Source organism: Periplaneta americana, chromosome 15, assembly GCF_040183065.1.
Source record: "Periplaneta americana isolate PAMFEO1 chromosome 15, P.americana_PAMFEO1_priV1, whole genome shotgun sequence".
In the NCBI taxonomy this organism is placed as follows: Eukaryota; Metazoa; Arthropoda; class Insecta; order Blattodea; family Blattidae; genus Periplaneta; species Periplaneta americana.
The window spans coordinates 66,447,741-66,591,919 of record NC_091131.1 but is presented as its reverse complement, the minus strand read 5'-3'; the positions used below and the strand labels follow the sequence as shown (position 1 = coordinate 66,591,919).

The window sequence follows — 144,179 nt, the reverse complement described above, 5'->3', positions numbered from 1 at the left end:
TGCAACAATTCCTGGCACATTGTCACACGTTGTTTCTGCAGGTCAGTGAGCCTGTGGGGCACCCACTGAGCAATTTCAAATCGTCATGCACTATCGTGTGTAGAGTTCCTCTGGCATTACCTGTTTCATTTGTAGCTCATCAAAGGTAATGCGTCGATTTGTCAGTATCAAGTTGGACAACTGCTGTACTGTGGCTGATGTACGCCTCACTACTGGTCTACCACTGCTCATTGTTTTCACTACACTTTCATTTCCCATGTTGAAGGTGCTTTGCGCAGACACTTGCTCACCCTTATAGCCACTAGTTGCCTGTGAATTTGTGCTGCTGATTGTCTCTCTTTCCAGAGAAACTATGCAGTCCACTTTCGACCATGTGCATCACCCTCCATTGTACCATGTATATACTTATCCACAGTCGTCTGCACCGCACGTCACATTCTCACTCACTACTCCTCTCGTACTGGGACTTGGTGCTCCATCTTATTAAGTTAAACATAAGGATCCGTCTATGCTTATCTAATTAGGAACAATTAACAAAAAGTTATTTGTACACATTTTTAATTAATTTTGAACGTTTTCGACTCAGCTGAGTCATCTTCAGAAACTATGCCAACCCCCATTTTATGTTAGAATTTTGAGATCACATCACCATCTGAAACAAATATTGCCAGATGTTCCACTGTTTCTTACACTGGAAAAGCAGCACGAGTTCAAATCATTATTGAACGTACTAAATAGGCTATATTTCAATTAAATTTTCAACGTTTTCTTATAATCGACATAATTATTAGCCTTTTATCCTACACTCTGGGAAATTATATTCCCTGGACCCCTTTTGTAGAAAAATAGAAAAATGGCGGCTTGGCCAATGCTTACTACATAATTACCCATCTGAGTTGTCTTGCTTTGTAATTTTGGCAACTAGCAATGTTAGATACCTGATATAGGCTATATTATAAATTTAATTATTATTTAGTTTACTCCAATTCACAAACGATTCGATGTTGGGTCATTCCAATTATTTTTCTCAAAAATGTTTAATACCGTACTGGTATCTATATAATTATTTTATATAATTTGGTATAAAATTTATATAGTTTTACAAATTATACTCATCTTTCACAACACAACTGTATCCACAAAAAGTAGTACTTTTCCTGCATTAGCCTATGGCGAATAAAAACATACATCAGGACAATCATATCATGTACAAGACTTTGTCATCTAGCAATTTTACCCTCGGAAGGAGGAAATATTGGAGTTTGTTGAAAGTGATGAATAGATTCACTGCTGGAAAATCTCGAAGGCTCCAGTTCACTCTATGAGCCTTTATATAGGTACCGATATGTATGCTTTGCATGATTGTTTATCATAATTTTGCATGTTATTAAATTTAAGATTTCCGAGGATGTTTTTTAAGAGTGTTGACGACAAAATCATAGTCAGTGGATGAGTAGGACACTTTCTAAATGCCGAATAGGTTATTGATGTCTGGGCCCATCCAGAGCAATTAATCTGGCTAAGCCACTGCTTCTGAAGCAAATAGCTTTTGATACTCTCAGACATCCTTGGTCCTCATCTTACTTGGAACTTTGAAGATCAAATGTAATGACACCCATGAATCACCAAAATACTGAATAGTTAGAATGATGGAAGATAGTTTTACCTTCTGGGTTCTCATTCAGCAGCTCAGTTGCTAAGGTCGACATGCTACTGTCCCTCGAGAGGTAGAGAGACATGTTGCTGGAATCAGATTAATTAAATAAAAAAATCACTCAAGTGAAGTAAAAATTGCATTTAAAAGTAAATTTATTTCCGTATTTTCTCCCATGTTGCATATGAATAAAAGTGTCGGCAAGGAGCATGTAACTTACGGTATCTACTATCATCATGATTATTATCATCAATCATAATTTAAATTTTGGTTTAAGCCTTTGCTCTCTTCCAACTGCAGTGAACACTGATCTTGTCTCCTCTTTCTGGGTTCTTCTAAGGATCTTCTTTCATGAGGTTTTTAACAAATTTGTTAATCTTATATCATTTATTCCTAGTGCTTGCTGAGATCATCTTAGTTAAATCAGTACAACGAATATCAAATTGGAGATTTTGAGTAGTTCAGATTTTCCCTAAGGAGATTGCTGGTCTCCTGCAGGCGAGATGATTGATAGAGCTGCAATCTTAGAGTCTTCGATCATTGCTAATCTATGTACTAACACAAGCAGAGAGGAGTGGTGCTGTCACGTTACAATCTTTATAGATCCAATATATCTTGAAGTTTGTTAGAAACTTCAACCTATTATTCCAGAGAGGAGCCCACCATGTTTATATTCCGAAAGGGAAAAAATTATGTAACTTGCACACTTCATCAAAATGTTTTACTGCTAGCAAAAGACATTTTAGGAGTCATAGGTTAGATAAAAATGACAAATTCGATTTGTTTGATTTCAAAAAAGCATAGGCCTACATCTAATTTGAAAACTCACCCTTTTATAAGAACTTCTCAGTAGCTTATATATTTTTGAAAACGTATATAGATGTTCTTCCTAGCTAGGCCTATATGAAAGGTGAAAATTAAATAATATGACCTTAACAACACAATGTCTGAAATTCTGAAACAAATGCATGTATACTTGTTTCATCCACTGAATACAAAGCGAGACATGGAACGAATTTTAAATTCTCAATGTTTTCATTTTTCATTTTTGTGTAATATTTATATAAGTAATATGTTTCCTGCTCTTCAGTTTGAATTATCTACAGTGATTAAAAGGGGAGTTGCAATATCAATTTTTAAGACTGAAACACGAAAAATATGTACAAGCAGATATAGCCCTAACTGTGACTGTAAGTTAAGAACTACGCAACAATGAAATTCATCCAGAAGCATTCAGAAGTGTCATGTTAAAATTCTGTCAAAATGTCGGCGTCAGGAGAGAGAGTATTTGGCTCTTCTGGCTTTGTAGCCTCGATGAAAGACGAATGGTTGTCACAACAGGAAGAACATGAGAACGATCCAAATGAAAAGGACAAGAATAAATTCGAAAAGAAGAGTGAAACAAAAAATGAGGAGATACTAGAAGAAATAGTAAAGGTTATGAAAGATTTTGGGATGAAGGAAGATGAGACTGAAGAACAAAAGGAAGTGGGGTCAGAACTAAATGGAAGAAAAAAGTTGATGGAACTGGAGAACTTTGAGATTGGTAAGACTGCTATAGCCTCTCCTGATTGTCTGAATAACAGATTATTAACGGTGCCAATATTTACCAGTATAATGTTATTAGTGAGGCCAAGACGTAGATGGGAGGATAATATTAAAATGGATTTGAGGGAGGTGGGATATGATGATAGAGACTGGATTAATCTTGCTCAGGATAGGACCAATGGCGGGCTTATGTAAGGGCGGCAATGAACCTCCTGGATCCTTAAAAGCCAGTAAGTAAATAAGTAAGTAATGTTATTAGTACCAGTATGACACACTTTCAAGTTTTCCTAGCCTATTTTGTTTCCGAGAAAAGGTGATTGGTGTTTGTCTGTGTATTACATACTAACAAATTTCATAGAATACTGTTAGTATGGACTACACAGAAATGTGGAGGTCATTTTTACAATATTCCATTGTACAGTAGGAATATGTTGAAATTAACTACCGTATTTTATCAGTAGGGTATAGTTTATGCATTATTTCTGTGAACTGAAGAATTTCTAATTTGGGAAGAAAATGCATCAGCCAGATTGTAAATAGTAGTTTTAATGTCGGGTATTATCCACATTTACAATGAGCAACCTTACTTTTTTACGAGATAGGAGCATCAGAAAAATGGAAATGATTAATTCTATTTTGTGTTTGATCATCCAACATAGTCTCCTAGCTTTGCCTTATAATTACCGGTATAACATTTGTTTCGGCAGTAGTTACTCATCTTTTCATGGAATGTGTTAAATTCAATCTTATTTCTTCAGTTATCTAAGTTCCATATTTTTAGTTGTATGTGAATTGCTTTATTAAGTAGGTATGGTAATATTAAAATGGATTTGAGAGAGGTGGGATATGATGGTAGACACTGAATTAATCTTGCACAGGATAGGGACCAATGGCGGGCTTATGTGAGGGTGGCAATGAACCTCCAGGTTCCTTAAAAGCCATAAGTAAGCCAAGAAATTTGGTTGTTATTGTTTCTATTAGGGGCTCGTTGTTAATTATTGCGTTTGAAATTTGTGAACTATTATAATCTTACATAATTTTATACTCAATAATACTCTTTTCTTTGGGTAGGATACTCATGAATGTCTCGTTGAGTTCTTAAATACCGGTACTTGGTGATAAGTATACCTGTGTTCATTCAAAATTGGAAATTTTTAACAAAATAACTGCAACACATTACTCGATGTTGTTATATCTTCTTCATTTTGAAGGAAAGGAGGGTACAGTATAAATTCTGACTGTTTAACAGGGCCAGAGGTGCTGAACAATCTACTTTTTCGGGAGGAGCTAGAGATCATGCACTATGCAAATCCTGGACAAGCGATTGGTAGCTTCTCTGTAGGAATCGTATTAACAGATACGGAAGACCCCCTGAGCATGATCGTGCATGTATCGGGCAGAGCCCTATTGTACTCCTGCTTTGAATGTAGCACCTCTATCACCAGTTGCGTCACCAGCAACTTGTTTACTATAGACGAGAAGAGATACGAGTAAGTGCGGTATGATCACTTGAATTTAAAATCATTAGGCTATAAATCTTTTCATAATTTTGTATGGAAATCGATTGTAATTAACAGTTTACAATAAATTACAATACTTGTAACTCAAATTGTTCAAGTGTTTGTTTTACACACCAAATAACCATATTTAAATTTCAGCAAGTCCAAGTGGCATTTGTGGTGAGAAAAGATGGTACTGTACAAGATTTGCCACAACAACAAAGTTTATAATTTAACTCAATATTTATGCTTAATGTATATAAAATGTTAAAAAAAAAAATTATATGAAAAATTTAAGATCACTTCGGGTAAGTAAAGCACATTCATGAAATGTATTAGAATAAGCATTCTAAACTTAGTGCTCATGACCACTGTGGTGCTCTTTCAATGACATTTGGTACTTTCGTCATGCGAGTAAAAAAATGCTCGCGAACACAAACACTCCCGAGGTCTTTTTTAATTTAAACTTTGTTGTATGAGCCAGGGCAAATATTGTTGCTATTCATCCATTATAATATCTTAGAGACCTAACAGACCTTCTCGTATTTCATAGCATATAAACCTTTTCAATTGAGTGTGGACTTAATCAGAAAAATCAAGATTATTCAAGGGAATAATATGGCTGCTCATGTGGAACTTCAATTGATCTCCAATCCTCCTTAGCGCTGAAATATTTGAAGAACAGGCCATTCTTCACCATATGGTAATGCAGAATTCCTGCACGGAAATATCATATGTACTTCGGTACATCATAGTAATAATATGATAAGCATAAGTAATCACTTAGTGATTCAAAATGGCGTCATGTTCCGTCGGACCCAGCCACTTGGTCACTCATAATGAGTGCACCTCTGTACATAGTGTCGGATATTGTGTCACTGTCACAGATTCTGTGACACATTACCTGAAGGTAGGCCATCAAAGAGGAACAGAGAGGTAGAACTTAAAATGAGAAAGATTCAATCCAGTATCGGAATTTGAATCCGTGTGGCTTAGTGGATAAAGCGCCAGCACGTAGAGCTGAAAACCCGGGTTCGAATCCCAGTGCCGGAGAGAATTTTTCTCCATTCTACCCATTCTTCACCATAATGCAGAATTCCTGCACGAAAATATCATATGTACTTCGGTACATCATAGTAAGCTGAGATATTTGTTTTAAAAACAGAAATTCATAGCCCTTGGGCAGCAGAAGATACAAGAAGACTCCAAATACTGCGGAATGTTTCTGTCTATGTCTGGCTATGTTCGGGACAACCTTTGCAGGGGGGGGAGGGAGAAGAGAACTTTCTCACTTATGAAATACCTCTAGAACAAAGCAAGATCATGATTATTCACATCTACAGGACTGTTTACATGTAGCTACAAGCGATTTCTCCTTGGATATCACTGAAATTCTGAGTAACATTCAAGTTCAAGGATCTCATTACCCTGATGAATATTTTAAAAATGTATTTATGTTTATTTATTTTATTATATATTGATATAGGCCTATTAAACATATTAGATTCCACGTTGCTTGCTCATTTAGTACTACATGTGGGTGTTGCTCATGATCATGAGAACCCCTGTATTAAAAAGTATATTTCAAATTCTGTGACGGAAAGGAGTTAGCCTAACTGAAAAATCTATAATTTAAAGACAAAACGATTGTTCAGTAAGTCATCTAATTTGTATCATCATCATTCACCATGTAGCTTCCAAGGAGTTGGGCCACAGATTGGCCTGTTCCAGTCTCATATTAGAAGTCTCTTCATTCAGTGTATTAAATATTACGTACTGTATCGTGAACATTGTATTTAAATGAAAAACAACAAGTAAGAAAGCAAAGGAAGAAGAAAAATGACAAGAAAATTGAACATCTACAGATGAAAGCAGACGGAACATTTTATGCATTTCTTTATGTGTATGTGCAGGTACACTTACCTGGACGATTTCAGCAAGAAACAGCAGATGTACCTGGCCTGCGAAGGTGCAGATTACCACATTAGTACTCAGCTGCACCTGAAGGCACAGCCAGTCGAGAAAATCATTAGGAAAATCCCTATTCGCAATTGCAAGGTCAGTATCTCACACAAGACTGATGATCTGATAAGGAACCCTCCTTACAATATCACTGTTTCAGAAGCTGGTATCAGAGGGTGCCAACATTCTACTGTTGCGTTGGATGGCTATCACAGGCTTCGAGGGCCTTCTCGAAGCAGATGCCATTCTGTCGGATGGAACAGTGTGTCCCACTCGATATGTAAGTGCAAGCAACACTGAATTGAGTCCTTAGTGTCAATAGCAGAGCTAAGAGATGTAACATGAGTTGCAGATCTGCAAAAGAGGAAGCAGAGAGGATGAGCCGGTATTGGTGGTCACAAGAGAGGTGTACGAGTCACCCAACAGCAAGCAGATACTCAGCTCCACACTGTCCCGCGCAGGTGGGTTGCGTCCCTTTGGACCGTTCTTCCAAATGGCAGTTCTGTTAAGTATTCTGTGTCACTACAGGGTATCTGCTGCAGCACACATGGATGGAGGGTGAATATATAGTAAAGGTGTCTCCATACAAAAAGGTGCGTGAAGGCTGTGTGGAGAAGGCAGTGCCTCTGGAGTGTGTGTGGGAGGACGACATGGAGCTGGCATCCAAGTACCTGGACTGTGAGGCAAGTAGCCGATTCACTGTATGGCAATAGCGGCTAGTGACTGAAATCCCCAGTAACTAGTTCAAGTACCCTCCTCCTCATACATAATGTTTATTATTGATGATATTAATTATTTTTGTTATTTGGGTTATTTTACGACGCTTTACCAACTGTTGTGGTTATCTAGCATCTGAATGATGTGAAAGTGATAACGCTGGCAAAATGAGTCCAGCGTCCAGCACTGAAAGCTACCCAGGATTTGCTTTCATTGGGTTGAGGGAAAACCCCGGAAAAAACCTCAACCAGGTTACTTGTCCCAACCAGGATTTGAACTCTAGCCCACTCGTTTCACTGTAAGGCATGCTAATGTTAATTATTAGTGCTGTTAATTTTCCTATATTATTATTATTATTATTATTATTACCACTGTTATTATTATTATTATTATTATTATTATTATTATTATTATTACCACTGTTATTATTATTATTATTACCACTGTTATTATTATTATTATTATTATTATTATTATTATTATTATTATTATTATTATTATTATTATTATTATTATTATTATTATTATTAGCCATACCAGTGTGCTTTTCTGCACGTCTCGTTATAAATAAATATCATTGACTTAATCTGTTATATTTCCAAATGCAGCTTTTTTATTATCAATGAATAGTCCTAATTAGTTTACTATAAGTTATAAGTTGTTTGCTCCTGAACTATTTTCAAAGTCGTGTTTAGAAGTATGAATGTAACTGTTATTACCATGTGCAATACACTCTGGAGTTGTTTAATTAATCCTACTTTTATGCTTGGTATTATGTTAGACCTAACAGTGTCTGAAACATAATTTATTTGTAAGAAATGAGGATTATTCTCTCAGCTGAAAGAAGGCTTTGTCACCAAACAGCACCACTTGGAATAGGTGTTGCACTGTCTTATATTATTTAAAACATGTGTTGATAACAGATGTACTACTCATACTAAAAGTAAGTATTCCCCTGGAAATATTTTTCAGGTTGCTTAAGCCCTCAGTATACCCAATGTTTTTTTTTTTTCAACTTCTACAAGCACGACCTACAGAAAAGTTTATTTCGCTCCATATTACCACTTAACTGTTTGTTTCCCATACCAGGATGTGCTGAAAGCTTGCGTTTTAAGATTAATTTTCTGAAAAATTGTCAGTGATGGTGTAGATCTGTCTTTATTTAAAACTTTCCTTCTTTTAATTTTATTTATTCTCGAAATTAAAATATCACCATTATTGCTCGCATCTCTTTCGATTTTCATTTTCCGGAAACATATAAGAGTGGGCCACACTCACTAATGCACTATGAAGTACAATAGTACAACACCCTGCATATGTCATAAACTGAGACATAAGGGGAGAGAACAGTGTGGGCTCGTGTCTCCTAGACAGCAAAACTTTTTATGTTATTTATGTATTATTTAGGAAGATGAGTGCCACCACTGCTATTCTCACCCCATTCCACCCTTGAGGCGGACATTGACAAGAGGCCAGAGGATGGGAAAAGAGAAAAAGTTAATAGGTGGGTAAATACCAGCCAGGCCACGAGGTCAGAAGAAATGTGCCTCAGTTACAGCTTTTCAAGTACGTACAACCTCAAAGCCCACGCAAACATAGGAAATGCAGAAGCCAGACCTGGCCTAACATTTCAGGCTTCAGGAACAAATTTTACTGAAAGACAGGTCTATATACATCACAGAGTTTTAAAATAAGTCTACAACGCTATATGCTTCATTCAAATAACTAATATGTTATATAAAAACACAAATTTCGAGTTAAATTAAGCCAAGTCACTGGGACCTGGATTAACTTGCCACTGCTGTATGATAACCCACTCTTGTTTCTCAGTTACAAAGAATCGTGTGTGTGCAGACGCAGCATCGAGCCTCGCATCGTTCATACCTGGCAGACCATCCCGAAGTGCGTGCATTGCTCAAGGACTTCATGCAGGCGACGCTTCTACTCAAGCCGAGCAATGTACTGAGCTTTGCAACAGACTTCTTTGGACGGTTCACATTTGCACAGGAGTATGAACCGGGGCCTAGCACTCAGTTGACCACGAGCCTATTGGACGAGGTGTTGGGGCTGGTTGTGAGACTGGCAGGGCGGCGCGAGGTGGCCGCCATTTTGGAGACACTGCTGCAGAGGGTGCTGCGCCGTGAGTTGGATCGCAATCTGCTGGCATTATTGCGTGATCTGTGCTCCAGCACCACTCGCCTCGCCGACATTCTACACGCTGTTATAGTGGTGTTGGAGCGAGAGGGACAGGTGGCTTGCGTGCTGTCGTCGCTACTGATTGCTGCTGTACCCAGTGGTGGGGAGCGCGAGATGGCCGAGCTGCTGGCAGACATAGTGCCACATGATGTTGTAGAAATCGTTTTGAAAGACATCTTGAACTCTGCTACCACCACAACAGAATATGACATCGTAAAAGACAAAGTGACCACTGCCACGACAAGGCCAGATCATGACATAATAGTGGACATTTTACAGGACATCTTGACCACAGCCACGGCAGGTGCAGGACATGACGTAAAAGTAGACATCTTAAAGGAGATTTTGACTACCATTAACGAAGGAACACGAGCAGAAGACAATATCTTACAAGACCTTCCTGAAGATGAGATACTTCAACAAGACACTGCTGAAGACAAAACAAATTAACAAGACATTACAGACATTAATCTCAATTTAAAGAAGAATTTTATTGATACTGACGCACATTTAGGACTGTAACTTAACCACTTGAAAATTATTGCAATTGTGTAGGAAAAAGAAAATGCTTTAGATCTAATTTTTGTAGAACAATTGACTAAGAATATGTCTTGGTCTTAAATGTATACCAAAGATAGGTAATATTATTTCTGAGTAAAATGTACGTAATTTAAACTTGTTAGCCTACTGTTTATTATACTATACTTACATGAAATAAAACATAACTTACTTTAAAATCGAATGATTTGACATATCTACAGTACATGTTATATTGTGTTCTGTATTTAGTAATGGGACATAGTATATACAGTACCGGTATTCTGAAATATTCACGGCAAATGTTTCCAACAATACAATACACGTATATGAAAGTACCGTAATTTATATTTCATTTTGATGAAGCTTTTACTTTATTTCACTTTGTCATTTTCTTCCACTTTTTTTTTTGTTTTATATCATTAGCTACAACATTGGAAAATATAATACCTGTAGGTAATTTGTTAACAATGAAGATGTAAGCCCATATTAGGCACAGTCGCAGCTTGTAGCACAGTGTAAAGAATAAAACTTCACAACATTGTTAACAATGTGTTTCTACTACACATACCATGACTATTGGTACCTACCCTTTCACTCTGTTTCAATACACACAGGTTAACACACGCTACACACAAAAAAAAAAAAACAAACAAACAGTTTCTATGGTAACTTCTGTTACTATGGTAACAGGGGTAAGCATCAGGATGGCGAGTACCAAGACATGTTGGAATCTGCTGGAAACGTCCACGAGAGTGGGGCATCACTTCATTCATCCCGTGGAACAGATACACGAGGTAATATGTTGGTTGCCCTATAGATCAATGTCAAAGGTTAACTTACATGACATCAGTCAGTCAGTCAGTCAGTCATAAAGTTATTTGTTGACAGATTCATACTACTGCCATATTTAATTTTGTAGTGGATTGAATTTGTTATGTCTGACACTGAAAAGACGCATTTTAACCTGTGAAGATAACGAACTAAAATACATTTAAGTGCACATATTGTTACTGCAAACGAAAATGGGGAATGGTTTTCAATTGGAGTTAGTTTATATTGTAATGAAATGATTTAACATAAGTTTTCAAAATAACTGTTAAACAGAAATTCGGCGAAAGAATTTTTACACCCACGATGGTAAATTCTTGTCGAGAGAGTAAGTTTACATTTTACATAAAGTTTATTTTATTTTCTTAAATACTCACAAAGAACTTAGGGTCACTTGCAAGGACGGTGTCTCTCCCTCTTGAAGTTTTGGAGTTGCAACATAATACAGCAGCTCCTGTCATTGGTTTTAAGACGATGTAAGGAATGAGATAAACAATTGTATCCTGTATGAATTCTGAATTTTTAAATTGATCCTTATCACTGTAAAATATGAAAGACTCTATCAACAATATCGAACTATATTAATCTGTAATTTGTTCCTGTTAGCTTTTTATTTCTTCCAAATATCTTTTATGGAGTATGGAGAGCCAAATCAATTGCCATTTAGCGAATGAAGTGCCTGGATATGCTTATAATAAATGAAGAGGAATAATCTTGTCATTGTAGTGCAGCACCTTTTCGATACGGTAGTTAATAAACAGTTGTAACAGCTTCAGTGAACAAGCTCCTCACTCATTCTCTCCTTTGAAACATTGTGTTTGTAAAGTACCGGTACAGTAATGTAAATATGAAGTGAAAATCATTAGTTAAATGATTTTTTTATTGTAGCATGTGGAGCAGACTTTATCCCCTGTGCTTCAACAGCGAAACCCTGGACCCAGTCATGCGACATATTTTACTACAAAAGCCGAGGTGCATGACCATAAGAGTGATACTCACAAAGACACAGATACAGCAGTGCTACTTACCCACTGTGCCAGGCAGAACTTCATGAGGAATGTGAACGAAAAAGTAACCTTAAAACAATTGTTATTATCATATCTTTTTATTTCGGTACTAATATTGTTCATTTTAAATAACAATATCTGTCTTACCGCAGTTATGCATGAATGACTGGTCACCGATGAAGCTGGGCAGCACAGAATATGCAACCCAATACATGCGGAAAGAAGTCATGCATCCAGTGGAGCACGTCACCACCCCTGGACTGCTCTCTGAATGCAAGGTGAGGTTTAAGATGTCCATACTGTCCCTTTCTTTTCTTGTCTGAAGTTCAAGATTCCCCCATCCTCCCTTTCTGTTCCATATCGGAAGTTGAAGATGCCAACATTATGTCTTTCTGTTTTATGTTGAAAGTTAAGATACAAATATCATCTTTTCTGTTTCATGTTGGGAGTTGGCGATACCCTTATTGTACCTTTCTATTTCAGGTATGAGGTTCAAGATGCTCCTGTTATTCCTTTTTGTTTCGTATCGAACATATAAGATGCTCCTATTGTCCCTTTGTTTCATGTTGGAGGTTTAAGATGTTATTGGCCAGGAACGAATTTTTCTCAAATTAATAGGTATCTATATGTTGACTACTAATATAGGTAGTCTTGATTATTCAATGAGGATAGCGAGACCTCATATATGAATATATGTATATTTAATATGCCTTATTGTTATTTTTTATTTCATATTGGAAGTCTAAGATGTTCCTTTCGTCCCATTATTTTTTTTAGTTGGTTGTTTAACATGATGTATCATCTACTAGGTTATTTAGTGTCGATGGAATTGGTGATAGCGAAGTAGTATTTGGCAAGATAAAGCCGATGATTCGTCATGTATTACCTGAAATTCCCTTATGATTGAAGAAAACTTCGGAAAAGAACCTCACCAGGTAATCAGCCTAAACAGGAATTGAACCTACGCCCGAGTACAGTCCCTGATTAATAGAGTAACGTGCCTCTGCCGACTGAGCTATGCACGTAGCCTTGCTCCTTTCTGTTTCATATTAGGAGTTTAAGATGTCCTATTGTCCCTTTCAGTTTCATATTGGAAAGAGGTCGTATTGTCTCTTTCAGTTTCATGTTGGAAGTTTGAGATACCGGTATTCCTATTGTTCCTTTCTTTTTCATGTTGGAAGATTAAAATAAACCTTATTTTTGCCCATCAATTTCAAACTGTCCTCTCTATCCTTTTTTATGTTTCATGTCAGATGTTCAAGATTTCCTTTATTGTTCTTTTCCATTTTTTGTCTGAAGTTCAAGATGCCTTTACTATCTCTTTTTATTTCATGTCTAAAGTTTAAAATGCCCTTATAGTTCCTTTATCATTCATTCTAGAAGTTCAAGATGTCCCTATTGTTCTATTTTTATGTTTGAGTTTTAAGATGTTCTTATTGTATCTGTATATCTCGTATCTAAGGTTCAGCATGAATCTAGTTCCCATTCCTGTGTCATGTCTGACATTAAGAATACTAGTTCCCCTTTCTGTCTCACACTGGTATCAGACGTTAAAAATGCTACTGTCCCTTTCTGTGTCGTGTTTGAGGTTTAAGTTCCTCCTAGTATATGTTTATGCCCCATGTCTAAAGATAAAATTTCTCTTGATGTCCTTCTCTTTATCATTCTTCAAGACGTTCCTGTTGTCTTTCCTGCCTCATGTATAAGGTTCATTCTGCTCCTAGTGGCCTTCTCTGTTCCACGTTGCTCATGTCTGAAAGTCAAAATGTTCGCGTATCCCTTTCTACCCAGTGTCTGAGGTTATATTTTGGTCTGATGTATCTTTTTTTTCATGATATTCCTAATTGTCCTATGAGGGTAGGGGGGGCAATGAACCTGCAGGTTCCTTAAAAGCCATAAGTGTAAGTAAGTAATTCTTATGAGGGATTTCTAGGGTCCTTTTTTGTCTGATGTCTGAGATACGTTGTGCTCATTATTGTCTCTCATGTCAAAGTTATATGGCGTCTTCGTTTCATGGGTGCAGAGCAGAGGCTTGGGTCGTGATGAGCAACCTGCAGTACCTCCCAGCGCCAATAGCTTTGCCAAGCATCTAGACCCATACATTAGCACCACACACCTAGTGCACTCCACTGTCCATCGTGGCCACACGAGTGATGATAGGACAGATGTGACTCCAATACTGCCAATGCGCAAAGAGCCCATTTTCGATACATCAGTGTTCAAAACGAAGGCTACCAACCGAACTGTGCCCAAGTTCATGTGCCGCATTCCACACAAGTAAGTGAGAATCCATTTCATTTAGAATATTTTCAAATTCCACTTTTTTTTTTCAAGAAAAAATTGAAATATAGAATTATTATTATTATTATGATTATTATTATGATTATGATGATTATTATTATTATTATTATTATTATTATTATTATTATTATTATTATTATTATTATGAAGATCATTATCATTATCATCATACTCCTGATTGAGGTTCTGACTGATATGTAATCTACATCTCACTAGACAATATATGTGTCAGAGGAAGAACAATTGTTGCATATATCTTAAGTGTGATTAGTGAAATATATTACTAGTAAGCGATGTAACCAATGGAGGAGGAAAGGAACTGGTCTTCCTATCCCATTATCTCCTGACTTAGTTACCTCATGAATGATACCTTATTGGTTTCACTTGTGAGGTTCCGACATGTCTTCAGGCTGTTGACTGAACATATCTTTTTCCTCATCATAAATATCATTATCTGTATTTCCAAGAAATGTGTTTTATTCTTATTGTTAAAAACCTTAACTATAGTGATATTGCACCTCGGCAAGAATAACGTCGCAATTAAAAAAGTCACGACTTTGAGTTAATTCCCTATTCAAAACAACAATTTTCTTCTCTACAAGTCTGGAATAGTGACACAACTGTAGTTACAAAACTGGCCACTAAGCAGTAGAAGTGTCGTCGTAGTAGACAACCAATTTAATTCCTGTCAACCCCGGACAGTGCTACTTTGGTACAGTGAGGTTACATGCTGTTTTACTGGAATACTGATACTTTTCGAGGTGTGACAGTCTTCATGACTGAAGGGAATGAAATCATACGTTTCTACTTGTCTCATTTGTAGTTATGTCATTATTCTTGTTTTGCAGGTATAGGTATATGTATCGGTATGTTAGTATTTTTTTAGTTGTGTCACTATTGTCCTGATTACTCAAGATCAAAATTTGGTTTATTCATGAACCGGAAGGAAATAGGGGTGTCATTGAAGAAAAAAGAACGAGGAGCTTGAAGTAGTGCTTTATTCTGACAATTGCTGTGGGCAACAAAAAAATAAATTTATATTTGGAATGTATATCTCTTTGCTGTACAAAAACGTAATATTAAATTCATAACCCATAAGTTTTTGATCAAGAGTCATATCCAAAATGAGGGGGACAACAGCCATTCAGTCATAGAAAAGGCTGTTAAAAAGCACTAAATTCAGGCCCAATCTATACCCTGCCTGAGTATGTTAGAATAATAAGCTCAGGAAAGAAAAGAACTCCTTTTAAAATAACAGAGTTATCCCACAGTGATTTTGTTGACTGGAAAAATGTTACGCAATAACTGGGATCCAATTTCACTAAAGTTGTACAATTTGTACGCAAGACAAAGAGAAGACTGCAGATAAAAAAGGAACGTCACTATTAAAATTGGTGATATAAAAGTACTGAAGGTTTTTAAGAGTGAACCAAGAGTAATTTTTGTATCAACTTCATACGAGCAAGTGAAGTTCATGAAAATTAAAGCGGACGATGTAAAATTAAAGCATGGAGAAAAGAAGAAAACACCAATTAAAGTGGAAAAGATTATTATCTGTCTTACAGCCCAAAAAGTAAAGTTCCTCTCACCAAAAGGAAGAAGTCAGATATCCTTGATCTTATCAAAGGCAACTATATTCCTAAGTTTTATGGACCTTTCTATGATTCGATTTTGAATTAATTTACCTGTCAGTCTACCAGCTTTCGTTTAGTAAATTTGTATAAAATCATGGACTTTTTGTAACAATGTTTGATGTTGTAAAAACACTTTTGTACTTTTGCTTTCAATAAACAATTCAATAAAATGTGTTCATTAATAAACTTGCAATCATTTATCATGCATTATACCAAATCATTACAATTATCGATATAAAGGCACAACTAAAAAATGTTCATGTTCTATTCGGCAAAAGTGACACAACTCAAGCCTTGGAAAAATATAAAGGTATTTAAAATGTATGTAAAAAATAAGTAACTCCTAACTAATAAAGGTACATATTGCACTAACTGTCTTTTCTAAAATATTTGCACTGATTTCACAAAAAATGTGAAGTTTATTTTCGTTATACTGTAAAGTTAGGTTTTTGAGTTGTGACAGTGTTCTTTCTGGGGTGTGATATGTTGTTGATCCAATGCCTAGGCATTTGACAATGAAACCATTCACCGTATTACATATAGTAGTAATACACTGGAAACAAACTTAATTATACATTTGTTTTTCTTTATTTTGTACTTCATAACACCTTGTGTTACAATAATTGAAGTGTAGGACCACACTTCTACCGAAATTTTACAATCAGAATTTGAACAAATCTGCTTAGACCTACTCTTGTTTTAAAATTTCATAACAATTCATAATTGATGTTTAAAATTGTATTATACTTATATATTTCTATCGTAATTTAGAAATAAATCTTTCATCTCTTATCTTTGTATACCAGTACTAATTTGTTTTGTTCTCTGTTTTGTGTTGAGGGGTAAGTGCAGTGAAACGCAGGACAAATATGTACATCCGTACCACCATACGACATGGCACTATGACACCAAGTTCCCTGCAACTGTGCCTGCTGCATCGCTGTGGGAGACGCTTTCTGCTCCCAACATGTACTGCACCGAGTATTGTCACATTGGCACAGGCTGGCCTGTGCGAACAGCTGTACACATTGGTGTCCAGCCCATATTTGTGCACTCCATAAAATGAATAATTTTGTGAACAAATGCAAAGAATTAATGAAGTATAACATACAAGAAACAATAAAAAAATTAATTTTGTCTTTTGTTAGGAATGATGGAGAGATTTCAGCAGTTTTTCCGATATTGGAACTGAAAAGCAAAAGAACCATTGAAAAACTTCCCGATTATCTTTCATTTAAACAACAAGAGCAGCAGCAACAGCAACAATAACAATAATAATAATAATAATAATAATAATAATAATAATAATAATAATAATAATACTTTATATTCTTACAAATTAAGATAAAAACCTTTACTGATTAACTTTACAACTTCTTTACTGTGTTAATTGTTGTTGTTGTTTTCTAATGCCAGGCGTTTGACAATAAAGTCATTTGACCTCTTGCACTCCAATATTTTTCAAAGATAGTATCATGGCTAGCCACTGAAGCTTTTTTGAGGTGTTCCGAATCCATTTCTTGGTTTGAGTTGCACAATGGGCAGTTAGGGGACTGATATATTCCAATTCTATGCAGGTGTTTGGCCAAACAATCATGGCCTGTTGCCAATCTAAATGCAGCTACAGACGATTTTCGTGGTAAATCGGGAATTAACTGTGGATTTTGATGCAGAGAGTACCATTTATTCCCTTGGGATTGTGTTATCAAATTTTGTTTGTTGAAGTCTAAGTATGTAGATTTAATAAATCTCTTCACAGAGTAATACGTAGATTTAGTAACAGGTCTGTAAGTAGCAGTGCTGCCCTTTTTGCTAAAGCATCCGCATTCTCGTTTCCCAGGATTCCACAATGGGATGGTATCCATTGGAATACAATTCTTTTATTGAGTGATAATAATTGAGAGAGCATTTTAGTTATTTCTGCTGTTTGAGATGAAGGTGTGTGTGAATGAAGGAGCCACCAAAACGTTAAAATATGGTGTTCACTTAAATCGGCTACAACTTGCCATTTAACGTGAAAGATATAAATTATATATTCCGAACCAATATTATCACTTATATAAAACTTAAACGGCTTCAGTGACAGGGGCGTATTTTGCAGACTACCGGGGCTACTGGCGGTAGCCCAAGGAAATTACAAAAGAAAAAGTTTATAACATAACATAATGTAATAATTTTGTATTATTAGTTTTACCATAGTAATTAAAATTAAAGTAATTGTTAGATTTATATGCGCTCTCTGCTCTCGAAAAGAAACAAGTTGTCAAGGAGGCATTGCTGGAGAAACCGCTTGCTACGTGAGGTAGCCTGTGACCATTTCGCTCACGCTGTCCTTCGCACAACTGCCCGTCCCCCTCCCCTTCTGTTTCCATCGTGCAGTGTAGGCGGGTGAGTTGCCGCTCTCGTGATCGGTTTCTTCGCAGGCACGAAGCAGCAATACGCTTAGTACACTAGCAATTGAATGTGATTATGTTCTTGCAGTGCATTATTTTAAATCTGTGATTTATTCGAGTGTCTAAGAGTTATATTAATTGTGAATTATTAAGTTTTTAATTTCCCAATTAAGTGATATTGTGAAAAATATGGCAGAACAAGTTTCTGGAGAGGTTTGTGTTGAAAATGACTGTGTAATAGAAGGTTTATTAAAAGTGCCTTTTAACCGTCGTACATAACAACGAGAAAGTTGAAATTGTGAAAATGTAAAGACCAACTCCTGAGTTAAATTTGTCCATGGACGTAAAAGAAAAACAGCGTGAGTACACACGCCATTTCACTTCAACATCATATGGTAAGTGGAATTGGTTGTGTGGTACTTCTAAACTGTCTAAACTATTTTGCTGGCCATGTGTGTTATTTAGCCGCGAAACTAATGTGTGGTCAAAAGAGGGGTTTTCTAATATGAACTCCCTTCGAACGGCAGTCCTAGAATTCGACAAATCAAAAGCTCATATTTGTAGTAGCATGAACTTTGCAAACTTTGGGAAGACAAGAATTGATTTACAGCTAGATAAGCAAAAAGCTCTACACATCAACCAACACAATGCTCTTGTGAAAAAAAAAATCGGGAGATTTTACTGCATCTTATTAACGCAGTCTGCTTTCTAGGAAAACAAGAATTGGCTTTTCGGGGTCATAACGAGAGTGTGGAATCAGACAATATAGGAAATTATATTGAATATTTAAGTTCCTTAAGTGAATTTGACCATTTACTGGCCAATCATCTTGAGAGTTCAACAGTATTTCGTGGTACTTCTCTCGCAATTCAGAATGACTTAATATTTGCTATAAGTGGGGTTATGATAAAGAACATAAAACCTTTTGTGGCCATTGTTGTTGATGAAACAAGTTACTGCTCTAATCAGAGTCAATTGTCCACTGTTTTAAGATACGTCGACAGTACTGCCAATGTTCAAGAACGGTTTATAGGATTCACAAATGTCAGTTCGGGCAAAACTACTGCTGCTTTGTTTCAGCATGTGGAAGGTGTTATAGCAGAATACAATGTCGGCAATAAGTTAATTGCACAGACATACGATGGTGCTTCAGTTATGGCGGGAAATATTAATGGCTTAAAAACAAAAGTTCAAGAAAAGTATCTTCAAGCACTATTTGTCCATTGTTACAGCCATGTTCTCAATTTAGTTTTGCAACAAACTACTTCATCCATTCCAGAATGCCGCATTTTTTTCAAAACACTGTCGGGTTTAGCTGCATTTTTCTCATCATATCCTAAAAGATCAGAAAACTCAAGGAATTTATGAACAAGAAACTCCCAAAAGTAGCACCAACTAGATTGAATTTTACATCTCGGCTTGTAAATACAGTAAAGGAATACAGAGAAAAACGGACTGCTTTCTTTAAAAATATCATTTGTAATGACTCTGAAGAAAACTGGGATGATGCTGTAAATGTGCAGGCTCAAGGATATTTGAATTTTTTCACACAGTTTCAGAATATATTTCTTCTTGAAGTCTATGCTAGAGTGTTCGCACATACAGATGTGCTCTACAATATTCTTCAGACAAAAAGTCTAGACATAGCATACTACTTGCAAGAGGTATCAAAGTTAAAAAAAAAATACTATATCCGAGTTCAGACGTAGTGGGTTTCCATCCATATGGAGTAATATGGAAAATGAAAATTCTTCAGCCAATACAATGGAACCACCATTAAAGCGAAGAAAAGGAGATGATGAATTGAAATACAGGCAGCTGTACTACAGCATACTAGATCGTATGCACATGGAAATTACTGACAGATTTTCTGATTATGGAAAGCTTCAGTTCACACATCTTCTAGATTCTCAAAAATTTTCTGCTTATAGAGAAAACTTCCCGAATGAGGCACTAAACAAATTATTTCAGTCCTATAACAGTCACTTTGATCAAGTACGTTTGAAAAATTAATTAAGTGTAATATATTCAGCAGAAGTCTTTGATTTTTCGAACAAACCTATCCATGAAATATTATCTGCCATATATGAAAACCAGCTGAACCAAGTTATTCCTGAAGTCCTTAAATTGGCAACATTAATTGTGACAATACCAGCTACGTCAGCATCGGTAGAAAGAACATTTTCTGCGTTGAAGAGAATAAAATCCTACTGTAGATCAACTCATACACAAGAACGTTTATCCGGCTTGGCACTGATATCCATTGAAAAGTCATTTCTACAGAAACTTTGCAAGTGGCCCAACTGTAATTTCAAGGACGAAGTCATCAACGTATTTTCGTCCCGATCAAGACATCTGCAATTCACATAAATATGTAAGGAATTTTATTATAGGGATTTTAAAATATATTTTGTGTAATAATAGGGTCAGTGGTAGCCCAAACCCTTTAACCAGTATACGCCACTGTTCAGTGAGCAGGACATCTACGACTTCCAATTGACCGTATTCCAAAGAAAACATTGAGAGCAAATTTTTTTGGAACCCCTAGAGCTGGTAGGCCAAAAGGAAATGGGAAGATGAAATAAAGGAAGATGCTGACAGCCTGCTTCCTATTAGAAACTGGAAACTGGCCATGCAAAATAGAACAGCATGGAGGCAAAAACTTTGGGAGGCCATGCTCAAGAATGAGCAGTAGCACCATTGGATTGGATTGGACGAATTTAGTTGCTAATGTATGAATGTGTGGAAATAAATTTATACATATAATTAAATTAATAGTGATTTTATTTACCATTTACTGTAATGGACGATGAAGTATTTTCATCACAGATCTGGTTAACTGGATCTCCCCTTTCGTTGAATTTTTGCAATATATGGCAGAAACATGTTTTGTGAGCCATTGGAGATGTTCATCACTTACGGAAAGTACACAACTTGTCCTCATTGCAAGACGGTATGCCTGTGTTAGATTGCACACATCGTGAATATTGAACACTTTGTCATTCTCATGAATTTGACAGTTAGTTGTAGATTCACTTTGTCGCCAAAGTGTTCATCTTCAACAGAACTGCGTATTTCAAATGCAGCTTTAACATTCTGAAATTAATAAATAATTTCTCTTTTCACGTTCATTTTTGCCAAACTAGATAATACATCATTTTCCTTAACAACCAACGAACTGGAATAAAAATCATGTATGGTCAGAATCTATGTTTGCACACCTAATTAAATATAATTACTAGTAGTAAGCATGTCGATGGCCAAGATCTAATACCATGTATGCGATTTTTTTTTTTTTTTTTAATTCTTACTGATTTTTGCGCTTTTCAGTGGTTCAAATGTATAAATAATAAATAGTTTTATGTTCTCTCCTGAAAATTTTGAAAAAATCACATACATGGTATTAGATCTAGGTCATAGATGTGTTATTTAATTCAAAATTATGTTTAAACTTAAAGTTACATGGGGTTTTAGTCATTTTTCCTCTCTGGTCAGTACATATCAGTCTTCTTCTTTTAGCAAGCTTAATTCACAATCAGTATTTTAGAGAAACAGTTAAAATTTAAGATATTTACACCACTTATTATATTTTTACTTGATCAATGTGTTACGGTACGCAAGTGACTGCACTGCACTCAATTCCTTTACATTCACCTTGTTCACAAATTTTTTGTACAGGCACAACTATTCAGGTGTCTAGAATTCTGGTGGCAGTTCTGATGGTGTAATTAATAGCAAATCACGAATATTTTATCATGTCATAGAATCTTGGAGAATTAATTGGAAAAGAATAAAGAATTACAATTTTAGAATGCTGTCCCTCTTAATAAGGTTAAAATATAGGTTTTTCACTTTGAATTAATATTTCAATCGAAGGTCAGTATAGGGATTATCACTATTGGAAAAAGATTTGACGAAAGGTTGAATTTTACCTGTTGTGCATGGAGAAATATCAAAAAGTTTATTTTGGGGGAGGGGGGTTGGAGGGAGGATACCTTCTAAATAAGCACCGCCATTGTATGCAGTCCAAGGATTAAAAAATAGGGTCATTATTTCCTGTAAATGGGTCGAATGTTTTCTACAACTGTTTTACCCATTTTCCCAGATTTTAAAGCCTTGACAATAATTATTTTTATTTCGAAAATGTTTTTACCAACTGTAGAGTTAAAAGTCCCTGTCAGTTTAGTGAGAACTCCATCCATAAGTGAGATCATCATTGACTGGTTTCTGTATATGTCTTTTTATTTCTCTCCTGTAAATGATAATGTGCGTTTGGTTTTAATTTTCTTTCCGAAGCTGCTCTCATGAGTATTGTACACATTAGAAGGAGAATAAGGGACAAGTACAATTTTGCCTCTAGAAAGTGATATGCTGAGTTTTGTAGTTCCATCTCATTTCTTGCTTAGGAATGGGGAAAAAATTAGTGATTTTCGGTAGAACTTTTTGAATTGTGATATCTGTGTGCTTGAAGTATTACAATTATCTCTTGATAATAAAGTTTGTAAAATTTCAAGGACACAAATTATATATTTTCTTCACATACTTTTTTATTTTACTTTCCTCGCCTCCAAAAAGTGTGAAAACAGTTTCTCACATAAAATGGGATGATGAGAGCAGGTCATTCTCGTCTAATATGATTGTGAAGAGATAGCTAACAAACGACATGAATAATGCTTTAATATAGTAAACACTAAGAATTTAGTTTTAATGGTGGCAGGAGTAACGAAAATATTCTAAAAAAATATAGTCTTAACCTATGACAATTGCAGCTCGTGGTTTTAAAACTGGGAAAGGCTGTAAATAAGCACTTATCATATGGGTAATTCCATGCAAAACAGTATGACGAAAAACATTCATATCTCCAAATTTGTTAAAAATTGTACATTCAACTCTTTATGTCGTATATATTAATCATGTAAAAAATTATGTTTGAGACAGCTACTGTTTAAATGTAATGGGCAGTTAAAATATTTTTATTTGAGCGCACAGCTCTATTTTAAATTTATTTTCTGACCATAAGCATAATTACAAAATTTTTTTTTAAAGATATCGTTAGATAGCTTACAAAATAGGTTATTAAGATACTATAATTCAGTGCAGCTCTGAAAATTGTGTTTAAAGAAATTCAAAAATATATTTAAAAAAACGCCATTACTTAAAATCGAATATTTCAATTCACATAAAAAAATAAATGACAATTTACTGAGCATTTTCATTAGGCTGTCAAATTTTCATAATGGGATCTTCAAAAATAAGGAAGTTATAAATTAAAACAACTCGCTGTGTAAAGGGTGATCTATGCCACTGCACCATGCGCCATCACTGCTGCTGGTCACTGCGAGAAGCGTTTCCGCATTGACGACTGGTGCGGGTCACACGTCTGATTTCAACTAGTTTCGGTACTTCTGATGAAGCAGAATAGAGTTTTATTGCTAACTTCCCATTAACTGGAACCACACAGTGAACACTTCTTGTTCCGGGAACAGTCTTGAAGCCGGCAAATCTTTGAGGATTTAGATTTTGTAACTACTTCTTCATGTTTTTCAATGAATGTGAATCACACAATGATATCCTATATATTGAATTTTAGCCAATCATACAGTCCTTTACGAGTTGAAATTAGAGTTCCTGGCTTTCCAACGAGTCGCTTCATTGCACTCCTTACACTGTCACTGGGCCCTTTACCGTGACTAGTTCCAAAGAAATGCCACTCTGCAGGTATTTGAAAATCATGTTCATGAATGAGTAGATTAACGGAGTTTTTTCGTTCTTGTATTCACTAGCTGCGCCATCACTGAAATCATATATTTGCTATTGATATTTCGGTATGTATTTGTTTCAGATGTCCTATCATTTTCCTTCAAAAACATGAACTGTTGCACTATCGTGAACTAATTATGCACTCCACAGTGACAGAGCGGATGGCACATGTACATTGTGTACTGAAATTATTCGATTTTTAATTAGTCTAGTTCCTAAAAAAAAAAAAAAAAAAAAAAAAAAAAAACTTATTGCATTAAAGTTCAAGCATTGTTATCAATTTCTACTAAAAATGCATTCCCAAAACGAGTATTCAGCATTATGGAGCAAGTGTGGACAAAAGCTTGAAACCACATGTAAGTTGAATTAGTAAGGGCTGAACTTTTCGAAGTTATTAATTTTAACAGGACTTGTGGTGATTTCCTCAAATATGCAAAACTTTAACCTAAGATTATCAGGGCTGAGAAAAGTTCTTCAAAGTACAGTATCAAGAACTAGCTCACCAATAAATATTTGTATTTTTATGTACATGCATGCAGCTTCAGATTTTATCATTGGAAGTAAAATATATATATATATATATATATATATATATATATAGGCTAATAATAATAATAATAATAATAATAATAATAATAATAATAATAATGTGTTCTGCTTAAACACCGAACTAAAAACAACCAATTTTTAATTCATTTATTTATTTATATTTTAGAGTTAGAAATTGCAATACTGTGTCTGATTGTCAATAAAATTGATGCCAAAATAAAAATGTCTGGTTTTTATAGATTTTGGAGTTGGCAACCCAAAGTAGGTACGGTATTATTATTCCAGCTATATGAAGAGCCTTGACAATTCATTATTTCAATAACATACAAACGTGATTTAAGGAAACATCGCGAACTCATCATGCACCTAAGTGTCACAGGATAGCATAACTTCCACATCTGATAGTACTCGTACCTCAGGCTAGTGCTCTCAGACCGAAATTTTATAAAATGGCGGGATATCATACCATTTGTTTTAACAAAGAAATACAGTAGTACTTAATTTTGCCACACTGTTTCTTCTGAAAGATCAATTAATGACCCAACATAGAGTGAATGAGAGACAGAGAGATACAGCTTCAAGAATGGAAGTTCAGTCATTCTTTGTTTTCGCTTTGAACTTTTTCTTTTATGTAAGCTACTTGGCATGAACTCTTGTAGGCGTTAGTAAGACGTGCTTAGGCGTAGGTATCTGAGTCTTCATGTCAATGAGAAAGAATAGATCCCCATTTAAACCACGCCTCCCAGCTCTAATACACAAAGAGTAAATGAAATTCGTGGCTGGAGCCTAGACCTACTACATATGAAAACCTCTCTCAAAGAAGATTGTATATCATATGAAAAAGTATATGATATACAACCTTCTTTGAGGGAGGTCTTCATATCTGAAACACATTTACAGATATCAACAGTTTAAAATATGTTGACTGTTATTACCGAATGAATAAAGTAGAATTTCGAAACGTTTCCCATTAATTTAAATTCTAAATTCCGTTATTAAAAATTATACTTTTAGATTTTTATTGGGCCGCTCTTCCTCAGAACTTTTAACTACGAGCTGCAACTGACATTTTGAACTGACCAAGTTTTAAACATGGACTTAGCGTGGTATTTGATACAATGTACTTGTAAGTACAGACCCAGAAACAATATTTGGGCCACCTGAATTTTCCAAGTTCCAGTGCTTACTAAGCATGCACAATATGTTATAACTGGAACTTGGAAAATTCAGGTGGCCCAAATTTTGTTTCTGAATATGTACATGTACAAATTTAGAATCACGAATATAGGAAAACAAAACTGAATTCCAGTGTTTATTATATACATATCTGTTTATATACATTTCATATAAAGTAAACAACATTGCATTGTCACAATAAAGTTGCACCTACATTAATGGTCTTGTACATGGTTCCCATATTTCGACCAAACTTGGATCACAGGATATATAGATATAGAAGAGAAGAGAGCAAGTATTACAAAATGAGTTAGGAAAATAGGCAACTGTAACAATAACAGCCAGAGCTCCGAGATGCTTGGTTGCAATCACATGACTTATGCACTCTGCTTGACTGCTCTGAAATCAATATAACACGAAATGGACTAGACAATTTTTGATAAAAAAAAAGATATACATTGAAGAGTTATAGGATACATTCTTGTAAAACTCATTGCACAAAATTTAAAGGTGGGCCCAACATGTAAGTTTATTGACATTAGAGCCTTATTCTTTTTCAAGATATGTGTATCATAAAAATCACTGCACAAATTATCTTTTAATCTAAAAGGGAACAATTCAGTCCCTCAACTTCAAGATGTACGAGTATCTTAGGAAGACCAACTTTTAAAGTTTCAATTTGTGGATTCTTTTTATTTTCAACTGTAGATCCGCCCACCCCGTATATGTGATGCTATGCTACATAGATAGGCCCCGTCCTCCATAAGTATAGATTAGATAGTAAGTAGAACCATTCATTGCATTCGGGTACCACGTCTCCTGCGCAACCACAAGATGGCAGCATGAACAAAGAGGGGCCAGAGCACCATGAATGTGAAGGTTCTTGGAGAGAGATCTGGAAAGGGCCACCATGACGGAGACTCATATGTGGGTCGCACCTGTAACAGCAGATAAAGAAAATAGCTTACTAAAATGTTAATGCGCATTAATGTTGTTTATTTATATATAGTATATCTATTTCGAGGGAATATCTATCCAGTTGCAAATACACTGCAATATGTTGGCTTAATGCAGAATTGCTCGAACGGTACACAATGTACATATGCCATCTGCTTTGTCATTGTGGAGTGCACAGTGCACTCACGGAACCTCCATCGAAGCATGGGTGGGGGTAAGATTGTAGCTGTGGTAGGTAAAACGTGTGTCGCCTTGCTTTGAAACCATTTTTGAACTGAGATTCTATTTCAGAATTTTTGAAAATGAAAAGATGTCCAGAACAAACTTTGCAGGACCCTAATTGGTTTGCAGATCTTGCTTTTTGGGTTGGTATAACTGGTCACCTCAATACAATAATGTTTAATTAATTTCTTTCGTGTTTAGATTTTTAATACAATAATGCCAAAGAGAGGAAATAGCATGGCAGTGACTCCTCTAAGAAAGAAGGTGTGTGCTATTCAGAATATCCTTCAGAAATCTATAGTTCATATGTATAATGAACTGAAGAAACATGATAATGAAGAAGGAATTATGCGCACAAAGACAGCAATTATAAGTAGAATAGCAAAATTATTAGGAGTAAGTATTCTTAAGCATACAGGCGTGTTCTTAAACTCAGCGCACGCTCGTACGCATCCATCGACAATTTATCAGAACGTTCTGTAACTCAACGCTGAAATCCATCAGCTCGTTCCTATTTCCAGCGCTGTATGCCTCGCTGAACCATTGGCTCCATCGTTCTCTGGAGACTGATGAAAGCGATAGATACCTTCCACTAACCTAAATGTGCAGACAGCCAAATGAGTTGATTGAATATGGAGCTCGCCACTTGTAACATTTTAGTAAATAAACTTACGCACGAATCTTCAGATTCCACTGTTTCTAGCGACAGTGATAGCGATATTGATCTATTATCTGCAATCCGCGAGAAACATGTAAAAATACATAATTATTTTTCCATAATATCACAGTATAGCGATTTTGATTTCAAATCGCATTTCAGGTTATCAAGAAGTTCAATAGAGGTAAATATGAAATGAAATTAGATTAAAACATTTAATTTTGTATTATGTTACATAATTATATTGCAACTAAATAATTTAATTGAGTATATTTCTTGCGTTACAGATTTTGATTCAAGATATTGGGAGCCACACTGCCAAACCAGGCCGGACGGGAATTCCCGTCAAAGATTCGCTACTACTGACGATATGGATATTAGCTAATCAAGAATCTTTTCGTTCAGTTGGAGATAGGTTTGGCTTAAGCAAGGGAAATGCCTACACCATATTTATTGACATGTGCAAAATAATGTCACAGAAAATTGGGAAATATATTTCATGGCCTCAAGGACAGAATGCAGCGAAAAACGTGAACGATTTTAATTCATTGAGAGGACAAAAAAGTTTTCCGCGTGTTTTCGGCTGTGTTGATTGCTCACATATCCCAATACCCGGACCTATCAATGACAATTCCTTCTACAACAAAAAGGTTTTCATTCCATATTATTGCAGGGAGTCTGCAATTCCAAGCAAGAATTTATTGATGTATTTTGTGGATGGCCTGGTTCTGCACATGATGCTCGAGTGTGGCAAAACTCGCCAATTTTTTAAAAATTAGATGCAGGACATGTGCTACTTCCACCAAATTCTTACCTCTTGGGTGACTCTGCATATCCATTAAGAGAATTCATAATGGTCCCATTCAGAGACAATGGACATTTGACCCCCAATCAGAGGAAGTTCAATAAGAGGCTTTCCAGTAGTAGGGTTGTTACTGAACAGGCATTTGGACGTTTGAAGGGTTTGTTTAGGAGACTGAAATATTTTAATGCTGTCAGGTTACAGTACACAAAATATATAATATTAACATGTTGCATATTGCACAATGTATCCCTTAGTGATGGGATTGTATGTGAAGAAATTGACGAATGTTGTTTTGATGATTTCGAAAATGGTCCTGAAAATGGTAATTTGGAACCAGTAGGTGCAGTGCAATTAAGAAACACAATAATGAGTACATTAGTATGATTCTTTATTAATATCATACACAAATGTAATGGATCTTCAAGTATAGGATTAAGCAAATGTTATTAAAAATGTTAAATTAACAAATTAAATATCTTCATCGTGTTAATTAACACTAATATTCAAATTGTTAATTTAACAAGGTTAATATCATTAGTCATTCATATTATCATTAATGTAAATACAAACTGACTACGTTATATGAATTAATTGTGTGTTATGGTGTAGTATTAAGATATTGTTATTATTATTGAACTTGTTAAATTAATAAATGAAATATCTTCACTGTGTTAATTAACACATATAGGACTAACAAAAAGAAACAAACTAGAACTGGCGAAGAATCAATTGGAAGTAGATCATAATGATGAAGTTTTAGGGCACAAAGCTTCCAGGTAACGGCAGACAGAATTGCTTCAGGGGAAAAAGGTTTAATTTCTTAATTTAACAAGCTTAATAATACCATTAGCGATTTGTTTGATTCTTGATTGATGTTAATCTAACAATGACTATGCTATACTAATTGTGTCCTATGGTGTAGAATTAAACTAATGATATTATTAAGCTTGTGAAATTACTAAAGTAAATATCTTCACTGTGTTAATTAACACCGTGAAGATATTTAATCTGTTAATTTAACAAGCTTAATAATACCATTAGTGATTTATTGATTCTTGATTAATCTTAATCTAACAATGACTATGTTATACTAATTGTGTCCTAAGGTGTAGAATTAAACTAATATTATTAAGCTTGTGAAGTAATTATCTTCACTGTGTTAACACCGTGAAGATAATTTTATTAATCTGTTAATTTGACAAGCTTAATAATATCATTTGTGATATTGATAAGCAGTCGTTAAAAGTATGAACCTAATCAACAATAAAAGCAATAACAACAATAAGATTAATATTCTAAACTTACTTCTACATTTATTTTCTACACATTTTTTCTTTTACTCCTTCCTTCCTGAAATTGCTCTTGCTAATTCTAAAATAGCTTCTATTTCCCTCTCCTTCAACCGTAATTTCTCCCTCTGCATTTCTTCCTTCCTCTTCTCACTTTCTTCATGCAACTCCAGTTTTTTATGCAGATAATCACTGACAGTCATTTTCCTTTTACGGGTGGATCCTGATGATGCTGAAGAAGTTGAAGTTGATGCTGAAGCTGAAGAAGTTGATGTTGAAGCTGAAGATGATGATGTTGAAGCTGAAGAAGTTGATGTTGAAGCTGAAGAAGTTGATGCTAATGATGATGTATCTGTATCATCTTCCATCATACTTCCCCCAAGCAATTCAGTCTGTGGCGAACTAGATGCCTTGTGCCCTAAAACTTCATCCATAATCGAGAAATATTCCCAATTAATTGACCCTTCACCAGTTTTTGTCTGTTTCTTTTTATTGGCCCTGTATGTGGCCAACAAATTCCTATATTTTATATCGCACGCCTCCCCAGAAATGGAAACAGTCGTAGCTTTGGAAATTTCATGTGCAATGTCGTTCCACAGTTTCTTCTTTTTACATGTGGGACGATTGAACGACGATTCATTTTCCAATCTTTTATTTAGCAATAGTTTTGTCAGATTATGCGTCCACTTCAACGCAGAGTCAGAGGAATCCGGTAACTCTTTCAACATGCAGCTGGCTAACATCAGATCCGAATTCTTTTAAAGAACCATTTGCCAACGCAGCTTCTATGTAGTTTCTTGTAAAATCATCATCTGAAATGAAATGTGAATACGTGATTATATAAAAAAGTTATAGGTTAGAATGTGAGAGGCTCATTAAATAAGCTCGTCTTTAATTAATTTGCCTACAATACGCAATTATCTGATAGAAATAAGTTACATTACCTGTACGAAGGAGGTTGATATTTTCATCTGTATCTTGAAATATTATTTCGACTCCATTTATTAAAAATTTTGCCATTTTCACTTTCGGAACTTTCAAGCGTCTCTGTCGTACCGTTCTGAATTCCAGCGATTCATCGTATCTATCGAACATACATCGATGACGTCACTGAGGGAATTCAGCGCACTTTTTCCAATGCATTTAAGAACATGCCCTACATTTCAAAGTGGCATTGATTTTCGGAGTTTGTAGGTACTGTACTAATCATTTCAAATGATCAAACAAAATACATTTTTAGGTTAGGTCTCGTGAATTGTAAACTGTTTTAGTCAAAGAAATGAATTTCATGTTGTCAGACAAAATAGATTTTAATATTAGATCATATTAATATACTAATTACCAACATAATGTGCAAGAGGTTCAGGAGGAAAATATAGGCCTACTCGTTCACAAATTATTGAACCATTTTGATCATCTCAATTTCGACAAATCAAGCATGTCTACTACACCTAATGCAGAAACAAAAGATTCACAAATATTTTTATTTAGTAGGTTATTTTAAGACGCTTTATCAACATCTAAGGTTATTTAGCGTCTGAATGAGATGAAGGTGATGATGCCAGTGAAATGAGTCCGGGATCCAACACCGAAAGTTACCCAGCATTTGCTCATATTGGGTTGAGGGAAAACCCCCGGAAAAAACCTCAACCAGGTAACTTGCCCTGATCGGGAATCGAACCCGGGCCACCTGGTTTTGCAGCCAGACGCGCTGACCGTTACTCAACAGGTGTGGACTTCACAAATATATCTTAAACGAAGGAAAGTCACTTTCGAAAAATTAACTGCTGCTAAAACACATGGTCAACTGTTAATGAAGAAGAATAATATTCATCCATCTAAGAGTTGCTGGGCATTACTGCTGAACAGGGTAAAGAAAAAGAATCTGTATGTGATCTTTGGGAAGGATGGTACTTGGTATTGTTGTGGAGATTATCACATCCTAAATTCAGTCACTCTGTCCGATAGATATCCCCTGCCTAATATTCACGACTTCATTGCTAATCTTTTAGAGAAAAATATATTTTCTAAATTTGATTCAAAGTGTACATATAATCAAATCTCTGTTTGCACAGAAGACATTCCGAAACAGCAGTTATTACACCTTTTCTTCTCTTTGAATTCCCCGTGATGGCTTTTAGTCTATGAATTACAGCCCAAACTTGATACAGATATCTGGATGAAGTTTCCTAAGACTGTACTATGCTTGCATTTATTTACTTTATAATATTTTTATCTCTTTAACATCCATCAAAGAAGATCGTGAACATCTACGAGCTGATATCAGTAAACTTAAAGTTGCAGGACTAAAAATGAATATCATCAAAAGTCAATTTGGTTGTTCGTTATTAGATTTTCTGTATATCATGGTCAAAAAGCGAACAAGAAATATTCCATTTATTAGTTAATTAAATGCTCAGTAAAGAACATCACAGATCAAGGAAGAAAACTTGTCAGATATTTAAATCAAGTTCATCCTAGTTCTCATGTCAAAATGGGTACATAACATTTAAAAGGGCTTTAGAACTAATAACTGTACATGATGTGCACAAAGTACAGTACATTTGCGTCTAGTGCACTTATGAAATGATAATCTCATTCGAAAACAGGGAAAATAGAGTGCGAGAAAAAATCCGAAATGAAACTCTCGAGAATAAAAGAAAGGAAGTCTTTGGGACCCATTGTAATGAAGAAGTGGGAGACACATTGATACAAAGGCCCCAGAACTTGTAGAAGTAACATGCCTGATGTATATGAGACCTAAAAATTTCGCATTCCCAATAATAATATAAATGTACACCTTTAGATGTCAGCATGTACTAAAATTGGTTCTGCCATATAACTTGACTCACCAGGGATCTGTGCAGAGAGCCTGAGAGGGCAGATACTTCTAGACTCCTGACACGAGCAGTGACCCTGTCCAGGTCTCTCTGCAGGTGCAGCACTGCATCACGGATCTGTTCTGAAATGTCAAGTACTGCTGGTTGTCGGTTTGGCTCCTCATGTCGTCGCTGTACCCGGGGACTGTTTCGTTCTCGAGATCGTCCCCTATCATTCAGGCCTCCATGTCCATTCACTGCTGGCGGTGTTCCCTCATCCATATTATGGTTATGGTGTCCATTAACGCCGTTCATGATAGTTTCACTGCTGACATGCCCATTAGAGATTATTTCTGCAGGATCATTCTTTGTAATCACTGCAACACCATTGGTGTGATGGCTTGATTTCTTGCCTACTGGAGGTGATTTGCCGACAGTAGCTGTATCCTTGATTATACGCTCTGGCTCCGCCTGTGTGAAACAGAGCAAGTTAGCAACAATTAATAACAATAATAGATGGAAAATTATTTTGATAAGCATGAATTGATACTCAAAGTTCAAAGACACTGTCATGAACCCATAAATAAAAAGATTAAGTTACTTATAACTCTCTAAAGAGTACAATGTTATAAAGATTGTTGCCATTACTTTTTTGTATCTCCTTAATTTCATTTCACACATGAATTCTACACTTTCTATGAAGATAACGAAAAAAATTCTAAGCTTTTGGACATGATTTGAAATAAATAAATCAGAAGAGGAGCTTGAGAAACAATATCCAAACAGTAAGAAAATGAAGTGACGATATACAGATTAAATTTGACATGTTCAGATTCCATTTTGAGAAAAGGAAAATATGTTTACTTTGATAATGTGTACATATACAAACAAAAAATTGACAATTAAGGCTTGGTGCACACAGAATCAGATGTGGCATGGCGCGACGTTTTGCTTCTTAGTGTCTCACAATGTCTTTTGACAGCTTAACACTGCTCGCGACAACTGAACTGCTGACTGTGTGGGTTTGGAAAACTGGCCTAGGCTAGAAAACAGCGTCAATGAATGAGGACTGTCTATATCAGAAATTCTATTATATTTGGTTATTACTTCCTACGGACACCTAATATGCCTAAAAACGTATTACAACTGAAAGCGTCTTAAAATTAAATACTACTAATGTAGTGCACAAACGTAATTTTGTATGTTTATAATTATTTCACGAGCCACAATAATGAAAAATATATTAAATCAATAATGAGTGATAATATAGAGCAGAAAAATAGATCTACTACAAATTATTATTATTATTATTATTATTATTATTACTATTATTATTATTATTATTATTATTATTATTATTATTTATTATTGTTCACCTGGTTCTTTCATCTCATTTGCAATTTCCTTCCACATTTTACAAGCTACATTATTGACGTGATACTTTTCCAAAATGGGATTGTACAGAACATATCTTTCCTGTACTAGAACAACTACGTAATTTATCCATATCGAACTCCATTCTGAATAATGTGCACTACACAACAACAGTATCTGTAGATTGTGGAAGCTTGCAATCGTGGATATGGCTATTCACGCATGTGCAGTACCAGTACGCTGCAGTCATCAGACTGTTCGTGATGAAGTTCAAGCAGTCATACAATGTTGTCTTCCCGTGTTTCCTCATGTCTGCTCATGACCGTCGCGCTGCATCTGATTCTGTGTGCATCCTATCATAAGAAATCAATGGGAGACAAGTACCAACAGACCAAATGTAGCGTTGCACTGCATCTGATTTTGTGTGCACCTGGCCTAAAGCGAGAAGAATCAGAGAATATTTAGACATGAATGAAGAAGAATATAACACAATAATATTATAGAGATAATGGCGATTTTTAAATCAGAACTTCTATAAACAAAGTTCGTGTTATAGGAAGTTTTATAGTGCTGGCAATTCTATTCCTATAACAATGTTTAATAAGTTACCACAAAAGGTACATAATGCAAGTTATATACAATTTAAATCTGTTTTGTATAACTGGTTAATCAACCATCCATTCTATAGTATTAGTGAATTTCTTGACTCCACTGTAAATGTATTCTAAATTTATAAGCTGCATTGCTCTGTATTATTACGATTATTATTAGTATTGGTTATTGTTATTATTATTATTACAAGTATTGTATTTAATTTGTATTGTTGTATTCATCTATTTTTATATTTTATGTCATATTATTTTATATCTCTTGTAATTTAGTATATCTTATGTCTATTGCAACAAACTGTTGCTAATGACATTAATAAACAATTGATTGATTGATTGATTGATTGAGTGAATGTCATTTGATTTGGATGGAAATCAGAAGAATTAAATGAAATTGATAGGAAACTATCAAACATTTGACATACGGTAAGAGCCATTCTATACAGACAAGGATAAGCTACTGTATATATTTAGAGGAGATGATGGTGATAGAAACATAAATCATTCCTAATCTAATCTAATTAAGATGGAAACCACGAACTCTTAGTGTATGTGGGTATTAATTCTAACATAGCTGCTCCTTTGGAATAATAAATTGCTCATCTTAACCTTAGAAGTCGTGCGTCCATTATAGTGGCCAGCTAGTATTATGGTCATGACGTGATATACGTAATATGTTATAAATTGTATGTTATATATAAAATACGTTGATATTCTTATTTACCTGATTATGCAGGATACGAACCCCTGGTTAAGAGTTAGACATTTGCGTGCAATAGTGGTATACGTCTTTCAGCTTCTAATGGTTAAACTCTCATCAGATAGGTACAGGACACACCACACTGAATCAGCAACAGATATTTATCCGGAAAGGAAAGAGGGAGAAGCTTATTAGACGTTACTCAACAGGCAAATAACAAGGTTTAAGAGCTTCTTCATATCAAAATTTGAATTAATCCTTTCATACGATGTCATAGTACTACACAGTGCAATAAATGGGATAAAGAATTGTTGCTGGAAAAGAAAAAAAAAAAAGATTCCATGTGTGAACAATCTGAGAAATGTTCATTTTAAAATAGCTTCCTCCTACATTTACTCTGCACACGATAAACATGCAGCAACTGGAAAGAATGACTGAAAGTCAAGTCTAGAATTCTGTTCTTTTGTTACAGCCCTCTAAATAGTGCTCACATCATCAAAACAACAGGGTACCAACAGCCTTACGGGAACAAAAAGAAGTCATACAGTGTGTGTGACAACATACAGACTTTATATGCTGGCCAAAAATACCCTAACAATGAAAACTCTGTAACTTTATGCATTATCATGCAACAGGAAAGAACTCCCCTCTGCTCGATACTAGGGCCGTACGTGACGGATTCTTGGAAGCAAACGTTTTTAAATGTCTAGATAGTAGAGCGAATGCAGTACTGTAACTGTTCAGTACCAATTCTTTGTATATATACAGTAACCTTGCTATCGCAGAAAATGAATAGTACTGTTTTGACTTCTTATCTTTCTTAGGGAACTTCCTAAATTCTATTGTTACAGGTGACAAGGCATTATATTTCCTGAAACAAAGTGATAAAGTATGGAATGGAAGTCTGTAAATTCTCCCCAAAATTATAACTAGAAAGGCTACAATAACTAGTTTTAACATGTGTGTTATATAGCAAACATTATAATCATTATTTAATTAGTCCTACAATTATTATTTACAATATATTTCATTATAATATTTTCTAACTCTTCAAATAGTGAGGCACGAATCTTTTTTCATTTGGCTGAACCCGAACCACATTGAAACCAGGCATTGAAATTTTATTTTTTTCTTCTTCATTATCCCCATAATAAATTGGCAAGCCATGCCTTTTTGCCATATGTGATAGTGTTATTTGAGATTAGCCTCGACATTCCTTATATTTTCACTTTCTGTCCGATAGTTACTTTCTTCCATTTAGTCATTATAACGATGCATAAACAGTATAAACCAACATAAGAAACTTGGAAACAGGATCCACGCAATTAGCAAGAACAAAGCAACCACTCTGTGGAAGCAATGCGAAGCAAGATCATAAAGAACTATAAAGAATAATGCTGCCACATGGCACCACACTACGGTACCGGTACTACTGATTGAGATGTGCTATTGAATAATATGCTGGTACTATTGATTATTGAAAGCCATATTTTAGGCTTTATTATCACAAAATCCATTTGAAAAGTATTCCTTAAAAGCGGGATTTTCCTCAAATTTGGTTTTTTTGAAAGCGGGACTTTATTTAATTATTTGTATAGTAGGCCTAATTTGGTTGGAGCTTAACAGATTAGGCTATTCTTTAAAAATGGGAATGTTAAAACGGGGTTTTACTGTATTATCTTTGCAACTAATTTTGGCCTGATGTCCACCATTGTTAAACATTCTAGTGAACTTTTGTGCATTGTTCCAGCTTCTTCTTGCTGTGTGTCATTAATGGGGCGGAATGTATAGGTGATGGTAGGGGTGTGTTTGTGAATGGTAATGTTGTGTCGAGAAGGACGTGTACCGAATTTTTAAATTCAGTTGAGTGTTGAGGATGTGTTATTTTTGTGTGTTTATATATTCCATATTGGTATAATGTGTTTAGTTTTGACTTTTTGGTTCAATGTGTAAAATTTTCATATCTGTTTCTATATTGTTGTAGTTGAGGTTGGAATTGGTGATGTGTTCTGCGTAAATGGATATATTATGTAATTTGGTTATAGCTATGATGTGTTTGCTGTATTATGGTTAGAAAAGCTGCCCCAGCTTGCCAGATGTATAAATCGTTATAACTATTGCATGTTAATTTGTAAACACTTGTCAGGTTGTACTTGTTTGTTTGTCTTATATAAACACACATAATATATCCTCAACACTCAACTGAATTTCAAAATGTACACCCTTTTCGACACAATATTTCCAATCACAAACAGATCCCCACTACTTCCTACGCATTCGTCTCACAACAACAACACGCAAAACCTCACTAGAATGTTTCACGCCGAAACTAGTCATAAAAGTATAGGACCTTCTTAAGTTCAATAGTTAACACAGTGTATTATTAAAAGTTGTTAATTTAATAAGTTTCAATCTTTTATCATTGATGATATACAAGTGTTAAAAGGTGTGTATCAACAATAACTAGAATTATATATTTGATGTTGATAATGCATGTAATAGTAGGTCCATATAATACATGTCACGTAAAAAGAAGGAACGGCAAGTGTCACTCACTCTACTTGAGTACACAGTAAAAGTGATGTGAAACCTTTACAATTCTCAATGCAATCTGTCACGTTTGTGTTGGTGTGTCAAGTATGTATGATGACCAGCTTGCAAGTGAATTATTTACAAATCTCGTGAAAGTGAAAGTACATTACCGGTACTGTACCGGTACTTGGTTTGATGTTTGTTTATACTGTTTGTTGTTACATTCAGGAATGTGACGTTAGACAATGTCTTAACTAGCTACAGACTGAAAATTTCCTGATTCAATCACAAGTTGTGGCGGGATTTTTCTCGTTGCCAAAACTTCCACAATGGCCTTGGGGATCACTCAGCCTCCTGTCAAATTGATTACCGGGTCTTTTTTTGGGGATAAAAGTCAGTTGGAGCATGGTGTCGACCATACCATCTCTTTCTAATGCTGTGGTCACCATGCATGAAGTTCTACCTCCATGCTCCCTACATGCCTACTAACTAACTTCTAATGATGATGAAAATAACTTGACTGTACCTCAAATAAAAGGGAATTAATTTAATCATTTTTAATTTTTTGTGACAGTGGGGAAAGGAACTACTTCAGGATGGCCACAGGTTATTCGAGTTATTTCTTTTTATTCTTTAGTTAAGGGAAAAGCTTCCATCACACAATTTTTCAGATAAAATTTCTGCAACCAATGAATTCCACTTGCTGTTAAAATCTCTGGTCCATAAAACTATGGAGCTATACAGTCCAGTCGTGCACATATACAGAAATGGAAACAATGTAAGTAGAAGTGGGTTAGATTAGGCCTTAGTTCATCACACGGAGTTCAATTTACTTCTGTAATGTCGAAAGGATGGCATTAGTTAAATATCCCTGGAACCTTAATGACTATTAGGGACTCATCATTTCGTATCATCTATCCTGAATTTATGATACCAAACCATTTGAGAATTAATCACAGTCAGTTAATACATTAAATGTCAGACAGTTTCTTTTTCTACACTACAGAGTCTATAAAGTTGGGCTTTTCACCACAGAGTCTCAAAATACACATGTTTCATAATGGTACTATGCCTCGTCAGTCTGTGACAGTCTCATGATCAAGACCTGCTTAATCTTTAAATAATTTTTCAACCGTTCACTTATTATGTCTAAAATCAACAACATTTAAATGTAGACATATCCTTCCTCTGTCCATTTATTCACAGCACAGCACACCCTATATGCAGGCTTGTGGAATCATATATAGCAATTAAGTACGGTAATAATATGAAAGACACTCTTTTAGCTTTCCCAATAACGGGACTGCCTCATTGGACAAAGCATAACTAACACACAGAGTGAAAACAAAACAGATCACAAAAGAGAAATGTAGGAATGGAGGAAAAAAAATTAAGGACAGGAAGGATAATAGCATACATATAATAGGCGAAAATATGTTTTTGTATCTCGTATTGTAGCACAAAAAATGTTCTTGTGGAAAGAAAGAAATAAATAAAGAATGAGGCAATCTTAACGTAGGTGCTCACATACCGAAATGGATTTGTGTGGCATGTTCAGATTTTTATTCTTTACATTGTTTTAAATGGAGCATCGCCCACTTGGCCGTATTGCCTCTCTGCATGATCGGATTCTGGTCAGAATTCTGAATGGATTTCCGTACGGTCCAAGATCGAAATAGAGAATGTCATGGCAAGGCCTCCAATCGCGGTAATATTGAAGGTATAATGAAATGGATGAAACGAAGCTTATTTTATAATGAAATGGATGACACGAAGCTTATTTTATTAAGTACAACAGTATGAAGAGCTTTATAATTTATGAAATTAGAATTATAATAATAGACCAGCCTCATGGTCTAGTGGTCAGAGCTTCTGGCTATAGTTCATGAGGTCCCGGGTTCGATTCCCGGTTAGAGCACAGGAATTTTTCCTTAAAGGGGATTATTCCTGTGTTCGTCCATAGTCTGGAATTTAGGTTAAGTTTAGATTTAAGACCTCTCCTGGCACCACATTATCATAATCATTCTATCACATCATTGGGGTAATGTAACTCCGCCTTCCAGGAGCCCCAACCTCAGAAGTGGGTTACAACTAAGCCATGGCCAGGAGAGAAGACCAGAAATGTCGAAAAGACAACCTGGTGGCATTGGATTAAAAAAAAAAAGAATTATAATAATGTAATATGGAGAAAGAACATATGGGATGAGACTGGGAAAATACTAAATTAACCAGGTTTGTCCTTCATAGTTTAAGTTACAGAGATTTTCATTTTATTTCCAGGTTCAGTTCAGAACACTACAATAAAATAATTCCCTCTAGCGGTAAATTACAACACAATTTGATGATTCATCGGAAATGCGGACAAGTCAGCTATGCTGTAATAAAAATCCGAATGCAACGAACGAATTTTTTCTGGTAAGAGAGCGCCTACCTTCATCATTGGCATAATATACCAAAGAGTACAAAGATAATAGAAGCAATTTCTCCAAAGATAAGAAGAAACTCCATGGATTACTGAACTTAAACATTGTGAAATCGATCTTCATTTGAAGAACTAAGAGGATGACTAAAATTCTGATTGAAATACAATCAGTATAGCTTGCGATGGAAATATGAAACAAGAGATAGAAGATTTAGTACTCCTAAAATTTAAATTTAGCTTTTATTGATTTCATAAAAGCTTTTGATAGAGTTGATAGAAATAAACTTTTAGAGATTTTACGCTATGATAATGTGCCAAACCAAATCATTCTCTCCATTTATAATTTATATCAACAAAATGAAATTGCCATAAGAACTGAACGCGGAACTACTAGCTGGACTTCCATCAACCAAGGTGTTAGACAAGGGTGCGGTCTTTCCCCTCTGTTGTTTATTATATATATGAACCATATTTTATACATTTATAGGCAAAGTCATCATGCTGGAATTCAAATTAATCGAAACACAGTTCTCGATACACTAATGTTTGCCGACGATCAGTTATTATCGCTAAAACAGAGGATGCTTTACAAAGAGCCATTTATAATTTGCAAATAATCGCCTCTGATTTCAATATGGAAATCTCAAAAGAGAAAACAAAAGTCATGGCATTTTCGAGAGAGAACCCAATTCCAAGTAAGATCATGATAAACAATACTTTAATTGAACGTGTTAATTCCTTTAACTATTTAGGCTATAACCTCTCTTATATCACTGATGAAGATATGTCAAACAAAATATCTAAATTTATAAAAATCACTGGCGTCATTAACGCCGTCTTCAAATCCTCCCATGTTCAGAAACATACAAGGCTAAAGGTATATAAAACACTAGCTCGACTGGTCCTCACTTACGGTAGCGAGGCATGGACAATCAGAAAAGCTGATGAGCAAAGGCTGACGACAGCGGAAATGAGGTTCATGAGACGAACAGCGGGATGCTCTTTGCTGGAACACCGTAAAAATGTGGACATATTGCAGGAACTCAAAATGGATCCTATAGTTAATTTTGTTCAACAATATCGACTACAGTGGAAAAAAACATGTCGAAAGGATGGATCGCACTAGATGGCCTAAACAGATTCTTACTTATGTACCAAGAGGAAAGAGGAAATTGGGAAGACCACGAAAGCGCTGGCATGAGACCGTAACAGATCCTGTAGGGTCTAATAAGTGAGGGATATGATGATGATGATGAAATTTAGATTGGAATAAATACACAGACACATTAAACACTAATAATAACGCGAGATATTTAAATAATAAAAAACAGATTTGTTGTTATGAAATATGTCAATTATTCTTTAATTCTGATTCAAATATATGAGTAATGTCCATGCCTGACCTCAACAGTATCGATGAATTCCTCTTCCTCCTCATCATCATCTGGTTCAGGTGGCAGTGGAGATGCAGAGTAGCTGCTTGCCGGACTGGTCTCCAGACTGGAGGTGATGCGACCATTGGCAGCAGCACTTGAAGATACTCTGTGTGGAGATGCCTCGCGTGATGCTGCAACACACTCAACAGTAGAAAGCTGTGCAATCGGCCTAAGTACAAGTGTCAACTTGTTCTAAGCCTTTGATAAACAACAGCAATAGTCAATAACCTAATAGGCGAGTGCTGAAATCATTAGGATTCAGGTGAGAATGAAGATGCTTGAGACTGTTAGGACCAGTTTTTTTGGAATACTTCCAACCTCTTTATATTATACAACATGCCTTATCAGCCAGCACAGTAATATTCCTTTTCCTGAGGGCCACCTATAATGCAGTATTACATACTGTACATTGAAGCTTATTAACTAATAGTGCCTGCTCTCATATTCCTTATCATGTTTTCTACTTTGCCACAGACCTCTTAAGATCTCGTGTGATTGAGACATCTACAATCTCAATCAAGACATTTAACAGGGAACTTCGTGAGCGACAAATAGCTGGCCACTAAATTTTGCCTGTACTTCTTTCATTTAGAGACTAGGTTCTGTTACATATACTGAACACCTAGAAGCATTACTTGCTGTTGGCCAGTTCCTTTCCCCCTCCTTCGCATACATTGCTGATCAGCTACATGTTACACTAATCAGACTTCAGACCACTTGCTAAAGGTGTTTACTGCCCCTTAAAATATACTGTCTTCAACTGGGTCTGAACCTGCAAAATTCAAATCTAATGGCAAATATGGTAACCACTAAATCATCAAACACAGTAACATACCCTGTGGCCTTCAGACTTCATAATGAACTGGACTCACCAAAAGGCGACCCACTGAGTGGAGATCCAGGCTGTGAGCGAATCCGTTCAATGACATTGCCCACAAGCAGCTCCAAGTCCTCCACAGGAACAGCGTCATAGAACGAACCAAGACTACCCAGGAATGTTGCAACGTTGTCTGTGTATGACATGGTCTCCACGATCTGGCAACAGACAGTAGCTCTAAGTCTTCAAAACAATGTCTATACAATGACAATAGAGGACACGTACTCGCACCTTCTTGAGCTCCTCCACATAGTTGTTCATTGCCTCCTCACGTGACATGTTGCCCAGCTTAGTCCATGCATCCCACTTCATCTTTTTGACCACCTCCCAGAATGCAGGGCGTGATGCCATACATGGTCCCTCTGTTGCCTGCTTGAAGTATGCATAAAAACGCAGCATAAGTTCGTGTGATGGTTGGTATGATCCTGTAAAAGTTATATATTATGTTAGTTGACAGAACTTTTGGCTAATAAAAAAATGCATTAGATATAGAAATACAGTACTGAAGTCGGCTACTTTGATCATGAGCCATGGGCCTATTGTGTTTCTTTAGTATAAAAATAATTAAGTTAATCAAACAACCTTATATCTTAATCAATTTCAGAACCTGCTTCACAATTCCATTTGGTGATAGTCTGTGCTCCAAATTTATGATACAAAATAATTGATAGATTACATGTCACATCAGCGCGTCTGGCCGCGAAACCAGGTGGCCCGGGTTCGAATCCTGGTCGGGGCAAGTTACCTGGTTGAGGTTTTTTCCGGGGTTTTCCCTCAACCCAATACGAGCAAATGCTGGGTAACTTTCGGTGCTGGACCCCGGACTCATTTCACCGGCATTATCACCTTCATTTCATTCAGACTCTAAATAACCTAGATGTTGATAATACAGCGTTGTAAAATAACCCAATACATGCCACATAGACTCTTCTTTTAGTCAGAAAAGTCTGCAGTGCGGTTTCTATCATAAAGTTCCACCTTGTGCATGTGTCTTCCAAAGAGACAATGCCTCATCAGTTAGACTATCCCAATTTTCGAACGATCGTTTTCAGGGTCAAGACATGCTTATTAATATTCTTAGAGGTTCTTTCAGACATCATTTTACTGTGTCACGCACGCACACACACACACACATACACAAAGGATAAGTTAGATATTAAGAAGGTTGTAATGAATTACTACACTGAACTTGAAATAATCTAGATGATTTCAATTTATCTCTTGTTTGCAAAATATATGCTTTTCTGTAAGCGGTACCGGAAGTATTTCATTAAGGGGACACTCAACTTAAAAATTGGAGAAAAAGTGTCATAGAAATGAAAAATTAAATTTCTACACTAATTTACGTGACAGAACTAAATCAATATGCAGAATTCTTCCCCTATTCATTGAGAAGTCACAGTCAAATGCACAAAGCCAAAAAATAAAAAATGATAATTAAAAGTGATATTTCAATATTAATGATTGATTAAAAATTGAAACATTTTTTATTTTGAAAAGTATTGGATCTAATGAGCTGTGATTTTGCATGTTACTTTCCATGTGTATATTAAACTTTTTCTCCAAATTTGAAAAAGATTGGTCAAATAGGAAAAAAGTTCCAAAATATAGTTAAGTGTCCCCTTAATGCACTTAATCATAAAATAAAATACGTTTAAAAAGAACGTAATTAAACTCGCGTTCTTTAAAAAAATGGGTCTAGTTACATTTATAAACTTGTCTTTAACATTTTCGACTGTGGTTGTTTATTGTTGTTATTTTCTGCCCAGAGCAGTTGTCTTTGCTGCTGGTATTTCAATTCTCCTTTCTCTCATGAGGACTTCTATTCCTTCTTTCCAAGTTTGTCGGAATCTTCCTTTACGTTCATTATTATTATTATTATTATTATTATTATTATTATTATTATTTGCAGACTGAAAGAGTTGCTTGTGAACAGAAATAGCAAGCACTAATAATCACCAAACTCAGAGGAAAATACACGAAGAAAATAGGCCTACATTAATGTTGTGAAAGTTCACTTCATGTAGGACTACTTAAAGGAAATATGGAAATCTAGAACAAATGATAATTTTAAAATTCAATGCTTTTGCTCTTAATTCCGTGAAATGATCCATTATGCGGAAATATTTTTTAAGTTTTGTATTGCAGGCTACGTAAGAATATTTCTTTACAAGATGGATATACATTTGAAATGTTTGCAATAAATTATTTTATAATCAGTGAAAAACATTGTCATTAGCACGTCCTAAACCATGTTTTCAAAAATTGTACCACATCCTACAGTTATACAGAGTGATTCAGACCACCCGTAACAATCATTTATTTCGGAAACTAGTGCATAAGAATTTTCGAGACAAGAATAATTATAACTAAACCACATGTGAACTTCCACTTGAGCTTGATTTCATCAATCAGCTCTAACAGGAAGTAGGGTCAGTGGCGTATCACTTTAAAATTTCAAATGGGAGTCGGGGTCAAATAGGATACCATTTGATAGAGCTGTTCAAAACAAACAACTTTCATAGGAAACGTTTTTATTAATTCCTACTCTTTCAATGAGAAAACGTACGAAAAGGCAATGGGTGATTAGGATCACCCGTAAGTCATTTATTTCGGAAACTAGTTCATGAAAATTTTCGAGACAAAAATATTTATAACTAAACCACAGGTGAACTTTCACTAGAACTTGATTTCATCAATCAGCTCTAACAGGAAGTATGTCAGTGGCGTATCACTTTAAAATTTCAAATGAGAGTCGGGTCAAACAGGGTACCATTTGATAGAGCTTTTCAAAAACAACTTTCATAGGAAATTAATTCCTACTATGCCAGTCACTTGACCACGCCGAAGTATTAGGAGTCACTGACAGTGTTAGAAAAAGGGTACAGGTGTGTGCTGCTCAGAACGGCAGATAGTTTGAAAATTTATAAAAAATTAATGGAATTGTCAAGCCTTTCAGTAACATGTCAACATTAATAATTATCTTGTTTACATTTTCATCTTGTAACATTTCTCAATATTGATGACATTGTCGTTTTGTACGTTTTCTCATTGAAAGAGTAGGAATTGATTAAAACGTTCCCTATGAAAGTTGTTTGTTTTGAAGAGCTCTATCAAATGGTACCCTATTTGACCCGACTCCCATTCGAAATTTTAAAGTGATACGCCACTAACCCTACTTCTGTTAAGGCTGATTGATGAAATCAAGCTCAAGTGAAAGTTCACATGTGGTTTAGTTATAAATATTTTTGTCACGAAAATTTCCATGCGCTAGTTTCTGAAATAAATGACATGAGTGGTCCAAATTACCTATTGCCTTTTCGTACGTTTTCTCATTAAAAGAGTAGGAATTAATAAAAACGTTTCCTATGAAAGTTGTTTATTTTGAAGAGCTATATCAAATGATACCTTATTTGACCCCGACTCCCATTTAAAATTTTAAAGTGATACGCCATTGACCCTACTTCCTGTTATAGCTGATTGATGAAATCAAGCTCAAGTGAAAGTTCACATGTGGTTTAGTTATATTTTTGTCTCGAAAATGTTCATGCACTAGTTTCCGAAATAAATGAGTGTTACGGGTGGTCTGAATCACCCTGTATAGGGCAGGGATTTAACTTGTACTTGGGTTTAAAATACTATGTAGGTTCTAAAAAAACCTATTTGTTATGAATAATATTCGAATCTGATTATTCCATACTTAATTTGAGGGATGATCAATTCAAGCTCGTCGTATGGAGTGTGCATAAATTTCTTTGTATACCGGTAGGCCTACTTGATTTAGTCCTTCAGAAGATTTATAGGTGGCAGATGAGGTCAGAAGATTTATGGGTGGCAAATGAGGTCAGCTAATTATTTAATCAGGGAAAGCAGTATCGATATGAAGAGTTCGAACCATTGAGCTCCATATTATAAAATAGAGATCAGTGGTTCGAACACGTAGTTTGTAATTCTCGAATTTGCTATTTCCTTCATCAATTGAAAAAATGTGGTGAGTACGTTTTAAAATTATCATTATTCTGGCTACTACAAATACTCACTTAAATATATATCTTTCAGAGATAATGTATTATTTTAGATTGTGTAAAAATCTTAACCTCAAAACTTCAGGTGGGAAGATGTTCTGTCAACTTAACTGCTAAATTGTAATTTTCCTGGCTGTGATTATCCCGGCATGCGGAGTCAGGGCAGTGAACAATACCAGGACAACGACTGGTCTCTGAATTGAATTGAAAGCGAGGGAAATGGGAGGAGAAATTTAAAAGGAACGCGAAAAGCGTCCTTGCAAATGGAATTTGGAGCTGAGAGAAACTGAGTGATGTAGATATGTTAGTTAGTGGGGTTTAAAAAGGGCGTGTCAGCTACTATGGCTATTTGCGCCCTTATGTAGATATGTAGACCTATTTGTTTTTATTATTTTATTTAACGACGCTCGCAACTGCAGAGGTTATATCAGCGTCGCCGGATGTGCCGGAATTTTGTCCCGCAGGAGTTCTTTTACATGCTTGTAAATCTACTGACATGAGCCTTAGCATTTAAGCACACTTAAATGCCATCGACCTGGCCCGGGATCGAACCCGCAACCTTGGGCATAGAAGGCCAGCGCTATACCAACTCGCCAACCAGGTCGACTGTAGATATGTATTTAAATATAAATGATATCGATGACAGCTCATTATGAGAATGGTAGTGGGTGCAGAAGCTGTCCGTCCGAGTGGTTATCGAAATATGACAGTTACTTATTTAACGGGGCCCTTTTCTTTTAAGCTATTTTAAACAGTTGTATGTTATTACGTAGAATTTCAATTCCGAACAGCGAATGTTTTTAGGAAATAGTTAAGACAGTCCAGCCATAAGCCTTTACAGAGGAGCCACACAGTGTGCAGAAACGCAAATCTAGCAATAAAAAATTAATAACTTCTCTGCATTCTAACGGACTGTTATGAAACTTTGTACAGACCTTACAGGTAGCACATATTTTTGTACAAACTCTGATTAAGTTTATATAAGAGGAACAGTTAACCCTGTATAGGGGATGCATTCGTACAAAATTAACAACTTCTCTTTTACACAACAAATTTGTATGAAAATTTGTACAGGAGTTACAGGTAGTATATATTTTTTGTACAAACTCTGATTACATCTGTAAGCTACCTGCAATTCTTGTACAAAGTTTCAGCCGGAACGGTCCGGTAAACTTTTTGCCATTACAAATTCCAACGAGATATATTTTATAAGCGAAATTGAAAATTAAAATTGCCGCCACTGGCGAGTCCAAGAGTTTACATTTTCTCATTATTATCGTTAGTGCAAAAGTAACTCATGCAATCTAGTGCTGCCATCTTCCGTTATTGATCCTGAAACTATAGCTTGAAATCGCAAAATTTCCGTTATTCTTAAAATCGATGAGCTCCGTTTGGAACTTATTGTAATATAAGGTATGTAGGTCTAATATTTTTAAACCTACGTTTTTGTTGTATAATGTGATCGAGTGATAGAGTTCCGGTAAACTTTTTTCCAGAAAAAAAGCACTGTATATATATATATATATATATATATATATATATATATATATATACATATACATACAGTAGAAGAGACGTTATTAATTTTGATCCTTCATTTTTCTATATAGCCTACACTTTTAACACTCATATAACACTGATTAAATTGCAAAAGCAATGTAAAACCTAAATATTAACACGGTAAAGAAGTTTGCAATTTAATCAGTTATTACTTTTGTCTAAATGCAGTCTCTCATATAAACATAATCAGATTTTGTAGACAAAAACTATATATACCTGTAACTTCTAGTTTCATAAAAATCTGTCAGATAGGAGAGAAGTTATTTTGTCTAAATGCACCCGATATAAAGGGGTAGTTTTTCTTATGTAAACGTAATCAGAGTTTGTGCCATCTGTACGGCCTGTACAAAGTTTCATAATAATCCGGAATTTTGTCCAGCTACAAGATTTGCGTTCTGATCCATGGTGCATTAAGGTTAGATAAATGTGTCCAATGTATTTTTAACCTGATGTTCAATGTCATGTGAATAATTTTGCAGACCTAAAACATTCACACAGTGATTAAGTACTTTCTCATGCCATGATTCTTTTCTGCTGTTAAGTCAAACATGGAACAGTTGCCGCCATGTTACCGTGTGCCCTATCACTGGGCCAAAAAAAAAAAAAAAAAAAAAAAAAAAAAAAAAAAAAAAAAAAAAAAAAAACTGATAAATGCGTAACGACGCGTACATTAAATGGTAAAAGAATTGTTGTAACTGACATGACCGGCTACAATAAGACTCACATTATAATTTGAGAACTTTTTTTTTTTTTTCAGTTTTGTAATATTTAAACTTTATTGTAAGAATAAACATACTTTACAAACTTGAAATTGAAGTTACACTAGTAAGAACGTACATATCTGAACAGATTCCATGTCTCACAGCACAATAAATCACTAACAATTGGCTCTTTTTCACCCACACAATAAGCCTCTCTGTCTGTGACTGAACCAGAGCGAGAAGTGTTAGACAAAAAGAACTCATTGTTCATACCATTCTAAAAATAGATTCCTGCTGATAAAACAGTAAAAGCTATCCCTCACAATATTTTCCAAACGTTAAAGAACATGAATTCATATTCACCTATGCGTAACTAAACAAATCGAAATTTGATTTTTGTCCACCTAGAGTGGGAAAATTGCTCACTGTGGGCCAGCAGAAACGGGTGGGGAAATGGAGATGCGACATAACCACTTGGACGGACAGTACCTATAGAGAAGTCATCCCAGTGCTTATACAGGTTAACGAGCTGACCTCTCACATCCGAGATTGTATAATACTACATATGATTATTTATCTTTTATTTCCATCCATATTTGAAAGCCAAATTCACTAATGAGCACACTAGCCTATATTCAGTTGGATGAAATGTTAATCTTTTGATAAATTTTCCAGAATTTTTGGAACACTTTTACTCTTCTACTTCCAAATTTGTCAAGTTGTGTGAGACTCACACATATAATAATGTTAGTAAGAAAATTAATAGGTCTTCATTTGAAATCAAAAACACAAAATGACTGGAAACTGCTCAAATGATTTTTTGAAACACTGTTTCTAGCATAATGTCGGTGGTAGCAGTAGCGCATTTCATTTAACGACACTTTCAATTAGGCTATAGGCCTAGAGGTTATTCAGTATCGAAATTCAATATGGGCGAGAAATCGCCGACGAATTTCACCTGGAACTCTCTATCAGAGATAGGGTTCTTTTACGTAAATCTACAACATGTGAACCACAGGACTATTATACCCCAGAGAAAGCCATCTTCAGGATTTTATCAGTCTTTAAAATCTATCACCTTCAGCCTAGTTTGAACTCACTGAACCGGACAAAGCTCTCATCCACAAGGACCAGACACAAACAGATTTTTTAAATTCAGTCTACTTTAAATCATCTTACAAGTGAAAACAGTCGATATAAAATTCAATATATGCCATTTCAACATGAAAGTAATTTTAAACTAAAGTGTCAATATTAATAACTTAAACCTGAAGAAAGCCCTTAATCACTTACTCTGTTACAACATCTACTTGGAGGATCCAGTGAAGAATTGTTTTCAGAACATGGGAGGAGGAAGAAGAATAAAGTGCATAAGATTTGCTGATTATAAGGCGTTGTTAGAAGAGATGATACTAAGGGATATCATGTTAATGGAGTTAAATTACAGCTGTGAACAGTATGGGATGAAGATAAATGCAGACAAGACATAGACCATAGTTATCGGAAGAAAAATACAAAAGGTAAACGTGCGAATTCGAAATGAGGAAGTATAACACAAATACTTGAGGTGCATTGTAAGTAGGTAGTAACATGAGCTTCGGCCAGGAAGTCAAAAGGCGGTTAGCGATGGCAAAGAAAACTTTTATTGGAAAAGGAGCATCTTCTGCGGACCTTCGGAAAAAGAACTAAGGAAGAGATCAGTGAAGTACTTTGTGTGGAGTGTGGCACTGTATGGTGGCAGAAACATGGACATTACGACGAAGTGAAGAGAAACGACTGGAAGCATTTGAAATGTGATAATGGAGAAGAATGAAGCGTGTGAAATGGACAGACAAAATTAGAAATGAAGCTGTGCTAGAAAGAATGGGTGAAGAAATAATGATGCTGAAACTGATCAGAAAGAAAAACAGAAATTGGCTGGGTCACTGGCTGAGAAGAAACTGCCTACTGAAGGATGCACTGGAAGGAATGGTGAACGGGAGAAGCGTTCGTGACAGAAGAAGCTGTCAGAAAGATAGACAACATACTTGTATATGGATTGTATGCGAAGGCGAAAAGGAAGGTGGAAAAGAGGGAAGATCGGAGAGTGCTGGGTTTGCAGCAAAGTAGCTGCCCTTGGGCAGAAAAATATGAATAAATGAATGAAACCTAGACCTACTGTTTTAACATAAAAATATGAACAGTGAGAAAATATCTTTAAATGTTCACTCATATTTGTGTTTTTATGTATATTTAGAATATTGCTTTTTTGGTGATCTCAAACTCGACATAGGCGGGACAAAAGTGTATTTGCCCGGGATCAGGATAATCCCGCCGAAAGCTGGAAGGTTGGCAACCCTAGAACCCGCGAACCTTGGATCTAACGCCAGTAATGTAAGTACTGTGACCGCGAGAGCACCGAGGATGACTAGATGATTGAGATGAAATAGAGGTAGTATGTCTCCAGAATTATTTTTGCTTTTCGTTTTGAATATTGTCAAAATCTCAAAAGTTTCCAAGTCTCACTAGGCCAATCCAGGTAGTCACTATTCTAGGTGAATAGCGTCCATTTTTATAAATTAGCTTATTATAAACATATATGTGTGTGAATGAACCATTAGTTTATGTGCAATCCACAAAACGAAAATTTATCTTGTGCGCATATTAAATGATTTCATTAATTAACTTTCAATTCAAGAAAATAAAATATAAATAGTAACATTATTTTCAACATAACAAACGATTTTCATTGTTGTGAAATCCGTAAAACGTAGCCTATAACAAAATATGGGCGTTAACTTCGTGAAACTCATTTTCTCATGTAGTGAGAGTACGCGTGTCTGAATTCGACGCGATCGTGACCTAGCCTAAGAACTACACAAATCTCGGTGTGGTATCTGAGTCTAGGGATCTAATCACAGGCAAGGCCATCAAATTTAGTTGTTGTTGGTTGTCTTTCTCACTTTCTCTACTACGACCGTGTGCAGTAGCTACAACATTTGGCACAGTATTATTAAACGAGGCAAGGAGCGTGGGATGCCACCTACTCGATCATGAAAGGAGGACGACGTGGAGAACGAAAGTGGAGCCGCATGCGTACTTACTTTCCTTCGAGGCAAGGAAATCTTCACTATAAAACCAATAACTGAAGAAGCAGCAACGGGTTATTTGGAAAGCGTTGTCTTTCAATCTTGTATCTTCGACAGTATTTTTTATGACTTTTTATAACATGAAATATTCCACAAAGAGTTTCTTTCAAGTTAACGAAGTTCCTCAGGGATTTATTGTTTAAAGAAACATCCATAGCTTGCAGATCCTGAAGATACATACAGTTCTGACCCAGTCCCGACATTAGAAGCTATTCTGACGAAAACATAATAGGCCTATCTGTGACTAACTGTGGTAGGCTATATCTGAAAGCTCACAAGCAAACATTCTGATGGGGGCAGATAAAGAAGTTAATTTTTTTTCTTCACCATGTTAATAATGCCAAAAAAAAGTACTTATACAAATGTTGGCCACTCGACCGCAATTCCGGGGGCAGTAAGTTCGCCAGGGACCGTTAACTGAAAGAAAACACAATTTCATTGGAAAAATTTATTGGAACAGACACAGCAATTGTTGAGCTATTTTTCAACATATTCCCCACTGGACATAGAGGTTCAGACGGCTGTTAAACGCCGGTTCCGATCCTAGGATACAAAAATTGATCCCATGATATGACAAATGTCTCAATTCCAGCGGTGCATATGTTGACAAATAGCGCAACAATTGTTGTATCTGTTTTAATAAATCTTCGGATGCAATTTTGCTTTTTTTCTTTAAATGGCGCCAGGGAAAATCACTTTCTGGACGGCCTCGTAATTTCGCTTGAGTGGCCAAAATTTGTATAAACTTTTTTTTTTACATTATTAACATGGTGGAAGGAAAAAAAATAACATTTTTATCTGCCCCAATCAGAATGTTTGCTTGTCAGAGAAGGAGTCGTCCACACCTGTGGAGTAACGGTTAGCACGTCTAGCCGCGAAACAGGTGGCCCGGGTTCGATTCCCGGTCGGGGCAAGTTACCTGGTTGAGGTTTTCTCCGGGGTTTTCCCTCAACCCAATATGAGCAAATGCTGGGTAACTTTTGGTGTTGGACCCGGGACTCATTTCACCAGCGTTATCACCTTCATCTCATTCAGACGCTAAATAACCTAAGCTGTTGATAAAGCGTCGTAAAATAACCTACTAAAAAAAAGGAGTCGGCGCCAAATCCAAATTTCAAATAAATTTTTGACTCTATGAAACGTTCGCACCAGAGACAAGGATAACTGTGATGTGAAAGTATCACGAGAAATCTTACAATGATAAGACTCTGTCCACTAGGGTTGCCAGGTGTCCCGTATTTGAGGCCTGAAAAATTTGTCCCGACACCAAAAATCTCTTATTTACGGACATTTTGTCATAGACGGCCAACGGTTTTTTATTTTTCTTTTATCCTTTTCCCTTACTATTTATATGAATATCGTGTTGTAGAAGTATGATGAGAAACAATCCCCTTTTTTTATTAACATCATTGTCTTTAGAAATGTGACAACGAAGTAAAGAAATTTAATTATACCTTCAGCTGCATCTGTTTCAGTTAAATGCAATTCGTAAACAAACCGAAGCTTAAGAGCAGGCCATTTTATTACTAGTCTCTGAGTTAAAAAGTAATAATTAAAATAGCACCTGTAGGCCTATAGTTTCTGTTAATACAAAATTTTGTAATTAGAGCGGTAATAATTTCTTACGACTAAACTGTATATACTGTATACTAGTTGTCATCTTATGAGGCGACTAAACAGGAAGTGACTCATGTTGCTGTCAGTATAGTCTCGGTTGCCATATAGTCGTGGCGTAGTTTTCACCAGAACATTTAAAATACGAGTATGACGGAGTGTTTGAAATGCTTAAGATTTACACCTTTACACTCGCAATAACAGCTCCAATGATACAGCACACGAAACTACATATTATAAGGCACGTGGTCTGGCGCCGAAAGTTTGGCAACATTGTCCCGCCATACAAGAAAACATTGTATCGCGTTTGATTGGCATTGTATTGCCAATTTGTCGCTAACAGACGAATGTTTGCATTATGAACTCCAATGAAAAGTACTCAATGTGGCAACGCTGTACAAGCTCTCTAACTCGCACTCACCCTTCGCTAATAGAACTATTTCCTCTTTCGTCGCTTTAAAACATGGAAACTAGTATAGTTTAAATGTAAATACACCATTCCCTCGTCTTCGAAGACTCGTTAATTCATTCATAGTTTTCCGCCCAAGAGCAGCAAACCCAGCATTTTCCATTCTTTCCTATTTTCCGCCTTCCTCTTAGTTTCCGCATACGGATCCATGTATCTTAATGTTGTCCCTCTTCTTCTGCCCCAAACTTTTCTTCCGTTCACCATTCCTTCCAATGCATCCTTCGGAGGCAGTTTCTTCTTAGCCAGTGACCCAGTCAATTCCTTTTTCTCTTCCCTATCAGTTTCAGCATACGTAATTTTTTCTTCATCCACTGTTTCTAGAACAGCTTCATTTCTTATTCTGTCTGTCCATTTCACATGTTCCATTCTTCTCCATATCCATTTTTCAAGTGCTTCTAATCGTTTCTCTTCACTTCTTCGTAATGTCTATGTTCTTGCTCCATACAATGCTACACTTCACACAAACACTTCACTAATCTTTCCGTTAGTTATTTTTCCAGAGGTCCGCAGAACATGCTCCTTTTTCTATTAAAAGCTTCCTAAACATTGCTACTTCGAAGACTATCCCAGGATTATACACACCATAAGGACGATTAGAGGGAGGGCTCGGCTCTAAAATAGTATAGTGCAGTGGACACCACGCTCTCACCGCTTTTTACCTCCGGGAAAGATCCGGTATTCAGTTTGATAGCAGACTGAGTGAATCTCAGGGCCGTTCAGGAAGTTTTGGCAAAGAGAAAAATCCTGCCACCACCTGGAATTGAACCCAGGACCTTCCAGTATGCGCATAATGAGAATATGCTTTATATTTTAATGGCAAGATGATACTATTTTTGTAGTATTTTAATCATAACAAGTTCAGTCAAAGTTACAACTATACTATTTTTTTTAAGGTTTAGTTCAATTTTTGTGGGCATTTAACATTCTTTATTAGTCGAGGAAATACGTATATACAACCGGAAGGTATAATTAATTCATGAAACTTTACACATTGTAATAACGATGTCCGTCTTTTTTCGTCTCAGTTATTTAATGGTTAGTACGGTAGCCATTTTGCAAATAATAAAAATGTCTTTAAAACTGTATTTTAATGTACTAAAAACAGTGTTTTAAATTAATGTACTAACTAATATAGAAAATATAAAAGGTAGCAAAGTTGAGAAACCATTCCGTTTATTACATCGTCCAAGGGGGTAAGAAATAGACTTCCTTTTTTTCAACAATCGGCGGATTATGTGGCGTATTTTACTCTCAGAACGGAAGCTCACTTCGTGTTGACGTCACGCCCTTACGAACGTGCGAAGGTGATGAATGGCCTTCATTCAAATGCTCAGTTTATTAGCTTGATTTTCAAGGCCGGCTGCTATTCCAATTGACGTCTTTCCGATTTTTCGTATGCTCTCTGGGTAGTGTAAGGTAGCTCAGACAACTTTTTTTCACTTTATATTTTAATTGATTATTTTACGACGCTTTATCAAATGCGATGGTTAACTAGCGTATGAATGAGATGGTGGTAATGCCAGCGAAATGAGTCCAGGGCCCATCGTCGAAAGTTACCCAGCATTTGCTCTTATTGATTGAGGAAAAACTCCGGAAAAAAGCCTCAACCAAGTAACTTGTCCCAACTAGAATTTGAACCCGGCAGATGCACATTCAAGTAGGCTACATTACATGGTATTCCAGGTATTCTGATTACATTAGTGAACTCAAAAGACAAATAATTCAACATTTCACTAATAATTTGAAAGTATTAATTTGAGGGCTGCAAGTTTTTTTTTTTTTTTTTTCGTTTTTAATGAATGTGTGTTAAATACAGTCTCAATCCAACAAATATTGTCTATTGGCCATACCGCACCTTCATTTTTATTTTATTTTATTGGGTTATTTTACGACGCTGTATCAACATATAGGTTATTTAGCATCTGAATGAAATGAAGGTGATAATGCCGGTGAAATGAGTCCGAGGTCCAGCACCGAAAGTTATCCAGCATTTGCTCGTATTGGGTTGAGAGAAAACCCCGGAAAAAATCTCAACCAGGTAACTTGCCCCGACCGGGATTCGAACCCGGGTCACCTGGTTTCGCGGCCAGACGTGCTGACCGTTACTCCACAGGTGTGGACTACCACACCTTTATCAGAATCCAACGAACCTTTAATGTTAATTATTTGGAAAGTAATATTCATACTGAGTTAATACTCCAATTTCAAAATAATTGTATTTTCCAAAATTTCCATTAATATCCAACAAGAGTACAAATCAATCTCCAACAATCTCCGCCGACACCAATATTAAAAAAACACAAATAATAAAATTAATCTCCATAAATACCTGCCCCTGGAAATAGCTTCAATAATATAAGCTCTTCCTTCTATGGAAAACGCAACTATATTTCTGAAACACACTATACTCTGTACTGTTTATTTCACTGCTAGCAGACTTCGAATGCAACAGCAGCCGTAAGTTTGTTTGGCTGACGGGAGCAAGAACATTAGTGAAAGGGATGGGAGTCAAGTACATTAAAAATCGCAGGTACAATAAAAATACAAGTAAAAATAAAGTGATGTCCCGGTACATTGTATAAAGTGTTGCTTGAAAACCACATTCAAGATCTGTTTCCTAATTTATAAATTGCATTACGGATATTCTTGCCAACCGCTGCAACCAAATTGTTCGGCCTAGCGCTCTTTCTCACTCCTCAAAAGACTCGAGAATTATTTACGATCATACATGTCGCAAGATCGAATCAACAGTCTTGCCGTCCTCTCCGTGAATTCTGACATTACACAGAAACTAGACTATGAAGATGTAATCGACGAATTTGCAACAAAGAAAGCACACCATAGAGTGTAGACCACTCAATCATTGCTTGACTTGATTTTGAAGAGTTCAATATGCACGTATTTAATAATTATTATTATTATTCAATTATTGTATTGTTTATGTTGGTTATTTGGTGGTACATTCATGTCGAAATAAGAGGCGGAAATATTTTTCTCTGCCTAGAAGCGCCAAGTAGCTAGATTCGCCCCTGGTACTGTGTCTGTGTCGTACATGCTTGTACCTTTGGTGAGAAGCTGCCAGAAGCTGAGCAACAGTTGGGTTAAACACTTACATCATTGAGTGTACAGGATCTGACTTATTTGTGTTTATAAAGACTTCCAGCATATTTCCACTCTTTATTACTTTTTGCAGTTTTATGTAATGTGTTAACGTAAACAATTTTTCTGTACGTTTTTTTCCTCTACATCACATTTATACTGTGACAGTGATTAATAAATTGCCGTGTTATGCATGTACCATGCCAAGGAGCTCTAAGCTATATGCTATATGTCACCTGACAACTTCTCACACAAGAACCGTGAATTGACCCCTGGAGGGTACTGTGCTGAACAAAATAGCGTGAGACAGGTTTCTTCCAAGAACTTATTTCATTTCAGTGTTGTCTTATTACCTCCATATCACCGAAGTAACGTCTGCTCATGAGGCTAATTGTATGAATACTTCTGGCTAATTGCTCCGTATAAGTTCGCCTTATGGATCACCTGGAGTTCATCTTCTGAGAGAGATGGTGCCGTACATATGTTTCCCCATCGCTACTGCACCATTGATAAGGGCGATTGTGAATTATAAACACTTTTGGAATTATGGCGGAAGAAGCAGTAGGATTCCGAGAAAATCCGCCAACTCGGTATTAAGCCCAGTTCCCACGGTGCTTGTTTTCTTGCGTGTTTCCTTGCTGGCTAGCAAGCTGGATGCTGTGGTAGGTACGATGCTGGCTCCCATGTTGGCTACGGTGATGGTTGTTGTTCTCACGGAGCTGGCTCTTTTCACAGTTCAAATTGGAAGATCATCTGCTGTTTCATCTGTTGCCAACACTCATGGTCAAAAAGAAACTAAACCGTGAGTGGAAAACAACTGAAGTCCTACATTAACACTAGTAAATGTCGTAATAAGGTAATTAAACCATAAGTGCAAAACAGCCAAAGTCCGATATTTAATTGCTGTTTCTTAGAAACTAGAAATATAGAAAAAACAGGTTTAGTAGGAAAACAACGAACATGGCGACATGGTTTCAGTGATGATACTATATCATCATTGGTTCCAGCCTGCAAACCAACACGAAAAATAGCAAGGACCCTACCCTCGAGATCCAGCAAGCTAGCCACCAGAGCGCATTACTTCCAGCAAGTGAGCACGCAGGGTAACCATCAGCGCAGCCACCTTGGAATCCATCATAGAAACAAAGCACCGTCTGAACCGGGCTTTAGTCCACCACAAATTTTACTTCGAATCGGCGGGATTTGAACTCTAGTGTTCAGCATCATTAGCCTAACACTGTCTTAAATTTCATGTTTATTTAAAATGTTTTAAAATAATATTCTCTGCATGCTCTATTGAAATATTTGTTACACTGAAAGCTTACTGTAGGCTAATAATATAATTATGTTTATTATGCAAATATAGCTTTCAGGTAAAGCTCCCTGTGAAGCAGACTTGAATAATTTCAAGAGAAAAATTGTTTCGGGGCCGGGTATCGATCCCGAGACCTTTGGCTGACCTCACGAACGCTCTACCGACTGAGCTACCCAGGAACTTCACCCGACACCGTCTCAATTTTTCCCTTTATGTCCACATAACTCGAGTGGGCTGACAAGACGTCAGAAATCCACACAAACTCTGTGTGATTTGAAATTGTGTTTTTGTGTTAACGTAGCTACAGTAACACGTATTATGCAAATCTAGCTTTCAGGTAAAGCTCCCTGTTAATTATTCAAATTATTCTGTTTATTATATTGGTATTTCACCTAATAAGTTTTATTATAGAATGTGCAGTTTGTATGCCCTTCTAAAAAATGAGACTATACACAGTACGATTCTGAGTCATAAGGGTATCATGAGTCGTGTGAACATTGTGAACGTTGGTAGTAGCGGTTGAAATGATGTAGGCCTATGGAGGATGTATAGAGATTGACACTGACTTCCCACAATCACGATATTTCGTATACCGTTCTCTCAATTGTACATTCACATTCTGAACTATTCAATTAGTTTATGTAAAAGGTAAAATTCACATATACATATGAGATGGACGATCCTTTCTCTAGTATCAAACAGTAACAGTGTAATGCCAGCTTGTCAGGACATCGAAGTAAAGGAAAGGACAACACTGTCCTATTCAAAAAGGAAACAATTACTCTTTAGCCCTGTAGCAATCTGTAGAGTAATAACAAGAACTACAATTCGAAAATGAGCTGGAGAAGAACACCACAGAAGGTGGAAGACAGTCCCTGTTCAAAAGCGTGACTACTGATCAGGGGCCTGTTGCATAAAGCTAAAATTATTATTTTACTAGCGGGGGGGGGGGGGAATCATTTCCGTTGCATAAATCTGTATTGGTAAATTTGTCACAAATGACAAGCACTAGTAATTACTGACAGTTTCATTTATTTTACCAATGAATTGTTGTATTAAAATATTGATTTTGAATAGTTCCAGTTTAAAGAAAGATTTCGTACGTCAAAAATTAAATTTGAGATATTACTTGCTACTTACTGCAAAGCCTTGTTTAGTCCTGCAACACCATTTTACCTATGGGCCCTAACCAAGAGAAGGCTATTTTAATAGTAATCAAACTGTGTATTTAAAAAAAAAATAATTTAAAATTTAGTAATAATATTCATAGCTCTCTTCCTAAAGTTCGGCGAAATTGTTCCAATTGGTATCAGTAGTACCAGACCAATTGATTGAGCACACGTGTAGAGTTGTTTCCATTTGTTTTTATTTTGCTTCCTTCGCCAAATTCGAAGAAAACTGTCTAAACGGTAATATGTCGTTTTCTTCTATTACTTCATCAAGAAACATGACACAAGGATAGTTTCGCGAAATTTTAGAACAGTAAAACACATAAATGTTGAATAATTTGTGTGCATCACAGACTACGATTGTCTTTCTTCTTTCTTAATTAAATAAATGCAAAATTAAATAACACTTAAATCTGATTTTACTATTGTAACACTACTTTTTTCGCAATATTCTAAAACCGAATTTGTCAATACGGCTGCCTTTTGCTTGTAAAATATGCCAGTCATGACAAATTAGTAAAACTGTGTTATGTAACAGAAATTACTAAGACTTGTCGTTTGTCATCCATAGGCTATATTGGTAAATTGCCACTTGTCACTAGTATCTTTTATGCAATATGCCCCAGGAGTTTGAACAAAGCTCCTGCTAGGTTTCTTGTTCAAATGGACAGATGCCACTTAACAGTTACTGGACAGGATCAGTTGCAGTTGAGCTTATACAATGATAATATCACTTGAAAACAGGGATGAGAGACTGCGAAACATATCCTTCTGTAGAGTGTGGCCGCTTTCAAAGAGATGGCGACTCTTTAGAACCTAGTCTCCCGGAGAAATTGAGAATCTCAACATTGATACGACGGTCTGCAAGCTTGTAGAAGGAACAGAACTCGAATAACAAGCAAAATATTACTAATTAATACTAATGTCAAATGAATGAAGCAAACGGGGCTTCAAAATTTTTACAATCGAACTTCGATATCTCGAAGTGTCTTGGTTATCGAAAATTGTACACATGGGCACACACTTCTGCGACGGCATGAGTACCGTATACATTTCCCACAGTCACTTCGAGTTTTGTGATTTGCAACGCATGGATGACAGGAAATATATGAGGTACCAGACAAACCCATTGCATGAGCATATAGTTCGCCGCACACCCCATTGCATGAGTATATAGTTCGCCGCATACCAGAAAACATACAAAATGAAATTATTTTTCACTGCTGTCGAACACAGATTTATAAACTCTCCCTGGTACTATTCAAATTTCCTTCCGACTCTGTTTTTTTTAAGCCAGGGATAAAAAACTGTGCTACAATTGCGGCAGACGTCACAAACCGCAACACGTAACTCATCCCTTCCATTCAACCCTCGCGTCACTGGATATGGTAGGGGAAGAAGAGATATGTATCCAGTGTGCTTGCCAAACGTCAGTGATACGTCATTGAAAGCTTCAGCCTTGTGGACTGGGGAACATCTCTTTCCCCATGCTTCTATCCCTCTCTTCTCTAGTTCTGCATCCCTGTTTTAAACTCTTTAGCAGCGATTTTCTCCTTCGCTACTTTTTCTCTAGTCACTGTATTTTAGCATGTAGGCTTTCACGGCCGGTGTTTATGATGAAGATTTTCCGGACTAAGGTCTGGTAGACCACGGCATCTCAGCCCGGGAAACCTTATCACAGAGACTGTATTTTCTTTGGACTCATCTTGAAAAACAGAATTCAAAAACTAAAATAAGAACGTTTGAAACAGTAGCTGATCGTTGATCGAACCGCACACGCAAGCATAAGCCCGCCCAAACTCAATTAACAAGTAACCGATAGGAGAGGAGACTTGGGTTCGATGCCTTGATATCAGGCCACCGCACAAAACCGCTTCGCAAGCAACCCGGCCCGGTCCGGGCTGTGACGTCACGGGCTTGTTTCGTGCGAGACTGTGAAGCCCAATGCGGTCCAGTGCGAAAGGAGCCCATGGGCTAGGCCGTTGTGCAGGTCTCTGCTGGGAATAATCAACACATAAGAATAACAAGCCTAGCAGTGCATGAATTTCACTTCAAAGCGTGCAATACAACTCAATTCCATGCAGTGTCCGAGAAGTGGATCTGTAAATTCTGTGGTGCAAGGTGTGATAAGTATCACGTCCTGCAGAGTACCGAGTGTCCGAAAATAGTGACCGAACTTAGCATCGAAAACTAAACAATAACCTATACACACTTGTGTTCATTTCTTCTTTATTATAAAAGACAGAAATAGGATTCCTGGAATGAGGAAGGCATTAAGTTCTGTCCCCAGCTTAAAGTATAGGAACAATGATATTGTTCCTTTCTTGAGGATGTTTGTATTGAAAGGAAAGCAGCCTACTTACAACGCTCGCTAAAGAAACGGTACTTCATCTCTTTCGTATTTTGTACAGTATTGAACATTTTCACCCGAACTTCGAGTTAAAGATAAACGTTTTACAGTTGGGGAATAAAATATCCTTCTAGATATCGAAAAATTCGAGTAATGGAACTTCGAGTTAAGGAATATTTTTACACACAAATTATATACGATGCTGCCGGGAAATTAAAATTACCTCGAGATATCGAAAATTCGAGATACAGAAGTTCGACTGTATATGTTATGTGGAGAAGGTAGTTATTAAAATACCAATGCCATATGACAAAAAAATCCTACAGATGTGACAGTTGATATGTTTATATAGATTATCTTACTTTGACACTGTGAAACTGGCTGCAAACAGGTAGAGCTTATTTGCATGTTTCTTGCTCGTTAAACTGCTTGCGACGTTGCAATAACCATCTTAAAAATGAGTGATTTGTCCTTGTAAACAGGCGTACTTTTTATTTCAACGCTTTTTATATCCCTTCGCGTGTTTTTGTTCATTAACACGTACAAATATGATCCATTGACGTCATAGTTGTTATCACTTTGTGGGACTTGTGATTCGAATTAATTTAAAACATTTATATTGCACTTCCTGAGCTTTTTTTATAGAGAGTTAGATTGTGATTATCGTTGGGGATGAAATACAGTAGAACCTCGCTAGTCCGAACTAATTGGGACGGAGTCTGTTCGGATTAAGTGGGCGACAGGAATGCAAGCAGGGAAACCACGCCTTATTCCCTTTGTTCCGTTTCGAGGTTTATGAAGCGTTGGCGGAACACTGCCGCTTCGTTAAGATTATTATCTACACTTCGTCACAAGAAGCTAACAGATTGCCACATTAATAAAGAAAACAAGAACTATTTATTCATTCACTAGTGATAAAGTAACTTGTACTGTACAGTCGCATTATATATTTTGGATTTCTGAATACTGTAGCATTAAATCACAGTCTACTATATACAGTCGTGAAGCTCAATATGTAGTAAAAATGCAAACATGGATAGTTGCCCACCACTAGGATCGCTACTATCGCCTCATCATCGCAGATCTCTCTCCTAGCAGACAACAAAATATGTTACACTTTCGTTGTCGTGTTCTTTTGGAAAAATTAACACCTTTCTTTCATTATTGAAATATTAAATGCATAAAGTTAATTTATTATTTTAATGAAGTATATTAAATTCCACCATAAACTCGAAGATACCTGCAAGAAATAGGTTAATATTATTTTTGTTTGTGCAAAACGAACTGAAATTTACTATAATCGCTTCACTCATTCAAGATTATAGCGATAATTAACTATGACACCAATAAATATTAATTTGCATTTACCTTTACAGCAATAATAATGGAAATATGAATTAATGGAGTAACTTACGTGTACCAGCACTTGTAGTGTAGGCTTACGTAGTTAACAAAGTGGGATGAGGTTAAGCTATAATAATCACACCATAATTGGAAATAAAACGTGATCAATAAAGTTTATTGTAACAGCCTTTTTCTACGTCTCTAGTAAAGTAACAAATAAAAATAACAACAAAATTAACAGCTATAATTAAAAATATATCCTTTGAAAAAAATATTAGGCCTAAGCAATAATAATCCCACCAGAATTGAAAATAAAACGTGATCAATAAATTTCATTAAAACAAACTTAATTTTTCTACGTCTCTAGTAAAATATTATTATTCCAATTATTGTATTTTAGCCATTAACATTTTCATTACAACCAATAACGAACATTTCACAAGCATCAATGTGAAATGCGCAACGAGCTAGCACTCGATGGAAATACGACACAGTCCAAAGTCGACCGTGGACAGTCTATTGTTTCTAGTTGCTAACCGCTTGGAGCGCTTTATCACGAGAATTGCAAAAAATCACCTCAAGCTTCGCGACTGTATATAGTAGACTGTGATTAAATTCATTGAGTTTTAGTTTCTTTTCCTTCCTCTTCTCTCTCTTTGGCATGTTCGGATTATCCGGAATTTCGAATTAAGTGGGTTCGGACTAGCGGGGTTCTACTGTATTTTAAAGCCTCGTGTATATTAGTTTCTTGACTTTGTGCATCTTTAAATATATACTATAATCGTTATCTTAGTACAATTTATTTATAAGTTTCAGGACTTTTGCATCGATGTTAGTACATTCCATTTCTCCGGGAGACTGGCTACAAAGAGTTTCCATCTTTCTACAGTTTAGCATTTGTATAATTAGATAAGGCAAGCCAATAGCCAAATGATGGCCCATGCTGAAACCCCATAAAGTCCAAACTGGAATTGATAGTTTATACGTATGTATAGCGTCAGAATACTTCTTTATCTATATAATTATCCATAAATGAAACTTGTATTTTTCTCTTGCTCCTGCTTCTACTCGTCTTGTTCTTGTAGACATTTATTTTTCTTTTCCTCCTTTCTTATCCTGTTTTGTCTTTCATTTTTTGACCTTGTAATTGTTTCTCACCCTTCTTCTTCTGAACCTTTTCCTGGTTCTTATGCTATTTTTCCTTTTCTTTGTTGTTTTCATTCTTCTCTTTCTACTTTTTCTTCCTCTTAGCCAGGCGACTACGATGTACAGATGTTGCAAAATTCCCCAGTTAAGAGTCCTTGCCACGATTTCTGCAAATCAGGTTGGACTGGTTCACAAAATGAACTGGTCACTGGCACGAAAAGCTGCAGTTTACTCCACTTTCTGTTTTGTAGGGATGGGATGCTGTGTCACACACCCCACAGGTGGATATCTGAATCCATTCGCTGTACAAGAGGCCTCAAACTAGGAAGCTGCCTGGATAGGGGAAGTAGTAGAGCTAACGGAGGGGGCCCACCTAGGCTCCGATACACAGGTATAGTCATATTATCTGAAAAGTTGATCTCTTGACAATGTATTCAAGATGTACCCTCCCTATGCAGCCTTCACAACTGTTATTAGAACTGAACTGTACCGTTCTAGTCCACAGTGCACAGCAGTAGGCAAACAGTGGTAGGGGAGAAGTGCTCTATGCGCCTGCGCGAACGAGACATCTTGCTAGTTTGAGGCATCTGTAATTATACATGAAACACCAAACATATACCTAATCAAGATTAATTAAATTTAATTAAAAGTGGTAGAGCCAATTCTCAAAGGTTTTAATGGAGAAAACATTATTTATGTACCTATTTTACTTTCTGAGCTATAGTGAATATATCGTATAGCCATTTCAAATGTGAAATGTACAATTTGATTCAGGAATTTTGGCCCATGTAAAAAGTAAATAGACATTCTAAGAGCGAGTTACTCATCACTACTGGCGGACTGGGTCACACAGGTCAGGCCAAACAGTCATTAACACCTAACGCTTCCTTCTTATCATGTCGCGGTACACTCCGTCTTGAAACACAATATTCTTCCACACGTCCCGTCACCAACCATTATGTCTGTTAACTAAACAATGTCATGATGACTTTTATTTTCTTGACATGAGTGTCCCTCAGCTACGAGCAATATATTCTATTATATTCATTCATCCTCTTCCTCTTCCCCTCCAATGCATTTTATGATTAAATTTCTTTCTTATTACGCAACATACAGCTCGCTCACTAACCTAACAACCAAGGACAAGGGCCAATAACGCTGAATCGAGCTATACATTATTATTCAATATAAGTGAAATAGGCCCAGATAGACAGAGGAACCGTAATGAGATAGCTGCTTATTTATATTCTCCTATCCATCACAAAAACTGAAAAATTTCATGCAAAAAAGCCTGTAAATTGTGTTCATGAATATACAGAGTGTCTGACTCAAGCCGTTCATATTGTTTTAAGCATCACGCAGAACACGACTAACTTAGAGGTAGACACTTTTCGTCGTTGAACTTGTCCAACTCGCAGCGCTTGTATTTCAGTTTTAATTAAGACTGAAAATAACTAAAGTAATAAATAGATAAACGCGTTTACTGATTATATTGATTCATACGATGCCTTTGAATAAAGAAACATTAATTTCTAATACGCGGATCTCTTAAGGTAGATAATGGCTCTCAGCTAGAATAGGTTCTATGAATATTTCGAATGCTTGTGAGGGTTCGATCCCCAGTTCTTCTTTTCGTACTCTTTAATGTCGAATTCCGATAGCAGATGTTTCCAGAAGGTTCTATTTAAAACAACTTTAAAACGGAAATGTGTAATCGATTAAACATTTATGAACCAGAATGTTTCCATTCACGGTTCGAATCTTTGAAACTTGTGACAACAAAAGTGAATGTTAGCGACAGAAGAATTGAATATACGATATTCCAGCACGCAGTATACGTCGACATGGTCCAACCCCATGCGTATTGCCATTGATCTCGTATGTCGTAGACCATATGTCATAGTCTGAATCCAACGTTTTTCATGGTCTACCCAGGTTGTGACGTTCTCTTGTTAGTGTCGCTAGAAATTACATATTCAAATTATCTTTAAATACATGAATAAATTGTGTTAAAACTCTACGCTGTCTGTTCTTTATAAATACCTTCTTATTATGTCCATTATTTATTCCGAATGAAACAAAACATTAATTTGAAGGACTGGAGATTCCTTACGCATTAAGAAATAATATGAGAAGAGAAAATTACTAGATACAACACTGTTCATGAAAAACACGACTATAAGAAACATTGGAAAGCCGAAAGAAAATAAACAATTAAAATAACAGATTGACTACACATGTTTAACATAAAATTATTACATGAAAAGTAAAATTCGTAACATTCACGTAACGATGTCAGTGGACGTTATACACCCCCCTGATTCCGCCTGCGAAGCATACCTCCCACATGTCTGCACTGATATTTTGACTGTCTAAACAAATATGTAGAATATTTTAATACCATATCCCTTTTCTTTCAAACACTCTGAAGTAAATCATTCAAACCCCAACAATGAAATCGCATTTATAAAAAGTTAATGAAAATTAATACACATTTTAGGTTAGATCACTTTTTCCTCATCATAAAATTCAACTCTCAACTGTTTGTTAAATGCTGCGTTTTAGGCAACTTACGGCAAGTATTTTTTTTAATCTGCGCAAGCAGGCTTTTAATTACAGCTGACGCAAAAACAGGACAAGGTTAGCAACAAGTCTGTTGCATGGAATCGTCAGAATATATATATCCTTTAAAGAATAAAGACCATATATATATATATATATATATATATATATATATATGTATATATATATATATATATAAATCCATCACCAATAAATAAAATAACTGTTATGATCAGAACTTAGCAAACAGTAATTTATTTGATAACATATTAAAAAACAAAGCAATAGCGATTTTCATACATGTGATTTATTACTAACACAATTTTGTATTCTAGGAAGCAATTATAGTTAACATAGATCGTGTTAGCGCCACATAACAAAACTGGATACTAATGAATAATAGCTAAGCATAATATCTTTGTTTTATTCGAAAGATATTGATTGATCAACATAAAGGTGAAGCTACGAGTAACTCCTTTACATGACATTAATGCGCTTGGGAAAATAATGCAGGTAGAGCTACGTACATGTTTTCACGATATCGGCTCTAGAACGAGGTGGTGTGGTCGGTACCACGCTCCGATCTCCTTTTACTCTGGGAAAGACTGCGTACCCAATTTGACAAGAGGCTGAGTGAACCTCGGGACCGTTTTAGAAATTTTGGCAATTGAAAAAATCCCATATTCACGAAATGAACCCGGGACCTTCCAGTCCGCAGCCAGTTGCTCTAGCAACTGAGCTATGTACTCTTTGATTAATCAGTTCATTTTAAATAAGTAACAGTTAGTTATAATAAAAATAATACGGTATTAGTTTTTTTGTTTGTGTTTTTATTTCTTTGTTTTAATCTTAGGATAGTTAACTGTAATTTTATTATGCGGTAATAATTCACATAAAATGGACTGAGAGAAACTTCCGTATGTTAATTTACATAAATTGTGCTATAATATAGTTACAAAACTGTAATTAATAATACTCAGAAAATTACTTCCTTAGCGAGTTTTATTATCAGCACGATTTCATATCCTAGCAATCACATCCCGGTATATTTAACACAGACTGTGTTAACAAGATACAATAATATTTGCTGAGGTTTGCTTGTATAATTATCATAGAGTACAGACATCTAACCTCGCAGTATTTGTTTTAACTCATGTGTCAAATATCAACAAACATAGATCACGGTTGGCTTGATTGTTTCTGTAGGATTCGCGATAAATCGCGTCATATCTGTAATTATTTTTTTCCTGTCCATTAATCGCCTTGCCATACTTTCTTATTAGTTTCTGTAACTTAGATGTGTCATTGTATACTCAAGGACTCAATATTAATGGCCCATTTTGGGAAAGATATGAGCTCACCTCACCTGTATGCCCGCTCGCATATTATGTTATCTCCTCAAGCTGTTTACTTGAACTTCGCTTACGCTGATAACAAGATAGTCTGACCATTCTCTGGGGGCCTGTTAGGGCTAGCAGACTGTCACTGCTACTTCGGGAAAGCCAAAAATATTCCTTCATCGCAGTGACTTGAAAATTAGCTAACTCTCAACCTCATTAGAATAATACATACATACGCACTCACACATACACACACAGCTGGAAACAGGAGACCACTTCAGTTTTCTTTCATACTCACTCTCCTTTATTTTCTTTTTCTTTTGTCTCTTTTCTTCTTCCTTTATACTGTCTTCAGTTCTACATATCTTTTAAATTGTCTTCATTTCTTTACTTACTACAATTTCATAATTTTCCAAGTGATCCCCTAATAATTTTTTCAGTTCATATTGAAATGTCTAAAAACTTAGCTTTTTGCTGAAGATCAGATTATAATACAAGATAATGAACATAAATTACAAATTGTTCTGTATCAACTAAATAAAATTAATTAAATGATTTGAATATCAGCACATTGAAATTAAGCAGTTGCATTTAGAAACAAGTTTTCAGTACGATGTAAAATATTATTTATTAAATTATGTACATTTTAACATATTAATAATTTTAACTGCGATACTGGCTACATAAACAATCGACTCCCGATTATTCGCGGTAATTAAGGCACGAACTTCCGCGAAATATCGAAAATCGCGCATTATTCGCAGATTTTTTATTAATATGATTTAAAATTCAGTGAAAGTTACGCTGACAGGTTTAATTACTAAAATACACTTCAAAATCAAGTTCAAAATGTGAAACAGTGCAAAACATTTTGAAACATCGACGGAATTTCCTACGTTACAGACTCTAGTACAGTGAACATTCTGCAATGAAATTATGCTACATTTTAGAATTATGCTACATGCTCCGAAATGTGAATTCCGCTATGTGTAGCATAATTATGCTACAGTTGACAACGCTGGTCGAAAGATGTTGGCGTAGGAAGGGAAAGAGCGTAAATGGAGTAAAAATGGAAATGATAACGTCATTTCGCTCCCCCCTCCCAAATCGCGAATTACTCGCAAACGAATTAATCGCACGAGTATTATCGGGAGTGAACTGTATATACAGTATAATGAAGATGTAAGTGCTACATTAGTGGTACCAGCAAAACGCATTTAATAGAAAAGGTCACGCTAATGAAGTTCCATGATGTTCTTTTATATGATAAGAAACTACTAATCATAATAAGAAACTAAAGAAATTACAAGCAAATGAAACGAAATTCTCCAAAATCCAAAAGGGATGCATATCTATGAACTGAATCAAAAATACATATGGAAATAGTCGCATACTGTAATAATACAGAATGTTCAGTTTAAAAGAACGATAGACAGACAGCTACAGCATAAACGTTGGAAATTATTCCTTCTGTTTCAATGCATCTGTCCACAATTCATTGTTACGTGGTTACTAATTATGACGTAGGAATATATTATAGGTCATTCGTTATCTCGTGAAACCAAATGCATTCGTGCGCCGTAGCTCATAGTAAGAACATTATGGCGGGGATAAGCGAGTTAGGTAGCTTGCAAGTCGAAGCTTAGCGAGGGAGGGAAGCGTCCACTTTTTCTTTTCCTCCCCCTCACGCGCAGGTAGGTTTCACGAGATACCGAATGCCTATATTACTACAAACAAAATATACACATAAGTTATGTACTTTTCAATGTGCGGTCCCCATTTAAACTGAACGCACTTTATATTACAGTAAAATAAAATTAAGGTTCCTGCATAAATCAACTTAGCAGAATGAAGGCTTAAAGAATTCAATAGCAAATTTTAAAACACGATCATCTTAGTAAAGAGATATCAGCCGTCCACATAAAAATTTTGAATGGGTAAATTTTCTGAACTGTGACGTGGTAGTGGTAGTGGTGGTGGTGGTGGTGGTGGTGGTGGTGGTGGTGGTGGTGGTGATGGTGATGGTGGTGGTGTTGATACAATAGAAACAGTTACAAATGTATTACTTGAAAAAAAAAAAACATGCTTCATGGTCCGTAGATACGACGAAATAAAATAATAAAATCGTTCCCAGTGAGAAAGTAATGATATTTATTCAGAAGAGGTGTAGCTTAGACTATTTCCAGTCCTAGTAAAGATCAGTCACGTAGATTTAACATTTGTAACGACATTAGATTATAATATCCTTTCCACCTTTTGTTCGGCTGAAAACGAAGGCTGATTTAACCTTCGAAACGATGTGAACTTTTATATGCTTCTAATATACTGTAACTTAATGGAAAATTCCAAGCTACATATCGCATTGCTTGTGTTGTCTCACTGGCAAATTAGAACGTTCGTACTGTACGTCGTTCGGTATAGTATATACTGCAACAGAATAGTATCACATTTGAGGTTCTTTCCATTTAATAGATTTAACGACATTGTATCAACTATAATGTTTTTCACGCGACTTAGTCCATACGTCTGATCTTCTTCGTGGCAAAAATATTTTGTCTTGGCGCATATAATGTCTCATTTCCGATGGAGAATATGTTGAAAAACAGTTCACCAACATCTGTATCTGTTCCAATAAATTTTTCCATGAAATTGTGCTTCATTTCTGTAAACTGCCCCAGGGAAACTTACCTTCTGGAGGACTCTCGTAATTGCGCTCGAGTGACCAAAATTTGTATAAACTCTTCTTTTAAATTATTAATATAGTGGAAGAAAAAAACTTTTTTATCTTCCCCCTCAAGAATGTTTGCGTTTAAGTCGCATTAAAAGGAGTATGGGTATAGTGTCTGTGGGATTGGTGATAACTGAATGGTGTTTGGCGAGATGAGTCCGAGAAGTCGCCGTGGGGTTACCTAACATTCGCCTTATAGCTGTGGAAAATCTTAGAAAAAGCCAAACAGATAACCGGCTCAAGCGGGATTCGAATCTATACCCGAACGAAATCTCGGATAGTTAAACTTGTTACTCCGAACTACGCCGGCGGCCTTATAAGGCTATTGGAGTGTATAGTTTCATTCATTCATTCATTCATTCATCTGGTGTTCTGCCCAAGGACAGGTCTTTCACTGCCAACCCAGCTTTCTCCAATCTTTCCTATTTTCCGCCTTCCTCTTTATTTCCTCATATTATCTATACATCTTAATGTTGTCTATCATCTGATATCTTCTTCTGCCCCGAACTCTTCTCCCGTTCACCATTCCTTCCAGTGCATCCTTCAGTAGGCAGTTTCTTCTCAGCCAGTGACCTAACCAATTCCCTTTTCTCTTCCTGATCAGTTTCAGCATCATTTTTTCTTCACCCACACCTTTATTCCTTATTCTGTCTGTCCACTTCACACGTTCCATTCTTCTCCATATCCACATTTCAAATGCTTCTATTCGCTCCGTTTCTCTTCACTTCATCGTAATACACATATTTTTGCCCCATACAATGCCACACTCCATACAAAGACTTCCTTAGTTCTTCCATAGTTTTGGGGTATTTAAACCGTGAGAGAAAAGGAGTTCTGAAAATGTTCTCGAGGCAAAAAATAATATTAGGGTTGACAATATAGCTTGATCTCCAAATAAATTAATAATGTGGCCTCTTGTATGGCAGTGAGTCACAGAGACAAATTTATATTAAATATTTTGTCAGCGTCGTCATCGTCCTCCTGCTCTTTACCATCACCACCCATAGTCACCATCATTTATATGAACTAATATCAGGGATATGTTTTAATCCAAAGGCAAAGCTTAACACTGTTCTCTTCAGCGTTTAGTTAAATCCTCTTATTGGCATGATAGTATCTGCTGAACTATCTTCTATCCTCTTTATGTGTTCGCGCCACCATGATTGTTAAACGACTATTTTATTTAATAAATTAAAAATGTTTAATTGGGATCTGTTATCTTCGGTAACCGTTAGTTTCTCGAGTCGCATTTCCGCAATTTCTGTTCGCTTTCATTGCCGTTCTGTGTGAGAACAGCATTGTGATCCACATGAAGAAGTGTGTCATTTCTTGTTACATTTCCATACAATGCTCTTTTTATTGTGCCACCTGCAATAAAGTTTATTGAATTATTTTTATGTGTAACAAATTAAAAAAATAATAATTTTGCACAGTTAAAAGTGGCATACAAGATAGTCTCATTAAGACAAACTAGACTTGTCGATACCAATATTCATTTCCCTAACAATGCAAGAAATTGCGAGAAATAAAGATGAAAACGAGTAATATGGTGCTATTCCTTAACAGAGTCACTTTCATTTGTACAAACAAGTCATAACGTGTAACACTCAACAAAATCTCTCATTGTCAGCCTCACCCAAAACCAATCAGAAGAAAGTAGGCTTCAAGACCTTTTTTATTTTAACCATAATATGAATACAATTATTCAAAGAAAAATCTGGAAAGTAAATCGATAAGTGGAACAGTGATAGTTGACCCTGATGCGAGGCATAAAGACAAAACCTAAAGAAGTTATCAGTTTAGAGAAGAAAACCAGTTTCCAACTGGTTCCACTCCTACAGGGTTGCACAAAGTATACGAAGTGTAAATGTTGTATACCTGGAACTGAAAAATTGCACTGCTCCTATGTCCTTGAACAGTTTCTCCTCTTAAAATATTCGACTGATTGTGTTCATATTCGGCCCTTCGCTTTACCATAAAATTCCAATTTATTTTATTTCATTACTCATTTTAAACATGTGTGGTTCTTTATTAATGTTCACATTTATTTGATCTGTAATTTTTATCTCTAGCAAATGTCTCAGGAACCGCATTTCAGAAGCCTGCATACTAAATGTCCATATTTCACAAACATATCTAGTCTCATTATACTGCTAGAACTGTATCTTGATTTCGATTCTCAGTAAGTGAATAATGCCAAAATATAGATCATCTGTCGTTCTCAGTCATTTTGTGAACTATCATACATAATCTTAAAGTCCCTTCCGTCAGACCCTATTTCTCACTTCTAACCATGTCTTTACTGCCATCCTGGCTTCTCTTTCAGCAGTACTTGGTATAGGCCTAGCTTATGGTACGGCCTGTATTTGCTACTGATTATTCATTTCCGGTCACATTATTCTCTCCTTTCATAGTGTGTGACAATTCTCGTCCCTTCTATTGTGTGATTTTCTACAATTATTCATTGGCCATAATCTATGGACATTGATTCTCATAAAATACATTCGTTTGTAAACATCTAGGCCTACTATAAGTTCTAATATACCACGAAATGTTCAGCTCAGAGAAGTCCTTCTTCTTTCTCTTCCTAACATACATTAGGTCCTAGTGGCCTATTATACACTGTTCAAAACAATTAGAGGAACATTTTGTTAAAGGTTTAAAAATTAAGAACTACATTATGTATGACACTATTCAACATCATTAAAATAAAAACAAAGAGGCCTAATTAATTTCATTTTAATGTCAGTGAACAGCTTTGCAGAAAATGCCACTAAGCAAGTGTTCCTCTAATAATCTAATTGTTTTGAGCAGTTTATATACTTTTCATTAACACGCTCCATAATAAATCTTGTAATTTAGGACTTGTGGAATTCTGAAATAGTACAGTTGAAGCACATGATATTTTCCTATTTAGTTCCGTATTTATCTAACTTATATGATCCAAAAGTTAAATCATTTATAATTCCTTAGAACTTTTATATTTTTTATACATACAGCGTAATGTATCTTACTGTTTTTATTTCTCATTTTCCAGAAATCTTTTCTAACATTGGCACGAACGGTCAATTCAATTACCATGTTTCATTTAACGACGCTCGCAACTCCCGAGGTTATATCAACGTCGCCGGGGTATCGGAATTTTGTCCCGTAGGAGCTCTTTTACATGCCAGTAAATCTATTGACATTAGCCGGTCGCATTTAAGCACACTTAAGGGGAGAGGATGGTATTTTTGATGAAAAATGACTAAATTAAAAAAAAAAATCTTTAAAATACTCTGTGATATGTGTGGATCGTCATGTTTAAACTTCCTGCATTATGGATTTTTAAATCACTCGCCCACTTTTATTGTTGTTTCCGGTAAATTAAATTTTCAAAAATTTTTTTTCTTTAAAATACCCTTTGATATGTCTGGAATGCATTGCATAACATTTCGTGGGTATTTGTGCCCTAATCGGATGTTGAGACGTCATTTTTAAACTTCCTGCGCTATTGATTTTTAAATCACACGCCCGCTTTTATCGGTTTCCAGTAACTTCATTGTTTTTGCTACATTGCCAGACGAATATAATTTCTGAACTATTAAAGATACATGCATGAAATTTAGAACACACATTCTTTAGACTATTAGGAAACTTTTCTTTGTAACAGAATTTTGTTAATTGATTTCATTTAAAAAATACGTCCATTTGTTTGCAAGAAAGGAAATCAGAAAATTGTTACTAAATTTTAATTATTTATTTTACAAACGTAGGGACTAATATCAAAATTCTGTTACAGACAGTTTGTAGAACATACTTTTGCAAATACATTTCAAAAACTGTTTGAATCTATCTTTAAAAACGGTTTAGATATATCGGTTTTAGTACAATCCTGCATTGGGTATATTTTTTTCAAATTTGGGCCCCCAAATATTTTTTTTTTCAAAATATTTTTATTTGGTTGAGTTGCCACAGCTATGAGCTCTCTACATACAAAAAATTAATAATTTATACCAAATAGGAAAAAAGTTTTAAAAAATACCATTCTCTCCCCTTAAATACGAATGGCAAAAGCCTTACTACTGTATGTCAACATAGCGCAAGTCAGCCACCGGCATAGCTCTGTCGGTAAGGCGCTTGCCTGCCGATCCGGAGTTGCGTTCGGGCGCGGGTTCGATTCCCGCTGGGGCTGATTACCTGGTTGGGTTTTTTCCGTGATTTTCCCCAACCGTAAGTCAAATGTCAGGTAATCTATGGCGAATCCTCGGCCTCATCTCGTCAAATATCATCTATCACCAATTCCATCGACGCTAAATAACCTCGTAGTTGATACAGCGTCGTTAAATAACCAAGTAAATAAATAGCGCAAGTCAGGGCTTTATGCGCTTTTATTCTACAGTAGTATGTTTTTTAACTAAATTCAGAAATAAATGTGAGATACTATTTGCCTGCTGTACCGAAGTTGCGCTCAGCTCGGACGTGGGTTCCATACTCGTTTCGGCTCATTAAATGGTTGGGTTCTTTCCAAGGTTTCCCCCAACTGTAAGGTAAATCTTCGGCCTCATCTCAACAAATACCATCTTGCTATCATCAATTCCCTCGAAACTAAATAACCTAGTAGTTGATACAGCGTCATGAAATAACCGACAAAAATATAAATGGGCTACTTGTATAAATCAATATGAAATAGACTGAGTTGTTACAAGCACTATCAAGCAATTTGCAGACTCAGGCTCCTTTCTTATACTGCTTAAACGCATTATGATGAACTGTGTGCGATTTATTTGTTCAGCTGCTCAGTGAGCACATTCTAAGTTCATAGGTCAAAGTCAGCTGAGAGTGATGGATTTTTAAGGACAATAAAATACATAGAGATCTTTCATCAGTAGGCCTACTTATGGCAGTGACAATGAATTCTAAGAAAACAAGTCAAACGATGTGTCAAAATAGAGATGTTGAAGTTTGTAAGAAATTTGGCTGGTTACAGCTTGAAGAGGCAAAAAAAATAAAACATTACAATTCAGGTTGACTGGAGATATTGGATAAACAAATGAAGTGACATCGGCATACTAACAGAATGGGAAAACAAAGGCTAGCAAAACTGCCTTAAGGTAGCAGTCGGACAGAAAAAAATTAAGACTATTCAGAAAGAGATGAAGAGATTAAATGATATTATACCAAGTTCAATACAACGGAATATGTACTGCTAATGAAGCAAATAGAAAAATATGTGACAAATTTTACTGTGTTGGAGAGCTTAAACTAAGAATACAGTAATTTTCATTACTTTTTTTTCGGAAAAGCTATAGCAGGATAGGATAGCATTATGGAGATAGGTGTTACTTTAAACATGTTCTTAAAATAACACTGAAAAGTGTTAATGTAATATTTCACTATTAAATTAGTAGTGAAGCGTGGACTGTGAAGAATAAAGATGTCAGTAGAATAACAGCAAGTGAGATGAGGTTCATGAGAGCAACAGCTGGATATACTCGCTGGAATCATAAAAAAATGAGGACATAATGCAAGACTTCAAATAGAACCCATTATGCAGTTCATCAGCAAATATCAACTTCAGTCGAAGGTCATCTCGAACGAATGGATCGATGCAAAATTCCAAAAGCACTGTTTCATTACCATCCGCATGGCAAAAGATCTCTAGGTCGTCCGAAGAAGAGATGGACTGAAAATTCTAGTTTGCGACCGTAACAAGCCACCCGGCCTAATACTTGTTAGAAAGACGATGACGACTATTAAATTAAATATTCAATGCATTGAAATTTCGCAAAATTTTTATAATCAACATAATTTGTAGATTTACGACTAAATTCTAGTAACTATTTACAAAATTTAAATATGTTTTTGATCCCTCCAGCGATTCTCTGATCACTCAAATAATATATCCTCACCTAGACAACAGTAAGACAATGATGGGAAGTGATTTTTGTCCATAATTTCACATGTTTCTATTTTTGCTGGTATTACATTACTTCAGCTATAATATATAGCACTTTTTATTTCCATATTGTGTTCTTTCATATATCGCACCTTGGGAAGAAGAGGGCCACAAGTGCAAAAAATTCACGAATTGAGATAACACTGCTGCCTAATAGAGAAAAACTCTGTTTCTAAATGGCCACAAGTGGTAGCTTAAAATTTGGAGGCAGGGCGTAGTTTGTTCGTATGGTACTACTGCAAATCAAATGGACTTGTTAGACATTAAATTTGAAATATCTCATTAATAGTCTTTGCACTCGTGGCCGTCTTCTTCTCAAGGTGCGATATCTTACTAGGATGCACGCTACTTAAGCATCAAAACGTAACTTATGGAAATAAATGATAAAATTAAAGGGCTATGGCCGTGGCATATGACTTCTGTTGTATCCAATAAAGAACATAAAATTTGTAAAGCTCTTAAAATCACGTAGTTAATGGTAAAGTGAAATTATGACCTCATATCAGTATTATTGCCTAACATAGACTAAGCATTAAGACTTCGAAATGAAATTGTAGCAATGGCGTTAAAATCAGTACAAGCACGGTTGGATAGGATGTCTATAAATAAATCATAACAGCATAAGTATATATATTTACAGCAATGAAGATAGTCCAAAGAAATTATATTCTGAAAACTAAATCTGTGTTCTACACAAAATTTTAATGACAAATAATTAATACCAGCTTTACAAACTTCAAATTAAACCTACGTTCTCAGAAGAAAATGCATTTTTTTCATAATTATATATTTACAGCAATGGATATAATCCAAAGAAATTTCATTCTAGAAAGTAAATCTGTGCTGTTCACAAAATTTTAATGGTAGATAATATTAACTTTACAAACACCACATTAAACTAATGCTACCAGAAGAAAATGCATTCCTATCGTTTCCATAATACAGACAAGTTTATTTAGAGGCTTACTGAACACTTCTTTTGTCTTGTTGCAGATCTTTTGTGAAAGCGTTTGTTGAGTGTGGATCTGTTGTGCTGCAAGGTGAGTGAACACATTGCATGATGGTAGTGGCTTTACATGTAGAAATTATAATAGAAGTTTCATTTTTAATCTTAATCTCAGCAGTACTTGTTCATCTTAGAGCTGCCGTCACCAGTGCAGAAAACTGTTTGTTCGATCATCCAGTGGCTGAAGTACTATCCCAGGTAGATCCTGTAAGACTTTTAATGCACAAAATGAACAAATTTTCTTATTTCGTCAAGGCCCTGTAAGACTTTTAATGCACAAAATGAACAAATTATCTTATTTCGTCAAGGCCCTGTAAGACTTTGAAAGCACAAAATGGACAAATTATCTTATTTCGTCAAGGCCCTGTAAGACTTTTAATGCACAAAATGAACAAATTTTCTTATTTCGTCAAGGCCCTAATGTAGATTTATACCCCCATCCCAGCGACTCTGGACACTCTTAATAATCTTAATAATAAAAAAGTAACATGTTGACTGTGCAACTATCAATTATGCAGCTTATAGCTACTGCAAGTTGCGCAAGTCATTTCAAAGGAGTTTCATATGTATAAGTACATCGTCACGGTGCTTTTGTGAGTCGATACGATGTAATGTTAGGCATCAACTACGTCTCATAAATAATAATAATAATAATTATTATTATTATTATTAGTAGTAGTAGTAGTAGTAGTAGTAGTAGTAGTAGTAGTAGTAGTAGGCGAAACAGAAATATTAAGCGAATTCGCAACATCAAATTTTTACTGACACCAATGAAAATGAGTGTCAGAACAACTGTAGGCTAACTTGGAACTCTTGAAGCTCAGTGAGTAGGCTACAGTTTAATAAGAATGAAAAGCCAACATCCTAATCTTTTTTCATTCATTCATAGTGTTCTGGCCTAGGGCAGGTCTTTCACTGCAAACCCATCATTCTCCAGTCTTTCCTATTTTCTGCCTTCCTCTTTGTCTCCTCATATGATCCATATATCTTAATGTCGTCTATCATCTGATATCTTCTTCTGCCCCGAATTCTTCTCCCGTTCACCATTCCTTCCAGTGCATCCTTCAGAAGGCAGTTTCTTCTCAACCAGTGACCCAGACAATTCCTTTTCCTCTTTCTGATCAGTTTCAGCATCATTCTTTCTTCACCCATTCTTTCCAACACAGCTTCGTTTCCTATTGTCTGTCCATTTCACACGTTCCATCCTTCTCCATATTCACATCCAGTAGTTTCTCTTCACTTCGTCGTAATGTTCATGTTTCTGCCCAATACAATGTTATACTCCACACAAAGCACTTCACTAGTCTCTTCCTTAGTTCTTTCTCCAGAGTTACGAAAAAAATGCTCCCTTTTCTATTAAAAACTTCCTTTGCCATTGCTATTCTCCTCTTGACTTCTTGGCAGTAGCTCATATTACTGCTTATCACCTACTCTATATGTCTTATAATAATCTGAATCAGACATCATTCGAAACACCAACATTTCTGTACACTTGATTCTAATTTTATAAGATTCGCTGTATTTAATATCTGCTACACTGTGAATGAATTTCTAATTAATCATAGTGTATACTTTTTTTAATCCCTGTAATTCATAATACCATTGTCAGAATGAGAGTAAATAAAATATTAGTAATTGTTAGTAACAGTAATCTTAATCATCTAATCATAATCGTAATATTGTTTTACTGTAATACAATTTTATTATTTATTATTATATTATATGATAGTGTACCATTAGCAAGACAAAGGATTGAAACGAAAGAATAGACAAGTTGCAGATGGAGGCTGCTAAAAGTCGCTCACTGTTCTAACCGTTTGTTAAATGACTTGACATATTAAACAGATTACATCAGAGGAGGTTGAAAAGTGGAGCTTTGCCACACACTGTAAAAGAGAGAGGATTTACTTATTTAAGGGTAGTCTTAAATTATTGACGATATTAAGAATGTCTTAAATAATTATAATACGATAATGTGGTAGTGATGGAATTAAGAGTGCCTAGGAAAAGTTTTAATTAATAAAGAAACTATAATATAACTAATTCTGATAATTTCTGTAGCTACTTTAAAATTGCTTGGAGGAGATTCTTAGTTTGAACCCTGACAAAGTGCTCTCGGTGGTGTAGAAAAATGAAAATTACTTGCAGTTTTTGAGACTCAAATCAGGGACTTCATATCTAACGTTCCATTATTACATTATGAAAAATTATACAATCACGTTACCGGTATATCAGCTAATGTTTCAAGTGGCCTGATTGTATATTCAAATTGTTATTGTTTTAAAATAAGTTGTGGGAAAGTTGGCAGAGGACGTCCCACTTCCTGCTACTAACGAATGCTTCATGTAATGTGCATCAACAGATGGATCGACACGTAGATCAGCTTCATTTCATATATCATGTAAGGTCTAAAGAAGTATGCCTACTCTTTTCTGGTACTTTATTTGGCACATCCCAATCCTTCAGGATTATAATTCATCGTCTTAACGTATTTTGTTCTAATAAACTTACTACCTTATATACCATTAAATTTCAAAGTAAAAAAACAATATTGTGTTTCGTTACAGGTTCTGGTTAGCAAATAATTACTTTGTCTCGTCCCTAATAAAATTACAGTTAGCTTTGTGTCAGTTCCTATTTTGTTCCGAATGACATGCGTCCCATCTGTTTATTATAATATTTTTATAGAAATAGTAGAAAATTGCAATAACTTATTGTACAAAGCTATTGTAGTAAGTAAACAGATGGAACATCGGTCTTCTGAAACGAAATTAGAAAAATGTACAAAATAAAAAGTTACCCAAATTGATACCTCCGATTGAATTTCTGGCTGACACATCTATTATCAGGCTGTTTATCTCACTTGACGATATGTGTCAGAGGATGAACAATTGTTGCATACATCTCAAGTCTAATTAGTGAAATATGTTACTAGCCAGCGATGTATGCAATGGATTTTTAGTAGGTTATTTTACGACGTTTTATCAACAGCTTAGGTTATTTAGCGTCTGAATGAGATACAGGTGATAATGCCGGTGAAATGAGTCCGGGGTCCAGCACCGTAAGTTACCCAGCATTTGCTCATATTGGGCTGAGGGAAAACCCCGGAAAAAACCTCAACCAGGTAACTTGCCCCGACCGGGAATCGAACCCGGGCCACCTGGTTTCGCGGCTAGACACGCTAACCGTTACTCCACAGATGTGGACTGCATGCAATGGAGGAGGAAAGGAATTGGCCAAACTAATCCATTATCTCCTGACTTAGTTGCCTCATGAGTGATGCCTTATCGGCCTGTTGACTAAATATACATATTACATACATATATATCTAATGGATTGAGGCTACTTCTGATTGAGAAAATCTTTTTGTTCTATATTTATTATATCATCTACAACCTTTCATTAAGTAGGCCTACACACATAACAGGCCTAGCTATAGTGCTTCAAACATTCGCAAAATCTTCATATTTATATCTGAAATATCGTTTATGTTCATTTGTTTCTAGTGCTATTGTTTAATATAAATTTCGTCTATTTAATAAACTCTTTGTCATACCTGCTTTCTAAAAAAATATGAATAACTTACTTGATAACAAGATGAAAACATGAGAACAGATTATAATTATTCTTAAAAAGGCATATAATGAAACTGGACTGGTAATAGCAATAAAGGTTGTTTAAGATTGTATTAAAAACTACGAAATTAAGAAATAATAAAATAACTGAACGTGTACCATAACCTAATCGATCTAAGAAGAGTCTCAAGTCTACAGGTCTACTTCAACAGAATCACCATGAAAGCCTAAAAACCCATATTTAATCCAATAATTATCACATTCTGAAATGAAGTGGTCTTATAAAGAGCATGAAAGCATGAATAAGAACAATGACCTATCAACCACCTGAAATTTAGGAAGACATAGAAAACAGGAGAACATTTATTCAATAGCCTACAGGACAAAGGACTTAAGTCGATGGAGGTGATAATCAGGGCTTTAAAATTTTTTTGTGGCGGCTCACCAGTCAGGCAAAAATTTCACTAGTCAGCATGTTCGAACTACAGAAGAGCAATTAAAATATCAATTTTTTTTCCCACTAGTCAATAAAAATTTTCACTTGTCACTCGAGCAGACAAATGCTTTTTCAAGATAAAGGTAATGAAACATATTGATCGTAATGGTGGAACTGTGATGAGTAACAAAGTAAAACCAGTCACACAGAAGTATGAACTACGAGAAATTTAGGAACACAAAAGTAGTAGAACATTTTATCAAAAAAACAGGACAAAGGTATTAAGTCGAGAAGTTAATGTGGTGATAATGACTGTAAATGATGGAATTGTGATAAGAAATAAATTAAGACCAGTCACACTGAAGTATGAACCACAATAAATTTAGGAAAACATAGAAAGAAGCAGAACATTTTAGTCAAAACAGGAGAAAGGTCGTAAGTCGAGACGATAATGGTGGTGATGTTAGTGACACACATAGGCCTATAACTGCAACGGTGGAACTATGGTGAATGGTGCATTAAAAAGAGAGATATGTAAGAATAATACAATATATACTAACACTGTTGATGGGAAATTGGTAATAATTTACTCGTATGTTCAGATTCAGTTTAGTACAAATTGTATAATTTTCACACTTTCTTCTTTAGCATTATATTATAGGCAAACAAGGCGTTTCCCAGTAGAACAAATTACGTTTCAATGAACAATTTTATTGTTCCGCACTGCATTCTAATGTAACATGATTCGGTGATTCTTATTTATTAGTATTATTTTCTAGCGTGATAGGCCTGTATAAAACGTAAATAAATTGATAAGAGTAGCTAAATGGTACATATATTTATCGTCAAGAAGAGCAATTCTGTATAAGGCACTTGTATAGGGAAACATTTTATTGAAAGGGAAACTGTGCGATATGATTCTATAAGCAGAAACGTTATTGCTCATTCAGATCCTTGGAAATCAATTACACAGCATACATTGAGGTTATATAGTAACCGTTGATTGTGACAGCTTCCCATACAATTTATAGTAATCTAATATATATATTGTGTTGACGGATATTTCAACTCGCAAATGTAACAAATTACTTCGGTTAATTCAGTACTACGACTGTTGCATAACACCTTCTTCTGCTTGTATATGCCTCTGAGTGACTAATTCACACAAGACATAGAGGTTATTTATAATGTTCACAGAGAGATAGACTTACTTTTTCGTATAAATAAACCACTCACCATTTTTAGGTAAATTTCTTATAACATTCACTGCTGCTCGAAACTTCTCTTCTGTAGTCATCTTGCTGCACGAAAACACAAACTGGCTACGAAAACATGAACAGCTGAGCAACACAACACCACACTTCGATAGCAGCTAGGCGACTGGAACAAAAGCACATCACGCCACGTACAGTAAGTAGCTTGCCTGTCAAGGATAAATAAAACGAGCGGCTAGTATAAGAATGTGACGTTTTGATAAGTAGACGAACAGTGTTCGATCAGTGACCTATACTCAACGATTATCACATCACACAGAAACAAACAAAAGGGAAGACCTTTGCTCCGCTGCGAGATGCTGTGAGCATGCGCAGTACAGCGTTCACACCCAGATGAAAGTATTGTGAGACGACGCCGACAGAGGAAGAGTGGAAAACACTCGAACTGAGCATGGTGTGACGAATCCACGGGAGAGAGAATTTTTTTTCTGAAAATTAAAGTGGCCATTCCTTATTTTTGGTTCATAAAGGCCGATATTTTTTCTCCAGAAAATATTACCTCCATTACTCAGAAAAAGTTATATTTAACTATGATTGAAAATTGTTCTTTTTCCATACCGGTACCTAAAAATGTGTTATTTGAGGAGCATGTCGTTAATTCGTAAATTGTAACATCACCTATGAACAACCTTCATGTACTCTTTTTCAAAGGAACTGTTGCCATTAATACTTCATTAATTCCATGCACTTAATTTATTCTAAACTGTAAATTATAAGTATTTATTTGCTATAAATAGCTAACGTAACTTATTAAATTGTCAATGCTAAAGTGATATATAAGTTCAGCTATTTATAAAAATTTTTGCAAGTTTACGTTTAATTTAGTACTATCCGAAATCACTGTCTTCAAAATATCGAAAATGAGAGTTCTGAAATAATTACAAATACAAGTTTTCATTTATTTACTCCAATTGTTTCAATAATTTGTATATTTACTTTGCAATTTAAAGTCGTGCCGGTATTTAAATTCTAACTTGAATATAACAGAGCTGTATGTATTTTTATTGTTGCATCTAACCCGAAAAATTGGCTAAGTTTACATTATAAATAGGGTTGGCCGCGTAAATTACATGATACATATTTTACGTAAATTACGTCGAATAGAAAAACTAATTTCTACACGATTTTCTACACGGCGTAATAACTTATTTTCATGAAATTGAATTCATAAGTTTGATAGTCTTCCATGTGCTTGAAGACGCTGTGTTGCTCTGTTTTTAATTATCGAGCCACAAAATGTACATTGTGCTCAGTTTTTAATTTTAAATTTTGTGAGAATAAGACCAAGTTCCTTCAACTTTTATTTTTAATACAGGTTCTTATTAACTTCAAAATCACTACTGAACACTTCGAAACTAAGCTGTGAACTGAAATTGTCATTCCCTGATAACGTGATAAGAAGTGTATTGCCCTTGGCATACCATTTGTCTGATTGTACTCTTTCAGTCCTCAGTAGTCATACTGTTTCCAGATGATATACCGTAGGTTCTATTTTTGTTTGTTGTTGTTTAGTCAACTATCCGAAGACAGGTCTGAACCTCATAAGTGATACCAAGAAGGCACCACTTACGAGGCAACTAGGCCAGGAGATAATGGAGTAGGGTGGCCAGTTCCTTTCCCCCTCCATCACATGCACCGCCGATTAGCTACATATTATACTAGTCAGACTTCAGATGCATTCAAAATTGTTTTTCCTCTGACACATATCGTCAAGTAAGATGTACTGCCTGATAATAGATGTACATATCAGCCAGAATCTCAATCAGAGGCTGATGTTCTATTATATTGAATTAATTAAATTGACACTCTTCCGAAACCGAAAAGAAAACCAAACAATAGTACTAGGATTTATTAAATTTGATATTTTTTTAATCTCTTTCCCTTATTATGACATTTAAACTACGAATCATCCAAAATATAGTTTAATTTAAGAGAATTTGAATTCGATGATAGACCATGTTTACATGAATGCCAATAATCAAGCAATAGTACTAGCATTTAGTAAATTTCATTTTTACAGCCTCTTTCCCTTGCTTTCACATTTAAACCACGAATCATACTATACAGAAATAGAGAATGAGAATTCGACAGTAAAACGTTTATTTACATAAATGCCAATAATTTTTATAGATTATGTATATGAAGACCATCAGATATAAAGTAAATCATAAAATTAAACAATAACCGTTTGTACGTAAAAGTAGTTTTACAAAAATCGCAGAAAAATTACGTCACGTGACGGAATTTTCTTCCATTTTTATGATGTCGAAAACAAAGGTTGTATGACAGTATAACCATAAACAGTTACACGTTTTCGACTTACTCTGTTTCATTAATTTATATAGCCTAAAGAATGAAAAAGTCTCTCTTTCAAAGTGCGGATTGCCGAATTATAAACAAAGGGCATAATATGCAAAGTAGGGAAGATATGCAGTAGACTTAAGGGAAGTGACTCATTTTACTGTTTCGAAACATTTTAATTCGCTTAGCGAAATTTTTTGAAACACTGTACATAGACTGTCGATAAGTTACAACGTTACATCTCTAAGTCTCGTGTGCCAACTATCAACGCGGTTAAGCGCTAGTGAACTGATCTTCCATCTAGGCGACACAGGTTCGATCCTCTGATCTGGTCGTGATGGAATTTATGACAGACAAAACAGACATTGCAGATAATTTTCTTCTGCGGATTCTGCTACTTTCTCTTTCATTCCACCAACATACTCTACCTCTCCCATTTCATCTACCATCCACACCTGTGGAGTAACGGTTAGCGCGTCTAGCCGTGAAACCAGGTGGCCCGGCTTCGATTCCCGGTCGGGGCAAGTTACCTGGTTGAGGTTTTTACCGGGGTTTTCCCTCAACCCAATATGAGCAAATGCTGGGTAACTTTCGGTGCTGGACCCCGGACTCATTTCACCTTTATCTCATTCAGACGCGAAATAACCTAAGATGTTGATAAAGCGTCGTAAAATAACCTACTAAAATAAAAAAAAATAAATTTCATCTATCTATTACAAATAGACTGAGATGAAGTCTTGGGAGATAATTCGAGTTTCCTATTTAAGGGTTTAGAACTGTGAGTGCTGGAGTCCATGAGGTATTTGTTTGGGGATGGGACTTGACTCTGTCAGGACTGAGGCAGGATGGCCCGCCTGTCAGCGCTGGATCGCACCCAAGTCACCTGAAGGACTAGAACAATCATGGTATAGGACTCATACTGGGCCAATTTTGAGCATACTTGCATAGAGTCCGGCCCTCGATAAACCAGCCACCCAACGGCAGACACTATATCGAAATGTGTTCTCCTGGTTTGATCACAAATAATTCTCTATCAAACCATGTAATTCGACGCTTCTCACCAGAGGTAGAAATTTCGTAATGAAACTGTTACGCTGCTTCAGCTTGAATTATATACACTATCTACCTGATGAATAGTAGTAACGCAGTTCTCAACATCAACAGACCAGCAAACAAACATCTACAGTACAGTCGGGTGGTAACCAAACTTGTTTTTGTGCCAATGATTCATGGCCTTATAATAAGAAACAAAATTTACAAATAATATTGTTTAATTGGCAATTAAAATCTTCATAATTTTCAATATAAATTAATTTACCCATACATATAAAAATAACAAACAAAATACATAATTGATTATATATCTAGCCTTGTTACAATTAATAAAAATGCAGATTTTTAGTTTATCAAGCGAGATACTCTTCTATATTGAAAAAAATAATAATATTTGTACTCTGAAAATATTTATTCTACGTCATATGACGTAACGGTAGCAAATCTGTAATGTGATACAGTATTCCTTGCTGTATCACCAAGTGAACAACAACTTTGTGATTCTATTAGTGCATTTCAGATATGGCACATCACATTAAATCCATAATTGATTTCAAGAACACTTTTCATTTTTGCTTTAATGACAATTGGGATTGCTGCGGATTGATATAGCCTATATATTTGAACAATAAGTGTTCTTCCACAGCTCGCGATGTCAATCATTTCTATATTTCTGGACTTCAGCAGAGTGATTGCTGCAGACAATTGTTTAAAGGGATATTGAAACATACCAATATTAATTATATCGAAGCACAGTGTCACTGAACTATTTTTTTTATAATATTCGTTTTGTAGATTGTATTTACACAGAATATAATTTCCAGTAAAATTTTTCTCCATTTGTTGATATATGATTATCAACAAATCTTGAAGTATTGCATTCAACTTCGTGTTACTGAAAGATTTAAATTCTGCCATGTTAAAAACCAGTTACTAAACTACACAACTCCACTACAAATGTTGGCACATTATAAAACTGCTTCTCTACTGTGCATATTGCTGTAATATAGTTACGACTGTAATCCGTGTAAAATAATTTATCTCTGTAGGAAGATGAGTCTTTTTTTTTTTCTCATTGACTATATATAGTATTTACTCAGGAGTAAATTTTTTGAACAGGCTGTAAATATTATTTTTAGCAATTGCTGTTCATATGTCAATTTTTTTCTTCAGCAATTACACATAATGCACATATTGATAGGGTGTTTTCACTAATCAACATCCAATGGTCCAACAAAAGTAAGAGACAGTAAAGGTATTGTGTTGCGCGGTATAATTTTAAGCATTTCAACTATAAAGGATTTAATCCATATTTCTTGAAGTGACCAAAGTTATTTATGGAGGTTTTTTCTTCACGAAAGTATAAAAAATAATGAGATTGTAATGGATATATTTAAAGTATTAGCCAATTGTTTTATTCTTCTATGGTAATAAATAGAAATTTAACACGTCAGGTTTTTCTCCTGAATGTCCTGCATATTTCCTTCAAACGTTCTGTTTTTTCAAAGTTTTGATGTGGTCACCTTAATACTGTGAGAATCTGAAATACTCAGAGAAAACCTGGTCCAACTTCTTTACTCAAGACAAATCTCGTATGATCTACGAGGATTCGTTGTTGAGAAGCCTTCAGCTGAGAGATTGCTACATTAGAACGCAACTGAATTTCTACATCCACTTCGAATGAGTGTTGTAGAAATGGCGCAAGCTTTAGACGTCAGCAGCAGACTGATTTATTAAATGCAAACTACTTGATGTCCGGTGTTGCCATTTTGCTCTGGGTTCGATCCTTTATCATGTCTGCGTGCGATATGTTTGTTGAGTACAAGTTGTCTTCCTACAGTATGTTTGTTTTTACTTGATGTATTCAGAGCGTGACAGTCGTTTCAATCTAGGAGACGGTGACTTCGCAACAATGCGGTGCTGTCGCGGCTGTAGCTGGTTGTAGATAGCCAGGAAGCGGAAATGAGTGGCCGAATTCGATCATCCGGAAAGTGAGCGTAACGTCAATAGAAGTGAGAGGTTTTTGCACTCAATATTTTTACTTCGAACCTCGTTTATTGGCATATGAAATGGAGTTTCAGCTATACGTACATATGCCTAGGATTGGCAGATTGAACTGAAATCAAACCTAGATACAATGTATAGATCATTTTCATCAGTATTATTATTATGAAATTTAAAAAAAATATATGAAACATGGGTATAGATTATGCGTAAGATTAAGAAGTCCTTGTCAATATTATTTAGATAGGTACTAGGCCTATTTATTGCATTCCTTTTCATCAGACATCAACTATTTCTAAATGGGTATTTATCATAAATTTCAATTCAATCAAAGAGCCGAGAGTATTGCTATTTTAATTGTATTCGATCAATATTATCAATTTTTCGTAATGAATTGCATAACACAGAGTAACACGTATTAAACCTCATATTTGTCGGATAACTGTACTGAAAAATTCCTGACATTTTACGAATTAGGATTTTATGCTTTCGTTTTCGTAAATAAGGAATTTATTATGTTGATGTATTTAAGTTATACATTTTCTGTTGAGTAAGCTAGGCCTACTATCTTAGTTTTGAATTCATTTCCCGCAACAACTGATTTTATTTTAATTAACTAACTCTGAGCTTTCAATTAATATGTTAAAAGAAATGAAATAACTTGGGGGCGGATGTTGATGAAAAGTCGGCTTCTTATTTTTCACATTAAGACGATGCCTATTAATATAGAAATTCTTTCTATGTTAATATTAAAGTAAAAAAGTAATTTCTTATATTGCATTTTTGCATTTTTTTTTTACGTTTTTGAACTAATAGGTCATTTTTATATTTTTTCGGCATTTTTTGGTCATTTTAATACTTTGAAGAACTTTTAGATCATTTGGAATGCTTTTTACTTTCTTCTTTACCGATAGGTCTGTTAACCAAACCAACCAAATAGGTCAGTAGTAATTACCTACTGAATAAGTGAATAACAGTGAAGTTCGAGTTTTATAGTTTGGAACAAACTCTAAAGTCCATCCCTCATTCCACTGAAGGCTTCACTTCGCAAACCGGAAGTAATATAAAATGCTTGACAGCAGCTTAGTTTAAGTGAGGACTTTGACTGCTACTGTTCTTTTGTCGGTATGAGGGTATCTTTAGAATTTATGTTTGGAAGGAGGGAAACTTTCACCATGTCCTGGACAGGACGTTGTGTCCTCAACATGGCTCGGAAGGGATGTCTACTGTAGTAGACAGTATGTTTAACACAAAGATTGCAAGAATGCACGCTGCGCCCACAATTTGTTTTGTCATTCACACTCCCTCGCCTGGAAGATCTGGTAGCAAAAGTGAAGAGCGGAAGGAGGAGACGGAGAATGAAGGCACTGACATGAACAATCCCTGATTGAAACACATTGTAAACACTCATTAAAATCTATAGTTTTCCCTTAAAACCTTCATTTTGTTGCATGTTCTTTTCCTTTATCTTAGCCAAATTCCAGGAAGTTGCCTCCTCTCTCCGAGATTAGCAGAGCAGTCATTGAAACAAGGTGACTAATTTTTAAGAAGTTGTGGTGCGAGTACGGTGAATAATGTTTAAATGTCATTTCCTTTTAATTTTACATCATTTTTCCATTAGTTTAAGGGTATTTTAATGATTATTTTAAGTAGATTTTTAGGTCATCAACATCCGCCACCTAAAAATAACATTGCGATTCCATTTTACAGAGAAATAAGATGTTACTAAATTACTCTTGTTTGACGCGGCTAGTCAAAGTGAGAAATGAGACATTCACTGAACAGCGCAGTAGTTTTCTTTTATGCTTGATAAAAGCACACTTGTGACAATAGCTTTACTACTTCTGGTTTGTCAGCAATAGTCCTTACTTACTTACAAATGGCTTTTAAGGAACCCGAAGGTTCATTGCCGCCCTCACATAAGCCCGCCATCGGTCCCTATCCTGTGCAAGATTAATCCAGTCTCTATCATCATACCCCATCTCCCTCAAATCCATTTTAATATTATCCTCCCATCTACGTCTCGGCCTCCCTAAAGGTCTTTTTCCCTCCGGTCTCCCAACTAACACTCTATATGCATTTCTGGATTCGCCCATACGTGCTACATGCCCTGCCCATCTCAAACGTCTGGATTTTAAGTTCCTAATTATGTCAGGTGAAGAATACAATGCGTGCAGTTCTGTGTTGTGTAACTTTCTCCATTCTCCTGTAACTTCATCCCGCTTAGCCCCAAATATTTTCCTAAGCACCTTATTCTCAAACACCCTTAACCTATATTCCTCTCTCAGAGTGAGAGTCCAAGTTTCACAACCATACAGAAGAACCGGTAATATAACTGTTTTATAAATTCTAACAATCTGTCGATTTTTAGGAATAATAAAAAACATGATGAAGTTTATTGCTTGAGTTTTGTGGATTGTGAAAATCAGACACCGGATTTTCTGTCCCTACACAACAATAAGATGTCATGTCTCTTGCCTTACGAAGGGAAAGTTCATGACCTCTCCTGCAACTGACGTACACTTAACCTTCAGTATCGGGACCCAAAATCCGCTGTCTGAACTGATAATGTTTCGTATACTGTATTCTAGTTGAAGTCCCTATATTGTGTTACGTATTAATTTTGGGGGGATTGGGAGGAGGATTTGAGGTTGGATTCATTTTCCTTTCGGTTTATGTTTTCTTCTTAGATCTCGCTGACACCAAGTGTTATTTTAGGGATCGGAAGTTAAGGCACTAAAAATAGTGTTTTAGGTTCCTAAAAAGGCACTAAAAATGGTATTTTAGGCTCATGAAAAGGTACTAAAAATTATGTTCCAGACACCTAAATGCCACTAAAAATAAAAATTTAGGGACGATTAACCACTGAAAATGTATTCCACACACAATAATTAATTTGGGCTATTTCCTTACACGAAGTTTTAATTAAATGCCAGTATTCGCTTTTTTGTTCATTATGTATACACATCAAATTAGCATAACACTGCATGACTACTTAAAAATTAGATAAGTGGTATTTGTCCTACAGAATGTTTAATTTAGTGTGCACTTATTCGTCTCAATGTTCATAATTTGAATGACAGTACACAACAAGCAACTTTTCAAGATTAAAACACTCGCTCTAATGACGTCTATTGGACAAAATCTATTTATATGCACTGAAGTGACTGGAACGTGCTTATACAGCACCATCCTGACTACATTAAACCCCTCAGGAAGCTCACTACCGGTCCCACTTAGAACTTTATATATAGAATTAATGGTTTCATATCCAGGATTTCTTGAAATAACACTTTTTAGCTTCTCATATATTTGAGCAGCATACTTGCCAGGAGCTACACATAATCTGTTCTTTGCATTTAAAAACAGGGACATAGATTCACAAAATGACAGACTGCTGGATTCCAGTTGTTGAATGGTGAAATGGACATCGATATATGCTAAGTCTTCTTTAAGTACTTTTTCTTGAAACACACACTAAGCTTCTTTGATTGACAGAGAATCATTCTCTGAAAATTCCTTAACTATTAGTGCTATTTGTTCGAAGTTATTCCCATAGTATTATATTGCTCTCAACCATGTCCCCCACCTCGTAACAATAGGCTCAGGAGGTAGGGGAGTGTCAGGTAACTTCTCTCTAAGTACAAAGATAATCCTAGACTGTGTGCTTCAAGTAGATACGTCGTCTATGTTATGCAGGAGAAGGGTAGATAATAAAGTAAATCGTTATATGAACTCAAGACTGTGACTGGTCGGTATGAACGATGGGACTAGTTAGGTAGAGGGTCTTAAGAATTCCATCACAATAGGGTGTTCTAAATATTTGTATACTATAAGAACTATCAGTTTTTTTTTTTTTTTTTTCATTTTCAAGCAAAAAAATTAATAATGAGTGCTGTTAACTATATATGCCTATACAGAAAAGGAAAAAAAGATCAAATAAAAACAAAACACAAACTGTAAACAAGGCTGATATAGGCAATATAAAATTTCACCGCAACATTTGATTTTTCGTGATTCGTATACATAAATTAACAGCCTTAAAATACGTACATTCAAACAAAATACTGTAGGCATTTTCCTAAACTTCCGATTCCTAGACTTATTACTAACTGCCAGATACAGTACTATCGCTTTTTCAATCATTTCTTGTATGGTATGTTAAAACCACTCGTCACGGAAAGATCTGATATGTTTTTGCCGGTTTCACATTAAAAAAAACATTACAGTGCTTCAAAGCACACCAAATTGAACAGTGCTGTCGACCCAGAAGATTTTAGACTCATATAATTTATTTATTTGTTTATTTGTTTATCTATTTATTTATTTATCTATTTATTTATTTATTTATTTATTTATTTATTTATAAAGTTGAATGGTAACTCATTATTAACTTATCGAGGATCACTAGGATGAATCGGACAGATTTTCGCGTAACACTGACGCAACTCCGTCTTTGGATGCTAATAAAACATGAAAACTTCTTTATTATTCCTCAAAATGTGTTCTATTGGCTATACTGCAACAATAAGTCGTCATTAGCAAAATGAAACTTAATTTTGAACGGTGAAACACGGAACGATTTAAACGAGGACTAATATTTAATGAAGAACTAGCTAAGTGTGACTTAACTCAGTTTTGGTGACATCGGCCCTAAGACAGCCATTGTCTATGGTAACCTTGACAGTCGTCAGAAGATTATTAGTATTCTTCACCTTGCAACACGCTAGGAGTTGTTATAAATTTACATACAAGTCGAGTCGCAAAAACAAACTCATAAGCGAACTGGAGAGCAACTGCATCGCATGACATGACTTCTTGAACTTGAAGAATCAATTATAATTTAAATAATATTTCTCCCCACTATGAATTCGTTTGGAGTTTTTCATTTTATATTTAGGCCTACTTAATTTACTTATTTTCTTTTATTTATAGTCGCTTTAACTACAATGGTCATATCTCGACTTTACTATATGTGGGGATATTATTTCGTCTGAAGTTCTGCGTTCTCTCTAACCGAAGACAACTGGTGCTCTGACCTGAGGTGCTCTCTCACCAACACGTCTGTCGCGCTGGCTGGACTATTAAACCCAGACCATTTCATTTCATATCCTTTATTTCGACCACTTTGTTCTTCCCCTTGACATCATAATCTCCGTTCCGCGGGATTTTGCGAAGAAGCCGTTTAATTCGCTCGTCTTACCAGAATTTACAATTTCTTCACGAAATATCATCATCATCATCATCATCATCATCATCATGAAGTGCAGGTACGTTCATATACAAAATAGTTACGCATCCTCTGCCCTCTTTCTCTGGAAAGTCAAAACCGGGACGCAGTCATAGTGAGTAGTCTTATCGATCACTGCTCTTACTAGTCGTATTATTTAAATAACTATATATTTGGGCTAGTAAGGTTCATTGCAGAGGTAAAATGCCTAAGGTAAGACGCTCAATCCTGTAATATTGCAGGGCATAGTTGAGGATATTTGAACTAATAGGCTATTTTCACTGTCAATATAGACAACATTACGTAAAAATTGTGTAAAATAAACGTAAAAATGACAAAAAGAGTGCACTGAAAGGCAGTGAAATACCAAAAGGCGTAGAAAGTGTGTTGAACGTAATCCAAAAGAACCATATCATAAAAATCTGAAAATTATGAAGATAATAACTCGACATTTATGGCATCAGACCAACGGTTAGCTTAAGCTTTCCCTTGGGTAAACATGCCACTGTTTTTCAAACAGAGATATACGCCATTATTCAATGCGTTCATGAAAATATAAGAAGCGCTTATACAGAGAAGCAGATTCTCGGATAGCCAGGCTGCCATTATGGCTTTAAATAGCGAAATTGTTACTTCAGGACTGGTTCTTAATTGCTTCAATATACTTTCGACCCTCGCAGAACAGAATGAGGTTAAATTGATGTGGGTACCAGGGCATTGTGGTATTGAGGGAAACGAAAAAGCTGACGAACTTGCAAGACAAGGTGCAGTTACAAAATGTATTGGACCAGAGCCGGCTCTCGGAATACCTAGGTGCTCTGTCAGAGAGACGATTAAAAAGTGGTCCAAGGCTCAACACTACAAAACCTGGATCAAGATACCAGGTATCAACCACGAGAAACATTTATTATTAGATCATGCAACAAAAGAGCTGAAATATTACTTCAATGTAATAGATTTGAGCTGAGAGAAATTACAGCTTTTCTCACGGATTATGCTCCTGTGAAAAATCATCTTAATATAATGGGTATACTTCAAGTTACCTGGATTGTAGATTCTGCGGAAAGGAGACTGAAACATCCCAGCACATCATTTGCTTCTGGGATGCATTGGCTCGCAGAAGATAATGTCCATGGAATAAAACAAGTTCTATTATTAATATTACTTTTTTCCAAATTCAGATGCTCTGTATTTACTTACTTTTAACAATTGGTGTGCGATAATATTCTAGTATTTACTTTTTCATAGAGTACAATAATATGAAAAATGCATACTTCTGTTAATCACAGAGATTTCATAAGCATTATTATCGAAAAAAAAACACAGAAAATTAAGAGTTTAACAAGTCTACAGTAAATGAGATGAATAAATGAAAACGTCACATCAGGAAGATAAATACTTTAGCCTAATCGTGGAATAATATTATAAATAAACAGTAAGTATTATTATTATTATTATTATTGTCTCATATTTTTATACTTTGTATATCTCATTTATTTTGACTTACTGTTCACATTTTATTATGCATTTTCCTTTCTTATGCCTGATTTCTAGTGACTTGTTGTTTACATTATATTATGATTATCTACTTCAGTTTTGTATGTGTGCTGTACTTTGTAAATTTGTAGTGTTTTTGTATCGCAGTTTTACTGCTGGTTGAGTGTTAGAGAAGGCCGTATGGCCTTAACTCTGCCAGGTTAAATAAACCATTATTATTATTATTATTATTATTATTATTATTATTATTATTATTATTATCTCATATTTTTATACTTTGTATGTCTCATTTATTTTGACTTACTGTTCACATTTTATTATGCATTTTCATTTCTTATGTCTGATTTCTAGTGACTTGTTGTTTACATTATATTATGATTATCTACTTCAGTTTTGTGTGTGTTGTACTTTGTAAATTTGTAGTGTTTTTGTATCGCAGTTTTACTGCTGGTTGAGTGTTAGAGAAGGCCGTATGGCCTTAACTCTGCCAGGTTAAATAAACCATTATTATTATTATTGTTATTATTATTAATATTATTATTATTTTCTCGCTGTTAATAAATTTATACTCGCTTTAATATCTCTGGTCATATCGCGAGTTAATCTCCTGTGTGAAATCCGAAGGCCTGTGTACTATTGTTGAGACTGGTTCTATGTTGTGAACTAGATGGCGACTGTCTAATATGTATTACTGATTTATTATGAATATGATTTCGGTGATGAATGAGGCCGGTGATATTCAGGGATGTTGTGGCCCGAATTTCCTGATCTTTGCCTTACGGTTGAGGGAAAACCCTGAAAAAACCTCAACCAGGAAATTCAACCAAACCGGGAATCGAACCCGGGCCCTCTGTGTAAGAGACCAGCACCACAGAGGTGGTCTTTTATTATAAATAAGTACGCAACGGCATCTTATCTTTTGGAAAATCACAGAAAACGAAATGTTTCACCAGTATTTTAAGAATTTCATTACAAAAATCGTACGAGTAGTTCTTGAGTTGTTAAGAGACTGTTAATAACGTAACAAAACCAATTTACAACTTAGTTCCTTTAAGGACAAGCTTAATCTTTTTACGCATTTCTCGTTAGAACTCTCTATATAAAATGGCAAGTATACGGGGAGCATCCGATAAGCAAAGGTCGGTTGATAATTACCGGCAATAAAAGATTCGGAATATGTTCGTCAACGCGTAGTCTGTTAAGGCGAATCATTGGAAAGCTAGACGTCACTTTGAGAGCTCGTGTGGCTATTTCTGTTGTGAAATTGTTGAGCAGTTCAACCGAGAGTCCCACCGGTTACTACTAAGTTTGTGATATGACTCGTTTCATTCGTGCAGGGAATTTGATCGTCGTAGAAATTAGTCGCGAATTAGGCCCATGCGGAGTTTATCGACCTAATGTTATGAGTGAAGATGAAGGTCGGAGAGTGGTTTAAGCCTTTAAGCACTTCACAGATGGGCGAACGAACTGTACGATGAAGAAACAAGTGGTCGGCCTTCTGTTGCATGCAAACTGGCAATTTGCAATTTTCGAATTAATAAACATTTCCCACAAATTTCACGTATAGTACTTATGGAAATTGAGCCCCAATGATGACGAAAATTTACAAAATTCAGCGCATGGCTTCAGCTCTGACATTTACTTTAATGCTACAAGACCAATATCAATCGGTTATGAGACGTCGATTTCGTACACATATGTGGAATCAAAGCAATAGTGAATATAATGGGTGCACACAGATTCCTGCAAGTCATTATACAGGATTTTTTCGAATACACCGCACCTTCGAATAAGCCGCGCACCCCACTTTTGAAAGACAAAAAGAAAAAAGAAATAAATAACTAAAAACTGAAAAAAAAACCTTTCTCAACAAATATATTCACGACAAATTAAAAACAATTAACACAAATATAGCTGAGTTAATTTTAAATTTCTGATGCAATCTCATACCTTTAGTGGTACTCATTTTCATAATTGAAAATATAAGACGAACACAAACTATACACTTATCAATTATCACACTTGAACTTGATTCTGACATGTACTGCTAATCCAAACGCCATTTAACAATGTGAACAATTGAAATACTCACACGGGAAGATTATGGTATGCCCTACCATCCTAGGAGTTGGTCAGGAGGAAAATTGGCTAATGTTGCCAACTTCATTTCGAAAAAGCCTCTGACTCATATTTTTAGTTGTATATTTCTGAAAAAAGTGAAAATGCGGTATATATATTCAGACTAAAAGCTTATTGCTACCGTTCTTTTTGGTGGGAAAATGAGAGAGATGTTACTGATAGAATTTTTGGACGAAGGAACTGTAGTTAATGCTGAGGGTTGCTGTAATACCCTAAAGAAATGCTGCGAGTTACAAAAAACAAAAGATGTGCATGTTAATTTCTGGTTTCGTCCTCCTGCACAACACTCTCTCATCGCGTAACACACTTGAGCTGTGTCGACATTTAGGACTTGTTCAGTTATATAGTACAACTCGGACCTGACTCTCACCGATTACCATCTCTTTCTGCACTTCAAACAGTTTTTGCAAGCAAGCATATCAGCGTTTCGTCAACGAATGTAGAACTTCAAAGCAGAGTTTAAGCTAGAAAATAAGTAATTGTCTCAAAAATGCACAAATAAAAAATTGTGCAAATTGCGAAAAGCTTGTGCAATATTCTAAATAATTGTACAGAGAGATAAAATTAATAAGGTTTGCAGAACCAAAAAGTTATGTAATTTGTTTCTTTGCGTTTTATTACTTTAATTCATCTTATCACACTCTAGATATACTTATGAAAGTAAATCATTAGACGTAGGTATGTTTAGAAACAATTACTACTGAATTTACATCACATTAAAATACGTTATTTTTATGAGCACTCTAAACATTGAAATTCTTTACGAGTAGGCCCTTCAAGATTTATTGTTACTAAAAGGCGGTTTCTAATTCCAGTTTTTACAAGATTCATGCAATTAAATCCTCGCTTACAATTTACAGTATGCAATGGAATTATATAAGTCAATTAAAAGAAATTGTTCATTTAACTTACTTGAATTGCACCAACTCTTTGAAACCCAGTCTTCAACATCTATTACTCAATACCTTTTTGAACATTGTCCATGCCATTAGCATTTCATTTAAATTCAGAGTAGTTCATACACATCTCTGATTTCATTTTCTCCATTACCATCTTCGTTTCTGAAGTCCGATGCGGTTGTCGCACTTTTGCACGTTTATGTTCAAAGTCTGTTGCATTTTTAGAAGTCGACAAATGCGATTGTGGCTTAAACTCTGCTTCAAAAGTGCTCTGAAGAATTGGCAAAGCCACTGACGAATCGTCGGCGTCATCTCGCAAATACCATGTCGTTATCACCAATTCCATCGATGGCAAGTTTATTTGGTGAAGGCATTCAAATGCTCATACCACTTTACGACAGGTGTTTAAATTGGAATTACATAGAGAAACTAATATTGATTGTGAGTCTTACATACAGTGAATTAATCATTTCTTTTTGTCGCGTAGTTCGTATAGCGTTGGCCTTCTATGCTCGAGGTTGCGGGTTCGATCCCAGCCGAAGTCGATGGCATTTAAGTGTGCTTAAATGCGACAGGCTCATGTCAATAGATTTACTGATATGTAAAAGAACTCCTGCGGGACAAAAATTCCGGCACACCGGCGACGCTGATATAACCTCTGCAGTTGCGAGCGTTGTTAAATAAACCATAATCTTAAAATCACATTTCTTTTACATTTTGTTTTCGTTTAATGGTATATCGGCTCTTACTTCCCAAATGGTTCTCTTATTTTAAACGATCTCTTCATAAGTTTATTAATTATTATGCATCATGGAAGTACTAATTTAATTTGAAATAGTCGGTCTGGGTGGCGCAGTCGGTAGAGTGCTGTCCTTCCGTGCCCGAGGTTGCGGGTTCGATCCCAGTGACATTTAAGTATGCTTAAATGCGACAGGCTTATGCTAGTAGATTTACTGACATGTACAAGAACTCCTGCGGTACAAAATTCCGGCACACCGACGACGCTGATATAACCTCGACAGTTGCAAACGTCGTTAAATAAACCATAATTTAATTTATTTTAATTTTAAATATTATTTCCTATTTCAACATTACAGTAGACTGCTGTTTACATAAACATTTTTTCAAAGTTGAAAGGATGCCTGCCAGAATTTTTGTAGCCTATATGTGGGAAAGCTCTTCTCTGTATTCACTGAAACTGTGAATGATTATCATTAACCTCAAAGTTTTCATCTTATGGCATATTTCAATTACAGGAGATATCTTCCCATCTTTGTCTTGGTATTTCTCATTGCCTTCTTCTTGTTGTTTGGGTGCAATATAATCTTCAGTAAGCTCTCTCATTCTTGCTTTTGTTATGGTCATACCAGTGTTGTTTTTGGTCTTCATTTCTTTCGTTTATGTTAAAGATATTCAGTTTATATCTTATATACATACTCTTTATTTTTCTGAAAGAATGAATTTCTGAACATAGAAATTTTGTCTTTGCTCATGGAATTTTGCTTTTATCGGTTCTAATTAAGATTAATTTTCGCATCTATAGGTGAGCATAGGACTAGCCGATATTTTTGAAAATTTTATTTGGATTTCTTTTCGGCTTTTATATCTCAGGGTTCTTCTTGTTGTTTCACGCATTAATTCTAAATTTATTTAATTTATTATCCAAATCTAGACCTATATTTTGTCGCACAACAGCGTGTGCCCTTTATAATTAAAAATGCACCATTTGTTTTATCGCTTTGTTATTAACTATCATGCATGTAATATTATTTGCTCCTGAAAATAACATAACTTTATATTGTTATAAAATTTCAAGTTACATATATGAGATCATCATTTTTTGTGCTTTTGTGTTACTGTTTGTAATCCAATTTATATATCAATATATATCACTGGAAATAACCTTGTCATCCTCAAATGATATGGTTCTTAGTTCAGAACCTTGAAGATTTATAATAATAATAATAATAATAATAATAATAATAATAATAATAATAATAATAAAATAATAATAATAACAATAATAATAATAATAATAATAATAATAATAATAATAATAATAATAATAATAATGGTTTATTTTAACTTTCAGAGTTAAGAACATTCGGCCTTCTCTTTCACTCAACCAGCACATTGAGCCATTTATTAATAGTATCGTTTATACAGTATAAGTTATGTATAATTAAAAATTCCTAGGAATAGGGGACGACCTTGTTTTACTATGCGTGTCTGAGTTTTCCTCTATTACCAGCAGCATTAAAATTTTCTCCCGATAACTTAGCAGATATTTTGCATAGCGTTTATAGCCCCAGTTTTTCTTTAGTAACGTACTGATTTAAATGTTCTATATACTACATTAACAGTATAACTTGATAGATAATTCAAATTGAGTTACATGACATTAAGTAGAGCCAATGAATCCGGAAGAGGTATTCCTTTCTCCCGAAGCTGTGTAGTGTAATTCATCTGGGTAGAGCTAAGGTTACCTATTCATGATTTCATTTGTAATATAAATACAGTATTTTTCCTCGTTAGGTGCCATGGAAAAGCGACCGCCGAATATGACTGCAGGGTAGACACACGTAGTTTTATTATTTTTTTAAGTAGTTATACTCTGATTTTATTTTTAAAAATATACACCATGGTTTCAGAATTTTCACTTCGAGCATTGATTTAGAAGTTCGTTTTCGTAATTTTTATTCAGGTAGAAAAAAAGAAAGGCGTATTATACTATATGACAAGGCAAGAGGAACGGATACACCTGAGAAAACTATTCTTGTCCTTAAAAGTTACATTTTGTTTATCCAGGTGTGACCTTGAATCTCCGAGATGCGGGATATAAAAAGTAGTTTTCATACGCATTTTCTGTTAAAACGACGTTACGCAACGTTTCCTTCGAAATGTCCTGTTTTGCAACTTTGTACGGCGTGGTTTCCGGCTGTTAGTGTGCTCTAGCACTAATAGACACTTTCGATTTTCCTCGAGGGCCATCATCACGCACCACGACACTACATCTATGAGAAATTTGTTACTGAGTAGTTTCACTTTCATTTGCTCTTGAAGGTCGTTTACCGCTGGAACTTTCGAGGCTCCCCAGAGCCCCGAGGCCAAGTCCATCCAGGAGAGAGTAGCAGCATGTATCATCTCATCGTCTCTCAAATAACTACCATCAGCGACCCTACGAAGACCACAAGCTAGACGCTAGAGTTAACAATTTACTCGTAGTATTAACTTTCTATAAAATCTCTGGGATTATTTCGCATAGGCCTTATCCTTTCCGGTTTTTTTTTTTTACAGGGGAAAGGAAATGGCTAAACAGAGTATAGAAAGCGGTATTCATAATACGTGAATCTTCGCTCTCAAGGAGTACAAAGGCTGTAAGTTAAGACTGAAGTAGAAAATACGGCATTCCGAAAAGAAAAATATTGTTTAGTTTATTCACATATATATATATATATATATATATATATATATATATATATATCCCATACCATTGTATAACTATAGGTGCGTCCACTGCTGTGGGAGTAATGATTAGCACGTCTGCCTATGAAACGAGAGGGTTCGGGTTCAAATCCTGGTTGAATTTTTTTTCCGGGGTCCACACCTGTGAAGTAACGGTCAACGCGTCTGGCTGCGAAACCAGGTGGCCCAGGTTCGAATCCCGGTCGGGGCAAGTTACCTGGTTGAGGTTTTTTCCGGGGTTTTCCCTCAACCCAATACGAGCAAATGCTGAGTAACTTTCGGTGCTGGACCCCGGACTCATTTCACCGGCATTATCACCTTCATATCATTCAGACGCTAAATAACCTAGATGTTGATACAGCGTCGTAAAATAACCCAATTAAAAAAAACAATTTTTTCGGGGTTTTCCCTCAACCAATTGAAGCAGAATTGCTGGGTAGTTTTCGGCGTTGGACCACGGACTCATTTCGCCATCATTAATTCACATATCATTAGCCCGGGTTAAGTTCACTGTGCGGCGTATTGTACTTGTTCAAGAACGCGGCCGTTCGGCTACCCAATCATTCACAAGAATAGGAGTGATAGGTACAATAAGCCTCAGGCTACAGTGTAAGCCGTCGGGTCCCTCCTCCGTACAAAAGAAAAAAAATATATAGGTACGATTTAGGAAACACATTGCCTCAATCGCACCAATTGTCGAACTTTCTCAGTTTGAAAATGGTGTTTATGCTAAGAATTTATGAAAAAATTACTTAAGAAAGGGAAAATATTGCAAAATTTTACAATATAAAAAATTTGGACATGTAAAAAGTAAAAATTAGTGTCATAGAGATAGACAAGCTTAGCCTAGCCTATATTTTACTAAAGTTATTGTATTTCATGTGCATCATTCCTTGGTAAATTAACTCTTAGATACGGACAATATCCATCCAATAGTTAGAGATCGCTGTACATAGGCAGATGGTTAAAGACACATAGGATACTATTCATACACATTTCGCTAGTCCGCGCTACGAGCGTGCTAAACTAGCCACGGCTATCGACTGGTTACTTGTACAGGATTCATTTCATATCACGTCGCTAACACTGGTTTATGAATACGAAAAACGTTAGTTCGCTGATCATCCACCGGAAGCCCGCGCTAAGAATGTCTAAGAATACGGTCCATACAGACTAGAGATGAACAACGACCGAGAAAACGAGACTAACAGCGCCCTCAAAGCCGAAAACCCGCACGACAATGTTGTATTACGTCGCGTCCTTGACGTAAAAGACTGGTTGTGAGTGTTCCGAGACTCGATATTGTGATCAAATCCCGAAGTCCGCAGCTGTTTATACCTGACTGAACTTTTACCTACTTTGGCAACTGTTATATATGTACAGTATAAACAATCAAATAGTCTATTTGAAACATCTCTATCTTTCAGTGTATAATAATCCGTTCCCCAGTCTTTATTTAATTACTAGGCCCTTATTAAAAGGCTAGGAATTTTTTTTTTCCATATGTTTAAGATCAAGTGTGCAATCTCAAGTAAAAAGATATTAATATCATGTTTTATGTTTCTTAGAAATGTAAATTTATTTGAGAATTGCTTTTTTTTTTTTTTCATTTATATAACCATAGGTCATATCATATAATAGAAACTAAGATACTGTTCTGTTTCATCTTTTTGTCTCATTTAAACATTTATGTTATTTATTTCAATGATGTATGTTATTCAAAGTTACGAAATCTTTCCACGCCGACCAAATGCTATTTCGAGAATGACGAACGAGACTCGAACGCAGCGGGAATGGCGAGCCGAGACTCGAAAGGCAAATGCAGCGAACACAGCGTGCGAGAGCGGCAGTTAGTTTTGTTAATCTCTAATACAGACAGATCTTTAGATAGACGGCATGCCATAGGCTAAACCAGGAATTTGTTGACCTTTTGAGATCGCGCCGCCCTTTGCGTACCACGTTTTCCGTGCGTCTCTCTTGTACCCGAAATAAAAAAAAAACAAAACAAAACAAAAAAAAAAACAAAAACAAAAAAAAACAACAAATTCAATTTGATATTATTTTAAAAAAGAAAATAGTCATTTAAATTTCTAGCTTGTATTTTTTTAATGTAAAAATAGAAAATTAGAATGAAATAAATATGTACATGCACTGAAAATTTACATGTAGCGTTTCACTGTAGCCCACATTATCAATTTTAGTTTCTCTTCATAGACGTGATGCCCCAGACAAAGACGCGGCGCACAATTTGAAAACACTTGCCCTTAACCACTCTTTTGTATACCAGTGATGTAGAAAACGTGTTTCCTCAGAAATCTCTAAATGGATTTTTTGCAGTATTATTCTTTCTTTAATGAGAAAGTAAACATATAATGAGTCTCCATTTGGATTGAAGAACACATTGGCGATCCTCTTCAAGAATCGATGAGAGTTTCCTTATAGATTTCTGTATTAGCCTACGTTAAATAAGTTACAAATGCGACTCTGAAGTTAATATCGATGGAAATACTTTTTGGCAAAACAAATTATTTATTTCATACAACTATTTTTTATTTTTTATTGGAAATCCGCCCATAAGAATGACATACAGAGTGGACATAAAGTCTTGATCCATTTTTTAGTTAACGTCGGAATTTATTTGTTTTAGACTAATCTACTAGTATGCTGGTGGCTATTGTCTGTGCCAGATTGGGCGGTTTAATATACACACAGGTGCAGCAGGGGTTTGTACACAAATTCCGAAACACTTGGAAACATCCGACTCCTTGTCAATAAATTCCAGAGAATAGGAAATTTCGCCGATAAGCAATAGCTAAGAAATTACAGTAACTGTATCTTTCTTTAAGCATAATAATTTGAATATTTCCCATTATATGGCTGGTGCTTTTTTTTTTGCGGGATACTATACTACGGTAAGTTTGCCGGTTCTTCAGCTTTAGTGTATATTTATTTATTTTATTTGGTTATTTAACGACGCTGTATCAACTGTTAGATTACTTAGCGTCGATGAGATTGGTGATAGCGAGATGGTATTTGGCGAGATGAGGCCGAGGATTCGCCATAGATTTACCTGGCATTCACCTTACGGTTGGGAAAAATCTCGGAAAAAACCCAACCAGGTAATCAGCCCAAGCGGGGATCGAACCCACGCCCGAGCGCAACTTCAGACCGGCAGGCAAGCGCCTTAACTGACTGAGCCACGCCGGTGGCTTTTGGTGTATAACATTTCGGCATTTTAAGTGCATACTTGCATGCATATTTTAGAATGTTTAGTCCATACAATTCTCAACACTAGTCATGAGAATAGCGTAATTGGTAGCTAAAGTATTAATCCTTTGGCCATTTTAATGATATTCAGGATATTATTCCTAAATATTTTAATTTTGAACATCCATGCCATTCGTTGTCCAAGCAGTATGGATGGTGGCGGCGGCCTGTGAGCAAGCTCAATTCTTAGTGAAAAGATCTGCACCTGGCACTCATCAACATTGACCTTTATACTCCAGTCATGGAAGCACATTTGGACGTCGTCCAAGATAGCGTGCAGTCAATGAGGAGCTAACTAATAGGAGTTTTCCCCCTTACCATGTGGCCAGTATCATCTGCATACACATAACTCCGCCTGCCGGGAATGTATTGGAAGGAGAGATAATTAATGTATATATTAAATAATACTCTGATTGAGGTTCTGGCTGATATGTAGACCTACATCTATTATCAAGCAGTATATTTCACTCGACGATACGTGTCACATAAGAATAACTATAGTTTGTATGCATCTGAAGTCTGACTAGTGTAATATGTATCTAATCGCGATGTATGCATTGGAAAGTTCTAAACCTCTCTTTTTAGCTCCTAGAAATCCATTCCCTAAATATCATACAAAACGAGCCTACAAGTAAAACATAGAGATCCTTCTTGTGATTATATACCAAAATCAGGGGCGTATTTTGCGGACTACCGGGACTACCGGCGGTAGCCCAAGGAAATTACAAAAGAAAAAGTTTATAATATAATATAATGTAATACTTTTGTATTACCGTATTAGTTTTACCACAGTAATTAAAATTAAAGTAATTGTTAGATTTATAAGCGCTCTCTGCTCTCGAAAGAAACAAGTTGTCAAGGCGGCATCACTGGAGAAACCGCTGCTACGAAGGGTAGCCTGTGACCGTTCCGCTCACGTCGCACAACTCCCCTCCCCCCGCTCCCTCCTGTTTCCATCGTGCACTGTAGGTGGGTGAGTTGCCGCTCTCGTGATCGGTTTCTTGGAAGGCGCGAAGCAACAATATGCTTAGTACGCTAGCTCATTAATGTGATTGTGTTCTTGCAGTGCAGTATTTTAAATTTGTGATTTGTTCGAGTGTCTAAGAGTTATATTAATTGTGAATTATTAAGTTTTTAATTTCCCAATTAAGTGATATTGTGAAAAATATGGCAGAACAAGTTTCTGGAGAGGTTTGTGTTGAAAATGACTGTGTAATAGAAGGTTTATTGAAAGTGCCTTTTAACCGTCGTACATACAACGAGAAAGTTGAAATTGTGAAAATGGAAAGACCAACTCCTGAGTTAAATTTGTCCATGGACGTAAAAGAAAAACAGCGTGAGTACACACGCCATTTCACTTCAACATCATATGGTAAGTGGAATTGGTTGTGTGGTAGTTCTAAACTGTCTAAACTATTTTCTGGCCATGTTTGTTATTTAGCCGCGAAACTAATGTGTGGTCAAAAGAGGGGTTTTCTAATATGAACTCCCTTCGAACGGCAGTCCTAAAACACGACAAATCAAAAGCTCATATTTATAGTAGCATGAACTTTGCAAACTTTGGGAAGACAAGAATTGATTTACAGCTAGATAAGCAAAAAGTTCTACACATCAACCAACACAATGCTCTTGTGAAAAAAAATCGGGAGATTTTACTGCGTCTTATTAACGCAGTCTGCTTTCTAGGAAAACAAGAATTGGCTTTTCGGGGTCATAATGAGAGTGTGGAATCAGACAATAGAGGAAATTATATTGAATATTTAAGTTCCTTAAGTGAATTTGACCATTTACTGGCCAATCATCTTGAGAGTTCAACAGTATTCCGTGGTACTTCTCCCGCAATTCAAATATTTGCTATAAGTGGGGTTATGATAAAGAACATAAAATCTGAAATGGAAGAAGCACCTTTTGTGGCCATTGTTGTTGATGAAACAAGTGACTGCTCTAATCAGAGTCAATTGTCCACTGTTTTAAGATACGTCGACAGTACTGCCAATGTTGAAGAACTGTTTATAGGATTCACAGATGTCAGTTCGGGCAAAACTGCTGCTGCTTTGTTTCAGCATGTGGAAGGTGTTATAGCAGAATACAATGTCGGCAGTAAGTTAATTGCACAGACATACGATGGTGCTTCAGTTATGGCGGGAAATATTAATGGCTTAAAAACAAAAGTTCAAGCACTATTTGTCCATTGTTACAGCCATGTTCTCAATTTAGTTTTGCAACAAACTACTTTATCCATTCCAGAATGCCGCATTTTTTTCAAAACACTGTCGGGTTTAGCTGCATTTTTCTCATCATCTCCTAAAAGATCAGAAAAACTCAAGGAATTTATGAAAAAGAAACTCCCAAAAGTAGCACCAACTAGATGGAATTTTACATCTCGGCTTGTAAATACAGTAAAGTAATACAGAGAACAACTGACTGCTTTCTTTGAAAATATCATTTGTAATGACTCTGAAGAAAACTGGGATGATGATGTAATTGTGCAGGCTCAAGGATATTTGTAGTTTTTCACACAGTTTCAGAATATATTTCTTCTTGAAGTCTATGCGAGAGTGTTCGCACATACAGATGTGCTCTACAATATTCTTCAGACAAAAAGTCTAGACATAGCATACTGCTTGCAAGAGGTATCAAAGTTAAAACATACTATATCCGAGTTCAGACATAGTGGGTTTCCGTCCATATGGAGTAATATGGAAAATGAAAATTCTTCAAACAATACAATGGAACCACCATTAAAGCGAAGAAAAGGAGATGATGAATTGAAATACAGGCAGCTGTACTACAGCATACTAGATCGTATGCACATGGAAATTACTGACAGATTATCTGATTATGGAAAGCTTCAGTTCACACATCTTCTAGATTCTCAAAAATGTTCTGCTTTTAGAGAAAACTTCCCGAATGAGGCACTAAACAAATTATTTCAGTCCTATAACAGTCACTTTGATCAAGTACGTTTTAAAAATGAATTAAATGTAATATATTCAGCAGAAGTCTTTGATTTTTCGAACAAACCTATCCATGAAATATTATCTGCCATATATGAAAACCAGCTGAACCAAGTTATTCCTGAAGTCCTTAAATTGGCAACATTAATTGTGACAATACCAGCTACGTCAGCATCGGTAGAAAGAACATTTTCTGCGTTGAAGAGAATAAAATCCTACTGTACATCAACTCATACACAAGAACGTTTATCCGGCTTGGCACTGATGTCAATTGAAAAGTCATTTTTACAGAAACTTCGCAAGCGGCCCAACTGTAATTTCAATGACGAAGTCATCAAAGTATTTTCGTCCCAATCAAGACGTCTGGAATTCACATATAAATAGGTAAGGAATTTTATTATAGAGTTTTTAAAATATATTTTGTGTAATAATAGGGTCAGTGGTACCCCAGACCCTTAAACCAGTATACGCCACTGACCAAAATGCATAAGTAACTCACGAACATACCGGACTGGTAACAGTGAAAGAATCATCCATGCAGTTGACAAGTAACATGTTAAGAGGATGAAAGAAGGATTTCCTAGGATCAGAAAGAACAAAATGTTACTCTTCAATCTGTTCCAAATATTCATCAAAATGTTAACATTTTATTACCAATATAGTGATGTGTGGTGGTGGTGGTGGTGGTGAGGACGATGATTAAGTACAGAATATAATTACTGCATATAGATGTACCACGTGAATGTGAAGCTTGTCTGTTGGTAAGGAAACAATTATACGAGACCACGAATCAAAAGTGGGACATTGCGAAATTTCCCTGCTCCCAAGGTCAAGCGCAACTCTCACATCCAGTGCCATGAACCCTGACGTGCGAGAGCGGAACAAGTTAAGGAAATTGATTGACCTGAATTTGTATGAAGACTGAAAACAATCTGACTACATTTTACCTGTATAGCATTGCAGCTTCTGAAACTTCCGGCCTTGATGTACGGTAGTGGCAAAAAAAAAAAAAACCGGACCGACCCTTGTAGCTGATTTCAGAGCTTTGTTCACTCCAGAGCACGATAGACCGGTAACTAAGACTTTCGTGGTTCGATTCCTGCCTGGGAAGGAAACTTTTTTTTGTTCCTTATTCAAATTTATTCCCAATACTTTTCGATTGCAGCGATATTTTACTACTTAATTAACTTATTATTCCCAGAACATGAATTTTACCAGCAATCGAAAAGTATTGGGAATGAATAAATTTGAATAAGGAACAAAAAAAAGTTTCCTTCCCAGGCAGGATTCGAACCACGAAAGTCTTAGTTACCAGTCTATCGTGCTCTAGAGCGAACAAGGCTCTGAAATCAGATACAAGGGTCGGTCCGGTTTTTTTTTTTGCCACTACTGTACAGTATGCAACTTTGACGCCGAAATTTGTCTAGTGTGAGCGTAATAATGTAGAAGACCGTAAGTCTACCGTTTACTCCCCTCCCTCCAATGTTCAAAAAGTCCGAAAATTGATTATGACAGGAGTATTCTAAGTAAAGTCCAGATTTAAATGCAAAATTCATTGTTTCTTGTTCACATTAACGCTTGTTTAAAACTTACTTAGTTGAAAGGTTAAAAGTGTTATAAGTTTAAAGAGGTTATGTACCTTATGACAGACAGGTACCGTTTCGACACCGGTGTGGTGTCATCTTCAGTGTCTTTCGAATTACTGCTGCTCCAGCGGATCTTAATTTCCGGTATTTGTGTTCGTCAGTTGTAGTTACACCGGTGTCGAAACGGGACAAGACTGTCATAAGGTACATAACCTCTTTAAAATTATAACACTTTTAATGTTTCAACTAAGTAAATTTTAAGCAAAATTCATGTTTTAGGTAAAATCTTGAACATATTTAAAAGTGATATTGAAAATTATAGGTATTGTTAGTTAAAAATGTTATACTTTAGGAATTTCTGTGTATTTGAACAAAAAAGCTCCGTGCATGTTTATGCTCTACATTTAATGACATTTAACCTTTTTAAAGGGCTGACATTTAGCAATATATCAGGGTTTTGTGTTGTAGTAGCGTAATGAAAATCATAATCATTTGAGTATTTAACATATACGTAAATTTGGCAGCCATGAACGTTTTCGTTTCGACAATGTGTGGGCACTGTTAACATTCTAAGATTCATAAGGACATTTTTAACGCATGAAACATTAATCAGAAACATGGATATTTCATCGCTCATAATGAGCTCCATGAAGCACTGCACCAACAAGGAATAAGATAAAGCCATTCGTATTATTTTATCATATTTTAATTGTCGGTAATAATAATTGCATATCTAATTAATTTTCGTGCATGTTATATACGGCTTTAAATGTTTGTTTTTGTATAGTCTACTACATGTCCAAGCTTTATACCGATAGGGGTCGTCTCGTCACTGAATACCCATATTAATTTAAAAGAGACTTTGAATACAAATGTACCATTGCCATTCACTTTTTAGAGTTCATAATTATTTTCATTTTTTCGTTGCTATTCGATCAGGGATTCTTGTGCCCTTTGAATAATGTCTCGAGTCATGCGTTCAAGATTTCACCATTAATTTGCGTACATAGTTATGTTGATTACTCACCGTGGTGGTGTAATTGTTATCATCCTCATCTTTCAGTCGGGAGGTCTGGGTTTCGATCTCAGGGGCCGGCTATCCTGACTTGGGTTGTTCGAGGTTTCCCAAGCCCCTTCAGGCGAATGCTGGGATAGTAGACCTACTAATTTCGAGGTCCACGACTCGACTCCTTCTATATCCTTAATACCCCTTCCTCATCATTTTTCATCAATCATCCTACCATCTCCACCCGAGACATTCTATGTATTTTAGCTTAATTCCGCTACATAGTTTGTATTTCAGTGTTTAATTAATAGTTCATAGTATTTTGTTGTTTAATTCGTAAATAACTCTTGTATACATGTAGCTCTTACCTAAATCAAATTGTTGAATTCTTTGTAAGTTCATACATATGTATGTATACTTTTTGCTGGCCTTACGGCCTTAACTCTGCCAGCTAAAATAAATCATTCATTATTATTATTATTATTATTATTATTATTATTATTATTATTATTATTATTATTATTATATGCCTCCTGTCCAACGGAAGCTGTGCCCGACAGATACGACGGCAAATCACTGAAATGTGGTATAAAAGCCGGGGACTATATTTTGTCTGTCAGTCCGTCCTACCGCCGACATATCTTGCCTCCTACAAGTCTGTCTGTCCGTCGTTCCGTCCGCCTATCCATCTCTTTCCCTCTCTGGCTGTCAGTCTCGTCTCCCCGTTTCTCTGTCTGTCCTTCCGTCTGCCTGCAGCATGCCGGTCCGTCTGACTCATCTACCGACCGCGACCCTCCCATCTACCCTTCAGTTTATCTCTCCATCCATCACATAGAGGAAGTATATTAACCGTGATGTGAATATACCTCTATTCTTGTTTTTTTTTTTAAAGATGGAACATGACAGTTAAGCGGCCGAGCTTGGAACTACAGTGCTATGTTGCCAATATGGACTATCATGCTGCCAGCTGATGGAAGCTAGCAATTGACGTTAAGATGGCTGACGTTAAAACATTCATTGACAATTAACGCGAAGGTAAGAAAACAACACAAAAATCGACAGAGAATCAAACACGAAACGTATCAGTGCTAATATTGTGTGCACAATAAAGAGCTATTAAGCACTCACCACGTGGAAACGGTAAGTCTGGCAACTCAACCATTGTTTCATAGCAACAGGCCTATCACGCTATGCGACATTCAGTTATTTTTTCGATCGCAACGCTCCTGTCATGTCCCATCTTAAAAAAAAAAAAAAAAAAAAAAAAAAAAAAAAAAAAAAAACAAGTATAATTGAGGTTCTGACTGATATGTACAGTCTTAGAAAAGAGTGTCGAACGCCGGACTCTTGGTCGTTTCGCTCTCCGACGTGTTGTCGAGGTGGGGAGGGGAAACGGGAGTGACGTGACAAGATGGCTGTGATTTGTGGGTGGGGTGATACGAAACTGTGGTGAAGTTTAAAGGAAAGACTGTTTTTAAAGTAACATTGTTTATTACAGAAATAACAGTGAAAGTGTAACTATGGTTCCCTCCTAGTTCTGTGGTAGGGGTAACGGGGGAGTCGTGATAGAAATTGATGGTTTAGAAATTCGTCCTGAGGCTTCGATGCGGGGAGAGTTATGATGGGTGATAGTAAAGTGCGACTTGAGTGAGAGGAAGGTAGGGGTAACGGGAGTGCCTGGGGAAAATCGGCTTGCTCTCAGGTGTGTTGTGGGGGGTAGGATAACGAGAGAGATGGAATGAGGTAGAAGGTTAGTTCTCTAGTTCGAAGGATCAACACAGCGTGCTGTGCGACTTACCGACTTCGAGAACAAGCTCCTGGCATCGGAGGATCAACACAGCGTACTGTGCGACTTACCGACTTCAGGAGCGGGGAAGGGTGACCTCTATCATCGACGGATCAACAGAGCGCACTCGCGACTTACCGACTCTAGAGGGGGGGCTGAGGAGATGGTTGTGTTTAATCGAACAAGCCGGGATAAGAGCTGGGAGTCGAAGTCAGGATGGTGAGAGAAGTGTGCGGGTTGGAGGTGGTGATGAGGCTTGTAGCGAGACTAGAATAAAATAAGTTTAGATTACGTAAGAAGTGAGTCTAGTGTAGGAAAGAATACAGGAGACAGGGGCGCAGCTTGGCTCCCTGTTCCCGGAGTGGTGGCCGTGTGCAGACACGTCCGAACAAAAGACAACCATAGCGTAGGCCTGGTTGGGAGACTGCTGTCAGTGACGGAGGTCGCGCTAGAGCTACCTCTTTGCCATCTGACGAACGAGTGACTGAAGTAGCGGAGATGCGTTATATTTATACCCCTCGGAACAATGGTGGTTGAGGACGCCATTGACGTCACAGTGCCTGGGGGTATTTCTATTGCCAACGTGACTCGTCGCCGCGCGATCTTTGCTTTCTCCCTCACAAGAGGGAAAAAAAAGCGAGCCAACCTGCTTTCTGAGAGAGAGAAAGCAGCGACTTTAGTTTGCGCGGGTAGGTTTGAACCGTTTAAAGTAGGACGCACGGGCATCGAGAATTGATATACACAACAATCGCCCCTCCTGTTTTTGCCCGTGCGGTACTACTAGTAAGTTATCTAATATAACCCTTACAACAAGACAATTAAGTACAATGAACAGAAGTGGAGCATCACAAAACAAAAGAATACACTGAACATGAGAAAATACACAATGAATGAATACAATAACTTGAAAGGCTAATGCTGCCTAGTCCGAGTGTTCATGTTTCTTAAACTATGGAGGTCTCGGCCCCCATTTGTGTTTATCATATTTGGTCTGTATATTTGGATCATGGTTTGTGTACACTGATCGTGTGTGAACGATCTTGTTTCGTTTGCCTTGTGGCACCACTACACTCGCATCAATAGCTCGTTCGGTTTGATCACACATCGCAGGCACGCACACGGCGATCTGATCAGGGTGGCCACCGCGTTTTCTTCTTTCTGGAGGCAACACCGGCAATGGTGCTGCAGCGTCTCTCCTAGCAGCCTCCGGCGTCGTCTGGGATGGTGAGTCCGCAGGTCGGTCAGGCTTAGGCGGGGAAGATCCCGCCTCCTTGCAGGTGGTCACAGCGCGCCAACATCCTGGACCGCTGAGCTCGTTGGTCGTCCCTGTGGTCTCGGGAGACCGGATGTACCGAGGGATGTCGGTGTTGCTTGTGACCTCGGAATCTGGGCCATCTGATGTCGGGTTGCCGCCTCGGAGTTGACCCGGCATCCCTTCTGTAGCAGTAGGAGCAGTAACTTTGTGCCTGGTGTCAGCGACGTCTTGGGCAACTGTTTGGGACCCGCCAGGGTCTCCCTTTTCAAGTGGGTCCTCCACCTGTGGTACCTCCTCAGAGCAACAGATCCCCTCAGCTGCAGTGGGGGCGTGGCTGTCGCTCGTGACTCCTATCTCCAACATGTGGAGCTCTAGTGGCCTAGACGCTAAAGGAACCTCCTTGCATCCGCTCTGTGAGGGAGGGCCACTGACATGGCCGGAGAGATGCTGGTACCGTTCCTCCTTAGCGGGATCTCCGGCTTCAGGCTTGACAGGTGTCGGTGGCTGTTGCCTTCCGCCAGGAGCGGCGTCCCTTTGTGGTTCTGTCTTGGTACCCTCTCCGGTTCTGGGATTGATGATCAACGGTACTACTGCACCGCTTCCCAATCTCAGCTGTCCTTGTCGATAGTCTAGTTGCGCTGACATGTCTCGCAACCAGGTATTCCCTAAAATCGCATCAGCACGCAGCTCTGGTGCGACGAGGAAGTTGATGGGCTTCGTTGTTCCCGCAAGTGTGACGGGGATCTCGGCTTCGCCCTGGGTTGCCATTGTCTGCTCGCGTTGGGCAAGATGAATGACATCCTGTCGGGCTCGTATGGTGCTGCCAATTGGAACTTTCGCAGCATTGATGATGTTCCTGGAGGCGGCACTGTCGACGACCGCTGTGGCTGCGAGGGGTCCCATTCGGATGTCAATCCTCGGGACCGTTTCCTCTTCATCGGGAGCTAGGGCCATCTGCGCGACAGGGCTGGAGATCGGGATGTGGCGAGCAGGATCGGTGCGTCTCTGCTGTCGGACCGGACAGTCCCGATTGTAGTGGTACCCCGGGCAGTAGTGGCACCGTGGAGCGTTTGATGATGAAGTGGAATGATGCTTGGCAGCGGTGTGCTTGATGTCGCCCTCCAGAGGAACAGCACGATGTATCAGTTCCATTGTAGTTGTCGGAACCGGATGTCTGAGAAACGGCCGAATTTGTGGCCGCAGAAGCTCGATGATCACTGGAATGATCGTGTTGGGATCGGCATTAGGAAAAAGTCGCCGATAAAGGAAAATTTTTCCCGTGATGAACTGATCAGCAGCCTCGTTTTCTCGCTGGTGCTTCCCGTAGAGAGAAGCTTGGAGAGTAGCCCTTACAGCCGGGCTGTCGAAGCGGTGAGTCAGTCCTTGTTGCAGTTCCTCCCAGGAGAAAGGAATGCCACTGAAGAGCAGTAGCCAGTCCCTAGCTGGTCCCTTCAGCTGCTGTTGAACGAGGCGTGACCACTGGGAGGGGTCTATGTGCGCCTCGGTAAGTAGGTCGCGGCATCTGGAGATGAAGCCGGCCGGATCCTCGTGCTCCAATCCATGGAACTCGGGGAGCACAAGTGGTTGTGGAACCTCGGCGGGGCGAAGACTGTGCATGAGTCTCCGCAGCATCTCGAGTTCCATCTTATCTTCATCCTTCTTCTTGCGACACCAGTCGCAAATGAACGGGTTGCTTTCTCGGAGCTGGGGCTCGTCCTCGAGCCCGAGGCACACTGCGTGGTAGAAGGTGGGGCAGGTGCCGCAGTCGACGTAGTATTGCCCGCGTCCGGGGCAACCCCGTTGGCAGCACTGGTCTCTGGTGCGTGTAAACATGGTTGGGCGCCACCGAGAAAATTACTCCTCTCGGAAGAGTGAAGAGCTATGGGGTGTATGTGGATTCGTCTCAGTACCAACTGAGAAAATGGCCCCACGTTGGGCGCCAATTGTCGAACGCCGGACTCTTGGTCGTTTCGCTCTCCGACGTGTTGTCGAGGTGGGGAGGGGAAACGGGAGTGACGTGACAAGATGGCTGTGATTTGTGGGTGGGGTGATACGAAACTGTGGTGAAGTTTAAAGGAAAGACTGTTTTTAAAGTAACATTGTTTATTACAGAAATAACAGTGAAAGTGTAACTATGGTTCCCTCCTAGTTCTGTGGTAGGGGTAACGGGGGAGTCGTGATAGAAATTGATGGTTTAGAAATTCGTCCTGAGGCTTCGATGCGGGGAGAGTTATGATGGGTGATAGTAAAGTGCGACTTGAGTGAGAGGAAGGTAGGGGTAACGGGAGTGCCTGGGGAAAATCGGCTTGCTCTCAGGTGTGTTGTGGGGGGTAGGATAACGAGAGAGATGGAATGAGGTAGAAGGTTAGTTCTCTAGTTCGAAGGATCAACACAGCGTGCTGTGCGACTTACCGACTTCGAGAACAAGCTCCTGGCATCGGAGGATCAACACAGCGTACTGTGCGACTTACCGACTTCAGGAGCGGGGAAGGGTGACCTCTATCATCGACGGATCAACAGAGCGCACTCGCGACTTACCGACTCTAGAGGGGGGGCTGAGGAGATGGTTGTGTTTAATCGAACAAGCCGGGATAAGAGCTGGGAGTCGAAGTCAGGATGGTGAGAGAAGTGTGCGGGTTGGAGGTGGTGATGAGGCTTGTAGCGAGACTAGAATAAAATAAGTTTAGATTACGTAAGAAGTGAGTCTAGTGTAGGAAAGAATACAGGAGACAGGGGCGCAGCTTGGCTCCCTGTTCCCGGAGTGGTGGCCGTGTGCAGACACGTCCGAACAAAAGACAACCATAGCGTAGGCCTGGTTGGGAGACTGCTGTCAGTGACGGAGGTCGCGCTAGAGCTACCTCTTTGCCATCTGACGAACGAGTGACTGAAGTAGCGGAGATGCGTTATATTTATACCCCTCGGAACAATGGTGGTTGAGGACGCCATTGACGTCACAGTGCCTGGGGGTATTTCTATTGCCAACGTGACTCGTCGCCGCGCGATCTTTGCTTTCTCCCTCACAAGAGGGAAAAAAAAGCGAGCCAACCTGCTTTCTGAGAGAGAGAAAGCAGCGACTTTAGTTTGCGCGGGTAGGTTTGAACCGTTTAAAGTAGGACGCACGGGCATCGAGAATTGATATACACAACAAGAGTTTTGTCGCACAGATATAAGTCCCAGAAAGGATGCAGTGTGCATGATCAGACATACAAGAAACAAAACTGATTTTATTACCTCAACTATTCCTTCTCTTGTGAACCTGGTCGCTCGTCCTCTGATCATGCGCACTGCCTCATTTCTGGGACTTACAAAGTACTGTCTATCTGTGCGACAAAACTATTTTCTAAGATTATACATCTATTATCACATCTCACTTAACGATATTTGTCAGAGGAAGAACAGTTTGTGAACATATGAAGTCTGATTAGTGTAATATGTTACTATTAGTCAGCGATGTATGCAATGTAGGAGGAAAGAAACTGGCCTCTCTATCCTATTATTTCCTGGCTTGGTTGCCTTACTGGTATCAGGCCTGTCTTCGGAGAGTTGATACAACAGCATTAATAATAATAATAATAATAATAATAATAATAATAATAATAATAATAATAATAACAATAATAATAGTAATAATAATAAATGCAATTCCGGTAATTTTGTGCCGATTTGTGCATTAATAAAAATGTATTTAAACATTTCTGTCATGATTAGGACTGTAGGCGATAATATGAAGAGCTATTGAATACACTTTGTGTGGAACTGTGAATTTTAAATGTTACCCTTCGCGGTAATAAAAAATTTAAAAATGGTTATGATTGAAGCCTTGCTGTTAAGAACAAGAACTGTTGTATAGGGAATACCTTTTAAAGAACTACAGAATAAAAGTTTGTCTACAACTGAGAGATTTAAGGACTACTTCTCTGTAATTAGAAAGTTTTGACATGCTTCGATTGCTGCTGGCAAGAACTTCAATGATTACAACGTGTCCAAAAATGATTGCATCGAATTTAATATGGTTCATTTCAGAAAGTATGTAAGTTGCAGGAACACAGTTAGTCTCAAAAGACAGCTAATATCTCCTAGCTTAAGCGTACGGCTATCGTACGCGCATGTGCTGGCTGTTGTTGAAAAATATCCTTGTTAGAGAATGGAGCTGTCGAAACTTCGGGGAGCTTTTTGTGTCCTGAATTTCGCAGCTCATCGCTCTGTTGTGATTGCAGAAAGAGGAAGACGAGTTAATTTTGAGCAATATGATATACCACCTCACTTCCACCATCATGTTTATGAGTACTTCTGAAAGCATCTCCCTCAACGTTGGATGATCGTTATACTACAAAACAAAAACTTGATAAGGTGACCTCTGTACTCTCCTGACCTAAGCACCTGTGATTTTTTCTTTCCTGCGAGAGTATATAAAGCGCAATGTGGACGTTCCTCGTTTGGTCAATAACCTGCCGGAGCTACGACGTCGCGTCACAGTTGCAATGCAGGCGATAGTTGGTGAGACACTGCGCAGAGTGTAGGAGTGTAGAATATCGGCTATTGTTGGTTACTTACGAGAAGACGAGCGGAAAGAATGTGAGCTTTTTGACTGTGGTTGTTGATTATTTTAAACATAACTCAGATATTATGCATCCCAATAGAAGAAACCGCCTGCTGAAGGATGTACTCGAAGAAATGGTGAACGGGAGAAGAGTTCGGGGCAAAAGAAGATATCAGATGATAGTCGACATAAAGATATGTGGATCATATGCGGAGACTAAGAGGAAGGCAGAAAAGATTGGACAATGCTGGGTTTGCAGTGAAAGACCTGTCTATGGGCAGAACACTTATGTATGTATGTATGTATGTATGTATTATTATTATTATTATTATTATTATTATTATTATTATTATTATTATTATTAGAATCAAAACTCATGACAATGGAAATGGATTTTTTTAAGATAGCGAGAATTCGAAATTAGAAAACATTAGAAATACAGTTATACGAGATGAAATGAACATTCAACATTCTGTTTTGGATTATGTCAGATATGCCAGATGTAAGCAGTTGACCTGGCATGGGCATGTGAGAAGAATGCCAGAAGAAAGGTTACCTAAAATGGTGCTGGAATGAGACCGCCTGAGAGAAGAAGGAAAGGGAGACCTCGAAATTCATGGTTACAAGAGATCAGAACAGAGATGAGAGAGAGACTGCAGATTGAACGACAGGGGTTGGATGGACAGAGAAGAGTGGAGAACAAGAATAAGACTTTAAGACAGTGGTGGTCAGCACTCGCTGAAATGGATAAAGGGTATTCGGTGCAATATCATATGCCCCGTAGTGCAGCAGGCAGAGAGGGAGAGAGCATACCCGCCAGCAGCTACGGATGCACATAGTGCAGTCTCTTATCCGTGGGTAAAAGACGCTAGCCCGAGGGTGCTCTGTGCTGATAACTGCTGCCTTAAGACTTTAGACACAGAAAGATCTATAAACATTAGAAATCCGTATATAAATAAAATAAAATAATTAGTTTCTAGTAGAGGTGGTAATAGTAGTAGTAGTAGTAGTAGTGGTAGTAGTAGTAGTAGTGGTAGTAGTAGTAGTAGTAGTAGTAGTAGTAGTAGTAGTAGTAGTAGTAGTAGTAGTAGTAGTAGTAGTAGTAGTGTGTTCACTTTTGAACATGTTTCTATAGATTTTCTAACCTTCTATTATTTGCATATAGGCCCTAAGTGTACACATTATAAATATTTATTTATACATCTACTCGTATGTGTATTTTCAATGTAATTGTTTATTATTGTATTCATTTAGAAATTAATCTTAATGTTCATGAATTAAATTTTGTTAAAAATTTGTTTTAGAGATTTTTTTTTTTTTTTTTTTTTTGCATTATTTATCACCACGGCATGACGCGCCCTCAGGTTGCGGATAGAGGAGATGGTCTCCAGATTTGGAACGTAGCTGCAAATGTCGCGGACAAGGGCTAACAACCCATCCACCGAAAAAAAAAACGAGCTTGTTAAGAAACCCCAACATAAGCCCCGGAATGGGACATTCTTTGGTGCGACCATAGCAAAGGAATAAGGTTATGAGATTTGGTACTTGGAATGTCACGAGTCTTTATAGAACAGAAGGGGAAAAATGGATTTGAGGGAGGTAGGATATGATGCTAGGGGCTGGATTAATCTTGCTCAGGTTAGGGACCGATGGTGGACTTATGTGAGGGCGGCAATGTACCTCGGATTCTCTAAAAGCCATTTTTGTAAGTAAGTATACTATTATTTACTTAGCTCTAGGGGGCGGATGTTGATGAAAAGTCATCTTATTTTTCACATTAGGACGATGCCTATTAATATATAAATCCTGTCTATGTTAATATCAACGTAAAAAAGTAATTTCTTATATTGCATTTTTTTACATTTTTGAACTAATAGGTCATTTCTATATTTTTTCGGCATTTTTTGTCATTTTTAATACTTTGAAGAACTTTTAGATCATCTGGTATGCATTTTACTTTCTTCTTTACCGGTAGGTCTTTTAAATCATTTTCTAATCAAATAGGTCAGTAGTAACTACCTACTGAATAAGTGAATAACAGTGAAGTTCGAGTTTTATAGTTTGGAACAGACTCTAAAGTTCATCCCTCAATCCACTGAAGGCTTCACTTCGCAAACCGGAAGTAATATAAAATGCTTGCAGCAGCTTAGTTTAGGTGAGGACTTTGACCGCTACTCTTCTTTTGTCTGTGCGAGGTCGTCTTTATAATTTATGTTTGGTAGGGGGGAAACTTTCACCATGTCCTGGACAGGACATTGTGTCCTCAACATGGCTCGGAAGGGATGTCTACTGTAGTAGACAGTATTTTTCACATAAAGATTGCAAGAATACACGCTGCGCCCACAATTTGTTTTGTCATTCACACTCCCGCATCTGGAAACTCTGTTAACAAAAGTGAAGCGCGGAAGGAGGAAGAGATGGAGAATGAAAGCACTGACATGGACCACCCCTGATTGAAACACATTGTAAACACTCATTAAAGTCTATAATTTTCCCTTAAAATCTTCATTTTGTTGCATGTTCTTTTCCTTTATCTTAGCCAAATTTCAGGAAGTTGCCTCCTCTCTCCGAGATTTGCAGGGTAGTCATTGAAACAAGGTGAGTAATTTTTAAGAAGTTGTGTTGCGAGTATGGTGAATAATATTTTAATCTCATTTTCTTTTAATTTCATGTCATTTTTCCTAGTTTAAGGGCATTTCAATGATCATTTTAAGTACATTTTTAGATCATCAACATCCGCCCCCTACATCTCACATTGTGTAGTCTATTTATTTACAGTATGTGTTAATTTGTATTAACAATTTATTGTTTATTTAACTACCCCTTGAGTTACTCAGCGTTGTTGTGATATGTTTAAAACTTAGCGAAGAGAAAGGAAACTGTGTTGTAACCTGTTTCAAAATCTTATCCCTATATCATTATATTTATATTAGTATCAAGACTCTGACAACTCGCGTATTATGAAACAAAAGTTGCGAATCTCACATCCAGCAAATGGCGGCCCAGTGAGCATTCTACAGAGCGTGCCGTGACTTCGCAACTTGAGAAAGCTATTATGGCGCGACTCTGGGCTTTTTGCTTTGAGGTCCGGGCCTAGAACGTATCCATGCAGTTAGGCTTATATCGGCCTATTATGCGCTCTACTGGGTGTTCATTTCAAAGTGTGTCATGACGTCACTTGTGAGTCAGCGATTTGAAGCGAGTTTCAGCTTTTATGTCAGAGAAGTTGCCTATTAATCAAGGCGTTCAATCTGAACTTGAGAACGTGTACGGTATAACTTGAATGTCGTAGCAACAGATGGCGGTATGTAAAGTCTGTGTGCTACCATAACCTCTTTCGAACTGTGTTTTGCGCGGGCAAGTCGTACGCAGGGTATTTGTTATCATCGATTGCGTACGGCAACATTCCACAACACAAATCAAAATGCTCCGTGTCCATGTTGACCGTCCAAGTTAACAAATACGTAAGTAATCGTCTTAACCCTCTCCCCATATCCCGACAGTAAGAAAAAAAACTCACTTCAGTACGTGTTTCCAAACAGTTCACATTCTTGCCACTACTGGCGTTACCGCACGTATCGGTAAGTAATCTTCAGAATGAACGCCGTACATGCTAGGCAACTTCTCTCGCATTTAGGTAATACGCCTCTGCGGAAGTGTAGGAAGATTGAATTCTCTAGGCTCATCGGTTAGCCACATGACGACATAGAGCGAGCCATGACACATTTTGAACTGAACACCCAGTATATGCGATGATTATCCAAGTCCGTGATCCGTCGGATGGCCAATGGGTGGCATTCGCGAATCCAAGCTGACAGGAGGATCACCCTGCCTCAGTCCTGTTTGACATGGTCTCATCTTCAAACGATACCTTAAATTCCAGAGTACGGAGCCTCAAGCCCTTAGGCCTATATTCCATCTATATTAGCACCGGAAAACCGTATTGCCCCCAGGGCTTCAACCCGAACCTCAGCTTATTTCTTTATCATCAAATGATGCATGAAATTAAAGGAAATGAGAGAGTTGGTGAAATGAAAAAGGAAACGGGAGACCCCGAGGAAAACACTTCAGAACGAAATTACTTTAGCTTTCACGTGCCTCCTGACTGCGTAGCTACAAACCGAACGCATGTTCACGCAATTAATGTCTAAACCGGTTTAAGAATTGAGTGCATAAGTGTCACAATTCGTTAACAGCGAAGAGGTTAATATTAAACAAATTAAAACCTTTTCTATGGTATAGTTACAAACATTGAGAGTTCTTCTATGTCAAGTCTGAAACTAGCAAAAAATAACTAAAATTAAAATAAAATTGATATCTGAGGAGCTTGCACCACTTTGTCTTATAATGTTACATACTAATGTTATGTTTTATTTAACGACGCTACAACTGCAGAGGTTATATCAGCGTCGCCGGATGTGCCGGAATTTTGTCCCGCAGGAGTTCTTTCACATGCCAGTAAATCTACTGACATGAGCCTGTCGCATTTAAGCCATCGACCTGGCCTGGGATCGAACCCGCAACCTTGGGCATAGAAGGCCAGCGCTATACCAACTCGCCAACCAGGTCGACTGTTACATACTATATTTGGTATAGTAGGTATACAGAATGCAAGTAGGATAAAGGTTGGTAATACTGTGATATGAGTAATATTGTAATAGTTCTTTTTGAGAATTTATTACAATTTTACGGAGCGAGAGGAAGATCGGTTTTTTGCGTCAACGAATTAAGGGAATATTCGTGGACAAGTTTCTGCACAAAACAGGTCCTTCTCTCGCTCAGTAAAATTGTAATAAATTCTCAAAAAGAACTATCACAATATTACTCGTATCACAATATTACTATCCTTTACTCTATTTTAAGGCGATCGATGCGCTACTGAAAATAGCCGAATTTTGACATATTTTATCTTTTTTTTATTTTCGCGCTAAAAAAATTGCTGTGTCATGAGGAGTATTTTTGTCAATCATTTTATCTCAATATCTAAAGTATACTTTTATATAATTTGGTAGAAGTTGCGTTAATATATGAGTTATGTGTAACCAAAACTTCAAATTTAATTATCTCATAAAAGAAATTTTCTACGTGTTCAACGACAAGTATTCATTTTATTTCTCAGTGGTTAAAGCTAGGGTGCTGAAACTTGGCATACTTTTTCATTAATATCTCTGTTGTGAAACGGATCATTTGGTTGGCTGTATTCAGCATAATTTTATTGCTAGAAAATTATACGTAATGCATTATTACTTTGTATTAATGTTTGAACATTGAAGATATATATATATATATATATATATATATATATATATATATATATATATATATTCAAATGAACAAATAGAGTAGGGCATTCCTAATGCTCCATTGCACAATATGCAGTGTCACCTTTAAGAAAAAATCAGATTGAAAAATAATATTTTTCAGAAATAGGATTTTCGCTAATAAAATTTAAAAAAATAACATAAGTTTAATTTTTTTAAGTGTTTATGAGATAAGATTTAAATGTACAATGTGTGATTATGATATTGATATGCATATTCAGAAAAAATTTCAACTCTCTAACTCAAAAACTGTGGAGTTTATAAATTTCAGTAGCCCATCGCCTTAAAGGTAATCGGGGATAATACAATGAACCACATTATGTATTTACGATATGAAGTTATTTTTCTAGATATGAAAAAATACTATGGGCCATATTCATAGACATTCTTTGCGCGGGCTTTCGGTGGATGATCAGCGAACTAACGTTTTTCGTATTCATAAACCAGTGTTAGCGATATGATATGATATGAATCCTGTACAAGTAATCAGTCGATAGCCGGGGCTAGTTTAGCACGCTCGTAGCGCGGGCTAGCGAAATGTCTATGCATAGTACCCTATGTCTTTAGGTTCGTTAATACTTCCAGAACGAAGAAATATGTAACTCAGTCTTCGATGCACAGCAACAAACATTACTCTATTTGGAATCCGACTATTTAGACATCTTTTATGTTAGAGCTCCCTGGCAACGTTTCCATATTTTCCTGCTGCTCCATATATTAAATGAATATAGTCGACTAATTCATTAGTGAATCCTTCCAGTACATAAAATATTGGCGAGTGAGCTCCCTGCAAGGTTAACAACCCTTAACTGACAGACATTGTTTATGCGGGAGTACATATCAATCAAAAGACTTGCGTATAGTCTAAACTCACAGGCGTTTGATAGTATTATCATTCATTAATAAAGAACGCAAATGGGGTGCGTATTGAGAGAATCAAGTTTACTACACAGAGTGCTTTAATGACGTCATGAGTATGAGTGGAGTTGTATCTCTTAGGTACACTGACTTTACGCTCACAACTCACTGGTGGTGGACGTGATTTCGTAGCATTTATTTACTATCCTTCGACAGTTTTCTGCTTACTCTCGTACTTCTGCACTTGCTGGCACATTTAACTTCCTCTCTTAGTTTTATTTTACATTCATCCACACGTCTTCACTTTTTTATTTGTACATCTGCACTACATACAGCATTTATTTACTTTCCACCGTAATTATTTTCATTCTTCCGTACTTCTGTACTTCATTTCATAGCATTTATTTACCTTCATACTAAAACATCGGTAAGATATGCCGAAAGCAAATAAGTATCGGCATTTGAAGCTGCAGTTATATTTTGTTGAATAGTTCGGATCTCAACACTTCTTTACGGACAGTTTTAGCGAGAGAAGAATACTTTTATTATACCCATAAGTCTATTTGGTCCCGCGCTGTGGCGTCGTGGTCTAAGGCATCCTGCCTAGGACTCGCGTTACGGAATGCGCGCTGGTTCGAGTCCTCATGGGGGAAGAAATTTTCTCATGAAATTTCGGCAACTGTATGGGACCGGTACCCACCCAGCATCGTGTTGCACTTGGGGAGCTACGATAGGTAGCGAAATCCGGTTGCGAATGCCAGCTATAACGGCTGGGGGGATCATCGTGCTAACCACACGATACCTCCATTCTGGTTGGATGATCGTCCATCTCTGCTTCGGCATGTGGGCGTGAGGCCAGCAGCCGGCTGATCGTCTAGGTCCTTCACGGGCTGTAGCGCCACGGATTATTATAAGTCTATTTACCTTAATTTCATGTTTTTTTGTTCCGTAATTTTAGGAATTTCTATTGAATATTGCGTTGCAAAATAGACTAAAATAATAATGTGTCAGTAGGTATTACATTTCAAATTCGCCCCTGTCACATCATGCGTTGTAGAGAGAAGTTTCTTGCAGTATAAATATAGCTTAACTGAATGTCATAAGAGGTTCACCTCTCAATCTCTGATGAAATATATTGTTGCGGTTTGAAAACCCCAAATGCGCTCTCTGTTTATTAAACATCGGACGTAAGATACGTGATACATTTAATTGAATTGAATTTAATTTAATTTGAGAGCACGACGACCCAGCACTGTAACCTTTCAAGATCTGTTGTCTAATCCTCGAAAGTCCCACCGGTTGACTACGCTAAAGTGCCAGGTTTCGAGCAGGCACTCCCACCTCGTCTCTAGATCAGTCCCTTCCGTACATCGTCAGTCGGCATTCCGGATTGTTATGGAATGAAGTCGGAATGGAAAAATGATGACGGAATGATGTATATGCCTGAAATTTGGAAACGGAAGAACTCCGAGAAAAACCCCAATTGCGACCTTGTTCGATGCTAGACCTGACTGAGACTTGAACCTGAACCTGAACCGCTTGCGTATGTGACACATTTATTAAAAGAACTATTAGTCAGGGGGAAAAGTAGGCCTAAATAGGGTAGTCTTTCTTGTGCATTAGCCAGGGGGAAAAGTAAATAGGATGTTCTTTCTTGTTCATTTTTCGTAAACAAATATCATAATACATACTCACATACACAGTCGTCTGTCAGTATTCGTTGGGGATTGGTTCCAAGACCTCCGAGGATAGCAAAATCTGCACATGATCAAGTTCCGTATAAAATGGTTTATCATCAGGACTGTCCGCTTTATCCTGCTTAACCCCTTGTTTTTCTGAATCGACGCATGCGTGATGCGAGGTGCAAGGCACGCCTCGCACAAATCCGGAGGTTTCTATAACTGCGAGATACGAGGTCTGCGTACCTCGGAGTTATAGAAACCACTCACTATCTGAGGAGCTTGGTATCAAAGTTGAACAACTCCACTTTTGCTTTTTTTACAGGAGAGGCGAAAAACTAGATCCTTGAAAAGCAATGTCACCGTTATACCTACATTTTTTTAAACATTCTCATGGGTCATAGAAACATTTTTTCAGTCTCAAAATGTAATTAGCCTAAAATTAATATTCAGGATGCAATTTAAATTTAAAAAGTGGAGTTGTCCATCTCTGAAACTAAGTCATGGAGTTGTCTGTTTTTGAAACCAAATGAAGCCATATTTAAAGCGAAATTGTCTACTTTTGAATCTAAGTCTCTTCTAACTCAGTTTCAAAGAAAATTTACGTAAAACAGTACTTATTCATCCACAAACCGATTAGGCTATATAAACTATCAGTCATGTTGGACTCGCGATGCGCGATGGGAAAAGGTGGTACGAATGTGGGCTTCTCATTGGCTACTGAAGGAATTGTCCTAATTTGAAACCAAGCCACAGTGGAGATGTCTACATTTTGATACTAAAGCGCACAATTACGTGTTATTGTCGCCCTGTTCTGTCCGTTTTTGAACCTAAACAGTTCCAGAATCGCATTCAACATACAAAATTCTATGAGAAACAATCGATATCTCGAAATCGCAAAAAATGGAGTTGTCTAACTTTGATACTATGCTCCTCATCTCTCATGTAGTCCGGACCTCGCATCTCGCAACTCGCATGCGTCGGGTCAGAAAAACCAAGGCTGTACAGTACCGATGTGATGTGGCACCACGTGGAAGAGGTGAGACATCAGACAACTTGAACCTTCTGATAGAACGTCACAAGAATCATCCTACGTTGCAAAAAGCAAGTTCATTTGCCTGCATATCTCGTGGTCTCTTAAACCAATGCATAATAAATTAGCAAATGAGAAGTGGGTGCGATCTTAAGATGTCGCGCTTAAATCAGAAGGTCATAGGTTCTAGTCCCGATAGGATAATGTATTTTCTGCATTGACCAAAACCATCCATCCTTACAGTGGCTTTGGGATTCACGCAGCTTCTGACAAAAATGAGCACCAGGGCATTCCCGTGGGCGATAAATAGCCGTCAAGCAAACCCCTTCCTTAAGCCTTGGTTTTTCTGAACCGACGCATGCGACGTGCGAGGTGCGAGGCCCGCCTCGCACAAATCCGGACTACATGAAAGATAGTGAGTGGTTTCTATGGCTGCGAGGTGCGAGGTCTCCGCACCTCGCAGTTATAGAAACCACTCACTATCTCTCGAATTGCAATACAACATTTGATGAAATTTGCATACATGATAGTAAAATAACTTTGTATGGAAGTATTTTTAGGTTATATTGAAAAACTAAAACTGAAATTTAATATGACTGTCAACTAAGTATGTTTAATTCACATTATGGAAATTTATTTTAATGAGCGGAACATGAATACTAGTCTAAATTTTACAAAACATTTTGGAGGTCCGCCAAAATGAAATATGAGCTTCAAGGGGTCCGTGACATTCAAAAGGTTAGGACACAATGGTATAGAAATTGTACGTGGAAGGTTAAGATCATAGGTTGGAAACTTTAAGTCACTTGTTTACATAGAATTCCAGTCACATGCAGCAGACGACCTTTTGCTCAAGTAGTCGGGTATTATAAGCGTAATTTCCAGTTCTTTATAAGCAAGATAGTTATATCTTGTTGTTTTTGTACTATTGTTATCTCGGGTTTCTGACGATGCAGAAAAAAGACGTAGCATGATTGTTTATCTTATCTAGACTGCCTCATATAAAACATTCTAGACTGCCGCATCACAGATAATTTCCAATTTAAATATTGTATTTGGCTAATTGATCCCTACTTTCTTATACGCACACATTAGAATCAATGTCACAATATTAATTAGTGCAGAAACTTGAAGAAAACTGCTACATTCGTTTCTGTGGGCCTTGCGTTCCTCCAATAACGATCATTCCCACACAAAGGAGAGGTAAGGCACAGTAAGCTCATTTGAGGCTGCATTGTGTATTCACACTTCACCCCACGTTTTAACTTACCCGCGATATATCGGAAGTTGACTTGTAGAGTAACCAACGAAAAAAAGATGGGAAAAGAACTCTAAAATAATGCACTGCTGTGAGCAATTCTATGTCATCAAACATATAAATGTCGGTGAAACACTTTTACCCCTATGAAACCTAAAATACAATATTTACTGTAAGCATGTGTTCAAACCAGAGTGCTGCATTGGAGTTAAATCGCTCGCTTGAACTCGGTCGAGTGTCGCATCCTCGAGTGAGATACGATCGGTCGTGATACGCTCGTAATAAATAGAAGCACAGTACAAGGTCATCTCACCGACATGTCTTATCTTATATGGAAGGCGACAGATAAGATACACATATGTTTTGCTCACACGGTAAAAATAAGGCTTTATTTTCTGCGTTTATGACAAACGTTTAATGGAACAGTCAATGGAACGTACCAAAACAGAAACATGAAGTTATAAATAAAATAGTATGAAAAACTTCGATATACAGTTATTATTGCTAATTAATAATTATTCAATATTTGGATTTACCACATATATAATATGATAGGTCCATACATAGTGTTCCGCCTATATACTGCGATAATGTAAAAACGTTTTACAAACTATTATTGATATAGCAGTAGATTAATAACAATATTAGTACAGAGATAACGTCACAGAAAATATAATAAAACCAATAATCATGCTGCACAACTATTATAGACGCAAAGATTGATACACTAATTATTAGATATTATTATTATTATTATTATTATTATTATTATTATTATTATTATTATTATTATTATTATTATTATTAGAAAACTTGATACAGTTCTTGCATTATCGTGATTGTGTTCTCCGTTTATAATAATTACATTTACATCCAATAACATCTATCAGATGTGGCAAAAACAAAATCACTCCTGTGTGGGGAAAAAAAAATTACCTACAACATTTATATTACATTTTAAAGCAAGTTTTGTAGTTGTACTATGGAGAGGTTAGTTAAACACTGCAAAGTTTTGAAATGATAAACATCTATGATGTTACTACACAACACAGTTCATCACTGTAACAAGAACGAATATCTAACGCTCGGCTTATACCGTTCGAGGATTTATCGCTCTTGACAATTTTACCCATCATGCATGTGCGCTACCTATCGGATTATGCTATGAACTACTTGGCGCTCGAGCGAAAACGTCCGATGCAGACCTCTGGTTCAAACCCTCAACCTGCTATTGGCTTGCTTGGTTTGGCTTTCCAACATCTGGATTCGAAGCCGACCCGCCTGGATGAAAGACCAGCGCGTTAGTGCTACGCCGTAGACGCGGCTCTCAACTTGTGTAGGCCTAGGACTAATTCACTGCGAGTATGGAAATGAGAATATCATATGGGGTACAAACAATAAATTGTTCTACATTGTGTAGGCCCACACCACGACTTCGCTATGAGAAAAAATTGTCACCGCGGAAGCGAAACACATCACAAAATTGATATTCAGTGATATATGTATAAAATTATTATTTTTGGGGGACATAGGTACATTCCATCGCGTTACATCCGAATCTGCGGTATATTTGTCCTTCAGAAAGTCCTTTACCGGTATTTCTTATTATAACTTTCATGTCGCTTATTAACGTGTCACGTGTCCAACCCGTCTGAGTCTTGCTCATTTTAGTCCTATTATTCTTATAATTGATGGGTTTTTGTCAATGGAATACAGCTTGTTAGTGAATCGCCTTCTCTCTTTTCTCCTTCGTGCACAGGACGTAATATTCTACGAAACGCCTTCCTCTCGAAGGAATCCAGTATTCCCTGACTGGTCTTACAAGTGTTTTTATAAGGGTCACCTTCGTAGCTCATATTAGAATCTCAGAGGGCTAGGTTAGTCTTGAGTACTGAAGCCCCAATTAACATGTTGTGCCCAGAGGTGTATTAAAAAAAGTTCCGTGGCTCTGAGATTTCGAAGCATAAGCTACTGGGCCATTCTGTTAGAAAAGAAACAGCTGGTTGCATGTAGCCATTTAGAAAACAAAATTGTGGAGCAACTTCCTAATAGGAGAGATAAAGAGGTTAGGTCCGAAGAGTAGACTTCACTATGAAATTGTTTAAATATTGTAAAAGACGAAGAATACGTGGAATTTCAGTTTTATTTACAACTACGGCGAGAAGAATAGATTTTTTAAATTTCGATAGAAGTCTCTGATTTTCTAGTAAGATAGCCTGTGATTTTTTAGGGTTCGGAATCAATCCAAATTTCTGTAACCAGGAGGATAGAGATTTTAATTCTGAATTTAATTTAGTTATACTGTCATTCACCGAATCGGGACTGGCGTGGGTATACAGTTTGTCCACATAAAGAGGTACCGATAGTGTCGTATTGCCTCTGATACATTGTTGATATACATGGGTCATTCAATAATTAGTGGCAACATTTGAATTAACAACAAAGAAAACAGAGTTCAGAACCTAAAATATTAACGATGAAAGAGTAAGAGAGATTAATATAAACTAACAATATTCTTCAAACTATTCACGACTCTACACAGATTCACAGAATGCCACTATGTAACATCTGTAGCGAGCGGCAGCAGGGCGAGGCGCGGGTGATCTCTATACTCCTCGCTGTACTCAACTGAAATCCACTGCTTTGGTACGAACTTCCTAGCTCTGCTAATAAGTAAGATTCGGATAAAGTACTGCTCACTACTCAGGAGAAGACGAGCGGAAAGAATGTGACCTTCTTGACTATCGCTGCTGATTATTGTAAACATCCCTCAGATAAGCATCCCGGTAGGCAAGTTATTACTCGTATAGGAAACATGAGTAACAATGCGTATGGAAATTAAAGCTAAGTTGAACAGAAGGAAACCTAATGTTTCCGCTTACTGCAATACAAATATTGCACGTGTTGTCGTACGTTATCTGTTCACATCCCTTCCTCCTCAGTCCGCTCTCGTCTTCTCCTGAGTCACCGACAAGTAGCTGTATCAGGATAGGCATCCTTGGTCCGTGCGTTTTGTTTACAAACATTAACTAGTCGTCGCGTGCCCCCAACTGACAGTAGTGACGATGTATATTCAGTTCCTATCGACTGTACTATTCATTACCTGATGTTTTAGCTAGGGGGTGGGGAGCGCTCTTCCCAACAGGTAGAGTTTTAGCTAGTGGAAGGGGGTAGTTTTTACTTAGTCTAAAGCAAATCAAGGCCCTATCTTATACAACTGTGGAATCTATTCTGATACAGCTGTTTTATCTGAACCTTACTAATAAGTAAGCAGTATTTCCAATAGTAACTTGTGGTTTTACTTAATTGATTAACATAATTTAATTCAAGTTACTAATTGCTCGTGTATATGAGAATATGGTGAAAGATTCCATCACGTGAACAAAGAGACTATTCAATTTCTCTCAAATTAAACCTATAACTGTATGGCTACAATACACGGTTATGTTAGATGTCAGATTGCGTACTTGCCAGTCATTGCCTCGCGACACAGGTAGGCTACTACACAGAGCTTGCCTTCTTCCGAGCGGCAGTAGCCTATTAGGACTTCCAAACTACTACTAATATTCCAAGTATTATTTAACCGTATTATAGGTCGGTTTCGAAATTTTGTTTCGTAGAAAATTTGTTATAAATGCGACCTTTCAGTGTAGAAAATTTGAAGGTCCTATCCAACCTTCCAGTGTTGAACGTTCCCTTGTGAGAGAGGCCGCGCGGCACTGCTAATTTTATACTCAACTTCGGCATCCTCGTGTCTATAGCGAAGGGAAGTGGCGATATTGGGCGTGGTTCATAGTCTTGTTATAGTAAGCGTTGGAAATCTGTACCATTTTCTATTTTGCCACAGATCCCGTAACGGATGCCCATACTCGATGTGGGTGAAAAGACGTGGTCTATTCTGCGTAAGAAATGTATGTATGGTACAAATACAGTTTAAATTAGTCACTATACTTACACATTCTCGTACATCGACAACACAAGTCCGTTACAAAGTGTTAAAACGATGAAAGAGTAATGGAACGGAGAAAAATTCTCTCCGGCGCCGGGATTCGTGTTAAAAGTTTTGATAAACGCAACATTTTAATGTAGTTACCAAAATTTGAGCGTATGCCAAGATAGAAAAATATGCGTAATTTCTGACGAAATCAAATAGACTGATGCAGGCCTGTGACACTACTCCATGGTTAACAAGTTGCAACTCTGTATCGTCGCAGAAGATTATGGAAGCCGGGGGACATTGAGAATGGTGCCACACGAGTGAAAGGCAACTCCAGCGAGTGACGTAACGGCGCGAGATGGAAGCACTGATGCATGTCAACAGCACGTGCCTGCGTGTTGCAGTGTGACGTAGACTCTGTGGAAATAGAGAACTTGGTTAATTACTTGCACAAAATGTTAAGTAAATAAATATAGCAGGATGTCTCAGTTTAAAAGTTTCATAATTACAGTGTTATGCAGCAATAGTTGAAGTTAATATAGTTCTTATTAAATTTGGTTTAATTGATTAATCAAACAGTAACTTGGTACCGGTAGTGGAAATTGAAATATAAATGCGAAGGAAGACAAGATTGTCGAAAATGTATAATTGGTATACAAAAAGTATGATGTGGACAATGCATGAACAATGACGAGGCAGATGAGGTTTCAGGCAAATGGATTTGAGTTTTAAACTAGTGTAATAGGCTGCAGAAATTGAACGAAAAAAAGATGTTCGAAAATAGGTAAAAAATATTTACTTAAACGGTGATAAAATAATTTCCGAGATAATTTTGTATTCTATGTTCAATGCATGAAAACTTCAAAGTTGTCACAAAAATTCATCAATCTTAAATCATCATCATCATCTAATTCAAGCACTAGACCTAGTGGTCTGTTGCGGTCTTAATGGTCTCATACCATTTTTAATGCCTGTCCAGAGGCTATATAAGGTGGCAGCCTCACTACTGGCGATAGTCTTGTAAACTATTCTTGGGAAATTCAATTACAGTGAAGTCTCAAATTTTAAATTAACTGGAAAAAAGAAGTGTAGTAGGCTAAGTCCAAAGAAACGTAGGGTTGCACAGTAGCCTACTCAAACCGGGAGAATTTGTGCGATAGCAGAGAGACATGTGTGGTATTTATCGTTCGCAGTGGATTCCAGATTTGTGATTGGCTGGCTATAAGACGAGCCTCTCAGTTATAACAGACTTGAAAACATTTCCCCGCAATGGCGAAGCTAAGGCGTAAATACTGGGTAGGCTGAAAAAATCTCCTTACCTTATATTTTTATACAGAGGGTCCAGGCGTCGATTCTTCTTGGTTGCAAAATAATCTTTCCTTGAAACTGTGATCAATTGCAAGTTGTGTAATCAGTTTCTTTTCAATGACGATTGTACTGAGAGAACGTAATCTTTCATTCTTCACTGAATTTCGAAGATAATTTTTTACCCCTTTCAATGTGCTCATATTCCTTTCGGACGCAGCTGTAGTAACGGCGAATTGCAAGACCAACTAGATAAGTCATGTTACCTCTTTATAGATGGTTTGAAGACCATTGATAATTATTACTAGGCTTCGTTAAATTGCCACACGCAGCATGCAATCAGGTTGCCGATGTACGGTAGTATAGAAGAGGTGGGCGACCCCCCCGGTCTCATGGTATAAGCAGTTCATGTTAAGAGATGTGACCGGTCCAAATAGATAGAGCAGCTACAGCTAATGTATACCTATGTAAGCACTTGTTTTTGCATTACTGTGGTTGGAATAGTCAAAGCTTAACATTTGTTCAGTGCAGACAAGAATTCAATTAAACATACTACAATGAGAGTGTTGCTGTTCCAAACAATTGCCCATGGAATACTCTTACCCCCGCAACCAGTACAACTCTCAGAAGCCCTTAATATAGTGTATAAAGTATCACAAACCGTTATCCAAAATAACAATTCACTAATTTCAGAAAAAGTGAAATGTAAGTTGAGAAACATTATTTCTGAAAATTCTGCCTATTCACAACTTCGTATTATAAATGATGTACTATCAGGTCGCGACAAGATGTCTGAAGTTGGGGTATTAAAAAGTAGTGACTTTCCGTTCTTCAAATATGCTTCGTGTGATGTTGAACGTACATTTTCCCAATATAAAAACTGTTTGAGTGACCATCGGAGGTTCACTTTGCAGTCGCTCAAAATGTACGTAACTCTTCACTGCAATGCACATATTCAAGGATGATGTGAGTATATTACATCAAATTTTAAGAGTTAATATATCTCACTACAAAATAATTGAGTATTTACATGTTCAGACATTTCCTACTTCAATGATCATTCATTATATTTCTTGACTGCAGGATACAGGTTTTATTGTAACCGCAGTATACTGCTCAGTGTTTACATCAGAGGCATACTCCATCCGTTGCACGTCCCCTTCTCATACAGTCTATACCGCGTGCGTAGTAAACCTTACGATTCTCGTGGCAATTCCACGAAGTCTAATTATTACTATCAGGAGGTCTGCAGGAAGTAAATGCTTTTCTTCATCAACATAAATATTCTTTAATTCATTTTCTAATCGTTGTGGATTTGTGGACAGAAGGTTATATAATTTCATAACAGGAAAATTTAGTTTATATCCCACTAGCTCTTTTGATCTAACAATTCAACACATTTAATCTTTCCAACATCTCCAAAACGCGTTTCCATTTGTACAGTCATTTGCACTTGACGTAACTTAAAAGCTGCAAGGGCACTGCAAATGATCACGTATAAACTGTTCTTGTCTAGAGAGAAGTTCCAATAATAATTCAAGAAAATTCCTTTTGTTGTCGGAACTTTCATCTTCAAGCTCTTGCTTACCTAATAGAAGCAAACAACCTCGATATGTCTCTCAATTACAAATTTATTTTGTTTCACAATTTCATTATGTTTGTTGGCTTGAAGCTTGGCTCCTTCAGAAATTGCATGTTCAATTCTTCCATGACCTAACAAGAGAAAACTCTCTTCATTCTGGATTTATATATTATAAATGCATGTTTAACATGAGTTTAATATAGCAATTTCTTTGTTTTTAGAACTTTGAACATCTATTTATATTAGACCAATGTCAAGATGGCCATGACTAGACCATGATAACCACGTTATTCTGATTCGTGTCGAAGACTGCTTCATTGGAATTTGTCATGTAATTTAGAAATTATAGATACAATAAAACTTCTCTGAAAATGTGTCTTTCTGAGATGGCATTTTAGCACTGGACTGAAAAAAGGTGATGGCACGGCCGGCGTTCCTGCCCGTTCCGTCAGAAAAAAGCACTGTAAATTACATATACATACTGGGTGTTCATTTCAAAGTATGTCATGACGTCACTGTTGTTGGGTCACCGATTTGAAGCGAGTTTCAGCTTATTTGTTAGAGAAGTTGCCTATTATTTAAGGCGTTCTTCAATCTGAACTTGAGAACGTGTACGGTATAACTTGAACGTCGTAGCAACAGATGGCGGTCTGTACGGTCTGTGTGCTACCATAACCTCTTTCGAACTGTGTTTTGCGCCGGCAAGTCGTACGCAGGGTATTTGTTATCATCGGTTGCGTACGGTAACATTCCACAACACAAATCAAATGCTCCGTGTCCATGTTGACCGTCGAAGTTAATGTCAACAAATACGTAAGTAATTGTCTTAACCCTCTTCCCATATCCCGACAGTACGTATTTCCAAACAGTTCACATTCCTGCCACTACCGGCGTTACCGTACGTATCGGTACGTACTCTTCAGAATGAACGCCGTACTTGCTAGGTAACTTCTCTGCCTCTTAGGTTATACACCTCTGCGGAAGTGTAGGAAGATTGAATTCTCTAGGCTCATCGGCTAGTCACATGACGGCATACAGCGAGCCATGACACATTTTGAACTGAACACCCAGTAGTTGTATGTGCATGCATGTGTGTGTGTGTGTGTGTGTGTGTGTGTGTGTGTGTGGCACTTCCTTATATATAATGGTGAACCTCACATTTATCATATACTCTGCCATCATTAAGATTTATTACAATAACACTTCTTCACAGTACGCGCCTTAAAAATACTCCATTATCACCACCTATGTACCCTCACAATCAGGGCGAGGATTTTGATGACCTAAAGTGACCTATAAAATTACCCAACAATGTTAGAAAATTATCTAAAATGCTGAAAAATTATCTGAAAAATAAGCAATCCTATACATAAGTAGTAAAAATCCTATCTCAAATTGAAAGTTCTCCTCTCCATTGCAATAGATGACATTGTACATCCGAACTTTCTGGAATGTGAACGACCGGCGGTTGTCGGCGAGGTCATTATTTTACATTGAAAAGCAATAACCTGAGATGTTGATAAAGCGTCGTAAAATAACCTACTAAAATAAAAAAAAAATACATTGAAAAGCTTCTTTCCACGTCCGTCGCTGGCCGCAGGAGCATACTTGAAGTTTGACAGATCACTGGGTGTTAATTCTTCTTGTATCCGCGCTGTTTTAAAGCTTTCTCCTGAGAATACTTTAACGATTGTGCACGAAGTTTTGTATCCTGGATTTCTTTCTAACACAATTCCTTTTTTTTTTTTTTTTTTTTTTTTTTTGGAAACAGCGTACACAACAACTCAGCCGAGAGCTTCATCTCCTATTATATTTCTCTTCTTCCTTTCGACATCACTTACTACCGAGAGAATTCTTTCAGATTCCGTATTTGAATGGGGTGGTATCAGTACTAATTTTCCGAGTTTTCCTATATTGGGGAATTTTAGTTTGTCATTAAAGTATTTAGCTTAAATTACTAAAAAAAACCTTAAAATTAAAAAAAAAAAAAATACCAGAAAATGCCCTCAAAATAAAAAAAAAGACTTAACAGGTTAAAACAAAGAAAAATGATAAAAAAAGAGAAAGAACTGCACTTCTGTAGCCAGCAGCTCGTATCAAGGATTTATATATTTGCAAATGTTGCGAAGGATGTCAAGAAAAAAAGATGACGCGTTCTGCTCATAACGCTCGGTCTATCACACGTTTTAATATTTATTCTACATTTCATTTGCTATTCTGCATTCATTCACTAATACTAATAGGCCTATTAGCCTTTCTAAGTGCCATCTCTAATACTGTATACCATTTTTTATCCTTCTTTAATAATATTAATTCTACTCTACATTTTCTATCGCTACTGTTTAGCACTCTAGAACCATCCTTTAATTTATCAGTATCAAAATGTAATACTTTAAATTGTAACAGTTCTCTATTACTTCTCAGTCTACGTCTCTATTCTACCTTATGACTTAATAGATACTAGATAATTCACAAATCAATTACAAAACCCAATTATGAAAACAACAATAGTAAGAAACGTTTATGAAAACAAATACATAGTATTATTACTGGTATAGTTAAAAAAAACAGTGTAAAATGTTGTAACACACTAATTTATATTAAAGCATAATCTTTTTTAAATGTTGAAATCCATGTGATATTTAAAAACGAAATTCGGAATAAGCTCATCACAACAAATTCATTCTAGAGGAGAAAATATTTTAACCGCCGCACAGAAAATAGAAGTAAATTTTGGCAATGCAATTTCAGGAAAAAATATCGCTATTCGAGCTGTTGTAGTACTAATAGTAATAATTAGACTTCGTGGAATTGCCACGAGAATCGCAAGGTTTACTGCGTACGCGGTATAAACTGTACGAGAAAGGGGGCGTGCAAAGGATAGATTATGCCTCTAATGTAAACACTGAGCAGTATACTGCGGTTGCAATAAAACCTGTATCCTGTATTCAAGAAATATAATGAATGATCATTAAAATAGGAAATGTCTAAACCTGTAAATACACAATTATTTTACAGTGAGATATATTAACTCTTAAAATTTAATGTAAGATGCTCACATTATCCTTGAATATGTGCATTGCGGTGAAGAGTTATGTACATTTTGAGCGACTGCAAAGTAACCTCCTCCGATGGTCACTTAAACAGTTTTTATTTTGGGAAAATGTACGTTCGACATCACACGATGTAATACGTACATATTTGAAGAACGGAAAGTCACTACTTTTTAGTACGCCAACTTCAGATGTCTTGTCGTGACCTGATAGTACATAATTTATAATACGAAGTTGTGAATAGCCAGAATTTTTAGCAATAATGTTTCTCAACTTACATTTCACTTTTTCTGAGAATAGTGAATTGTTATTTTGGATAATGGTTTGTGACACTTTATCCACTATATTAAGGACTTCTGAGAGTTGTAGTTTAGACAATTCTAACAGGATGATGCTTTTGGACACGATTTTAAAATTAGAATCAATGAACAGAATATCTTCCAATAGCTGTTCAGAATACAATGATTTTACAGCTGCAACAGTGGAACTGTCTGTCCTATCCAATGCATCAATGACCTCCATTATTTTGACGTAGGCCTAATGTTATTATTAGCAGCATCCAACCACGTTCCCCAACGGGTCAAGACTGGCTGCGGGGGTAAGGGTATTCCAGGGGCAATTATTTGGAACAGCAACACTCTCATTGTAGTATGTTTGATTGAATTCTTGTCTGCACTGAACAAATGTTAAGCTTTGACTATTCCAACCACAGTAATGCAAAAACAAGTGCTTACATAGGTATACATTAGCTGTAGCTGCTCTATCTATTTGGACCGGTCACAACTCTTAACATGAATTGCTTATACTACGAGACCGGGCGGTCGCTCACCTCTTCTATTCTACATACATCGGCAACCTGATTGCATGCTGCGTGTGACAATTCAACGAAGTCTAGTAATAATATTAGAACATACGAGTTCGTATGTTCAGAGAGAGTGAAGAAAGAATAATGCTGAAACTGATCAGGAAGAAAAAAAGAAATTGGCTGGGTCCCTGGTTAAGAAGAAACTGTCTACTGAAGGATACACTGGAAGAAATGGTGAACGGAAGAAAACTTTGGGGCAGAAGAAGATATCAGATTATAGACAACATTAAGATATTATATGGATCGTTTACGGAAACTAAGAAGAAGGCGAAAAATAGAGAAGATTGGAGACTGCTGGGTTTGCAGTGAAACATCTGCCTTGGGCAGAAAACTATGAATGAATGAATAATTAATTATTCAGAGAAGGAAATTTTTCCCCCGGTTGGGAAAAAACACAGGAATGCAGAAGTTAGGAAATAAAATCCAGAAGGGGGAGGAATTCCCCGACTTCTCTCCCCCTTCAATTCGGTACTGCTTGCAAGCATAGATGATGCATTCATTTATTTCACATCTTAATATTTCCGCTAAACTGCTAATTTTAAATTACTTTGTGCTGAAGGATGCATAGTCGCTGCGCCAACACAATCCGCTATGCGTTTTTTAATAAGATTTTGCAGGAGAAAGAAAAAAGCATTGCCACTTTTAATTTCCTTGAATTTTCAAAGCTAATTTCGGTATAATTTCGTCATTTTTCTGTATCTGATCTGTAATCCATGTATCGTGTGTCACTACGATACTTGCTATGGTATTGTACGAATAATAATGACTCTGTACAACCAGAGTCCGTGGATATACCAGAGTAGCGCAATCACCGAGTAGGCCGCCATTGTTAGTCCTTTTCAACACGCTAGGGATAGGAATATTTGAAGTAAAACTCAGATATTTTTAATTTGAAGGGCAAAAACGTCTAAAGGATCTTCTTACATTATAGAACATTATTGTCAGTCAACATACTAGTGGAAAAAAAACTTCATTTAATAATTATAATAGTTTAAATATACATTTAAATGTTCAATACACTCCTTCATAAACGTCACAGTTGTAGGTATTACAGCAACAAGAACTTAATAAATTACAAGTAACAAATTAAAACAACAATGTTGCAAATAAAATAACAATAAATCTAAACATTTCCAACTACATTCCTCGTGCAAACTCTCCGGCTTCCGCATATAAGGGGACACCATACTGAAATTTCGCAAAGTTCATTAGTATTAAGAGTTCACAACAGTGAAATCCATAACTACCATACTTACGAAGCTAGATTCATCAAACTTTTATCACTGATGTATCTGCCTAATAGTGACAAGTGTACAAAATTGCATCCCCCTATGATACGTGGTTTGCATTTTATTAATTATTTTATTAAAATATTGAACCGCTTTATATAAAAAGTCGCTTGCGCTACAATTGACATTATTCTTAAGTGATTTTCACTTAGATGGATCCTTAAATACATGGAATCAAAGCTTACTATAGGCTTTGCTGTAAAATTAATCAGTAAATTACTAGAATTTTTTATTATAAAAAATAAAAAAATTAATAGCCATAAAATGTCCTAGTAATTTACCCATTCCAACAGTAATGTTTGTTTCAATGTATATAAAGAATCATATAAGTGAATATCAATTTCAAATAATGTAAATTGTGACGCAAGGGACTTTTTGTATAAAGCAATACAATATTATTCTATTAAGTTATTAATAAAATGCAAACCACTTATTATAGAGAGACGAAATTTTGTACATGTGTTATTATTAACTAGATATACTAGTGATAAACATTTTGTGAATTTAGCTTTAAAAATATGGAAGCTAGTAATTTCAATATAATGTCCCCAAGGATACACTGACGTGAGGTTTTGTCATTTTTGGTCAAAAAATCGTTTGTTTGTTTTTACCTTTAAAAATTCATTTTTGGTCTAAAGATGCCCTCTGCCAATTTTCATGACCATACGACCGGTCTATCAGCTATTTAGGGCCACATTTATTTTTTTAAAAGGCTGCGGGCTTTGACTGTTAATTTAAATGCCCCGTCCACGCCCTCCACTCTGAATTCTGCGACCATTTTGGAAATTACGCTCTATTTCATATATCATTTATTATATTAGATTTCCGATTGAGCTAGTGTAGCTTCTCGACTTCTCGAAATATTTCTTCATAGAATCCAACAGGTGTTAGGCCTACTTCAAAGGCTGCTTTCCTTTAAAAACATTCAGTTACAAAGGAGAGCACAACTCTTGTCTAAAGGAAAATTCCGCTCGTTGCTAGTAGCCATAACAACGTGTTTTCCATGCTTGGTTTTTGTTTGTGATACAAGAAATATTTGCAAGTTTCTAACAGTTTTATTTTTAGTGTTATAATAGTGTCTACAGTCTATAGTGATTTATAAATAATATTTATCTATTATAGTGTTTTCATAAGTTTACTTAGTTTTTTTAGTCACCTTTATTTACTAGTGTAGGTTAGGTGTGCACAGCGTGGTGGTGTATATAAGGGTAAGTTCTGTATATAATATGCTAGGTCTATATGTTTCAAAATGCCTAGAAAATAAAAAAGACAGAGACCTGGTTCATTACTATCATCCAAAACTTTGAATTGAATTTTATCCACTTTAATTTACAGTAAATTATGCATTGCTTTAAATTCTAATTTTTTCTATAGATTTTATACTACGTGCATGATTTTTTGTAGAGGTTTTTTTTTTACTTTATTTACTTTATGTCGTTTTAACTTAGGAAGTCATATCGCGAAAATACATAAACAATTCTTACAGTTTACATAGAGTTTTCTGTATTACAATAATCATTAGAGGTTTTTGAATATATTCTTAACAAAATTTCTATCAGGATTATACCTAACACTCATATTTTTTGTTGTTGCTGTTGTTTAGTCAAATGTTCGAAGACATGTTTGAATCTCATAAGTACCACCAAAAAGGTATCACTCATGAGACAACTAGGCCAGGAGATAATGGGGTTGGGTGGCCAGTTGCTTTCTCCCTCCAATGCATACTTCGCCGATTAGCTACATATTACACTAATCAGACTTCAGATACATACAAACAATTGTTCTTCCTCTGACACATATCAAGTGAGATGTACTGCCTGATAATATATATATATGCATATCAGCCAGAATATCAATAAAAGGTATTTTAATACAATTTTTTTTTACGCTCGAGTTGAATTTTTTTTTTCTGTTTTTACACTTTTAGTGCATTAAATATTTTTAATTATTTGTTTAGTAAAATAAAAGGAAAATTGTATAGTAAGTTTTGTTTCTGAAGGTCTGACAAGTATGTAGAAAAAATTTGGCCATAATAGTAGCAATTTTTGAAAACCTAAATTTACACAATTTAAAATTACAAATTAAAAGTACAAAATTTCAGAGATCTACCTAGAATAGTTTAGAAAATTCAAATTTCACATCAGTCTAACCTTAATAGGGTTTCTAGTTTCTACGGTCTCTGCATTTTCCAATCGAGCCAAACAATACAATCTTGTCTTAAGAATGAATTCAGAACTTCACAAATATATATTTTGTCATCTCCTGGAAGGAAAGATTTCCTACAGTCCTATCAGAAAGGACGACGTCCTTCATAAACATCGTCAGGTCGAAAAACGTCCATAACGATGTAGCGATTCAAGAGCTTCGGAACCGCTTCGTATCTTTGGGAGCTTCTGGAGTTCCTTCTCAAATTTATTTTTTAAATTCTACCACTTATTTTTGCCACGTCTTCTGAGCTAGAATGCAATAATGAATATTTAATGAATTAGTGACTAAAATATTTATATATTCTAATATTAAGTCTTCTATTACGTTAAAATGAAGAACAATTTAAGGTAAATTTCTAACATTACTCTTTCTTGAAGGTTTATAACCAGAGGGACATCATTGCGATTACTGGCATTTTCCTTCAGGGTAGGAAAATTTACAGCAATTGTAATGGCAAGAGAAACGTGTGAGGTAATCTAAAATGAATCAATTAAAGAATTTATACCATAACCAAATAAAGAAAAATTAAACGAAGTTGTCAGTGATTACTACGAATTTTGTGGTTCCCTAATTGCTTCGTAACAAACGAGGAAAAGCATAGTCAGGTAAAGGGTCCTGATAAATTCGGTTCCAGATATTTTAATTTACGTACTATTACTACAGAGTATTGCTGGCGCAGACTAAACATTTTAACCATTGATTTGGTGGGAAGAGGAAAACACAGTGATGGAAGCATTTTTACAACTTTACACTTCTCAATTTGTTGGAGACCAACAGGTTCAATGTGCCTGAACTATAGAACTCACATGTAACGGTATCACTTGTACTTATTGGAAATGAAGCCTATCCTCTAAAACTTTATCTTATGAGGCAATATCTAGTGAGAGAACTAACGCCTAGAAGGGAAAATTTTAATCAACGTTTATCTAGTGTTCGAAAAATAATACGTTGAATGTGCTTTCGGAATATTGCGTGCTAAGTGGCGATTCACGAATAGAAATATGGACAAAAATGTGAAAAGAGCCAGCACATATTATAATCTTTCATTTGAGAAAAGATTGCGACAAAGAATGAACTTCATTATCATGAAACGATTTTACAAATTTACAGAACTGATAATGTGCAAACTCAGTAGAACTCAGATCGCAGGAATAATAGTTGCAGTGAATTTGATAAACAAAAATAAGGATAACTTCACTGATTATTTCAATCAGTCGCAGATGTTAATATAACATTATAATTTGTACTTAATAGATTGTGTTTTTCATAACAGAAGTGTCAATATTCTTGTATGAGATTGTAAATAATTACTTTTGACCTAATAGTTTTAATGTACCGGTATTTCTTTGCTTTAACGATGGTTAATCGTAACAACAGAAATATTTAAATCAAATAATTGTACCTTTATTTCGAAGTTGGAATATGTTTAATATTGTACGCAGTATTGAGTGTTTATCCCGACAATATTCTACGAAATATGATTAATAATAATAATAATAATAATAATAATAATAATAATCATACGACGTATTATAAAAATATTATTCGCGTTCAGTAAAATGTC

The 144,179-nt window shown here is 36.5% G+C and overlaps 5 protein-coding genes across 6 annotated transcripts in view; 3 read left to right on the top strand and 2 right to left on the bottom strand.

Moving 5' to 3' along the window:
• Positions 1-2,575, bottom strand: part of LOC138715719 (cilia- and flagella-associated protein 263) — a 14,518-nt gene extending 11,943 nt beyond the window's left edge. Inside the window, exons 1-2 of the mRNA XM_069848775.1 lie at positions 2,484-2,575; positions 1,667-1,743 (exon numbers count right to left, since the gene is read on the bottom strand). Of these exons, the coding sequence (XP_069704876.1) occupies positions 1,667-1,739 (73 nt within the window). The 5' untranslated portion in view covers positions 1,740-1,743; positions 2,484-2,575. The remainder of the gene's footprint in view (positions 1-1,666; positions 1,744-2,483) is intronic.
• LOC138715066 (uncharacterized) overlaps positions 1-11,927 on the top strand; it is a 40,136-nt gene extending 28,209 nt beyond the window's left edge. The window contains exons 3-7 of the mRNA XM_069847547.1: positions 6,615-6,943; positions 7,016-7,124; positions 7,192-7,346; positions 9,235-10,910; positions 11,833-11,927. Coding sequence (XP_069703648.1) covers positions 6,866-6,943; positions 7,016-7,124; positions 7,192-7,346; positions 9,235-10,026 — 1,134 coding nt within the window. The 5' untranslated portion in view covers positions 6,615-6,865 and the 3' untranslated portion in view covers positions 10,027-10,910; positions 11,833-11,927. The remainder of the gene's footprint in view (positions 1-6,614; positions 6,944-7,015; positions 7,125-7,191; positions 7,347-9,234; positions 10,911-11,832) is intronic.
• LOC138715069 (uncharacterized) lies at positions 2,918-4,722 on the top strand. Its single transcript, XM_069847551.1, has 2 exons — positions 2,918-3,200; positions 4,452-4,722. The coding sequence occupies exons 1-2, from the start codon at positions 2,918-2,920 to the stop codon at positions 4,694-4,696; spliced, it is 528 nt and encodes a 175-aa protein (XP_069703652.1). The 3' UTR covers positions 4,697-4,722.
• LOC138715068 (uncharacterized) lies at positions 11,468-17,364 on the top strand. Its single transcript, XM_069847550.1, has 4 exons — positions 11,468-12,015; positions 12,104-12,229; positions 13,975-14,228; positions 16,727-17,364. The coding sequence occupies exons 1-4, from the start codon at positions 11,995-11,997 to the stop codon at positions 16,950-16,952; spliced, it is 627 nt and encodes a 208-aa protein (XP_069703651.1). The 5' UTR covers positions 11,468-11,994; the 3' UTR covers positions 16,953-17,364.
• Positions 17,365-25,873: 8,509 nt separating this feature from the next.
• LOC138715065 (acyl-CoA-binding domain-containing protein 4) lies at positions 25,874-83,528 on the bottom strand. Of its 2 annotated transcripts, none has more exons than XM_069847544.1 (6): positions 83,205-83,526; positions 42,695-42,888; positions 42,459-42,621; positions 41,554-41,717; positions 32,548-32,985; positions 25,874-26,702 (listed from the first exon to the last, which is right to left on the bottom strand). In XM_069847544.1, exons 1-6 carry the CDS (start codon positions 83,263-83,265, stop codon positions 26,559-26,561), a joined length of 1,164 nt encoding a protein of 387 aa, XP_069703645.1. In that variant the 5' UTR covers positions 83,266-83,526; the 3' UTR covers positions 25,874-26,558. The 2 variants fall into 2 exon arrangements, with proteins under 2 accessions (XP_069703645.1, XP_069703646.1); XM_069847545.1 differs by lacking the exon at positions 25,874-26,702 and adding an exon at positions 29,473-30,507 and having other exon boundaries at positions 83,205-83,528.
• Positions 83,529-144,179: the final 60,651 nt, after the last annotated feature.

Excerpts from the sequence above, each read along its gene's own strand:
- LOC138715069 (XM_069847551.1), top strand. The coding sequence starts at position 2,918 with ATGTCGGCGTCAGGAGAGAGAGTATTTGGCTCTTCTGGCTTTGTAGCC. Across the intron at positions 3,201-4,451 it reads ACTGGAGAACTTTGAGATTG|GGCCAGAGGTGCTGAACAAT; the intron begins GTAAGACTGCTA and ends ACTGTTTAACAG.
- LOC138715068 (XM_069847550.1), top strand. The coding sequence starts at position 11,995 with ATGAGGAATGTGAACGAAAAA. Across the intron at positions 12,230-13,974 it reads GACTGCTCTCTGAATGCAAG|AGCAGAGGCTTGGGTCGTGA; the intron begins GTGAGGTTTAAG and ends TCATGGGTGCAG. Across the intron at positions 14,229-16,726 it reads ATGTGCCGCATTCCACACAA|GGGTAAGTGCAGTGAAACGC; the intron begins GTAAGTGAGAAT and ends TTTTGTGTTGAG.
- LOC138715065 (XM_069847544.1), bottom strand. The coding sequence starts at position 83,265 with ATGACTACAGAAGAGAAGTTTCGAGCAGCAGTGAATGTTATAAGAAAT. Across the intron at positions 42,889-83,204 it reads AAGAAATTTACCTAAAAATG|GATCATACCAACCATCACAC; the intron begins GTGAGTGGTTTA and ends TAACTTTTACAG. Across the intron at positions 26,703-32,547 it reads GCTCTCTGCACAGATCCCTG|GTGCGACCCACATATGAGTC; the intron begins GTGAGTCAAGTT and ends CTGCTGTTACAG.